At 52.5% G+C, this 134,371-nt stretch overlaps 11 protein-coding genes across 27 annotated transcripts in view; 5 read left to right on the top strand and 6 right to left on the bottom strand.

Annotated features, from left to right (window-relative positions):
* The window catches only part of MMP9 (matrix metallopeptidase 9), a 13,000-nt gene extending 6,886 nt beyond the window's left edge, over window positions 1-6,114 (bottom strand). The window contains exons 1-2 of one of the 2 annotated variants that reach the window (XM_047747073.1): window positions 5,979-6,114; window positions 342-574 (exon numbers count right to left, since the gene is read on the bottom strand). In XM_047747073.1, coding sequence (XP_047603029.1) covers window positions 342-574; window positions 5,979-5,981 — 236 coding nt within the window. In that variant the 5' untranslated portion in view covers window positions 5,982-6,114. Of the gene's footprint in view, window positions 1-341; window positions 575-1,045; window positions 1,232-5,978 lie in introns of those variants that run through there. The other variant, XM_047747072.1, reaches the window with a different exon arrangement.
* Window positions 6,115-28,359: 22,245 nt separating this feature from the next.
* Window positions 28,360-48,823, top strand: ZNF335 (zinc finger protein 335). 3 transcript variants are annotated; one of them, XM_047743958.1, is made up of 28 exons: window positions 28,360-28,599; window positions 29,277-29,527; window positions 30,826-31,066; window positions 31,830-31,907; window positions 32,134-32,433; window positions 32,525-32,659; window positions 33,443-33,586; window positions 35,772-36,024; window positions 36,105-36,282; window positions 37,258-37,370; window positions 38,437-38,455; window positions 38,588-38,704; window positions 38,785-38,861; window positions 38,958-39,118; window positions 39,793-40,025; window positions 40,909-41,002; window positions 41,126-41,220; window positions 44,403-44,662; window positions 45,597-45,708; window positions 45,794-46,168; window positions 46,976-47,118; window positions 47,200-47,354; window positions 47,446-47,549; window positions 47,626-47,703; window positions 47,914-47,997; window positions 48,077-48,142; window positions 48,229-48,310; window positions 48,397-48,823. In XM_047743958.1, the coding sequence occupies exons 2-28, from the start codon at window positions 29,327-29,329 to the stop codon at window positions 48,522-48,524; spliced, it is 4,026 nt and encodes a 1,341-aa protein (XP_047599914.1). In that variant the 5' UTR covers window positions 28,360-28,599; window positions 29,277-29,326; the 3' UTR covers window positions 48,525-48,823. The 3 variants fall into 3 exon arrangements, with proteins under 3 accessions (XP_047599914.1, XP_047599912.1, XP_047599913.1); XM_047743956.1 differs by having other exon boundaries at window positions 33,443-33,589; XM_047743957.1 differs by lacking the exon at window positions 28,360-28,599 and adding an exon at window positions 28,811-29,135 and having other exon boundaries at window positions 33,443-33,589.
* A 712-nt stretch (window positions 48,824-49,535) lies between these two features.
* PCIF1 (phosphorylated CTD interacting factor 1) lies at window positions 49,536-61,197 on the bottom strand. Of its 2 annotated transcripts, none has more exons than XM_047743959.1 (17): window positions 60,980-61,197; window positions 58,477-58,752; window positions 57,052-57,194; window positions 56,837-56,961; window positions 55,545-55,682; window positions 55,221-55,351; window positions 54,936-55,090; window positions 54,208-54,355; window positions 54,011-54,094; window positions 53,676-53,775; window positions 52,464-52,626; window positions 51,720-51,892; window positions 51,491-51,577; window positions 51,220-51,404; window positions 50,439-50,532; window positions 50,164-50,339; window positions 49,536-50,067 (listed from the first exon to the last, which is right to left on the bottom strand). In XM_047743959.1, exons 2-17 carry the CDS (start codon window positions 58,539-58,541, stop codon window positions 49,842-49,844), a joined length of 2,193 nt encoding a protein of 730 aa, XP_047599915.1. In that variant the 5' UTR covers window positions 58,542-58,752; window positions 60,980-61,197; the 3' UTR covers window positions 49,536-49,841. The 2 variants fall into 2 exon arrangements, with proteins under 2 accessions (XP_047599915.1, XP_047599916.1); XM_047743960.1 differs by having other exon boundaries at window positions 58,579-58,752; window positions 60,980-61,195.
* A 419-nt stretch (window positions 61,198-61,616) lies between these two features.
* PLTP (phospholipid transfer protein) lies at window positions 61,617-86,766 on the top strand. Of its 5 annotated transcripts, none has more exons than XM_047743966.1 (17): window positions 61,617-62,200; window positions 73,731-73,784; window positions 77,921-78,031; window positions 78,120-78,219; window positions 78,896-79,024; window positions 79,703-79,858; window positions 80,824-80,887; window positions 80,960-81,023; window positions 81,681-81,772; window positions 82,499-82,675; window positions 82,763-82,822; window positions 84,020-84,184; window positions 84,278-84,345; window positions 85,550-85,592; window positions 85,697-85,760; window positions 85,844-85,920; window positions 86,359-86,766. In XM_047743966.1, the coding sequence occupies exons 2-17, from the start codon at window positions 73,760-73,762 to the stop codon at window positions 86,488-86,490; spliced, it is 1,527 nt and encodes a 508-aa protein (XP_047599922.1). In that variant the 5' UTR covers window positions 61,617-62,200; window positions 73,731-73,759; the 3' UTR covers window positions 86,491-86,766. The 5 variants fall into 5 exon arrangements, with proteins under 5 accessions (XP_047599922.1, XP_047599923.1, XP_047599925.1 ...); XM_047743969.1 differs by lacking the exons at window positions 61,617-62,200; window positions 73,731-73,784 and adding exons at window positions 77,069-77,309; window positions 77,733-77,829; XM_047743967.1 differs by lacking the exon at window positions 73,731-73,784.
* CTSA (cathepsin A) lies at window positions 86,612-92,540 on the bottom strand. Its single transcript, XM_047743971.1, has 15 exons — window positions 92,396-92,540; window positions 92,034-92,215; window positions 91,780-91,891; window positions 91,498-91,548; window positions 91,321-91,407; window positions 90,932-91,087; window positions 90,532-90,623; window positions 90,126-90,210; window positions 89,449-89,540; window positions 89,294-89,372; window positions 89,073-89,215; window positions 88,347-88,422; window positions 87,616-87,705; window positions 87,349-87,453; window positions 86,612-87,117 (listed from the first exon to the last, which is right to left on the bottom strand). Exons 1-15 carry the CDS (start codon window positions 92,447-92,449, stop codon window positions 87,034-87,036), a joined length of 1,488 nt encoding a protein of 495 aa, XP_047599927.1. The 5' UTR covers window positions 92,450-92,540; the 3' UTR covers window positions 86,612-87,033.
* A 281-nt stretch (window positions 92,541-92,821) lies between these two features.
* NEURL2 (neuralized E3 ubiquitin protein ligase 2) lies at window positions 92,822-94,714 on the top strand. The gene is made up of 2 exons (XM_047743981.1): window positions 92,822-93,563; window positions 94,506-94,714. The coding sequence occupies exons 1-2, from the start codon at window positions 92,822-92,824 to the stop codon at window positions 94,619-94,621; spliced, it is 858 nt and encodes a 285-aa protein (XP_047599937.1). The 3' UTR covers window positions 94,622-94,714.
* Window positions 94,715-94,867: 153 nt separating this feature from the next.
* Window positions 94,868-97,609, top strand: SPATA25 (spermatogenesis associated 25). The gene is made up of 2 exons (XM_047743982.1): window positions 94,868-95,898; window positions 96,282-97,609. Exons 1-2 carry the CDS (start codon window positions 95,778-95,780, stop codon window positions 96,911-96,913), a joined length of 753 nt encoding a protein of 250 aa, XP_047599938.1. The 5' UTR covers window positions 94,868-95,777; the 3' UTR covers window positions 96,914-97,609.
* Window positions 97,610-97,832: 223 nt separating this feature from the next.
* Window positions 97,833-99,434, bottom strand: ZSWIM1 (zinc finger SWIM-type containing 1). Its single transcript, XM_047743973.1, has one exon. The coding sequence runs from the start codon at window positions 99,432-99,434 to the stop codon at window positions 98,064-98,066; it is 1,371 nt and encodes a 456-aa protein (XP_047599929.1). The 3' UTR covers window positions 97,833-98,063.
* A 2,489-nt stretch (window positions 99,435-101,923) lies between these two features.
* ZSWIM3 (zinc finger SWIM-type containing 3) lies at window positions 101,924-112,937 on the bottom strand. 4 transcript variants are annotated; one of them, XM_047743962.1, is made up of 2 exons: window positions 112,604-112,937; window positions 101,924-104,340 (listed from the first exon to the last, which is right to left on the bottom strand). In XM_047743962.1, exons 1-2 carry the CDS (start codon window positions 112,675-112,677, stop codon window positions 102,405-102,407), a joined length of 2,010 nt encoding a protein of 669 aa, XP_047599918.1. In that variant the 5' UTR covers window positions 112,678-112,937; the 3' UTR covers window positions 101,924-102,404. The 4 variants fall into 4 exon arrangements, with proteins under 4 accessions (XP_047599918.1, XP_047599917.1, XP_047599921.1 ...); XM_047743961.1 differs by having other exon boundaries at window positions 112,523-112,932; XM_047743965.1 differs by lacking the exon at window positions 112,604-112,937 and adding an exon at window positions 111,738-112,387.
* Window positions 112,938-113,086: 149 nt separating this feature from the next.
* On the top strand, window positions 113,087-125,078 carry ACOT8 (acyl-CoA thioesterase 8). The gene is made up of 6 exons (XM_047743980.1): window positions 113,087-113,296; window positions 114,547-114,683; window positions 120,433-120,658; window positions 122,534-122,691; window positions 123,212-123,406; window positions 124,844-125,078. Exons 1-6 carry the CDS (start codon window positions 113,178-113,180, stop codon window positions 124,960-124,962), a joined length of 954 nt encoding a protein of 317 aa, XP_047599936.1. The 5' UTR covers window positions 113,087-113,177; the 3' UTR covers window positions 124,963-125,078.
* SNX21 (sorting nexin family member 21) lies at window positions 125,075-131,037 on the bottom strand. Of its 6 annotated transcripts, none has more exons than XM_047743975.1 (4): window positions 131,005-131,037; window positions 129,749-130,016; window positions 129,161-129,318; window positions 125,075-126,123 (listed from the first exon to the last, which is right to left on the bottom strand). In XM_047743975.1, exons 1-4 carry the CDS (start codon window positions 131,020-131,022, stop codon window positions 125,449-125,451), a joined length of 1,119 nt encoding a protein of 372 aa, XP_047599931.1. In that variant the 5' UTR covers window positions 131,023-131,037; the 3' UTR covers window positions 125,075-125,448. The 6 variants fall into 6 exon arrangements, with proteins under 6 accessions (XP_047599931.1, XP_047599932.1, XP_047599930.1 ...); XM_047743976.1 differs by lacking the exon at window positions 131,005-131,037 and adding an exon at window positions 130,343-130,430; XM_047743977.1 differs by lacking the exon at window positions 131,005-131,037 and adding an exon at window positions 126,293-126,303 and having other exon boundaries at window positions 125,893-126,123; window positions 129,168-129,318; window positions 129,749-130,418.
* Between the last annotated feature and the right edge of the window lie 3,334 nt (window positions 131,038-134,371).

Below are 134,371 nucleotides of genomic sequence, written 5' to 3'. Positions count from 1 at the left end.
AGGACAGAGGTCAGAAGTGAGGCCGGAGCCGGTCCAGTAGCGACACCCGTGTCTCAGCGACCTCAATAAAGCACAAGGCTTCCTGCGTTCCAGGGTTTCATCTACAAAGCACTTTCACTCGCATTTTTCTCCTGGGACGCTCACAGTGGCCCGAGCAGGAGGACTCAGGACTGCGTGCGAGACCCATTTTTCTGAAGGAGAAACAAGGGCGCCGAGGTGGAGACACTTGCCCGGGGCTGCACATTTAAACCCAGTGTTCGGGCTAAGGACGAGATCGCCGCCGGCGCAGTGTCTGGCCCTCCCGTCCCCCTCCTCCGCCTCCGCGGGGCCCGGCGGCGCACCAGTAAGTGATGTCCTGGTGGTGCCACTTGAGGTCGCCCTCAAAGGTCTGGAACCTGCCCAGGTCCGGGACGCCGCAGCGTGGGGTCCGCATGGCCTCCACGGTGGTTTTGTCCAGCTCTCCAGTCTCGGGCAGAGACAGGCGCCTCTGGAGAAGCCGCAGCGCGGGACCCAGGGACTGCTCTTTGTCGTTCATCTCGGCCACGAGAGTGTAGCCATAGCGAAACAGATAGTCCTGGGTGGGGGGGGGAGATAGTCCAGAGCCCTGACTTTCTCTACCCTCCCCTGCCTGGATTCCATCTGTCCAGGCACTCAGGGACTAGCAACTACCCAGGACTTGGTACCCTGGATACCAGTGCTGGTGCCCACCCACTAACTCCCTTCCCTGTAGACATCCTTGGCTCCTTCCCGCCCGTGGAGACCCCTGGCCCGTGCCTACCTCAGGGCCCCCTAGCATTTGCCGCTGTGCACCCCCAGCACCTGCCCACTCCAGAACCCTCCATCATGTCCCATTGCCCACCTCGGGTTCCTGCCATCACTGTCCTGAGCCTCCACAGGACCTCCAGGACCTGATCCTGGACACCTCTATTCTCCAGATATGCCCATCGCCCCCAACTTGCCTCAACGTTATCTCCTCTGAGCCCCCATGCCCTCCCTGCGAATCCTGGCCAGCCTTCCCCAACTCCAGATTGGGGTGTTAGCCTACCTGTGCCAGCTGCTTGTCAGTGAGATTAGCTCTCCAATCTCCCGGGAAAACCACCAGGGTGGGCTGGTGTGGTCTGGGAGCCGCAGAGCAGCAGCCCAGCGCCAGGAGCACCAGGACCAGGGGCTGGCTGGGGCTCATGGTAAGCGCAGTGGTGTCTAGCTTCGAGCTGTACGGGTGGGGGCTTTAAGAAGTCGCTATTAACTGAATCAGTAACCCCGCCCCTCTCTGGCAGGCGGGGGCTGACTCAGGGGTTGGGGTGTGTTGGGGTGGAGGGGGCAGCCCCAGCATGAGAAGGCAAAGAAAGGGCTTACACCACCACCACCTCTGCCCCCCTGTCCACAGTTCCCAATGCCGAGTCAGGCAGGACCCCAGACCCACAGGAAACCACAGGCCCATAGGGGAAGGGTTGGGTTTTGCAAACTGCAGAGCTTGTGGGAACTGAATGAAAGCCAGGGAGGGAGCTGAGCCTCGAAGGACTCCCTGAGCTCACCACCTGAAGACCCGGAGTGGGCAGCCCAAGGGAAGGGAATGGAGGAGTCCCCAGGGTGCCTTCCTGAACCCAGTGATTCCCCCTTCCTGGTCAGACCCCATCCATGAGACCCTTCCCACACTGCTAGACTCTGTACTCTTTTCTCCTCACTGGAAGCGTTTCTTGGCAGCTTCCTCTCCCTGCCCCGCCTCGGGGCAGAAAGAGTGGGCTCCTCTAGGCAGGAATTGGGGAATTCCGCCACTGCAACCCTTGTCTTCCACAGGCTGAATCTTTCAGGATAGTAAAGGGGGAAGTTTATGGCATCTGGAAGCCAGCAGACAGCCTTCACTCTCCTCCTTCAAGGCCTCCGGCAAATGTCCTACCACTCTGAATCTGCTTCCTCAGCTGCGAAAAAGGGCCCTTTGTCCCTAAATTGATGTGAGGATAAAATGAGATCAAAGACAGAAAATGCTTACTAAAGGTTGTTACAAGTCATCAGTAATGGCCGTGGTTTGCTTTTAATTACCTCGGCCCAAGACTGTGATTCTAACTTGGAATCAGGAGACTGGGGTTTGGGGCTCTAATCCCCCTTGTGACCTACAACAAATGCCTTCTGATCTCTCTGGGTTTGGGGCTCTTCAACGGCAAAACGGGGGAGAGGGGGTGATGGGGGGGCTGTTCAGTCCTCCAGCCCCTTCCCCACCAAGCACAAGCTCTAGCCCCAGTTTTTAGCCATATGCCTCCCTCCCTGTCCTCTTCCCCCTGCCAGCCCCTGTGGCATCACTTGGGGAAGGCAACATAACAACCCAAGAAGCTAGATTTAAAGAGCTCACTATATACCAGTCATTTTCTTTTTTAAGATTTTATTTATTTGAGGGCACCTGGGTGGCTCAGTGGGTTAAAGCCTCTGCCTTCGGCTCACGTCATGATCCTGGGGTCCTGGGATCGAGCTCTGCATCGGGCTCTCTGTTCAGCGGGGAGCCTGCTTCCTCCTCTCTCTCTGCCTGCCTCTCTGCCTACTTGTGATCTCTCTCTGTCAAATAAATAAATAAAATCTTAAAAAAAAAAAAAGATTTTATTTACTTGAGAGAGAGAGACCATGAGCAAGGGGAGGGGCAGAAGGAGAGGGAGAGGGACAGACAGATGCCTCGCTGAGCCTGGAACTCGTTGATGACTGGGTCCCAGGACTTGAGGTCAAGTCAGACTCCAAACCGACTAAGCTGCCCAGACGCCCCCGCTGGGCACTTTCTAAGCTTATGTAATAAATGAATCTGTGAGACAAAGGCATTTCGTTTCCCGTACGGGAAAATTGAAGCTCTAGAGTTCACTAATTAATGAGCATCGGCTTTGGAGTCAGCGGCCCTGGTGTTCATTCAGTCCCTGCTCTGCCATGGCTCAACTGTGTCGCCTTGGGCAAGTCACTTCACCTTGGAGCCATAATAATCAGGCATTTCTTGAGATTCACCACGTGGAGTGCTGTGAGAACTTCCCTGTATGCGTCTCATTTCATCCCCCCCCACCATCTGGGTGGGATATTTAAGGAGTACCCCTCCTCTTTTTAGAGGAGGAGCCCGAGGCTCAGAGCAGTCAAGGAACTTGCCTATGACCACACAGCGAGTTAATTCACAGGACCAGGACTCAAGCCTAGGGCTGCCTGGCTCTTAAGTCTTTCATCTTTATCACCATTTACAGGGAGGTCAGATGACCAGAGGGGTGGGGGAGAAGGAGCTCAGGGAGAAGAGCCCTAAAACCCAGCACCTTCTTCCCTGATCCCCAGCAACCCCCCACCCCCAAGAACAGAAAGCAGTCTCAGACCTTTGGGGAATCAGAGGCTAGAATAGACTCCGGGGATATATTCCATATCTGAGAGTGTGAGGTCATTGAGCAGTAGCATTTTATTTTGTTCCTTTAGAAGATTTTATTTATTTATTTGAGAGAAAGAGATAGCACGAGCAAGGGTGTGGGGTGAAGGGGCAGAGGGAGAGAGAGGGAGAAGCAATCTCCCCACGGAGTAGGGAGCCCGCCGTGGGGGGAAAGGGGGTACCTAGATCCCAGGACCCTGGAATCATGACCTGAGCTGAAGGCAGATACTTAACCGACTGAGCTACCAGATGCCCCGAACAATGTCATTTTACAGATGGAAATAAAGAGACCCTCCAGTCCAGGGTGTCTTCCTCTGGTGGCAGACTCAAGCTTTAGGAGAATCCATGAACGACCCCAACTTGCCATCAGTGGTACAAAATATGTCATATCTGTGTATGGATGTCCTGTTTCTCAAATTTAACTCTATTGACATTTGGGGCCAGAATAGTTCTTTGTTTTGAGGGTCTGTCCTGTGCATCATTGCACGTGTATTAACCTCCCCAGCCTCTACCCACTAGGTGCCAGGAGCACCTCCCCCTGCCAGTTGTGACAACCAGAAATGTTGCCAAACATTGCCAAACGTCCTCTGGTTGGGTGGGTGGGAAGGGCAAAATCACCGCTGTTGAAAACCACTGATAGTTGTTGATTTTTTTTTTTATATAAAGGGTCCAAAACGTTTATCATAGACTCAAACCATTGATGATGACCCTCAAATACTCGAGTATGTGCTGAGTTTTTATGGGCCAGACATTGTGCTAAGGATTTGGGAATACAGTAATCACCAAGATAGCCTTTGTCACTGTGCTAATGGAACTGAGCCCAGTAGGGGAGAAATTGAGTGAATAAGTAATTACCAGAGAGACAGACATCACAAGGGGGCAGCGTACTAATCCACTCCAGGTGCCCCTATCATGCAGATGAGGAAACTGAGGCCCAGTGTAGAGAATTTACCTCTCTCTGGTCACAGAGCAAGACAGGGACAGCATGGGTGGGACATTAAGGAATAGAAGCTCTGAGCCTGTGCTGCAGAGCCAAGCGAATCGAGTTCCAATCTCAGTGCTGGCACTATCTCTTTGTGTGATCGGGGCAACTGATATAACCTGTCCGTGCCTCAGTTTCCCCATCTGTAAAATGGGGGTAATAATAGTGCTTGCTTACCTCCTGGCATTATAAGGGTCAAATTAACAGCTATAACGAGCCTGGTATAAGGTAGTAGGTGTTTGCTGCTACTGTAATGATCATCACCTCCCAGCCAGCTGGGTGTTTTTACCAACTGGGGGCGGGGGCAGGAAGAGAGCACCCAGCCAGGAACCTCTGGCTTGATTCCTGCAGTCAATCCAAACAAGAACCCTCCTTTCCTCACCCCCTCCCAACTTCCTCCTTTACCCCCTGGCTCCCCAACCCCCGCATCAAGAGGAACTTGGGAGAGCGCCCTTTCAACACAGCAATGGCAGGAAGTGGTTCTGGTTACCACATCCCCTTCCCCACTTCCCTCAGCCCCTCCTCCCAACACCGCAGGTTTAGCCAAGGCAATGGGAGAGGAGGCAGAGAACAGGATATTCCTCCAGGTGGGTACCCCTTGACCCTGACCCGGGAGTCCTAGCTCAGATTCTAAATCCCTTTCCCAGGTGGAGGTCCAATAAAATGGGGAGGGGGTTGGTCCTGGAGCCCTGAGTCACCAGCCGGATGACACAGCCCTGCAGGCTGCTGTTAGTAACACCAGGCCCCCAGACTGGGGTCAGCCTCACGAGGTGAGGAACCTCTCCCCCTATGAAGGATGGGGAATTCCAAGCCTGTTCCTCCTGAACCTGCCAGAGAGGGGAGGGGGGCCTAAGGGGAGGGGCCCCTAGGCCCGAGATGCCCCAGCAGGAAACGGGAAAGACACTTGTTGTCTGTGATGAAGCGGAAAGGTGTGTATAGGGCAAGACACAGCCCCAGGGAAGAGCATCACCTAAGTCCCCGCCCCCACCCACAAACGCACCTACCATCCCTAGCCCCGGGGTGGTGGCAATCACCTGTGGACTCTTACAGGCCTTAGTAATAATGTCTTGCCTCCCATTTATCTCTGTTGAGCTACTTCAAAAGGAAGCCAGATAGTAGAGGCTTTGGAATCCGAACTCCTGGGTTCAAATTCCAGCTCCTACTACATTTGACTGTGTGAGCTTAGGCAAGTCACTTTGCCTCTCTGTGCCTCCATGGCCTCATCTGTAGAATGGGGAGAACAGTCCTCACTCAAAGGCTCTGCTGAGCATTAAATGATATTATACATTCCAAGTTTTTAGCACACAGTAGGTATACATACCAAAAACATATATATATTGGCTGTCCTGTTGCCATTACTCTAATGCTCTCTCCTTTATGAATTAGGATTCATGATCCTCTTTCACTGATGAGGAATCTGTCAGGCCCAGGGAGTTGCCCAAGTCCACACAGCTAGCCAGGGGCGGGCCTGAGATTCTATCTAGACCTGACACCAGCGCCCTGTTCTTTCCACCACATTGGGTATGGGTGGCTAGCCACGCTGGTGCCCAACGGTCCCGACAGTCACTGCACAGTCACTGCACTGCACAGTCACTGCACCCTTTAAGTGACATATCTTATCATGTCTGAGCCGCACTGAATCCAGAACTTAACATTGTATTTGAATCTGAGCTTTCAGGGGTGGCAGAGACAGTAGCCCATTTTCAAGCCGACAGACCAGAGACGTGCTTCAGGTTGTTCATCGTTACACAGCAGGTGAGTGACCTTGTTCCTGCGCAAGCCTCTGACTCCAAATCCCGTGCTAAGATCGGGTCACTGGATCTGGCAAGAAGGAAGTCAGTGGGGGAAGCAGCCTGGGGGTGGGGTGGGCTGCCCAGAAATCTAGCTGGAGAGACCAACAGACGGAACAGGTGTAGAGTACCTGGCTGGGTTCTGTAGGGGGAGAAAACGGGGGTGATAAAAGGATGAAGGTAGCTGGACAGAGCAGAGAACAGTCTAGGGGAATTTAGAGAGCTTCGAGTCCACAAGAGGGGATGGAGCTATGGAGAGTTGTGCCCCTGGTAGGGGCGGGGTGGGGGGTTGAGCCTTGGCAGCGCACTACCCACCCACGCTAGACGTGGGTTCCGCAAAGCAGGCGCAGCCCGGAATACAAAAACCAGGTACGGCCCCAAATTTAAAAGCTTCTTTGTTTGCTTGGTTTTTTTTTTTTTTTTTTAGGTTAAGACTCTATTTTTCTAGAGCATTCTATTTGGATTCACAGACAAATTGGGAATAAAGCACGGAGACTTCCCCAGGACCTTCCGTCCATACACAGGCACAGCCTCCCCCATGATCAGCAACCCCACCTGAGCAGTCCATTTGTTATAATCTATGAGCCTGCCTGGATACATCTCTATCACCCAGAGTCCACAGTCTACATTAGAGGGGCTCCTGGTGGTGATGTACATTGCACAGGTTTGGACAGACGCAGAAGGACACGCATCCGTCATTACGCTATCATACTGAGTAGTTTCGCTGCCCTAAAACTCCTCTGTGCTCTGCTTATTCATCCCTCCCCACCACAGGCTAGTTTTGATACTTGCAAAAAATCCTTCCAGTAGCCACCATGGGAAAAGTGGGATCTTTGGTAGACTTCCTTATATAGTCATTTCAGGGTTTAGTGCTGTTTGACTTTGAATGCCATATGGGGCAGGGCATCCTATTCTCAGGGATAGCAGCCCCTAAAGGTCTAAATCTGGTCCTGTTCACAATGGGGAGGGGGCTGCGGAAAGCCCTAATCCTTGGAAATCCCAGGTTAAACATTTAGTGGTCAAACATTAATCCTAGGTTAAACATTCAGTCGGTGCTGGCCTGAATCGAGAGCCTGGGGGACCAGAGTGGGAGGGAGAAGTCCACACCGTACACAGGCTAAGCGGTGGCTTCTTTGCCCCTTTTCCAAACCTGGGCTGAGCCCCTACTCTTGGCCCCTACTCACGGCATCTCCTAGTTAGGCAGTTCTCCAAGGGTAGTCCTAGGACCAGCAGCATCAGCAACGGCCAGGAATTTGTTAGAAATGCAGATTCTCCACTGCTCCAATCCCAGAATTACTGAATCAGCACCTCTAGGTGGAACCCAGCGCTCTTTGTTTTGAAATGCAGGCTCAAAGGGGCGCCTGGGTGGTTCAGTGGGTTAAGCATCCAACTCTTTATTTCAGCTCAGGTCCTAAATGATCTCAGGGTTGTGAGATCAGCCCCTCCTGGGGCTCAGTGCCTAGCAGGGAGTTGCCCTGGGGAGTCTCTCCCTCTGCTCCTCCCCCTACTTGCAGTCTGTCTCTCTCTTTCTAAACTAAATAAATAAAATCTAAAATAGATAGATAGATAGATGGATAGATAGATAGATAGACAGACAGATGATAGGTAGGTAGATAGATAGATAAAATTAGGAAGGATTCTAGGTCTTTCTGACTGTAAAGCTGATGACCCTCACCGCAGAATCATAATGAGGGATGACTTCAAATATTTAACAATCAGGCCCCCAACCAATCAGACTGATTCCATCCAAGGAGCTTCAGAAGGCTCCTCAAGGGGTGGAGGGGAGAAGGGGGAGGTAACGATCATTAACCCTTCCATTCCTGGTTCCTTGGTCCCAGGAGTCTGGGGGAAGGGGCTAAGGCTCTGGGACATTTGGAAGGGTCAAAGTGGTACCTGTTACCAATGGGTAGACAAGGAAAAGATTTCAGCGTTTCAACAACTTACCAGCTGAACACCAGCCCTGAGTATGGTCTGCTTCCCACGGGAGGCTCTTGAAACTTGCACACCCGGTAGAGGTCCTGGAGCTGAACGCAGCCCAGAAGAGAGGACGGGTGTAACAAATGTCTCATGAGAGTACCTGTTCGACAGTGCTTCTCAACTCAGCCTGCCCATTGGAGTCTCCCGGGATTTTCTTTGGAATAGCGATGCTTGGGTTTCACACCCTAGAGACTGTGACTTCATTGGTCTGGGTTGCGGCCTGGGCATTGGGTTTTTTGTTTCGCTTTGTTTTGTTTAAAGAGAACAATCCTATACAGGTACCCCAAAGCCTGGGAGACATTCCAGATTCAGAACCGCTGGTGTGCATCAGTATTTCCCAAGGTCGCGGACTTGCAAAAAAAAATACAGATTCTCAAGAGATTCGGATTCAGTAATCAGTGGGGCCTGGAACTGGGTGTTAGCAAGCTCCCCTGATTTAAAAATCAGGGACAGGGACAGCCCCTGCAGGCAGTGGTGAATGAGAGAGGCTTGGAGACCCTACCCCCTCTCTCCCAGCCCACCCCCAGCCTAGCTGAAGCGACCAAGAACATTTTGCCAGGAAGTATCCAGAACCAATTTCCGCAGCTCTTCCTTCCCCTGTGCTGCAGAAACATTGCTTCAAAGAACACGCTCTGAAACAGAGCCTAAGACACCCTCCCCGGAGAGCCGTTTCCTGACTGCACCACGCAGCAGCAGAGCCCCAGGCCTGCTCTGATTGCCTTTCTTTCCCATTAATCCCGGGACATCCTCATTTCGGTGTGATCTGCATACATTTGCATACTGAGTTGCGGCGCCCCCTCCTCCTCCACCTCGCAACCCCTCGGCACGCTGTGGGGATTGGGGGGGCATAAGACTAATGTATGCACGAAGCCTGCTGAGATGGGTTTGAACCTCACGCAGCGTTGGGACTTTGATACACTTGAAGCTGGGTTGCCAGGCTTGAAGGGAAGACGGCTCCCAGGCTCAGCGTGGATGCAGCAGGAAGGCAGACACAGGAGGCCTCCTTGGTCTAGAACCAGCGGCTCCAGCCCAGCTCCTGAGAAGAGGCAATGCAGGGTTTCTCCAGTGGGAAAAGATGGGAGCAGCAATAGATGGTGTGGGGTGGGGGGTGGGGGCTGGGTAGATGAGATTCCTTCCCAGCTTCAGAAGGGGCCTGGCTTGGAGACCACTGATAACATTGTCCCAGCTCCGACCATGGGCTCTCCGAAGCAGGAGCCAGGCACCAGCTGGTGCAGTGGAAGGAACTGGGCGCTAGAGTCCCACCTGTCTGGATTTGAACTCTATGCCTTTGGGTAAATGACTTCCCCTCCTGAGCTACTCAGTTTCCTCATCTTTATAATGGGACTAATAAGCTCATTTTACTCAGTTCCTCAATAGTGGGATATCTTTCCCAGGCCCTTTGGGAGGCTGGGAAGGAAGCTGTTAATGGGTGCAAGCAGAAGGTGGTGCTGGGAGCCCAGCAGGTTCCAGCTATACTCACAGCTGACCCGCCTCCTTTGCCTTTTCACTTACCCCTCACTGCTGGGAGCCTCCGGAATCCTTTTGGCGACCTTTCTTTCTGCTTAAGTTAGCCCGGGCAGGTTTTGACTGCTCGCAGGCAAGGGCCAGGATTGACACATCCTCCCAAGGGCCTGGCTTTGATTGTAAGCACCACCAGCCAATTTCCTAAAGCCCCCTGGACAGCCCCTCCTGCAGCTCCCAGGGGTGCCTCCTCTGCCTCCTGGTCCTGGTGTACTTGTCTCCAGCCCTGCTCCTCCCTCCACACTCCCCCACTGCCTGCTTCTGTTCTATTGGCAGCACTCTCTCCTCCCTGGTCTTCCCAGTTTCCCCACCATCTGTATAGACTCCTACAGCACGCGCCTCCCCCCATGTCCTCCGACCAGTTGAGAACCTGTATAATCCTCTGAAATCCATCCCCTCTCTAGCCATCTACTCGGCTACCGTCAAAATGTACCACAGACTGGGGGGCTTGTCCAATCGACATTTATTTTCTCGCAATTCTGTCTGGAGGCTCGAAGTTCAAGATCAAGGTGTCCACAGGGTTGGGGACTCCCAAGGCCTCTCTCCTTGGCTCGTAGACGGCTCTCTTCGCCCTGTGGGCTCCTCTCTGTGCTGCTGTGTGTCCTAATTTCTTCTTCTTACACGACATCAGTCAACTTGGATTAGGATCCACTCTAATGACCTTGTTTTAATTTCATTACCTCTTTAAAGACCCCTTCTCCAAAGATAGCCACATTGAGGTTCTAGGAGTTAGGGCTTCAACATATGACTGGGGGGGGGTGAGGCACAGTGCAGCCCCAAATATCCTCCATCCTCTGCATTCTCACTGCTGCTGCTCGAGCTTCAGCCCCACCGTTTCTCGCCTGGTACTAGTTCAGCTCCTCTGGTCCCCCAGCACCCACACTCCGGACCCGTCTCCTTGGTCAGTTCTCCCTGAGCATGCTTCAGAAAGTTTCCATGCCCCCTACTGTCTACACAATAAAGACTGAACTCCTCAGCCTGGCACCCAAGGCCCTTCAGAACCTGGCTGTAACCTCCTTTGACAATCGTCACAGTGATCAGGGCCGGAAAAATGACCATGCTGTCTAGCACCTTGTTGTTGTAACTCATGATTTAAAAAAAAAAAACAAAAACGAAGCAATGATGTGTAATTCCTGGACATATAGCTTCAGCATCAACCTGGAGCTGGTCAGAAATGCAGACTTTTAGGCCGGGCCCCAGACCTGCTCAATCAGAAGGTACATCACCTGCACAGACCCCAGGAGATCTGTGAGCACACCGAGGCTGCAAACTTTCCGCTCACCGAGGCTGCAAACTTTCCGCACACCGATGGTATCCAGAGAGGACCCACACAAGTGAGACCCGGGGTCACCTTGTTGGATCAGAAAGTTGCCTTTGTCATCCAATTGGATCAGAAAGATGCCTTTGACAGAACCATCCAACTCACAGGAGCCTGGAATGCATAGCAGATAATGATTCTGAACAAACAAATGAACTTGACTTCCCAGGGCTATGAAGAATGCCTAACTCACAAGTCTGGACACATGAAAAGGTTGCTGGGAAGGGCCCCCTGATGGAAAAAACAAGGTTCTGGCCTCTTGTTCCCATTCAGCAAACATTTACCGAGACTCTGCTGAGGGCCAGGCTGAGTGCTGGGCATTGGGCAGGTGTATGGAATGAAAAGGAGACATGAGTTTTGTCCTGCAGAAGCTCACAAACCAGGAAGGGAGAAAGATCACAAAAACATGCATTCGTGGGGGGCATCCAGCCACCCTTGTCCTCCATTCCTCCTACTTCCATTTTCAGACGACATCATACTCTGGGCCCTGGAGTGCACTCCCCACCCCCACCCCAAGCCTCCAACCCTTCCCCATCTCCCCTCTCTGCCCTCCCCCTGTGCCTGGCTAAATCTTATTCATCTTTTAGATTTCAGCTGAGATATAATTTCTTCCAGGAAACTACCGCTGACCACCCCAACCTGGGAAGTGGGGCCCTTCTGTGCTCTCATGATTCCCCTCAACCCACCACTTCCCTTACTGTGGCATTTTTCATAATTCAGAGTGAATTTCCTGTTTATTCATCTATCTCTCCTCACAGACTGAGATGGTTATGAGGACAGGACCCTTATCTGCCGTGTTCATTATACTCACAAGGAAGTATTTCTTAAGCATAGAAAAATAATAGTAGTGCTATCTGCTTTTTTCTTAAATTCATACTACGTGCCAGGAACTATCCTAAGTATTTATATGTATTAACTCATTTAATCCTCACAACTACCCAGTGAGTGGGTGCTGTGATTTTTCCCATCTCACAGATGAAGAAATAGAGACACAGAGAAGTTAAGTAGCTCACCCAAGGAAACACAGCGATTAAGTGGCAGATTAGGAACTCAAACCCAGGCTATCTGGCTCCAGAGTCTGCATATTGGAAGAGGGAGTGATTAATTCTATAGAGGAGAAGTCAGAAGTCAGGGAAGCCTTCAGGCACAACACCCGAGCCCAGTTTTGAAGAATAGGAGTCTGCCAAGTAGAAAAGGAGCAGGGGCTTTTGCAGACTTGACAACCACCAGTTTGTCAATGCAACAGCCGTTTTCCTGAAGGACAAATGGAAGGCAAGGGGCAGCGCTCCAGATACTGGCCTATGAGGCTCAGACAGAGTGACTGTCGTAGCGTCCAGTTTCAGCCTGAGTCATGCATGAGTGGGCCGAGGCAAGTTACACATGCCCCAGGGCTCTGGTCCTTCAGTCTTTGTGTGGGTGAGACATACCCTCCCCTTCTCTCCTCTCTTGCCCCAAGACTCAAGGCTCCCTCCTGAACCGTGCCCCCATCCCTTGCAGGGATTGGCTCACCACCTCAGAAGGAAGGTCCCAGCAGGCACACCTTCAAGCAGGTGCAGACCCAGCCCAGACCTGGAGCCTGTGAGAAGAATCGAGGAGTTTCCCCAAAACCCCACTCAGGCTGTCCTCATCCTGACCTTACAAACCCTAGGAGTCTCCCAACCCTTTTTTTTTTTTTTTTTTAAGATTTTATTTGTCAGAGAGAGAGAGAGAACACAGGCAGACAGAGTGCCAGGCAGAGGCAGAGGGAGAACTAGGCTCCCTGCTGACCAAGGAACCTGATGCAGGACTCGATCCCAGGAAGCTAGGATCATGACCTGAGCTGAAGGCAGCCGCTTAACCAACTGAGCCACCCAGGCGTCCCATGGAGTCTCCCAACTTTTTAACCCCCAGAATACTGTTAGAAAACACTTTTAGGAAAACCCCAATATATGACAAATAAAGAGGTGTTCTTTGGCACCCCACTTCCATCAACCCTGTCCCTGGGAGGAGCCCTAAGGCCTGGTCTAGGCCACCTACTTCTTTTTACTCTTGGAAAAAAACTGGAGAAAGGAAGAGATTTGTTAAGAACACAGGACAAGTCGGGGCTAGCACCTGGACAGAAGTTGCGTTTCCTTGTTGCAAGTTCTTGTCTCACCAAGTTGAAGAATGAATCCCAGGGACACAAAAGGGTGAAATGAATTTTTATTAAGTGAAATGAGAACAGAAAGGAAAGGAAGAAAGAAAAAAAAAAGCTCTCTAGAGGGAGAAGGATCTGGTGGGTTGCTGCTGAAGGCGGTTATGGTCAGTCTTTTATAGAAAACTGACCAGGGAACTTGGTAAATATCTTGTCTATAACATTTAAGATAAACAAGGTAGATTTGTAAATATCATTAAAATATCCCATCTATATTTAGATCAAACAGGATGGACTTGTTATGTTCCCTGCTCTCTGGTTAATATCTCATCTATAACATTTCTCCACATCTCGGATTTCTGGGAGCCTGGTTAGTAGCCTAAGCCCAGGCCAGGAAGTCAGGGGCCTCCTTTCTCTCCCTGCCTATGCCTTAACCCTTTCTTTACTCATCCTGAGTCCAACGAGCACTCTTCTGGATAAGCACCACCATCTCCTGTCTCCTCTCTGTCCTAGCCTCTGGAATAAAATTGGAAGACTACCCTCTACCTTCATTCCTACCCTTCAGGCAGGCAGGCAGGCAGGCAGGCATGCAGTCAGTCGTCAGCAAACCTTTACCAGGCTTCTTCTAAGAGTCAGGCACTGAGCTGGGCCCCTGACCTCAGAGGGTGACAGAGTGATGTGTGTAAGACAAACACATTCACAGACATTGACGATCCCCTTTGACAAAAGCCACAGCGAAGACCATCCATCCCTTATTCTCAGGGCCTGGTACAAAGTAGGTGCTCAATAAATGTGTGGAGCACAGAGGAAAAAGTGATGTGGGAACAGTGGGCTGACAGGGGCGAGGGCCAGGATAGACTTCAGAACCCCTTCCTCTCCCTTGCTGACCTCCCACCACGCAGCACTTGGATGCTGTGGCGTGATGGTAATGATGACAGGCTAAGGACAAGAAAACTCAGACCCAGACTCTGCCTGAGCTCCCAGCTTGGTGCGCTGATCGGCCTAGACCCAGACTGTCTGACCCTATGGCCACCAGGCCCATGTGCCTGTTTGAATTTAAATTAATTAAAATTAAATAATACATAAGATTCAGTTCCCCAGTCTCACTAGCCACATTTCCAGTGCTCAAAAGCTACTTATGGCCACTGGCGACCACAGTGTACAAACAGTACAGGTTAAGGAATACTGACATCACCACAGTGAGTCCTTTTGGACTGTGCTGCTAGTCTAGAGCAGTGACTTGCAGGTTTTGAATTTCAGGGATGAGTCCATGTTCAAAGGTATTTGAGAAAGGACATAAGATCGCCAACTTTTTGGGGTGCCTGGCTCAGTTGGTAGAGCATGCAAGTCTTGATCTCGGGGTCGTGAGCTCCAGCTTTGAGTGTAGAAATTACTTTTAAAAAAGGGTTGGGGCACACCTGGGTGGCTCAGTCCATTAAGAGTCTGCCTTCAGCTCAGGTCATGATCCCAGGATCTTGGCACCAAGTCCTGCACTGGACTACTTGCTCAAGGAGGACCCTGCTTCTCTCTCTGCCTGCTGCTCCCCCTGCTTGTGTGCTCTCTCTCTCTGACAAATAAATAAATTAAATATTTAAAAAAAAAAAGATTTCTAACTCTTCATTTTACCAGAAAAACTTAAATGCAATAATAATGATTAAAAAAAAAAAACACGGAAAAAATAAAAAAATAAAAAAAAAATAAAATTAAAAAAAAAAACCACGGTTAGTAGAAGTAATATGAAATCTTGCACTGGATCCTGGGCTTAAAAAAAAAAAAGATATATTCATGGCATAATTGAAATTTTTGAATTTAGATTGTATATTGGAGGGGTGCCTGGGTGGCTCAGTTGGTTAAGCGGCTGACTCCTGATTTCGGCTGAGATCATGATCTTAGGGTCCTAGGATGGAGCCCCCCCAAGTCTGGCTCTGTGCTCAGCGGGGAGTCTGCTTGGGATTCTCTCTCTCTCTCCCTCTGCCCCTCCCGCCGCTCTCTCCCTCTCTCCCTAAAATAAATCTGAAAAAAATATTTTTTTTAAGATTTTTTTATTTATTTTATTTGACAGACGGAGATCACAAGTAGGCAGAGAGGCAGGCAGAGAGAGAGGAAGGGAAGCAGGCTCCCTCCTGAGCAGAGAGCCCGATGCGGGGCTCGATCCCAGGACCCCGGGATCATGACCTGAGCCAAAGGCAGAGGCTTAACCCACTGAGCCACCCAGGCGCCCCTGAAAAAAATATTTTAAAAGGATTGTATATTGGATAATTGTGCTGTGGTCAGGGAGACGGTGGCCACCCCTCACTCCTAAAGGGTGGCGACTTTAGGGGTGAGATGCGAGGATGTCTGCACTAACTCCCTTCCTTGTGGTTCAGGAAAAAAAAATACATATTTATAGAAGTATAAATATAAACATCAATGAACATAAATATAGAGAGAGAAGGAGAGAAGAAGCAAATGTGCCAATATAGTCACTGGTGAACCTAACGAAAACAAATAATAAATAGTAAAACGAAAGCAGAAACAGAGCTGGTGACTCTAGGTGAACATTACAGGTGAGCTCACTGTACCCTTCCTGCAACTTTGCTGGAAGTTCGAGATTTTTTGAAATATAAAGTTGGTGGGGGATTCAGAAGTCAACACAGTGGCTCCTCCCCCGCTGGGCAGGGGCCGAGGGGTCCTGCAGGGTGGGGTCATGCCCAAGTTCTTGATGGGGGATCTCGATCTCATGGTGAGCTGTTGGGTTACATTGTACCCCTGCCCCTCCCCACAGAAAGCGACGTCCACCCAGAACCTGTGAATGTGACTGCATGTGGGGAAAAAGGGTTTTGGCGATGTTGTTAAGGATTGTGAGATGAGGTTATTCTGGATTAGGGTGTTCCCGCAATCCAAGGACTAGTGTCCATCTAAGAAGAGAAAGGTAGAGCGAGATTTCCTCAGAGACAGAGAGAGAGAGAGAGAGGAGGCCACAGGAAGAGGCTTAGAGGGAGCCAAGGAATTCCTGGAAACACCAGAAGCTGGAAAGGAAGGATTCTCCCAGGGAGCCTTCCGAGGGAGCATGGCCCTGCGGACACCTAGATTTCAGACTTCTGGCCTCCAAAACCAAGAAATAAATTTCTGTCCTTTCAAGCCACCAGGTTTGTGGTCATTTGTCTTGGCAGCCCCAGGACGCTAATATGGGTGTGTTCGCTTAAGGAGAATTCATCAAACTGTACACTTAAGATTTGTGCACATGTCTCCATCTATGTTTGTTATACTCCTTCAAAAAGGTACTTGGGGGTGGGGGGCATCTGTGTGGCTCAGTGGGTTAAAGCCTCTGCCTTCGGCTCAGGTCATGATCCCAGGGTCCTGGGATTGAGCCCCGCATCGGGCTCTCTGCTCAGCAGGGAGCCTGCTTCCCCCCCACCCCCTCTGCCTGCCTCTCGGTCTACTTGTGATCTCTGTCTATTAAATAAATAAAATCTCTTTTAAAAAAAAGGATTTTATTTATTTATTTGACAGACAGAGATCACAAGTAGGCCAAGAGGCGGGCAGAGAGAGAGAGAGAGGAGGAAGCAGGCTTCCCGCTGAGCAGAGAGCCCTACGCAGGGCTCGATCCCAGGATCCTGGGATCATGACCTGAGCCGAAGGCAGCAGCTTAACCCACTGAGCCACCCAGGCGTCCCAATAAATAAAATCTTAAAAAGAAAAAAAGAAAATGTACTTAAGGAGCTCCTGGGTGGCTCAGTCGGTTAAACCCTCAGCTCAGGCCATGATCCTGGGGTCGTGGGATGGAGTCCTGCATTGGGCTCCCTGCTTAGCGGGGAGTCTGCTTCTCTCTCTGTCCCTCACCCCTCTCTCACTCTCTCTCAAATTAATAAATAAAATCTTTTTAAAAATGTACTTAAAGGGACGCCTGGGTGGCTCAGTTGGTTGGGCAGCTGCCTTCGGCTCGGGTCATGGTCCCGGCGTCCTGGGATCGAGTCCCGCATCGGGCTCCTTGCTCGGCGGGAGCCTGCTTCTCCCTCTGCCTCTGCCTGCCATTCTGTCTGCCTGTGCTCTCTCTCTCTCCCTCTCTCTCTGATAAATAAATAAAATCTTAAAAAAAAAGTACTTAAAAATAAATAAATAAGAAATGACTATTTACTTTCAGCTTTCATTTTTTAAAAAATCTTAAAAGAAGAAGTTTAGCAAGGACATCATCTCAAAATAAAAGAGGGGCCCTCAAAATGAAATTTAACATTGTGACACTATTTCCCTTCATTTTGCTAAGAATCCGCAAACATATCTCACCATAGATAAGCACCGACTACAGATGGGCTGCGTCAGAATCACCAGGGAAGCTTTAAAAAATACAGAATCCCAGACAGAGAGGTCACAGAGAAAGGATAAGGAGTCCAGAAATAGACTTGAATACATGTGGGAATTCAGTATATGCTAAAGGTGGCATTTCAAATTAGTGGGGGAAGACAGATTATTCAATATGGTGTTGGTTCAACTGGCTAGCCACTTGGAAAAAAATAAAGCTGTATCTCTACCTCATTCCAATTTACCAAAATAAATTCCAGATGGATGAAAATGTTAATTAAGGGAAAAAAAACACAACCCTAAAAGGACTACAAGAAAATGTGAGACGTTTTCCTTTTATAATCTAGAGGTAGGAATTGCCTTTAACCAGAATTTACTGAATACTTATTCTTTAACTTTGTGCTTGGTGCTAGAGATGGGAACAAAGGTGCTTGCCCTCCAGGAGCTCATACTACTGAGGGTGATCTAAGACACTGGTGTCCAGCTTGTAAGAGTTCACTAATCATTAATAATAATGTTTTAAATTCTTTGCTTTTTAATAATCTTAGAGTGAGGGAAGCATTTCTATGCACACCAAAATCACAAAGCTGTTATGAAAAGATTAATAAATTTTACTACATGAAAACAAATGGTTAAAAAAAGGCAGAAAAAAGAAAGGTCTTGATGGGCAGGGGAATGAAGATATATTGCTTAATGGGTATGAGGTTTTCTTTGGGGGTGATAAAAATATGTTGGAACTAGATAGAGGAGGTGGTTGCATAACATTATGAGTGTACTAAATAGTACTGACTTGGAAACTTTAAAGTGATTAATTTTATATTATGTGAATTTCTCTTCAATTAAAGAAAATAAATAGAAATGCAATTTTTAAAATCAACTTTAAAAATTCCGAATGGAAGAGGAGACTCCAAATGCCTCACTGGGAAAAAAATTGGTAACACCAAGGGGAGACAAAAAATTCATTTCCCTAATATACAAAGAGTTCTTAAAAATCAATAAGACAAAGATAAACAATCCAGTGTTGGTGAGTGCCTGGAACAACTGACAACCTCATATATCACCGGTAAGAATATAAATTGGCATGAACTTTTGGGAATGTAATTTTGAAATACTGCAATTTAAATGGACATAAAGGGGGTGCCTGGGTGGCTCAGTGGGTTAAGCCTCTGCCTTCGGCTCAGGTCATGATCTCAGGGTCCTGGGATCAAGCCCCGCATCGGGCTCTCTGCTCAGCAGGGAGTCTGCTTCCTCCTCTCTCTCTGCCTGCCTCTCTGCCTCCTTGTGATCTCTCTCTCTGTCAAATAGATAAATAAAGTCTTTTAAAAAAATAAAAATAAAAAAAATAAATGGACATAAAGTTTGACCCAGCAGTTTCATCGCCGAGATCGCCGAGATTTCTCTTCTTACAAATACACTTACACAAGAGTTCATGGCGTTATTCTTGCAACTCAAGAAGACATACAAGTTGAAAGGTGTTTTTGGGTACACTGTTTATAATAGCAAACAAATAAATGTAAGTGTCCTTCCATAGAGAACTGGTTAAATGGGATACATCCACCGGGCATTGTATCCTATCCAGTCCTTAAAAGAACAAGATGTATCTACATGTGCTTGTGGAAAATTATCCAAGACAAGGATGATGAAGTGTGTGTTGGGTGGGGAAGGAGCAATGTCCGCAGAAGTTAGTGTTATATATCCAGTGTGTGCAGATTCTTTTTTTTTTTAAGATTTATTTATTTGACAGAGTTGTGGGGAGGAGGAGCAGAGGGTGAGGGAGGCAAGCAGATTCTAGGCTGAGCTCAGAGTCTGACACAGGGCTCGATCCCAAGACACTGAGATCATGAACTGAGCTGAAATCAGGATTCAGACTGAGCCACCCAGATGCCCCCAGTGTGTGTAGATTTTTTTTAAAAAACATTATTTATTTATTTATTTATTTGACAGAGAGAGATTACAAGTAGGCAGAGAGACAGGCAGAGAGAGAGAGAAAGGAGGAAGCAGGCTCCCCACCAAGCAGAGAGCCTGATGCGGGACTTGATCCCAGGACCCTGAGATCATGACCTGAGCTGAAGGCAGAGGCTTAACCCACTGAGCCACCCAGGCGCCCTAGATTTTTTTTTCTTAAGATTTTTGTTTATTTGACAGAGAGTGAGATCACAAGTAGGCAGAGAGACAGGCGGTAGAGGGGAGCAGTCTCCTTGCGGAGCAGAGAGCCCGATGTGGGGCTCGATCCCAGGACCCTGAGATCATGACCTGAGCCGAAGGCAGAGGCTTAAACCACTGAGCCACCCAGGTGCCGGAGTGTGTGTAGATTTTAAAACATTTCTGGACAATACACAAGGACTTGGTAACAGTGGTCACCTCTAGGAAGTCCCCCTTAACACTGAGGGACAGGGAGAGAGATTTTTACCTTAACTTTCTTTCTTTTTGTACTTCTTGAACTTTTAAACTATGAACGTATATTGCTTTTTTATATATTACCTTTTATGGTTAATTTTAATTTTTTTAAAGGATTTTATTTATTTATTTGACCGAGAGAAAGAGAGAGAGCACAATCAGGGGGAGGGGCAGAGAGAGAGGGAGAAACAGGCTCCCCACTGAGCAGAGACTTTCGGACCCTGGGATCATGACCCGAGTTGAAGGCAGACTCTTAACCAACTGAACCACCCAGGAGCCCCCAGGTTAATTTTTTTTTTTTTAATGAGCATGTATGTCTTTTTTTTTTTAAAGATTTTATTTATTTGACAGACACATCACAAGTAGGCAGAGAGGCGGGCAGAGAGAGAGGAGGAAGCAGGCTCCCTGATGAGCAGAGAGCCCGATGCTGCGGGGCTAGATCCCAGGAACCTGAGATCATGACTTGAGCAGAAGGCAGAGGCTTTAACCCACTGAGCCACCCAGGCGCCCCCAGGTTAATTTTTAAATTATTAAATTGTTAAATTTAATTTTAACTTTCTTAAACATAGGAAAAGTATAGATAATAACGAAACAAACTCAGGTTCTCACCAACCAGATGAAGTAATTTAACATGACAGATGCATTTGAAGATCCCTGTGCATCATTCTATGGCTCCTCCCCTACCTCTCTCCCTAAAGGTAACACCATTCTGAATTTGGTGTTATGAGATAGGCATGGTTTTGTGGGGGTTTGTTTTGTTTTGTTTTGTTAGTTTTTTTATTTATTTATCTCACAGAGTGGGAGAAGGAGGCTCCCCACTGAGCAGGGACTTGCGGACCCTGGGATCGTGACCTGAGCGGAAGGCTGATGCCCAACTGACTGAGCCACCCAGGTGCCCTGATAGGCATGTTTTTATTCCTGTGCCTTAAAATTCTTATTAAAATTTCTGTATGTGGGGGGCACCTGGGTGGCTCAGTGGGTTAAAGCCTCTGCCTTCGGCTCAGGTCATGGTCTCAGGGTCCTGGGATGGAGCCCCGCATCGGGTTCTCTCTGCTCAGCAGGGAGCCTGCTTCCCCCTCTCTCTCTGCCTGCCTCTCTACTTGTGATCTCTGTCAAATAAATAAATAAAATCTTAAAAAAAAAAAAAATTTCTGTATGTGGAGCACCTGGTGGCTCAGTCGGTTAATTGCCTCCAGCTGAGGTCATGATCCCAGGGGCCTGAGACTGAGCCCAGCACTGGGCTCCCTGCTCAGCTAGGAGTCCACTTGTTCCTCTCCCTCTCCCCCTGCTCATGCTCTTTCTCTAATAAATAAATAAAATATTTTTAAAAATAAATAAAATATTTTTAAAAATAAATAAAATAAAATAAAATTTCCATATCTATCAATAAAAAACATTATTTTGCATGTTTTATCCTTATAGAAATAGTGTTAATTTTTACAGTATAGCCCTTAGAGGCAAGTCAGGCCTTGGATCCAGAGGTCTCCCTCTGGCCCTTCTCTGTCTGTGGCCCCTCTCCTGTGGAATGTGACTTGCAGTGACTGTGAGCCTCTTGGAGACCACATGAGGGTATTTGGGCCTCCAGGACTCCCAGTCCAGACAGCCTCCCGTGTTACGCAGCATCTAGGCAGGATTTTCTCCAGGGTCCATCCTTCTGAAGGTGGGCCATCTACCTGAATGTGCACCCCTGGATCAGAGGGGTGGCCAAGGGCCTACTGCTTGGGAAGGGGTGGGATGGGGAGTAAGTAGAGTTGAACCTGGGGGCGGGGCACACAAAGTGGGGTGGGGGGCTTCAGTGGGATGCAGATGGAGGGTGGGCCTCTGTATTCTCGCCTCCGGCTATCCTCCCCCGCCCCCCAAGCACACACATTAAATTCTGTGCATTTGACTACTCGCTTTTCCACTCAGCATAACGTTTTGGGGCACGATTGATTTTCACGCCTGTATAGTATTTCCTTAAAGTTTTAAAAGTTTCAGATCCCTGGCCGGTCACCCAGAGAATTCTGACACGGGGAAGGGGCCAGATGGCTTCTGCAACTTTTGGAAGCTCTGTGCGATGCAGCTGGGCAGCGCCATTTGGGAACCATGGGAGATAAGCCCCTCTTGGCATGTCCCTGGTTTTGTACCAGCTAACATTGTCACTTTCCGCTGCTCCTCCACGGGGTCCTCAAGGTCGACCTGGACGGGGCACTCGCAGCACCGGCCACCAGCCCAGCGGCCTGGTTCCGGGCTCAGGGACCAGACGGAGGCAGCGGGCGCCCCCTGCTGGAGACAAGCGCAAGCTGAGCAGATGGGTCCCTCCGCGCCTCCACTCTGCCGTGCTCACCCAGGCTTTCCCCATCTTTTAACGTGCATTTAGGGTACTCCACGTGGACACAAATTATTGCCATCTGCTCTGCCTTCGTAAGACGTTCACACGGAACACAGACATCCTGATATATCTTCCTTTTATGGAGCCTTTATTAGGAATGAAGGAGTGCCCTGGCGGAGGAGTTGTGGACTCAGGTCAGGGTCGGTCCTCTGATCCCTGTGTGACCTACAGCAAGTTATTGAACCCCGGGATAACTCGGTTCCTCGTGAACAAAATACGGGGCGGTAGTGCCACCGATCTCACAAGACTGCTTTGAGGATTAGAGTTTAAAGTAGTGCCTGGCGTATGGCAAGGACCAGTCACTATTAGATGCCAGACCCAGGGCTAATGATTAGTCACAGTGACAGAGAGCTTACTGGGGCCAGCTGCTGTTCTATGTTCTTTCTGCTGATTATATCATTTAATCACCACAACTCCCTGAAGTGAGTATGGTTCTATTCTTCTCCAGTTTACAGAGGACGAGAGTGAGGCCCAGAGAGTCGAGCTACTTGGCAAAGGCTCACAGCAGGTAAGAGGTGAAACATGATTTAAACCCAGGCAATTGTACTCCAGAGCCCATACTTTTCAGGTTTTTTCTTTTAAGATTGATTGATCGATTGATTTTAGAGAGAGAGAGAGAGAGCACGCGGAGCAGGATGAGGGGCAGAAGGAGAGAGAGAATCTTCAAGCAGATTCCATGCTGAGCACAGAGCCAGATGCAGGGCTCGATCCCAGGACGCCAAAAACAAGAATTGGGTGTTCAACGGACTGAGCCAACAGGTACCCTGAGAGCCCATAATTTTAATCACTACATCCTCTTGGCAATCTGGTGAGGCATATACTATGCCTATTATACAGCTGGGGACACTGAGGCTCAGAGAGGTGAAGTGACTTGCCTCAGATCACACAACTAATTAGTGCTGGAGCCCTGGCCTGGACTCGCCCCAGTTCTGTTTCTTTGCACTGTCTCAGAAGGCAAGGTGTTCTTTGCACAACCCAGAAGGCAAGGTGACCCTGTGTGAAAAGGGAGGACCCTGAATGGAGATGATGGAGGGACTTGCTAGAGGTCACCGAGCCAGTTAGTAGGGAGCTTTCTCTGTTGGGGGCGAGGCCCGAGAACATTCTCCCTGGGGTCCAGCACCTCCTTGGCGCCCTGCTGCCGCCGGCGGCCATCCCTTGCCTGTGTGATCACAACTCCAGTTCCCAGGCGCCAGAACTGAGCACACTTTCTTCCGGGCCAGCCTGGGCACAGCTGTCAAAATCGGGTCTCAATCTGTCTCAAGCTGTCACTCAGCCTGAGCCTGGCCTCCAGATTGGTTGCTGGAGCTGCCGGTATGGCTTGAGGCTCAGATTTCATTCCCCCGCCCTCTGGGAGGCAGCTGGTACCATGGAAGGGGTAGGCGTTCGAAACAAAACAGTCCATAGTTCAAATCTAGCTGTACCCCTTCATTTCTGCACAACCTTGGGTGAGTTTTCTCATCTCCCTGAACTGCTATTTCATCACCTGTAAAGGGAGGGTAAGGTTCATCACTTTGCAGGCTCCTGCGAGGATGAAATGCAATCAGGTATGTACAGCATTTGGACACAGTAGGTGCTCAATAAACGTTAGATCCCTTTGCTGGTCCTTTGCTCTAGACCTTTGTCTCCTGCCCTTTACAGCTCCTCCCAATAGGCCCAGCAGTCCCCACTTTCCCTTCCTGAATAAGATGTCTCCAGGCTTGGGTTGGGCTGGTATAGAACAGGCATCCTCTGCGGTGGTGGCAGGGGCCGGGGCAGAATAACATCCCCACATATAACTCAGTACTGTTGATTGGCCTCACAAAGACTGACTGAGCATCTACTATGTGCCAGCCACTGCGCACCTACTATGTGCCAGCCACTGTTCTTGGTTATGGGGCTGCAGTGGTAAACAAGAAAATCAAGATCCCTGTTTGCTATATATCACTGAGAACCTACCAATTCAGTGTTCAGCTGCTGGATGGGATCACCCATGCTGACACCAGGCCCATTCACTGCCGGTCGGCACTGTTTTCCATACGTTGGTTCGTTTAATGCTCCCAGATACCAGAGGAAGTATTCATATCCTCAACTTATAGGTGAGGGAGTAGAAGTAAGTAACTTGAAGAGGAGGCAGGGACTGACTGTAGACAGTCTGATTCCAGGACCTGAGCTCAACTGTGTTCCTGCATACTCTCCCATTTACTCTTCAAAGTTTGTATTGTTATTCCCATTTTACAGGTGAGGAAACTAAGACAAAGGGAATGAGGGCTGGCCAAGGTCATACAACATATAAATATACTGGACTATTTGGACCCTAGGTGTGGCCTGACTTCAGACCCCAGGTTGCCCCTGATTCATTAAACAACTATTTCCTTCCCAGCAGGGGGAAAAAAAAATTGGACCTGGGCCTGGACTTGGGAGGCCAAATCTGTTGAGGAGGCTGGGGGATAATCGGCAGCTGTGATGTAATCACACAGTGGTGTACGTCACGACAGAGGCATGCAGAACGTACTGGGGAAACATACACTAGGGAGATAGCAGCTCTGCTGGGAAGCAGTCCTGGAAGGCCCCCTGGAGGAGGTAATGCTTAAGGTGAATGTGGAAAGATAAAGAGATAAAGAGCCTTAGAAGGATCACATGGAGTTTGAGGCCAGGGAGAACTGCCTGACAGCATAACACATTATGTGGCTCCTTCCTAGGTGTGGGACTATTTGGGCCACTTAATTTTTCTGTTTATCTCGAATCCATTCATTGTCCTTCTGCTCCACTCCTTATGGCAGAGGCTGGTCCATGCGAACCATGCTTCCTGAGCTCCTTTGACAACTGGCTTCTGGTTGTTTCGGCAAATGGGAAGCCCTGGAGAGATCAGAGTAAGATGAAAGGAGAAGCTGGGGTATTTCTCCCCATCTCTCTCAGCCTTGGAGGTGGGGAGCGGTTGCAGCAATTTTAAGGTCTCCTCCATAGTTACGGGTCCTGCAAGAAAGGCCCACTGTGGTCCCTGCTCCTCTCTGGGTGGCTCTGGTTTCTGGTCTTGGGGATGCCATCTCCTCCCTGTAGAGCTCCAACCCTAAGCAAGAGAGGGTCTTGGCTTCCTGAGTTGCTGCTAACCTCGGGTTTGCCTCCGCTTCCCCTGGTTGATTTCTGCTCACCGCACAACTTTGTAATGAACTCTCCATATTAGATTCCCTCTTTAGAATCATCTGGTATGGGTCTCATTTTCCAGGGTAGACCCCTGACACTCTGTGTCTCTGTTTCCTAGCCTATAAAAGGAGGGTTCACTGATTCATTCAACAGATAGGGATCTAGTGGCTTCCTCATGACTGTGAAACTGTGCTAAGTGTTGGGAATATCGCAGGAAACGAGACCCATTAAAAGGCATAACAGCCACACACTGCCCATCCTTCATGTCTCTGCGATGATCAGAAGAGGTGCTTGCATAAATGTCCCCTGCTTCCTGGGTTTCAGGAACTGCCATCACCGGCGAATACTGCTCCCGGACCACAGCCTATTTTCTGAATCCAAGTGTCCTGGTTCTAAGGCCTTGCCCGACCCTTCCTCTCCCCAATACTCAAAGAGAAACATTTCGGACAAATAAAAGGAAGCCTTAATTTACACCATGGGAAGTCAACTTAAGGGATTCATTATCTCAAGTGGTGGTACAGTTTTAAGCTATAAATAGGTTTTTAAGAACAGGTTTAGCTAAACCCGTAGATGGCCGTGGGCACGGAGACAGAAGGTAGAGTTGAGCCCAGAGCACCCACCTGCTGACTGTCTACTCTTAGCTCTGCTGCCTTCCTGGGGCATCTGGTACAGTGGAGGGAGCAGTGGACTGGGAGGGAGGAAACCAGGGTTTGAATGCCAGCTCTGCTGACCAAGTACATGACCTTGGACAAGTCACTTCATTGCTCCTGAGCCCATTTCCTCATTGGTCACATGGGAATATGGAGAGTGTCTAGGATCTCTGGTTGTGATGATTCCAGGTTAAAAATGCAGGTAAAGCCCCTCCTGTGCATAGGGTACCTGGTGAGCACACAGTAAACACTCCCAGTGCAATTATTACTTGCTGCAGGAGCTCTGGCCTGGAGTCGCAACCCTCTCCATTAGACCAGGAAACTTGGCTGTGTGACCTTGAGCAAGTCACTTTCTTTCTCTGGGCGTCAGCTTCCTCATCTGTAAAATGGGAAACTAGCCCTGCCTGGCTCAGGAAACAACAGTTAAAGTGTCACCTGTTAATACAGTTACTGCATGAGCAAAGGCACAGCGATCTGAAAGTGTGGTGTCTGGAGCCACACTGCCTGGTTTTCAATCCCAGCTCTACCCCCTACTTAGATTCCTTTCATACTCTGTGCCTGTTTCCTTGTACATAAAGTGGAGTTAATGACAGCAAGTACCTCACAGCGGGGTTGTGACGTAGGTAAAGTGCTTAGAACAATGACTGGCACAGAGCATTGCAAGTGTTGTGATTACTAAGCATACAGCACAGGGCGCCTTAACTGCTTGGGGCTTTTGAATCCCACAGACCTGCGTCCGTCCATATCCCACCCTCCTGGTGGTGTGACCTTGGACAAGTCACTTCCCCTCCCTGAACCTCAGCTTCCTCTTCTCTACAATGGAAGATGATAGCAACCTGCTTCCTTAAGGCACCAGGATGCAGCAAAGTGTGTGCGCAGTGTCTGACATGTGAGTGGTGCTCATTTGCAAGTGTTTCCCTCCTCTTCACCTCTTGGCTCCTCTCCTCAGCATTCTCCTCCATGGTTCACTTTGTCCTTCTGACCCAGAGCTTCTTTGGTGCTTCTAAGAAGTCTCCCCCTCAGAGGGGAGGCAATAATGACAAGCAGCATGTTTGGGTGGGAAGAACCCTGGATATGCAGTCAGAAAACCAGGGTAGGCTTGCTTGTCTTTGTAATGGAAGGATTCTGATATGCTGTTTCCAAGGAGCCATGACCTTGGGTCCAGAGCATTCCCTCTCTGGATCTTGGGCTCCTCTTCTGTTCCATGATGAAGTTGTTACCTTTTGCATTGTGATATCCTGCAATCTTGTGATCCAGTGGCAAAGGCCAAGGTTAGGACTGAGCCTTAGTTGGGCTGGGGATGGGAATGCGTGCTGTGGGCTACAACATCCTTGGGAGAGGTGACATGGTCAGAGGCGGGATATATCCTACTGGCAAGTGGTGAGGGTTGGGGGTGGCTCTGGAGAGGTAAGAAATCAGGTCCTCATTGGAAACCTGTGCAGGGAGTGCAGAATCAACCTACCATCGTGCCACTGTTGACCCAGCTTTCCAGGCCTGCTCTGGGGGCCTGGTCCTGCTCTGGGAAGAGGGGACCCAGCCCATCCAGAGGCCTGATGCTCTATCCCCCCTATGAAAACCTGCTTCTAGTAAAGGACCAGGGAAACCCCCTCATACTCAAGTACACACAAATTGTAACAGCTCGAAGCACACTTTGCCTTTTTAAATAGGGTTTTTTTTTTAACAGTTTTTTGAAGTCTTCCTCCCCTCGACCCATTTATATTTTTCAATTGAAGAAAATAACTCGTGTAACACAGATTTAAGGACAAAACAAGGTACCAGGCTCCCTCACAAAATGATATATAGGCTTAAACAGAAAGTAGTGCCAAAAAAAAAGAAAGTAGTGCCAAAAAAAAGAAAGTAGTGCCAAAAAAAAGAAAGTAGTGCCAAAGATGGCATTTGCGGCATCAGAAGAGCGGCAAACCTGAAGGGCTGCAAAGCAGGGCTGTGAAGGATGTCTCGACCTCCAGCTCTACTAATGCCAACAAATACGTATGACTAAGGTTCACTAAGGGCCGGGTATTGACTCCTCTGCATTTCCCCAAACTAGCCACTGGCACTTGCCTCCGGAGTGCCCTTACGTGACTTTGGACCAGCCACTTCCCATCTCCGGGCCTCAGTTTCCCATCTGTACAAGGATTGTATGTTCCCCTCCTCCCAGGACACATCAAACCTAATTAGGAAGGATTCGATTAGACTCGATAAGAGCGTTAAGTCATCAGTCCTGAGCCAAACGAAATGACTAATGTTTATTCCTCTCCCGCCAAGTCAAAACCTCCCCTGCACCTCACACCCTTAGTAGCTGTTCCGGGAGGGGCGTGGTCAGGCCGCTGAGGGCCACGCCCCCAGGCCGTAGGGCAGCCTTCGCCGCGCCCAACCCTGCGGCCTAGGGAAGGGACCCAGCAGTGACGTCACATAACCACTCCCAGTGTAGCCCTCCGCCAAGACAGAAAGTAGTCCCCAATCCATCGCGGACTCTGTCACCCATACTTCACAACATATAAAATACTAGACTCTCTCCGGACTGGGCCATGGTTCTGAGGCCTCAGGACAAACTTCTGACACACCGGAAAGCTGTCTTTCTCTGGGTCGGCGTAGGAAGTAGTTCCGGCCTACGGTGGACCGACGGGTCCCTCCGCAGCGGGGGAAAGAGGATGGCGACCTCGTCGATGCCGGAGTCGGAGAGGAGTGCGGCTACGAAAGCGTCAGGTGAGCATCGGGTAGAATCAGGTCGCCCCACTGCACCCTGCCGCGAAGTGGGGGCAGACTGCGGGGGTAGCCGGCGGCGAGCTCCCGGGCCGGCGGGGCTGTCCGAACAGGGCCCCGGGGTCCAGGCCCTTTAGTCGCTCTCGCACTTGCCTGAGCGGAAACCCGGCGCCGCCACAAGATGGCGTCGGGCCTGGAGCGCAGGCAGCGCCGGGGACAGCCCCGAGTCGCCAGGCCCCGGGACCGTCGCTGTCAGCCCCCTCCGCATGGGAACCAGGGGAGGGGGGAGCGAGCCACTGACCCAGGGGGCCTGCGGGCTGTACCACCGACCCCGCACCCGGGGGAACTCGGGGGGCCGAAGGGCTAAACCACTGAGCTCGGAGCGGGCTCTTAGAGCGAACCACGCTGCGGGAGTCATGGAGGAGAGACGAGGAGGGTCAAGATTACCGGCCATTGACCACCCTATCGGGGACGGGGAAGGGCTCCAGACTGGGAGGCCAGGCTTCTCGGTCCTGTTTTCCCGAGGCTCCTGTCTCTCGGTACACGAGAAAGCCCCTCCCCGTCGGAGACTCAGTCTTTGCACCTGCAAAATGGGCACACGGGCGCAGCTGGGTGGGCCGTGGTTGCCCGGGCCGGGGAGGAGGCCCACCTGTTCCAGTCCGCGTCACCTCCTCTCGCAGAGTGAAGGATCCAGATCCTGCGCCTCGCTGTCAGGCGGCTCCCCGAGCCAATGGAGGAGAACGAGGTGGAGAGCAGTAGCGACGCGGCCCCGGGTCCTGGCCGGCCCGAGGAGCCCTCTGAGAGCGGCCTGGGCGTGGGCACCTCTGAAGCGGTGTCGGCCGACAGCAGCGACGCCGCTGCCGCTCGGGGGCCGGCGGAGGCCGACGACTCTGGCGTGGGGCAAAGCTCCGACCGCGGCAGCAGCTCTCTGGTATGGACCTTGCTGGCCGGCGTGGGTGGAGGCAGGGACCGCGGGCAGCATGCCTGGCAGCCAAAAAGGCTGGCTTGTAACTAACACTTGTTTTTGGTTTATCGTGTGTCAGGCACCTCGCCAAGCCCCTAACATGGATTTTCTCATTTAAGCCTCATACCTCGTAAGGGGTATATATAACTCTTGCACATCTTAGAGGGAAGGAAACCGAGGCACAGAGAGCCGACAGAGCCAGGATTCAAATCTAAGCTGTAGTCTTATCCACTCCACTACCTACTGTCCTCACTCTTTGAGATGCAGTTGTCCTGCTTCAAGTCTTGGCTCCGCCTCTGATTCACCGGGAGCCTCATTCTTCTGTCTATAAAATGGAGCAGGAAGACCGGCCTCAGAGGGAGTACTCTTGGACATGTTCTGTGAAACCTTTATCATTTCCTCCTGGCTCTCTGATCTTGGACAAGCTACCCTACTTCTAGCTCAGTTTTCTCATTTGTAAAGAGGGAAGGGATAAATATATCTGCCTCAGTAGGGTTTTTGTGAGGATTAAATGAATTAATACATGCAAACAATTAAAACAGTGCTCAGCACATAGTACACATTCAGGAAGTATTACCCATTACTGTTCTTATTACCTGCAAGATAATGAATGACTTCCAAGGCATCACAGTATAGAGCTGAACAAAAATGGACTCCCTTTTGGGGTCCAAGGGTTTTGTTAATTCAGCAGAGATGGGCCTATCATGTGCCCAGCTTGTGCTGAACTCTGGGGATACAGCAGGGAACAAGACAGATGTGGGCCTGGCCCTTATGGAAAGTACAGTCTGACCTAGGAGACATTACACTACAGAGGGAACCATGATGAGGGGACACAGGTGACTGTAGCACCCAGGACAGAGAGGTCCTCGTTTGGCCTGGGGGTCAGGGTTAACTTCCTAGAAGAGGTACCAGCTAAATGGTGGTGAGAAGGCTGGGTAGGAATCAGCCATGGTGCAACGCTGAGAAGCATTTCAGGCAGAGGGAAGAGCTAATTCAAAAGTTCCGTGAAAATAGCTCTGCCAGGGTGTTGTGTAGGTGTGGGGATTATGGGGCCTCTTACCTGAGCAGAGTTGGAGACCCTGGAACTTGTTCTTTGGTGGCTCTGTGACTGAGAGGCATCTGCCAGTCATCAGTGGGCCTGACGATATGGATGGCTCCACTCACCATGTTTTTGGGCCACGGAGGTCGATCTAGTGGGTGGCAGGCGACTGCCTTGCCCTGTCACGGCTCCTGAAATTCCTCTCTTCTTGTTTCCTGTCACCCAGGAGGAAGTATCTGAGAGCAGCTCGAGCACAGACCCCTTGCCCCATGGCTACCTGCCTGATTCATCTTCTGTGTCCCATGGGCCAGTGGCAGGGGTGACAGGTGGCCCCCCAGCCCTGGTGCACTCCAGCGCACTCCCAGACCCCAACATGCTGGTGTCCGACTGCACGGCTTCTTCCTCAGACCTGGGCTCAGCCATCGACAAGATCATCGAGTCCACCATTGGGCCGGACCTAATCCCAAGTGAGTCCCACAGAGGCAGCGAGAGTCAGCCCATGGGGCTTTCCTTTGGGGTCTAGTCAAGCCAGCTGTGCAAACTTAGGCAGATAACCCTATCGCTCTAGGTGCTTGGCATTGATAAACACTGAATGAACATGGAAACTATAATACCTGGCTATGTACTGGGGTTTTCTGTAAGCACTTTACATACAGTACCTCATTAATTCTCCTGGTAACCCCAAAAGATAGGTGCTATCATCCTCACAGCCTAGAAGAGAAGTCTCAGGTACAGAGGACCCACTGAGACCAGCAGGTCGGGGACCACAGGCTCGGAGGGGAGCTTGTGAGAGTCTGTACTCGTGATTTACCACACTGTGCCTTCTGTTATCAGTGGTGTATATAAAGTCCACAGACTTCAAAAAGCCTTGGGGTCATGTGGGAAGCCAACCCTGAGAAAGTGGTAAAGGGGCTAGGCCTTGACCTTGGGGGAGTTTGGAGACAGGGAGGGGGACTCTCCAGGTTTTAGTTAAAGGTCAGAGGTGGGGCAGCTGGGGTAACCGTGGCATCTGTGGGATGGTGAGCCAGCTGCTCAGCCAGCCTGTCACACCAGACCTCCGTACAGCCCTGCTCTGGGCAGGGGTGCACGGGCAAGGACAGGGTGCAAGTGAGGCTCAGGCGGGGCAGGGCAGCGCAGCAGGATTGTAGTTGGTGCAGGTGAGCCAGAATGAGTGTGGGCAGTAAGAGTTGTCATTGTCAGCTGGGACTCCTCTCCCCCATCTCTGCCCAGGCTGTATCACCGTAACCAGTGCTGAGGATGGCGGGGCTGAGATGGCACGGTACCTGATCCTGCAGGGCCCAGACGATGGTAAGACCCTGGGCAGCAGCCCCGGGGAGCCCTGCAGTGAGTGAGGGAGCTGGAGAGGGAGGCTCCTCCACAAACACACTGTGTGATCTTGGCAGGTTGTCCGCTGCTCCCTCTCGGGGGAGTTGGGTCCTAGGATCCCTGGTCCTGCCTGGAAGGGACAGCTGTCACTCATGGCCCACCTGTCCCTCTGTTTCCCCTCTCCTCTGATTCCCTCACCCACCCGCAGGTGCCCCCATGGCTTCGCCGATGTCCAGTTCCACCTTAGCCCACAGCCTGGCAGCCATCGAGGCCCTGGCTGACGGCCCCACATCCACGTGCCTGGAGCCACCGGAGGAGGCACAGGGTAGACCTGGCTCCCCCACGCAGCCACCCCCAGGCTCTGGCACCGAGGAGCCAGACCTGCAGAGCCTGGAGGCCATGATGGAGGTGGTGGTGGTCCAGCAGTTCAAGTGCAAGATGTGCCAGTACCGGAGCAGCACCAAAGCCACGCTGTTGCGCCACATGCGGGAGCGGCACTTCCGACCAGGTGCACTGATAGCTGCCTCGCTGGCTGGGCTGCATGGGTTGGGGTGGAGGGCCGAGACCCAGACATGGCAAAGCTTCTCCGATCTTTGCAGCAGCGGTAGCTGCAGCTGGGAAGAAGGGGCGTCTGCGGAAGTGGGGCACCTCAGCCAAGACCCGGGAGGAAGAGGGGCCAGAGGAGGAAGATGATGATGACATCGTTGATGCTGGTGCCATCGATGACTTAGAGGGTAGGCCACTGTGGCTCCCAGGTGTGCCACTACCATACCCATCTCCAAATACTTAGCTGCATCTGGCCCACGTGGAGGGCTGGGAAAGAGGAACCAGCACAGGTTCAGCCATGCAGATGCCTCCGGTATAAGACAGAAGTTGGGGCATTGGGGTCAGGATCTCTGTGTGCAGTTGTGCAGGCTGTGCACTAAAAAAAGCACACATCTAAGAGGGCCACATTCACAATTGTGCAACAGAAATAGAAGACCAGCCACGTGTACTTTTTTTGTAGCTATATTTAAAAAGGTTAGAAGATAAAATGAAGCTTAATCATAATTATCAGTGGGATATTTTACTTCCTCTTTTTATACTAGTTTTTGGAAATCCAGTGTCTCAGTGTAGACCAAGCATGAGTGCTCAATAATTACATATGGCTAGTGGCTCCTGCACTGGGGAGCATCATCATCAGAGTTTGTAGATTTGAATGTTTATTCCAACTATTTTCTAACAATGGCTGTAAAGTGTCTTAAGGAGGGGCATGTTTTTCTAGTTCATGCAGTGGCACTGAGTTAGTGGCAGGAGTCTGGGAAAGTGCAGAGAAAGGATTGCAGGGGCTTAGAGCCACTCAGAGCCAGTGGGAGGTCAGGAGGGCTTTCTGAAGGAGGCATCAACTGGTTGGTGGGCTTGGAGGAGAAGCAGGCAGGGATGGGAAGAGAGCCTCTTCCCAGGGAAACCGGGCCAGGGGTCAGGCCTGAAAGGACGGGCCCAGGACTGATCCCCACCTTCTCTTGCGGTCCCCACAGAGGACAGTGACTACAATCCGGCTGAGGATGAGCCCCGGGGCCGGCAGCTACGGCCCCAGCGCCCTACTCCCAGTACGCCAAGACCCCGAAGGAGACCTGGCCGGCCTCGGAAGCTGCCTCGGCTAGAGACCTCGGACCTCCCAGGTGGTGAGAGTTGGTCGTAGGTGGGGCCACCTGTCCACCTTCTGTAGAGCCTTGGGGACCAAGTGTGCCATGCAGGGGAGCACATAGCAAACCTAGGAGACCTGCAGGCCTCCTCGTAAAGGGCCAGCCCTTTCAGACGCTGAGCTGGAGAAACCCTGAGTTAAGAAGTGATAGGCTCCTCATTGGTAAAGTGGTAAGGTGTCACAGCACAGGAGAAGTTGGAACTTTTATAACTGAACTAAGAAGATAGAAGATAAATTTTATTTTTTATTTTATTTTATTTTATTTTTTTATTTTATTTTTTTTTTTAAAGATTTTATTTATTTATTTGACAGAGAGAGAGATCACAAGTAGACAAAGAGGCAGGCAGAGAGAGAGAGAGAGAGAGGGAAGCAGGCTCCCCGCCGAGCAGAGAGCCCGATGCGGGACTCGATCCCAGGACCCTGAGATCATGACCTGAGCCGAAGGCAGCGGCTTAACCCACTGAGCCACCCAGGCGCCCTATTTTATTTTTTTTAAAGATTTTATTTATTTATTTGACAGACAGAGACCACAAGTAGGCAGAGAGGCAGGCAGAGAGAGAGGGGTAAGCAGGCTCCCCACCGAGCAGAGAGCCCGATGTGGGGCTCGATCCCAGGACCCTGGGATCATGACCTGAGCCGAAGGCAGAGGCTTTAACCCACTGAGCCACCCAGGCGCCCCAGAAGATAAATTTTAAGTATCATTACTGAAATGAGAACCAGTCTGAGACCTAAAACTGTGTCTAGGGAGCCCTGACTTGGAGCATTACAAGCTGTGGACTGGAAAGCCCCATGGGCATGATTGGCTCTGCCATCTACTGGCTATGTGACTCACAGTATGTGACTTTGCCTTTTGAATCCCCTGTTGCCTTTTGATGAATGGAGGTGATAGCACCTGCCTTTCAGGATTGCTCTAAGATATAAAGACACAAAAATACGCGGCAGCTGTATCTATATATGCAGTCTAGGGCAGATTCTTACATTATTTTTTAGCATCCTTTTAAAAATGAGATTTTAAAAACCTTATTAATATCTGTATGGGAAAGCTCACATATCCTAAGTGCCCAGCTTAGGGAATTTTGACAAGGGGAATACCGCTGTATAGCCAGCACCCCTGTCAAGAAACAGAATGTCACCAGGATTGTCTAGATCACTTTTCATTTTCTTTTTAAAAGATTTTATTTATTTATTTGAGAAAGAGAGAGTGAGCGAGAGAGGGAGCACAAGCCAGGGGAGCAGTGGGGCAGAGGAAGAGGGACAAGCAGGTTCCTCGCTGAGCAGGGAGCCCAGTGGGAGGCTCCATCCCAGGACCCTGGGATTATGACCTGAGCCAAAGCCAGACACTGAACCGACTGAGCCACCCAAGTGTCCCTAGATCTCTTTTCATTCTTAAATTGTTACATTGAGGGATGCCCTGTGTGGCTCAGTTGGTTAAGTGGCTGCCTTTGGCTCCGGTCATGATCCCAGAGTCCTGGGATCGAGTCCCACATTGTGGGGCAGGGGGGGTCCCGGCTCAGCAGGGAGCCTGCTTCTCCCTCTGCCTGCTGCTCTGCCTGGTTGTGCTCGCGCTCTCTCTCTCTCTCTCTGACAAATAAATAAAAATTTAAAAATAGATAAATTTTAAAATGTTATATTGGAATGCTGCTGATGTTTTTGAATAGGTAACATTCAGATTGCTCAGACTTCTAGAGGTTCTGATTATGTACAGTGATATGATATCTCCTCTCTTCTTCCTGTCTGCCCTCCAGCCTGCCAGCCTCCCTAGGGAAAACCAATGTTAAAGTACCTGCTGTCACTCCCAGACTCTATAGAATGTGAGGTCACTAGCGCAGCAGTCATCATCTCCACTTGCCAGATGAGAAAATGAGACTTGGGGCAGCGGCTTTGCCTGAGGACGCACGGAATTCCCGTGTACAGGCTCAAGCAGTACACGGGTCTCTCAACAGGGAGGTCCCAGCTCTTTTGCTGCTGCTGCAGACTGCTGGGCGGGGGTTGTGCTGTGCTAGTTGGTAACTGCGGGCCGCCTGCACCTGTCCGGTGACCTGACATCCCCATCAGCCGGTCTGTGACCATGTTTTAGGAAGATATTTTGGCTGGCCTCTGGCACACCTGTCAGCATCTGGCCTGGTGTGTCCGTAGCTGATTTGCGACCATGTCCATGGCAGGTGTGGAAGGAGAGCCTCTAGTGAGTTCCCAGAGTGGACAGAGCCCTCCAGAGCCCCCAGACCCCGAGGCTCCCAGTTCATCAGGCCCAGGATGCCTGGTTGCCCTGGACAAGGCCGACAGGGCCCCCGTGGACCCTGGTGTGAGCCAGTCAGATGCGGAGAACTCGGTCCCTTCCTGCCAGGATGAGCCTGCTGCCCCGCCCCGCCGCCGTGGCCGGCCCTCCAGGCGCTTCCTAGGCAAGAAATACCGCAAGTATGTAGAGCAGGGATGGGGGTAGGGGAGACAGCCAGGGGCGCAGCCCAGCCAGACTCTCCCCTGTGCCCTCCTGGCAGGTATTACTACAAGTCCCCCAAACCGCTCTTGAGGCCCTTCCTGTGCCGCATTTGCGGCTCCCGCTTCCTGTCCCATGAGGACCTGCGCTTCCACGTCAACTCCCACGAGGCCGGGGACCCCCAGCTCTTCAGGTGCCTGCAGTGTAGCTATCGCTCCCGCCGCTGGTCCTCACTCAAGGTACGCAGCATGGGGGTGGGGGCACTGGGATGGAGGCAAGGGCTGGTGGGCAGTGCCAAGATGGAGTGTCGCTCACAGGCCATTGGCGGGGCCCTCCTGCTCCTCTGCAGGGCACATTCAGTGGTGTGCCGCTGTGCGCTGAAGTTCAGATGTGGGCAGCATGGGCAGTTGTGCAGGCTGCACACTGTGTAGTGGTGTCACATCCTCAGAGGTGCTGTGCCCAGTGCAGATAGCAGAGATTTACTTGATCACCACCACACATATGGGTGGATGACAATAAAGCCGGGTTCTGTCTCGTTTAGTATGTTAGAAAATTTCCCAGTAGATGGCAGTAATGTGTCTCAAGAAACGAGTTCCTTTTTATATCATTTACCTAAGGTGCCAGTGGGCTGGTTGCAGCCCTAAGCCGTTTTACCAGGGCATGGTAGACATGCTCAAGTTCCGTGCCCATGCAGCCCGGAGAGGTTGCAGGTATCAACTTTCCCATTCGACTGACCCAGGAATCTGTGGCTTAGCCTGGCCAAAGTAAGGCAGAGAGTTGGCCTTCGAGCGCAGTAGGGGGTACCTGAAGCACAGGCCAGAGCCCCTCTGCTTTCTGCACACAGTTCTTCCTCAAGACAGGGCCCTGTGGCCTGGAAGTTGTTCCCAAAACCCTGCTGGAGGACGGTTGTCCCTGGGGCGGTGGGGAGGGCATAGGCTCTGGAGCCGTGCTGCTTGGGCTTGGCTCCAAGCTCTGGCAGTCACCAAGTCACTTGGGGCCAAGGTTACTTCCCTCTGAGCCTCCATCTCACATGGTGAGCCAGCATAGGGCCTAGCGCAGAGTAGGTGCCCTTATTGGGGAGAGTCCCCAGCCCTAATAGGCTCCAGCTCCCTCGTTCTGTGAGCCTGTGCCCACGGCAGCCCTAAGGCTGTGGGCACAGGTTGAAGGTACAGGGGAGGCCAAACCCAGCCCACTGTCGTTCCCCTCTATCCTAGGAACACATGTTCAATCACGTGGGCAGTAAGCCCTACAAATGTGACGAATGCAGCTATACCAGTGTCTACCGGAAGGACGTGGTCCGTCACGCAGCTGTGCACAGTCGAGACCGGTCAGTTTGTGCAGGCCAGGGGAATGGGCCAGGGCGGGAAGCAGAGGCCCAGCATCACCGTGTTTCCTCCTTACTTGAGCACCTGCCCTGGGCCACCCCATTAGCAGCACTTACAGACAGCAGAAAGATAAGGCCGTTCATCCCAGCTCACTTGGCTCAGAGCAGTATGGGGGCCTGGAGTGCTCTTGTCCCATCTCTTCCCTGCCGCGTGCTTTGTAAGATCGGGACAGTCATTGTTGAGGGGCTACCTAAAGGAGTTCAGGAAATCATCTAAAGGTCTTGTAGACTCCCAGCTCTCAGAGCACAGACAGAGCAGACACAGGACAGCTGGGCGGAGGAACGAATCCTTAGGGGCCGTGAGACTGCTCACCGAGGTGTCATTAGATCTGCAGCTTCAGGAAAGAGCTCACTCCACTTGGTGTGCTGTGTGAGCTGAGGTTGGATACAGTAGTTCACGAGGACAGGGACTTTTTTTTTAGATTTTTTTTTTTTAATTTATTTATTTGACAGAGAGAGACACAGTGAGGGAACACAAGTAGGGGGGAGAGGGAGAGAAGCAGGCTCCCTGCCGAGCAAGGAGCCCGATGTATGGCTGGATCCCAGGACTCTGGGACCATGACTTGAGCTAAAGGCAGATGCTCAATGACTGAGAGTAACCCAGGTGCCCCAGGAAAATGACTTTGAAAATGTGCTTGTGGGAAAGCCTGCTCTCTATGATGCTTATGGTTTTCTTTAAAAAAGGCAGGGCAGGCAGGGGAGAGGTAAAATTATGGACATCAGTTCAAACACCTGTTTCACTAACTCTTTCTGCAGGACTTCTCAGGGCTTTAAAATGCACATTTTATTTTGTGACAAAGAAAGGAAGAAGGCACCATTCTAGAATTTATTTACGGCATGCCTCTTAGCATTTCCTAGCAAACTCCACTTGGGGAAACCCTGCTCTGAGAGAAGGGCTTGGCTGGGCATTAGAAACACTCAGAGCTGAGGGTGGGTCCGGTCAATGTGAGAAGGTTTGAGGTGGGCTTGGGGAAGCAGTGGTCTGACTCCTATGCCTTTCTGCCCCCAGGAAGAAGAGGCCAGATCCGGTGAGTCCGGGACCCTGGCCCAGGAAGGGAGCCTGCTTGAGGGCTGCTTGTGAGGGTGGGGGCAGGACGTGAGGTCTCCTCCTCTCTCCTCCTCCTCCTTTCTTCATCTGGTCCCTTCTTGTCCCTTCCCAGGCCCCAAAGCTGAGCTCCTTCCCTTGTCCTGTGTGTGGCCGTATCTATCCGATGCAGAAGAGACTCACACAGCACATGAAGACACACAGCACCGAGAAACCCCACATGTGTGACAAGGTGGCTGGGGCCAAGAGCTGGGGGCAGGGTGAAGGGGTCTCCCGGGACAGTCCCCTATCTAACTCACTTACCCCTCACAGTGTGGAAAGTCCTTTAAGAAGCGCTACACCTTCAAGATGCACCTGCTCACACACATCCAAGCTGTTGCCAACCGCAGGTATATCCCCGAGGAGGGAGGGGGCCCCAGGGCTGGAGCACCCCGCCCCAGCGCCCCACGTGATTGCTGAGCTTCCCTCCCTCTCACCACCGCCAGGTTCAAGTGCGAGTTCTGTGAGTTTGTTTGTGAGGACAAGAAGGCTCTACTGAACCACCAGCTGTCCCATGTCAGTGACAAGCCATTCAAGTGCAGTTTTTGCCCCTACCGCACCTTCCGGGAGGACTTCCTGCTCTCCCACGTGGCTGTTAAGCACACAGGTCAGGCCAGGCCCGCCCCCACCATGGTGAGCCCTCCACTCACCCTGCCCATAGTCGCAGCCTCAGTGCTGTCCTCTTCCTCCACCTCAGCAGCCCCTGTCCCACCAGCAGCCCCTTTCCTGCCGTGAGGGTGGCCTCGGCTGCTCGGTTGTAAGGGAATCTCCCCCCTACAACTCAGCTCAGCCGGCTCTTCTCTGCATGGTCATGGCCCACCTTGCCCGGTCTGTGAGCAGCCCCTTCCTTGGCTGTGAGCTCTGCTCCCTGAGCCCTATCTGTGCTGGGTACCGGATGGGAGATGTGTTGACGGGGGCCCCGTCCTCACGCATGCAGAAGGTGCATGAAACAGTTGGTTCTTAATCCTCCTTGGGGCCTGTGCCTCTGATGGGCACGCTGGGGGAAATTAGACACGCCTGGGGGCCAGATTCCTGTCTGCCTGGAGGCAATGATTCATAAGAGAAGTGTGAGGTCCTGTGATGTGAAACTAGGACTCTCCGAGGAAGGCTGTGAGTGTGGAGGGTGGGCCCGGTTCCTGTCTGGCCCTGGCCACCAGAACAAGCTGGGGTGCGCAACACTGGTGGGGAGACAGCTGGAGAGGCCCGGGGGCCCATGGAAGGCTTCCTGCCCTGGGGGTGCGGGGTGGGAAAGCCCAAGTGTCTGTCTGCCTGTGCCTACAGGGGCCAAGCCCTTTGCCTGTGAATACTGCCACTTCAGCACACGGCACAAGAAGAACCTGCGCCTGCACGTGCGTTGCCGACACGCCAGCAGCTTTGAGGAGTGGGGACGGCGCCACCCTGAGGAGCCCCCTTCCCGCCGTCGCCCCTTCTTCTCTCTGCAGCAGATTGAGGAGCTAAAGCAGCAGCACAGCTCGGCCCCCGGACCACCCCCAAGCTCCCCTGGCCCTCCTGAGGTAAGCTCAGCCAAGCAGGCAGCCGACAGAGGGTACTGGGAGTGGGGCATGGGCCAGGACGACACTGTCCCGTCACCTCTCCCATCCCCAGCATCCTCACTGGCATGTTGGGGACAACAAAATGGGCCCCGCCTCTCCGATTGTGGTAAAGAGCCAATGAGGTCACAGACCTATCAGCCCTAATAAGCTCACAGTGGGCGTGGCTTTCCACGGCTAGAAATAGAGAATGAGACTTCAGTAGCTTAACTGTAGTAGCTTATCATTCTCTCAGAAATGAACCCAAAGGTCAGCAGCCCAGAGCTAGTGTGGCAGCTCCATGGTCAGTCATCAGGGACCAAGCTCTGTCAATATTTTTTCCCAGCCATCCTAGGCATACGACTTCCATCTTTGTGGTTGCCTCATGGTCCAGTATAGCTGCAGGAGCTCCAGCCTTCTAGCCACATCCCAGGCAAGAAGCAGGAGGAAGGGATGGGAGAAAGGCAGAAAGGAAGCCTGCCATCTCCCCATCTGTCTTCCCGGTGAACTTAACCAGAAGCCCCTGCTTAGCCAAGGCAGGCCAGAAAGTAGTATCATAGCTGAGAACATTGCTTCCCCCTCCCCTGCCCCAAAAGATGGACCACCACTATGTGCAGGTAGAACACAAGCTCAGGTGTCAGCCTTGTGTTCAGATCCTAGTTCTGCTACTTACTACTGGTGGCATCGTAGCCCGTTGTTTCTCTGAGCCTGGGTCTTCTCTGAGCCTGGGAGATCCCTTGAGACGTAGTTGTGCAGAGATGAAACAAGCCGACGCGTGTAAAGCGCCCGGCCGGTAGGAGGCGCTTGGCAACCCGGGCTTGCCTCCGAGCTGCCCCCTCTCAGGCTTGGCCACATCCCCACCCCGCAGATTCCCCCAGAAGCAGCACCTTTCCAGGCACCCGAGACCCCCCCACTGCTCTGTTCTGACACGCTTGGTGGCGCCACCATCATCTACCAGCAAGGTGAGCTCTGGGGTAAGGTGGGGGCCTGGGGTTCTGGGCGGGCGCCGGGCTTGCGCTGAGGCCCCCCCGCGGAGGGAGAGGGGGCGGTGGCCAGCCCTCAGGCTCCCATCTCCCCCAACCCAGGCGCTGAGGAGTCCACGGCAATGGCCACACAGACGGCCTTGGACCTGCTGCTGAACATGAGCACCCAGCGGGAGCTGGGGGGCACAGCCCTGCAGGTGAGCCGCCCCTGGGCCGCCTTCGAGGCCAGCCCTCAGGGCACCCCCACTTAGCCTGGAAGACGGTCCACCAAAACCGGGGAGCAAACGTGGAGGAGGGGGCTCCCCTGGGCCAGGGAGGTCAGAGGAGCTCTCGCTCAGCTCGCGTCCCTGTGACCTCTGCCGGCAGCGCCGCCCCTGTGGCTCCGGAGGCCCTGGCCGCGCCGGTGTCCCAGCTCCGCAGCCTCCCTGTGTGGTGGGTCCAGGCCAGCTTCCCATCTAGCCTGGCGCCCTCACCCGGTGACACCTGGCACAGCCGGGAGGCTCCCGGGCTGTCTCTGCTCTAGCCTCTCTCCGCTGCACCTCCAGCCCGGCAGATCCTCCCCCAGCTCATCGGAACTCCTCCCTCCGCCCAGCCGCCTGGGGTCGCTCTTACCCCGCCCGCCCCCCTCTTCTGAGGCAGGGAAGCTCTCTTAGCCGCTGCTACCTCCCTGCCCGAGCCTTGTGAAAACACGCAGAATCTGTGTTTGATGTTAAATTCCAAGAACTTGGAGCTATAACGTGCCACTGGGGGGCTAGAAGACAAGACAAAACTCTGTGCAAGAGGGAGCCTGGTGTCAGACCGGGAGCGCTTCCTAGGATTTCAGTGGTGCCTTTGGGGGTACATAGAAGTTGCACATTTTTAGATAGTTCAATCTGTCTTTTATAGTTTTTGCCTTTGATATCCTTCCTAGAAAGGCCTCCTTCACCCCAAGATTATACGAACGTTCATTTGTATTTTCTTCTTAGGGTTTCATTTTTTACACTTAAGTCTTTACTCCACCTGGAATTTATTTTTGGTGTATGCAGAAAGGTAGGGGACTAACTTTACTTTTTTTCCCAAAAGTTATCCAGTGCAGTATATGAAATAATCTTCCCCAGTGGTTGCAGATGTCACCTTTATAATGATGTCGATTGCCATGCGTTCTGTTCTCTTGCCCTGTCTGCTGCTCCCGCGCGCCAGTACATAACATTTCCCCTCCCCGCCCCCGATTACAAAAATAGGTGTGTTTGAAAAAAAAAAAAACAAAATGGACATTAGGAAATGTTCTATACAGAAAGTGAAAGTCCTTAACTTCTCTCCCCATCCTCTGTAAATGGGCTAGTAAGCATTTCTCCAGTTTCGTCCATGTACTACACACTAACACAGAGACATTGTGTTCCTTAAAAAAATGATATCATCAAGGGCCATCTGGGTGGCCCAGTCGGTTAAGCACCAGCATCCTAGCTCATGGTTTCAGCTCAGGTCATGATCTCAGGATCAGGAGATTGAGCCCCGCATTGGGCTCCGTGCTCAACGCGGAGTAGGCTTGAGATTCTCTCTCCTGCCTCTGCCCCTCCCGCTTATACATGCACGCGTGCTCTCTCCCTCAAATAAATAAATCTTTAAAAAAAATGGGATCACACAACTCATGCTCATCCACAGCCCACTTTTCTTCACTCCGTACATGTGAGGCATGGTCTGGCTTGTGGCCTGCACACCTCCTCTCTCCACCACTGCCACGATACATCTCCACGTCATCCCATCGTCCCCATGTTGTTACGTTCATGCTGTCATTTACTGGTTGGTTGTTTCCAGTTTCTCATTAATCAAAGGCAGTGCTTTAGTGCGTGTATATTTCACGTGCTCCTAGACATTTTTTAGTTTAAAAAAAAGTCTCCTAGAAGTAGAATTGATGGGTCTGAAGGTAAGAAGCCTCATAGAGATATGCCAGTTCCTGTAACTGCTACTACTAGAGTGTGTGTCCCTGCACCTTTGCCAGCACTGGGTGCTGGGTGTCTCCAGTCTTTTTTTTTTTTAAGATTTTATTTATTTATTTGACAGAGATCACAAGTAGGCAGAGAGGCAGGCAGAGAGAGAGAGAGGAGGAAGCAGTCTCCCTGCGGAGCAGAGAGCCCAACGTGGGGCTTGATCCCAGGACCCTGGGATCACAGTCTTTATAAATATCTTCTACACAGTAGAAGTATATTTCATGGTCTTTTTTTTTTTTTTTTTTTTTTTTTAATTTAAGTAGTCTCTATACCCGATCATCGTAGGGCTTAAACTCCTGACCCTGAGATCAAGGGTCACATGTTTCCTTGACTAAGCCAGCCAGATGCCCCTCATGGCCTTAATTTATAATTTTGAGGCCATAAATGAGATTGAACTACTTTCTATATGTTCATGGACCATTTATTTCTTCTCTGACTGACATGTTTGTGTCCTGTATCAGTTTTCCTATTAGTCTTTTTTTTTTTTTTTAAGATTTATTTATTTGAGAGCACAAGAACGTGCATGAGGCATGGGGTTGCAGAGGGAAAGGAAAACCTTAACAGACTCCCTACTGAGCCCAGAGCCCGACATGAGGTCCAGTCCCACATGAAGTCCAGTCCCATGACTCCAAGATCACAGTCCAAGCCGAAACCAAGAGCCAGACGGTTCACCAGCTGCGCCGCCCAGCTGCCCCTGTTGGTCTTTTTATTATCACTTTGCAGAGGCTCTTTACGTATGAAGGAGACTTTTCTCTCTTGTATGCATTGTTAGATACCACATTTCTCTGTTTTGGTGATTTCAGTTTATGGTTTGTTTTGCTGATTAGAAAAAATCTTCCCACCCCAGGTCATAAAAATACTTATCCACATTTTCTCTTCATATTTTTAGAGGTTTTTTCCTCTTATTACGTTTCAATTTTTGATCCATTTGAAGCAGACTTTGGAGTAAGATGTGAGGTCAAGCTCTTTTTTTTCTAAAATGGTTTGCCACTTGTCCCTTTACCCTAGGATTTCTCAATCTTGGCTTTTTGTGCCAGATAGTTCTTTGTTACGGGAGCCGCTGTGCTGTTGTTCATTGTGGGCTGGTTAGCCGCATCCCTGACAGATAACCCCAGGGTGCCAGTACCGGCCCCATTCCAAGTGCGAGACCCGCGAATGTCTGCAGACTTGCCCAGCTGCCCCTGGAGGACGGTGTCGTACTATCCTGGTCTTGCTAAGTTTATTCCCAGTTGCTGGGTGGGGCTTGGAGAGCCAGAGGGTGCTTTAGGAAGAACACTCGGCTGGGACCGTACACATGAGTGGTGGCAGCACTGAGTGTGGGCAAGCTTTGAGGCCACGAGGTAGAGAAGGGCCCTGAGCACCAGCCCCTCTGCCACAGCCCCTGCTCCTGACGCTCAGCGGGTCTGTTACAGGTGGCTGTGGTGAAGTCCGAGGACGTGGAAGCAGAGTTGGCATCCCCTGGTGGGCAGCCCTCCCCAGCAGGGGCCACTCCGCAGGTGGTAACCCTCCATGTGGCAGAGCCGGGAGGCAGCGTGGCAGCGGAGAGCCAGCTAGGCACCCCTGACCTACAACAGATCACCCTGGCACCTGGCCCGTTCGGTGGGACTGGCTACAGCGTCATCACAGCACCCCCTATGGAGGAGGGGACATCGGCTCCTGGCACACCTTACAGGTGAGACCTGCTGCCTGCGAGGCCCCTTTAGTTTGGTAGGTGCGCCGGGAGGCCTCAGGGGAGGGCTCTGCCCACCCGAGCCTCGTTGGCAGGAGGCAAAAATCCTAACGCACGTAACACAGTGAGCCACAGGAGCCCTGTCTTTCTCAGGAGATTGGAAGCTACTGTTCTTTGGCCACTTAGGTGTTCCAGGCACTGAATGTTTGGGGCCTCCCTTAAACCATTCTCGTGAGGTCCACGTTTCTCTGACTTGCTTAAGGTCAGACGGGCAGTGAGTGAGCCGTCGACCCCTGGTTCTAGAGTCATGTGCTCTCTGTTCTGGGTGATCCCTGAGGGGCTGTCCAGTCCTGAGCTTCGAAGCAAACTCCGGCTCCTCGCTGGCACTGGAGGCCTGGCAGCTGCACACGGCTTCCTCTACACGGAGCAAGTTCGGGGCAGGAATATTTGTATGCTCACTGGACTCCTGGGCCGTCTGAGAAAGCGTTAAATCCAAGCACTGTAGCGCCGCAGTGTGCGGTTGGGATGGGAATCCAGATCCCCGGGCAGCCGGCGGGCAGCCTGGTCTCAGCGTCTGCCATCTGCTCTTGGTCTCTGGGGACTTTTTGGCCCTGCCTCCCCGCTCCACCCACCGGCCCTCCTGTAGCCGCACTTGGCCAGCCTGGCCTGGACCCCTGGGCTCTCGGCCTCACTGCCGCCCCGCCCTTAAGGGGAGCCCGATGACTACTGCTGGCACAGGACAGTACGTTGGACCTATAGTCACCGTTTATGGAAGAGACTGTTGAGGTTCAGCTGGAAAAGGGGAGAGCCGGAATTCAAACCAGGGAGTCCACCTGTGGTGGCAGTCACCCCTCCTTTGAGGACTTTCCTGGGGAAGGGAACTCCTGTGGCCTTCCATCCCATTAGAATTCATTCCTCCGCTCTTCGGTGCCCACAGCGAGGAGCCCCCCGGGGAGGCGGCCCAGGCTGTGGTTGTGAGCGACACCCTGAAAGAAGCCGGCACCCACTACATCATGGCCGCTGATGGAACCCAGCTACACCACATCGAGGTGAGGCTTGGGGTACCGACCCCGCCCCATGTCCCAGCCTTCCCCCATCTTCCTCAGTACCTCATGCTCCCCCGTCTCGCTACAGCTGACTGCGGATGGTTCCATCTCCTTCCCAAGTCCGGATTCCCTGGCCTCCGGAGCCAAGTGGCCCCTGCTACAGTGTGCGGGGCTGCCCAGAGACGGCCCTGAGCCCCCGTCCCCAGCCAGGACTCACAGGGTGGGAGACCCCCAGGGCTCTGCCTCCCCACCTTCTGCGGCCAGCAAAGCCCTGAGCCTGGGAGTACCACCATCACCACCGGCTGCAGCCGCGGCCTCATCGAAGAAGTTTTCCTGCAAGATCTGTGCTGAGGCCTTCCCTGGCCGAGCAGAGATGGAGAGTCACAAACGGGCCCATGCTGGGCCTAGTGCCTTCAAGTGCCCCGACTGCTCCTTCAGTGCCCGCCAGTGGCCTGAGGTCCGGGTAGGTGCCGCCCCCCATGCCTCCCCTGGCACTCATTTGGCCACTTGTGTGACAGAGCTTAACTGAACCCCCCCCCCGCCCCCGCCCAAGCCAGGCCCTCTTTCTCTTCTAGGGTCAGAGAGGACTCCACAAGGTCTCATCATTTGGGGGGCTCAGTCTGGTGGGGAACCCATCCAGACAGGGTGACTAATGCCAACAGTGTGTGTGCCGTGAACAGACTACAGGCGGCAGAGCAGACAGGGACCGGGTCATGTGGACTTGGGGTGCTGGCGCTGGCCAACCCGGGCCAGGGAGGGGGCAGAGGCACAGGGTGGGCGGCAGGAGGCATGCTTAGGGAAATGCCAGTTGTCTGGAATAGAGAGCGTTCAAGGTACAAGGGAGGCGGTGGAGACAGTGTGGAAAAGGCGAGGAGGGCAGGTTCTGCGCGGGAGTCCTCCCCGTAAGGATTATCGTTTCCAGATCCAACTGTGCACTGAATCCTTACAGCAGCTCAGTGAGGGGAGCAGGGCCCAGAACCCTAGAACGTCAGGGCTGGAAGAGCCCTTCAGAGGTCCCCTCATCTGAACATCTATCTCGTGTTTACACGGGGGTAAACGGAGTCTGGGAGCAGGGACAGGATTTTCTGAGTGACCTAACGACGGGCCCTGGGACTTGTTGCTCTCTCTGTACACAGCAGCGCCAGATCTTGGTCTGGTTTGTACTTGTTACACAGCTCGTCCCCACCTGCAGACAGGTCCCCCAACAGCTCTGTCCGTGTGGTGCCAAGTGGTCCCCCAGCCAGCGCCCCTGCCTCTGCCCCTTCTCCAGGCCCACATGGCGCAGCACTCAAGCCTGCGGCCCCACCAGTGCGGCCAGTGCAGCTTTGCCTCCAAGAACAAGAAGGACCTGCGGCGGCACATGCTGACCCACACCAATGAGAAACCCTTCGCGTGCCACCTCTGCGGGCAGCGGTGAGGCCAGGGACAGGCAGGCGGGGGCTGCTAGGCATGCATGATGGGGCTGCCCCTGAGCCTGCTCTCCGCCCCCCTCAGCTTCAACCGTAACGGGCATCTCAAGTTCCACATCCAGCGGCTGCACAGTCCTGATGGGAGAAAGACGGGGACACCGACTGCCCGGACCCCAGCCCGGACCCCCACCCAAACCATCATCCTGAACAGTGACGACGAGACGCTGGCCACACTGCACAGTGAGCTGCCCCTGGGGGACCAGCGTGGGGGGGCCGGGGTACGTCAGGTTTCACCCGAGTCCTGTGTGAGCACCCTCCCCTCTCTGCTCAGCTGCACTCCAGTCCAGCCATGGGGTCCTGGGCCCAGAGCGGCTGCAGCAGGCACTAGGCCAGGAACACATCATTGTGGCCCAAGAGCAGACCGTGACCAATCAGGTGAGCGCCTGGGCTGGGAAGTCATGGGCCAGGGTGGGGGCACACATCGAAGCTAGAGCTGGCTTGGTCCTGGCAGGAAGAAGCCACCTACATCCAGGAGATCACCACCGCAGACGGCCAGACAGTGCAGCACCTGGTGACCTCCGACAACCAGGTGAGCACCTCCGCCAGCACTGCCCTCCCTCCGCCTGCCCCCAGGCCCCACTTCAGGGAGGAACCGTGCTTTGCAAACCACCGCTCCTGGGTTCACACTTGCGGCCGCCATTGTTGATGGCGGGTGACTCTGGCCCCCTGCTCAGTCTTCCTTGCTAAGCTCCCAATTCAGCAAGGCCTCCGCACCTGCCTCCTCTCCACCCTTCTCCAGGTACAGTACATCATCTCCCAGGATGGAGTCCAGCACCTGCTCCCCCAGGAATATGTGGTGGTTCCAGAGGGCCATCACATCCAGGTAGGCCGGGCCTGGGCAGGGGAGGGTAGGGGAAGGGTGTACAGCCTCCTCAATCACCACATTGCCTTCCCTTCTGCAGGTACAGGAAGGCCAGATCACACACATCCAGTATGAACAAGGGGCCCCTTTCCTTCAGGAGTCCCAGGTAGGGCCTCTGGGGGGGGATCAGATGGAGCTGGGGCACAGGCAGAGCTTCTCCAAGGCCGTATCTCACTGGTTTCTCCACTCTAGATCCAGTATGTGCCTGTGTCCCCAGGCCAGCAGCTGGTCACACAGGCCCAGCTGGAGGCCGCTGCACACTCAGCTGTCACAGGTACGGGGCGGGAGCCTGACGCCCATGGGGACCCAGGACGAGCTTCTAGGGCCTCAGGCTCACCGTCTTCTCCCCTCCCCTGGCAGCAGTGGCTGATGCTGCCATGGCCCAAGCCCAGGGCCTGTTTGGTGCAGAAGAGGCAGCGCCTGAACACATCCAACAGCTGCAGCACCAGGGCATCGAGTACGACGTCATCACCCTGACCGACGACTGAGCCCCAAGGGCCCAACACACACTGTGGATATTGGGGCCAGCCATACTGGGGGTGTGGGGGGAGTGGGACCCGCTGGGACTCCCTTCCCTGTTTCACCTAGGGTCTCTGGACACTGAGCAGCCAGTATCCTGTCACTCTGAGAGAGCCAGACCTGTGCTGCTGGGTTTAGGGGACAGCCATGGGCCCCGGCCAGGACATGCTGGGTGCCCTAGCCTGCAGGCAGGCTTTGGGGAGAGAAATTTATTTTTGTTTGGATGGACCCACTGGCCCCTCAGTCTCAATAAAGGGACCAGAGTCCAGTCCTGACCATCTTATTTTTGTCTGAAAGGACTTGGGAAATGGAAGGAAGAGCCTATTATAGCTCAGGAGAGCTGCCTGGCCCCACAGTGAGTCCCGCCCTGCCCCTTTAAGTGTGGTGCCCAGCAGCAGGGCAGGCCCATGGGGCAGAGGCCTGATACTGGGAGAGATGGCTGAGCTGGTAAGAACCCCCTGAGCACCTTCAGACCTTCTTCCCCTCTCCTGGACTGCAGGAGAACATCTGCTCCAGGCCTAGAGGTCCTCAGAGGGCAGCACAGCCAGCTACCTGTCTGCAGGGAGACCATTCCCTGAAACCCATGGCGGATTCGGGCTGTTCTTCTCACTGAGCCCGGACTATGAATCCTGGCTACCCCCTTGCTGTGGCGGCTCTGGGTTGAGCAGGAGTCCAGCTCTATTCCTGGGCATAGCCCCCATCCTCTGCTCCCTGGAGGTAGGACAGCAGGCCTGGCTATGGGAGTCCGGGGCCTGCCAACAGATGACGCAGGGCTCTGGACCCCAGACTCGCTAGACACAGGCGGGGCTAGCAGGGACCCAGCTGTGGGGCCAGCAGGGCGAGAACTTAGACACTGGAGCCCTGGGTTGGGGTGTAAGACCCAGGGGATCCTAAGAAGGTGAGCCTCAATGTAGAGGGTGTGGTTCCAGGACTAACTCCAGATTCTCCACCTTCTCTGCCCTCAAGACCCTCACGCATTCTTACAGGGGTTTCTGTATTTCCTTTTACAAATGAAACAAGATGGCGATAAGATGGTTGGGATTGGGGGGAGGAAGGGAAAGGATGGGACCTATTTACACAGGAGTCGGAGTGAGTTTGAGGTGAGGAGTTGGGGGTTCGGGCAGGGAGGGGGAGCCCTGGCAGAGCCATAATCTTCCTATGACACTGGCAGCCTGAGTCCCGCTGCCACCTCAGGGGGAGGGTCCTGGGGTCTGCTCAGCCCCAAGAGGCCCGAGTCCCAGCAGTCCATACCAGCACCCTGGGGCTCCTCCTCCCCGCAGGATGTGTTAAGTGGGGTGAGGCTCGCGGCTAGGGCCCTGTTCGCGACCCGAGTCCCGGTCCTTGTTCTCCGAGGAAGAAGAGGAGCCAGAGCCATGGCTGCGGCCTGACTGCCGGTAGGCGGAGCTCAGCTCCTGTAGCCGCTCCGGCGTCGGCCCCCACTTGGCAAAGCCGGGGTCATTCTGTAGGAAGAGCACGGCCGTGTTGTGGACAGCCTTGTAGTGCATTTCTTCCCTGTGGACAAAGGAACAGCTCAGGGTGGGGCTCGGCCTGGCATGATCAGCCTGGCCCTCCTCCCCCACCCCACCCCCGCCCTCCCCGGGCACCCACTTCTTGCAGACGTGCTGGGAGCCACTGCGGTACTCGTGCTCGAAGGCAGGCAGGACCAGCTGGTGGCGTTTGAAGCGGCTCTGCTCCATGCGGGTGAGCGCCGGCGTGGGGGGTTCTCGCCACTCGGGGATGAACACGATGAAGGACAGGGGCTCTGGTGAGCTCTCGAGCAGTTTCTACGGGAGGGGGCACGGGGTGGACATCAAAGGCTGCCCTCCAGGTGGCTGGCAACCCTGCGTGCCACCCCTGCCCCCCACCTACAGCAGCACACCAACCTCGAAGTGAGAGACCATGGCATCCATGAGCTCCTCGCAGAACGGAGGGTTGGCCTCAAAGGAACCACTCAGCGGGGAGAAGTCCAGGCAGGGCCTGGGGACAGAGGTGAGCATTCTAAGTCCTACCAGGACCCAGGCCCTCCACCAGAAATGGGTGCTGCCCCCACGTTGTTGGAGGGATGGGCCCTGGTCAGGCCCTAGGCCAACATTAACCCAGAATTCATCCTGGGACAAGGTGTGGCCAACTCCATTGAAGGGCTGAGGATGGAGAGGCTCAGGCTTGGAGGCCAAGTCCACCAAGCCACTTAGTAGAAGGGCAGGAACTCAAACCCAGTTCAGACACCGAAGCACAAGCCCCAGCTGGGAGTTCCCAGCTGCTGAGCCTTCCCCCTTATTGGCTCAGGCCTGTCTTCCAACTGGAGGCTGGGTCTCCTTTCACCCAGGCTCACTCCCCTCCACCCTCCCAGTGAGTCTGAAAGGTCTCCGACGTCTGAAGTACCATTTCCCGAGCCTCTCTGTGCCTGGACCACGTGCTCCTACCCCAGCCTGGGCTAATTCACCGAGAAACCTGCAGGCTGGATTAGGGGCGATCAGGCTCCCGGAAATAGAGACCAGTCTGAGGTCACACAGCAAGAGTTCTGAAGGCAGAGACTACACCCAACACCACCCAATTCCCAAACCCGAAAGCATTAGGAAGTTGCTGGCCTAGATGGGATCTCTGCTCTAGAGGAGTCCTTCCTGGGCCTGGGCAGAAGGGTCCCAGCAGCCCCCCGGCTCTCACCCGCGGGAGCCAAAGTAGCCATCTGTGTCCGGGAAGGCAGAGCAGTACTGGCGGAAGTAGCAGTTGAGGGGCGAGGCGAAGCACTCAAAGGTGACGCCGAAGAGTCGGTGGAGGGCCTCAAAGACGTGCACGGGCAGCGATCCCTGCAGGCCTGTCCCCTCGTAGAGGCCGACGCCAAACATCATCTGCACAGTGGCCACCGTGAGCCCCCTGGCCTTAGCCTTCTCCCCGCCCTCCAGCGGAGCCCGCCCCTGCTGCCCCAGGCCCTTACCTGGTACCGTCGGAGGAGACACCAGACTCGGGGCAGGAACCTCTCAAAGGCAGAGTCGTCAATGCAGCTGTAGCGGTAAAGCAGCCACTGTGGGACAGAGAGCAAAGGCCTTCAACAGCGCCTCCTCCCTCCTCGCTGGCCTCCTGCCGAGGATGCTGGCTCCAGAAGGAGCCAGCCTTACCCTCTCCCACCTGGGGGGGACCTGCCTCCCCTTGACCCCAGCTCTTACCAGCTTGCTAAAGTAGTTGCGGCTGACCTTGACCATCTCTCCCTTATACCGGATGCAGACCACATTATTCTCCATATGCATCTCCACACTGGGCATGGGGGGTGCAGACACGGCCAACCGTACTGGGTAACAGTACACCAGGCGGGGCTCCACTTCTGGGGCCTCCACCTCCTCTGTGGGCAGGGAGAGCAGTGAGAGGCCACTCTGCCCCGGCTCTGCTAATTCTCACCCCGAAACCCCGGACAGCCTCCATGCCTGCTGTGCACTGGGTTCCAGTAGCCAGGGGAGGTAAGTCTTGTCCCATAGAGGAGCAGAATGCAGCTCAGACGGTTGGTGACAACGTTAACAGCCAGGCAGCTGGCAGCGCAAGAGCTGCATCGCTTGCTTAGGCCTAGAGCTTTCTGGGCCAGGCACTCAGAGTTACCCAAGTTCACGTCTGAGCCTGTGGCCAGGCATGAGACTGCAGTGTGGGGAGAGGTCCACCTAACTGCTTACCCCCAGCCTGTCTTCACCACATTCGCCACCTTCTGCCTTCCCCTTCCCCCAGCCCTTCTCCAGTTCCTAGAGGAGGGCTGAAGCCCCTGAGCCCCAAGACAGCAGGTGCTGCCCCAGACACTACTGGGGGAAACAGGCTCCCCGAAATCAGCCTGTGGGCTGGAGGGCTAGCCTCGCTTGTCCCCTCAGTCAGGGCCCAGGAAGCAGTGTTGGGGCCTCACAGTTGGCTCCCTGCCATTGGCTCCCTACCTGGGATGTTGTTTTCCTTGAGGATGGCAAGGTGCTTCTCACGGATCCGTTTGACATACTCCAGGGAGATGTGGTAGATCTTACTACAGATTCCCTCCACGGAGTCCTTTGCTGCAGCTGACACGTGGGGGCCACATTGCCTCCGCAGGTGCTCCAGGCGGTCCTGGAGGAGACACTCCTGATCAGGGCTCCAGGGGGCTGCTGGGGGAGGGCTGGTAGGTTCCAGCAGTCCTCGTTTTTGATACCAGCTCTGCTACTAGCACAGTAGCTGTGTCACTTGGACAAGTCCCTTGTCATCTCTGAATTTAGTCCTCCACTGTTAAGGGAACACAAAGTACTTACCGGGTAAGGCAGTTTGAGTATTAAATGTGATCATTCCCATTAAGGGCTTAACTGAGCCCCTGCCATACAACAAGTGTTCAGTCAATGCCAGCACCTATAATGGGAGTTACACTGTGCCAGGTGCCATGAGAACCGCTGGGGAGACAGACAAACCAGATAAAGTCCCCGCTCATAAAGCACTTGCCATCTACCACGGTGGAGACCATGACAAAACAGGGTCCTTGGTCATTGCAGATTTGAAATCTCAGCTTTTAGCAACTTGGCAAGGATTTAACTAGGCATTTGTTATTTTCCTGAATCACACGTGTGAAAGTGATGAGTGAAAATGAGTCACTCTGGCTAGTGAGTACACCTACCTCTGTCACTCTACGTGTCAAGTACAGTTACTATCGTGAAGTGCGAAACCTTGCCTCTTGTGAAAAATGGTCCTGAAAAGAAAGCCCATTGCTAGTGCTGGTAGAGACTTAAAGAAGTGACAGGTCTGGGCCAGAAAATGGAATCACTGTGGACGCCGTAAAGCAGGGCATTCAGTCTGGTGCCAGCTCTTTGCTGTGGTGAGTGCACATACCCAAGATAAAGCAGTTCGTCCATCTGTGTCCAAAAATCTATTCAGGGGAGCTGTTCAACATTCATTAAGTAGAAAAGGCAGCTCCTTATGGTGTGTGGCTGAGCACAGGATTCCATTAAGAACCTTAATGGAGACCGTCTTTAGGACAGAGCCAGGAGCCTGGACAAACCTCTCTACATGCAGAAGTTTGGGGACCGGCAAGCATCAAAGGTCTGCTGGGGGCCCCTGCCCAGCCTAGGCAGGCAGCTGAAGGAAGGAGCCACAGAGCCTTTCCACCGGCCTCCTTACCCGGGGCCACTCACCATGTAGTCCTCTTTGGAGGCAGAGTGGTCCTTCCGCAGCCAGCTGAAGGTGTCCTCCACGTTCCATTTGACCACCTTCCTGCTGTCAGGGGACGCACTCCTGCCAGTTGAGGGCGCGGGATGGAGCCAGCAGTCGGGCAGCTGCTCCACACTTATTCCCCCTGACCCCCCACTGACATTCGGGCATCAAGGCAGCCCTCACAGCCCCTGTGCTGCCTCTGGGAGCTGCCTCCTTCTGCCACAAAGATGCCGAGCTCCATGAGATGGGCCAGAGAGCCCAGGACCTCCCCACTCTGATCACACACCCAGCCTGCTGGGGACAGGAGAGAACAAACCTGGATTCAATGAGCCGCCTTGCAGCTTCTGCGTATTTAAAGAGCAGGCGCTTGGCTTCCTCCCGGAACTTGATTCGGGATAACCTGGGACCAAGAGCAGGCAGAGTAAGAGCCCTTTGAAACAGGAATGGCCACACACACACCAACACCGCCCCCCACCCAGCCCCACCAAGTTGGCCCCAGCTCTGGACCTGTACCTGATGGGAATGTCATTCATGATTTCACGAAACATGGAGGGTGACACAACCGGTTCACAGTTGCTCGGCAACAGGGGGTCAGAGCCTTTATCCACGACCTTGCGCTCCAGCATCCAGCGGTTGAAAGATTCTCGTGGGGGCTCAATGCCTGCGGGACAGACAGGCCGGTGAAGGTCTGGCTCAGTCAGCAGCCTGCACACGGGCCCAGTCCACGGGGGCATGCGGGCACCGGAGGGGAAGCAGTAAATGGCCCGGCCTGTTCCGTCAGGAGCCCCGCCTCTAGGCAACTCCTCCACAGGTACTGAGAATCACGAATTTTCTAGAGTTAGTAAATGTTACTTAGGGTAAAAGGAAAAAGGAGAAACACCATTTCAGCGAGTTAAGCAGGCTTCTTTACTAACGAATAAAAGCCGCAGCTTACTGAGGACTTCCCATTCCACTTCCTCCTTGTAGCAATGCTGCAAGGTCCAGGTACTCTGGTTTTCATGCCCTCTTACAGACACATGAGAAGGCTTCACACATACCTGACAGACGGCAGGCATTCTGGAAGTGCTAATGATGGCTTTTGCAGTTACGGATGCCAGACCCCCTTTCCGTAAGCAGTTAGCAAACCTGGGGCTCCAGCAAGCCTACGTGCTCAACTGCTAGGTTCTGCTGCGTCATTCCCAAGCCCAGTTCTTGGCTAAGGGTGGGTGGAAACAAGGGTCCAGAGGCCCACAGGCAGTTACCCTCTCGCTGCTGGCACAGCTCCCGGTAGTGCTGCCGAAGCTTGAGGATGAGCTGGGAGCGAAGCAGCTCCACCTCAGGGTGCGGGGGCAGCACCTCTGAAGGCCCCCGGTGCTTGATGACAGCGTTGGTCTGGATGTCCAGATCCCAGTACACCCTTGGGGCACAGAAAGGAGTGAAGAAGAAAGTAGAGGCAAGGAAGGAGGGGTGCCCCGCCTGCCGCCATACCCCACGGTCCCAGACCACATCGACACTGGATGCCCCCAAGTCGATCGGCAGGGACTCACTCAGTGGGTCGGAGGAGAGCTGCCTGCTGTTTATCTTCAGGGGATGTCCCCCACATTTTCAGCGTTGGGGTTCCTGGGATACTGGGGGAGCTAGGCACCGACGGGCCTGTGGGTGTCACAGGGATTTCAATCTAGAGCAAAAAAGTAAAAGGCACCAGGGTCAGGAGAGCCAGCCTACGGCTACTGCACTGGCAAAGTGGTGAGTTGTGCCCCAGGCCCCCTCCTGACCGACTTGCCACTGCCCAGCCCTCACAGGGAACCTGTTGGCTGCCCGCCTGGGGCAGCCGCTTACCAGCCACGCCCTCACAGCCCGCAGATGCTCACCTTGGGCTTCTTTACACCATTGCCGCTTGGCTGCTCTTCCGAGAGCTGCCGCTTTCGGGGCCTGTTCTCAGCCGGGGGGGTTTCCACCAAGCTTGAGTCTTGGGGCAGTGGGGTCGCATTCAGCCCCAAAGGGTCCGACTGGTGGAGGGAGACCAGCACAGTTGCAACCAGGGCTAGTGGCTTAGGAGTCCCACGAATACGGAATCCTGATGCCCTCCTGCCCCTGCTCCTACTGTTCCAAGAGCAAAGGGGGCGAGGATACAGAAAGAGCACTGGGTTCCACTCCTGCCTGCCTCTTATAGTTGTGGGACCTTGGGAGAGTTACAGCCCTTCCTAATTCCCTCACCGTCACAATGGCCCAACCTCCTGTTGGGAAAATGATTCAGTGAGTCCGTGAATATGACCACAGTTTAATAGGACATCTGGCATGAGAGGAACCCTCTGTACATGTTAACTTCTCCTCCTTAAACACGAGAATAAGAGGAATAAAGGGAAAAACTCAAGAAATTCTTTTTTTTTTTTTTTTTTTTTTAAAGAGCAAGGCCCTATGGATGAAATTCCTTTGGTGACGCTGAGAATGAGTGATAGCAGGCAGGGTGGCCCTAAAGTCACATCAAGTTTGAGTCCAGTTCTGCCTCCTACTGGCTCAAATCTTGGGCCAGTCATTCCCCATCTCTGAACTTCAGTGTCTTCATCTGCAAAATGGGGGTGCCAACCTGCTTGATTATGCCCAGTAAGGAAAGTCTGCCCTACCTGATAGGGATCCAGAAGCCCATGTTCCTGCCAGATAGCCCCCTCATGTGGACACTTCTGCTCCTAGAACGTGCTTCTCCCCTCTGACAACTTTCAGTTCACTAACTTTGTCACCTTAAATGCTAATTCAAGGAGAAGCATGCCCTGTCCCCTCCCCTCCCCATGAGCAGACCAGGGCCCCTGGTGCAATCCAATGCTAGTCTTCACGCATGTGCCACACTGTGATCCTACTGGCTCCTCAGCAGATTGTGGGCCCCCTGAGCGTACAAGGGCAGGACCAGTTGCTCACAACTGCACCACAGGCACAGTGCCCAACATGGAGTTCAAGTTCAGGATCACACACGATTACAATCAATTCTTTACGTGTCAATCTCCCCTATTTGAGTGTAGGTTCCATGAGGGCGGGGGCTGTGTCTGTGTGTCATTGTATCCCCAGGTCCCAAGATGGGGCTAGGCACATAACAGATGCTCAAGATAGACTTGAGGAAGGCCCAGACGCTAGAAGCTGCTTGGGAGCCCTTCCCTGGGCTGGCACTCACGATCACGTCATGCTGGCCCAGCACAGGCATCTCCCACAAGGACTGGTTGGTGAATCGGTTGAAGTAGTAGGGACGGTTCTCCCTCCGGCTCCAGCACTTCTCCCAGCCCGCATGCACCAGCTCCTCTGCAAACAAGCACGGAACCCAGCTGGGGTCAGCGCTGCTCCTGAGACATCCTTCCTACCCCGCCACCCTACCCTGCCCCTCGCCAGTACCTGGGAGGTCCTGCACCAGGCGGATGGGCTTTGGAGAACAGGGCTGGCTCTGATTGGAGGTGCCTGGGGAGTGACTCAGCAGGGACGCTTCCTCCCGGGGGCTGCCGTGATTCTCATTGGCCATCTCAGCACCCACACCGGACCTGCCACACAGAGGACCGAAGGGTATCAGGCCAGCAGGACACGGACGTCAGCTCCACCCAGACACCCACCCATTACAATCCACTGAGAGCCCCAGTGACCACTTGCAGATGTGAAGATATCAATCCAGTCCTGTCCCTGGAGGGCTGGTGTGGTACCAGAGGAGCCCTGGGATCTAAGTCGCAGTTCCCTCAACTAGAAAATGGGTGCACTCCTGTTGCTCCTTCTTCCTGACATACTCTCCCCAATTCCCCACCTGGCTTGTCATGATGTTCCATGTTCCAGGAAGCATTCCTGGACTCTCCAATGTCACCCCCCATCCCAAGCAGGGTGGTCAGAGGCCCTCTGCAGGGCCATGAATACCTCCACTGTGGCACTCAATCCTGTCAGCGGGGTTTGTCTACCCATCAGATGATCAGAACTCCCAGGGCTAGGAACTGGGTCCAGTTCACGACTGTCGAGTGCTCAGCAGGGTCCCTGGACCCAATAGGAACTCTATTCATTCTGCAAATATTTCCAAAGCACAGAGTGGCACAGAAGACAGAACAGGGTCTGCCCTTGAGAAGCTATTCCCACCAAAAAAGAACAGTAAATCCTCCTCTTTCCTGTTCCTATCCAATAAAATCTAACTGGAACAGAGTGCAGCCTGGAGGGGACATGGCATCTAAGTGGCTGCCTCATTCTGTGCTTCAGGGCAGGAAACAATCTGTTGCTGAAGAAACCAGTGGGACTGAGAAGAAATATCTAATTCAGTCCTTCCTAATTCCCAGGTGAAAATCTACTTTAAATACCAGGAAGCAGGTCAGCTCCTTCGGATTTGTATTCTCCATGACACCCAACCAGTACATCCAGCACAAGCCTCGGTGGCCAGTGATTTCCTAATCTGGCTGTTAGACTCCTAGGTGCCCAACCAAGATTGGATTGTGATCCCAAAGTTGTTCTCAATATGTCACAACACCCCAAGAAATCATTTACCCACAAAAAGGCACAAAAGCATGTTGAAACATCAGTTATCTTTGCTTGCTGAAATTTTATCAACTCCTTGTGGTCACACTGATTATCTCATGATGATCAGAAGCTCTGATTGGCTGTTGACAACATCATAGGAATCACTGGGACATTAATTTTATTTGTACACTCAGTCATAGATGTCTTCGTTAATTTGGAAAGGGAAAAGCAAACGGTTACTTGTCGGTACAGTTTGGCAGTAAAAATGCACGAAGCAAGAGGACATACATACAACCAGAAGGGGCCGTGATAACAAAAAGGTTCAGAACCACTAACCGAGGGGATAAAAAGCTTGATTCTCTGGGGAGGAAGGATTCCTGGTGCTTTGGGGCTGAGCCCATATGTCTCAAGCCTGAAAAAGGTCCCTCTTTTTCTCACCCTCTGGGGTCTGCAACGCTAGCATGAGAGGGTTTTCTTCTCCGATCAGATGGACCCCCACGTCACAGGGTCCCACAGAGGCAGGGGGGAGGCCTGCAGGAGGGCTCAGCGCAGGTGGGTGGGCTGGTCAGCAGTGGAGTGGACGGGGGCCCAGGAAATTCCTTGCATCAGCAACTGCAGAGCAAACAGAAGAGAGAGTCACAAACCTGTGAAATGCTGCAGCACAGGGACAGCCGCAAGAGAGGCAATGACGAGGAGCAAGTTGGGAGCCCCCAGGGCAAGGAACACTGTGGGAGATCTGGGGATTTAAGGGATGAAAATGATACTTCTCAAATTCTGCAAACCGAAAGCTTCACCTTCAGACTTGCAGCCTGCAGGCACACAAGCCCTGTGTTGTGGAGGGCCCTACGCCTGGTTTCAGGCTCTACAGTTGCTGTCTTGAAGTTTCTAATAAGTTTTTAACAAGGGGGGGCACCTGGGTGGCTCAGTCGTTAAACGTCTGCTTCGGCTCAGGTCATGATCCCAGGGTCCTGGGATCAAGCCCCGCATCGGGCTTCCTGCTCGGCAGAAAGCCTGCTTCTCCCTCTCCCACTCCCTCTGCTTATGTTCCCCTCTTGCTGTGTCTCTGTCAAATAAATAAATAAAATCTTAAAAAAAAAAAAAAAGTTTTTAACAAGAGAGCCCATGTTTTCATTTTGCACACCGGACCCCAAAAACTGTGTAACTGCTTCTATCAAACAAATTATCCCTAAGACAAGAGAAAAGCGGACATACCATTTGGCCCTTGTACGACCCAGGTCTGAACAGAGTGGGTCCACTTACATGCAGTTTTCTCATCGCAGTGTGCTGCTATAAATGTATTTACACTTCCTTATGATTTTCTCAGTAACATCTGATTTTCCCTAGCTGACTTTATTGTAAGAATACACTGTATAATACACATAATGTACAAAACCCATGTTCATCCACTACCTATGTTACCAGTAAGTCTTCCGGTCCACAGTAGGCTCTTAGTAAAGCTGTGGGAAGTCCAAAGTTCTACTGGGATTTCCAGCTGAGCCACGATCAGTGCCCCAACCCTTGTGTTGATCAAGGGGCAACTGTACATATCAGATGGGGGGGGGCACTACCAAGCCACCCACAGTGAGGGGAAAAAAGTCAATCCTTTAAAACCACAATAATAATCATACATGCTAATGGATTATGTAACACGATATGTCCACTTTCATTGACAGTTTCCCCAACAAATTATCTTGTGACACTGATGCACTCCTTAGCTGAACTACGCAGAGGCAGCGAGAACAGCACAGCTTAGAGGCCAAATGAGGACACTGGAGTTTTTTCAAAGCGACTGGGCATCACGAGGGCTTGTAAAACAATTCAGATTCCTGTCCCTCACTTCACGTCCTAGGAGTCAGGAATGGGGAGGGGAGATACACAAGAATTCGTGTTTCTTAAACACACCCCAAAAGGCGGGACCAGGAAACGCGATGACAAATTTTACACCGCTTCAAACCTTGACCAATTTTTTACGATTAAATAATTTTTCCTAATTTCCCAGGTGATTTGGGAGTAGCAGGTCGATGACCGAAGAACCTGCTCTGGGTTTGGGCAGACCCGGGGTCCAGGTCCGTCTAACGCCTTCCGACTTATAAACAGGACTCATTCGACCTCTATGGTCTCTGTACGTAGAGTCTAGCGTATTGTACACTTTAAGTAAGAAATAACTCTATTATCAAGATAAAGTTTTTATTTTCCAAAGGCTTCCCGGCCCCCGCGCATACCGCAGTTTCACAGGGCCGACCACCTTAATAAACAACTGTATCTGCGCAACCGGAGGAACGCACGAGAAGGAAAAGAACCCGGTTATTGGAGAAAGATGGGGCGGGACCATCTCAGTAATGCACCAATCAGAACCCCTCTGAATCAGGAGGGCGGAGTCAAAGGACTTGCAAAGTGCGCAGGCGCGAGGGACGCTCAATGAGGAGGCTCCCCCCCCACCCGAGCGCGCGCACATTTTCCCCTCCCCCCCACCCCAGCGGGGGCGGGCTGTTTGGCGCGCGCGCGCCAGCCCATCTCCCGGGCTCCGCCCCCCGCCCCACCGCGCGCTCCCGCCCCCGGGCTGAGGCGACTCAGAGTCGGAGCCCGACACAAAGGCGGTGGCGGCGGCAGCAGCGGAGGGGCCCTAGAGGCCGCTCCGCCCGCGCTCTCCGGGCCCACCTCCCTCACCGAAGCCACCGGTCTGGCCGCCCACCCGCGGGCCTAAGATGGCGGCGGCGGCAGAGATAGGGCAAGCGGTGGCCCCGAGCGGAAAGCGCCACAGAGGCCACCGCTGCCCGGCTTCGGATCCCCGGACCCCGGAGCGGCTCGCCGCGGGACCATGGCTTCCTGGGGCTCTTACCTGCCCGGAGCGGACTCGCGGGGACGCGGCTACACGTTCTGCTCGACCTCCCGTTTTGCCGCCTCCGCCTCGCCCTCCCCAGCGCCGCTGCCGCCATCTTGTGTCCCGGGCCGGGACTCCGCGCTGCGCATGCGCTGGTACCGCCTCTGAGGGACCTTGCCGCTGTCGCGCCGCCATCTTGAGTGTGGCAGGACCGGCCGACTCCACAGACCCTGCTTGCTTTCGGCCCCCTCCCCTTCCTCCCGCTCTTCCCTGCTGTTCCATGCGGGTCTCGGGAGGGCACGGCAGCTTTGCAGTTTGTGGGGTGTGGGCTGAGGAAAGAACGTGCTCAGAAGCACGCTCCCAGCCTCAGTTTCCCCCCGCGAGCACACCCGCGGGGGATGGAGGACCCGGGTGGGAGGTGCACCGCCGGGACCGGACTGAGAATGCGCACCGGGGGGCGCGGGGCGGGCTGGGAACCTGCGGGCGCTCTGCAAAGACGCCCACCCGGGGGCGGAGTTGTGGTGACGCTGCTCTGGGCGTTAGCAGGGACCCGGGTCCTAGCTCCGGCTGGGCTCTGCCCCTTCAACGTCCAGTCGCTTGACCTCTCTTGTGCCAAGAATGCTTTCCAGCTGTTTTCCATATCCAGGATGCATGCAAATCGAACCTTCGCCCATAGTGAGGCTACATAAGTTCTAAGTGCGCTTGAGTAGGAGAAACTCAAAACAGCCGCAGGTGACATAGTAAACGGCTTTGGCAAATTTAGGAAATTATTAACTAAAAGCATCAGAGGGGCTCTCCCAACACTGACATGCCTGTGGCTACTAGTTGAGGTGCTAAGCCTCGCTGAGAGCTCAGACCGGCCACCAAAGTTAGCCCAGCAGGAGATGCAGTTGCTAGGTACCCCACGCCCGACTCCCTGCGGGATTCTTGGGTAGGGGCAAAGCGACCCGTTAGCTCCACCGCCCCCGGGCCGCTTTACTAAACTGACCTCTCAGCAGGAGCTTGAAAGGAACACAAGGTTGCCACCTGCTGTTGGTCTGGCGCTTCCCAGACCAGGCACTGTGCCTAGCCCGGTGCAGCCGGGTGGGGTTGGGGGAGTGCCACCAAAACGGGAAGCAGCAGTAGGAAGTAGGGAATTCATCAGTCGGGCTAAGTTTAGAGCCGTGCTCCATCATCCTAGATGTGTGGCCTTGAGGGAGCTGTTCGACCTCTTTGAGCTTTGGTTTCCTCTAATGGAAGGTAAGTCCACCTGCCTTGTAAAGGTTTGGAGAGAATTAACTAGGCCTGTGAAGTACCCAGCACATGTGGTACCTGGCCTTTAAAAACGTTAGGTGTTATCGCCTCACGGGGTTATGAGGATTGCTCCGAGAAGATCTGAGCCCTCCAAAAACAAACCGGCCCCGTATAGGCCCAGTAGGTGAAGCCAAGCCTCCCTTAACAGGGCACCAGTTCACTCGGGAAGCTCAGCCGGTTAACCGTCCGCCTTCGGCACAGGTCAGGATCCCAGGGTCCTTCCATGGAGCCGGATCAGGTTCCCTGCTCAGCCTGCTTCGCCCTCTCTCTCTCTGCCTGCGGCTCCCCCTGCCTCTACTCTTTATCTTTGTGTCAAATAAATATTAAAAAAGAAAAGAGAGAATAGCACACATACAGAAAAGTGCACAAAATGGAAATGTAAACCTTGATGCACTGTCACAGAGCAAAGACCCATATGAACATCACTCAGTCAAGGTATCATCAAGAACAGCATAATCACCACTAGTTATTTTTTTTTTATTTGTTGTATTTTCCTTTATTTTTTATTTTTTTTAATTTTTAAAAATTAACATACAATGTATTATTAGCCCCAGGGGTACAGGTCTGTGACTCACCAGGTTTACACACTTCACAGCACTCACCATAGCACATACCTTCCCCAATGTCCATAACCAACCCCCCCGACCCCCCCAACCCTCAGTTTGTTTTGTGAGATTAAGAGTCTCTTATGGTTTGTCTCCCTCCCAATCCCATCTTGTTTCATTGATTCTTTTCCTACCCCCCAAACCCCCCACATTGCCTCTCAACTTCCTCATATCAGGGAGATCATATAATTCTTTCTCTGATTGACTTACTTTGCTAAGCATAATACACTCTAGTTCCATCCACGTCGTCGCAAATGGCAAGATTTCATTTCTTTAAAAAAAAAAAAAAGATTTCATTTCTTTTGATGGCTGCATAGTATTCCATTGTAGATCTATACCATGTCTTTTTTTTTTTTAAGATTTTATTTATTTGACAGAGAGATCACAAGTAGGCAGAGAGGCAGACAGAAAGAGGGGGAAGCAGGCTCCCTGCTGAGCAGAGAGCCCGATGTGGGGCTCTATCCCAGGACCCTGGGATCATGACCCGAGCTGAAGGCAGAGGTTTAACCCACTGAGCCACCCAGGCGCCCCTATACCACATCTTCTTTATCCATTCATCTGTTGATGGACATCTAGGTTCTTTCCATTGTTTGGCTATTGTGGACATTGCTGCTATAAACATTCGGATGCACGAATCACCACTAATTTTGTGGTAATCACTTCTTTGCTTGTGTAGTTTTACCACGGAAGCGTGTATCCCTAAACACTACAGTTTCATTTTGCCTGTTCCTTGAACTGTATACAGATGGAATTCTACAGTCCCCTGTTGTGTTGGCCTTCTTTTGCTCGACATTGGACTTGGAAAACCCATTTATGTTGTTGCATGTAGCTATAGTTCATTTTCATTGCTGTATTCTGTCTTCCAATGGATATTTATCTACTCTACTGTTGGGAGATATTTGAAGCCCCCCACCCCATACCTTCTTTCTGAATGAATTATAGATAATAATAACAACAAAATTATTATATTTAAATAAATGAGCTAAGCCATTAAGTATGTAAATATTTGAATGGATGAGTGAATACTAAAACCATTCTCCAAACTGCTCTTCCTGTCCTCCACCCTTGCTTCTCTCATAATCCGTAATGCCCCCTCCAGTCACAGAGATCTCTTTAAATCTGGTCATATGGAAAATCTGTTCACGTCACCCTGGGCTTAAAACCCTTGAATATCTCCCCACTGACTGCAGGATGAATTCCCAAACCCTTAACTTGGTTTACAAGGTCGTAATTATAAGGGGAGCTACCATGGCAGAGCGTTGAGTATGGACTGTGTCTAACACTTTACATACATTCATGTTATTCATGATCCAGACCTTCAAAAGACCTCTCCTTCATCAGACCCCAGCCTTCACAAACTACGTGCAATTTCCCCAAAGGTGCCAGGTTCTCTTTGAGCTTGGGCCTTTGCATATGTTGTTTGCTCTCACTCTCTCCCCAATTGGACTCATTCAGCCTTCAAGTCTTACTTTAAAATTTTACTTATTTTTGGGCGCCTGGGTGACTCAGTGGGTTAGGCCACTGCCTTCGGCTCAGGTCGTGATCCCAGGGTCCTGGGATCAAGTCCCACATCGGGCTCTCTGCTCGGCAGGGAGCCTGCTTCCCCCCCATCCCCAGCCTGCCTCTCTGCCTACTTGTGATCTCTGTCTGTCAAATTAATAAAATCTTTTAAAAAAAAAAAAGGTTATTTATTTTTTATATGAGAGAAGGGAGGTAGGGGCAGAAGGTAAAGGAGCATCTCAAGCAGGCTCCTTGCTAAGCATGGAGCCCAATGAGGGGCTCGGTCTCACAACCCTGAGATCATGACCTGAGCCAAAACCAAGAGTCAGATGCCTAACCAACTGAACCACCCTGGTGCCCTCTTCAAGTCTTACTTTAGGTGTCACCTCCTCCAGGAAGCCTTCACTGAACCAGGCTAGGTCAGTCCCCCTCTTCTGTATTCCTACAGCAGCCTGTGCTCAGTGGACTGCTTAAGGGTGGGGCTGGGGCTTGTTCACATCTGTAGCACCCATACCCAGTGCTGTGCCTAACCCTCTGTAAATATTTGTTGACCATGGACAGACCACACTGGGTTGAAGCCTGGGTGATTTTTTCCAGGTATCCCTGTTTCTATTCCAGGCTCTGGTTTCTGTGGTGGGGACACCAAGGCAGTGCCCTCTGAGATGCCAAGAAAAGCAGAAGTTGCTTGCCGTGGCAGAGTCCTTGCCAGCAGCCTGGAGTCCGCTACTCCCAAGATAGGGATGAGCAGGTCAAGCAAAGATCCTGGGGCTTTCAAGCACTCCATCAACTTTCCTGAAGAAGCCTAGTGAGTTGGGAGAGGTGGTTGAGATAATCAGGGCTCCTCCAGCTTTAGCCAGTCCTGGCTGGGAACCTGCTGGCAGAGCCTCTGAGGACCTCAGCCTAGGCTGCATATTAAAGCAGAAACATAAACATCCAGGCTCAGGCTTCCACATACTTTCACCCCCTTGTTCTCTGCCACTACAGTAGGAAGCTGCTGAGAGGGAACCACACATCCCAACCCCTGAGGTCCTGGCGGTCGGGGCAGGGAGGCTCCAGCGTGATCCTGATTCAGGCTGCCCCCACCCAGGTCCAGCCAGAGCTGCCCATAGACTCTTCTCTGCCATTTAAATAACACTGAAGCCGTTTCCAAGGTCAGTGGGCCTGGCCCTAGGAAAGCTGCAGAAGAAAGTCTTCATCCCAAACTGTGGTTTCCACTGGGAGTGGCTCTCTGGCCATTCTGGGGCCAAATGAGAGAAGCCATTTAGGCCAAGAATAGACGAGGGGAGTGGGGCGTTTCCTCTAGCCTTTCTGGTCCTTTAAGTGTCTGATGTGGTGTCTGGTTCCCCACCATTTCTTCTTCCAGCTGGGCCCGGTATGAGGTGGGACCCACCCCAGAACCTTCAGAACCAAAGATAAATAAGACAGACTCTGTCCTCAGGCTGCTCACAGAGGAGGCGGGGAGGCAGACACAGAACAGGAAGAAACCCTCTGCTACAGGGAGATAAGGGCTCAGCTGGGCTGACCAGGGGGGTGGCCCCTGCAAAAGAGAAGGCTTCAGAAAAGAGGGCAATGAGCTGACTCTTGCTGGAAGGATAGGACTTTCCAGGTGGGCAAGGATAGAGCCCGTCCCAAGGACTAGAGGGGTGGAAAGGCGTGGCGTGTTGGGGGAACTCAGCAGCCGGAGCGCACTGCCAGGCAACGGGGAAGGTGCAGGTCAAGTCAGGGTCCTGAGCCCCAAATTCAGTCCCTGTTCTGGGTGAGCACCTGGCATGTCCAGGTGGTGTCTGGATCATCTCAGGATGGGGGCGGGGGCCACCTTCACCCTCCTCACCCATTCCTTTCTGATGCCGGTTCTTACTACTTTGGGCAGAGCAGCCATGAACCAGGATGTTTACCCTCCTATGAGCTGAGTCTGCAGAATGAAATCCCAGACTTCTCCAAAAAAGAAGCCAGGGTGACAGCTGGCAGCTTCATGAACATCTGAAATCATAGGAAACTTTGACCAGAGAGGGGGAAGAGGGAGGACACCAACTGGGTTCCTAGGACGCTTGGCTTCTAACCCAGAGGTCTCAACCCTGGTGGGAAAAACCTTAATAATAAAAAAAAACTTTAATAATTTTATTTTATTTTAATTTTTTATTTTTTTCAGCATAACAGTATTCATTATTTTTGCACCACACCCAGTGCTCCATGCAATCCGTGCCCTCTACAATACCCACCACCTGGTGCCCCCAACCTCCCACCCCCCACTCCTTCAAAATTCTCAGATCGTTTTTCAGAGTCCATAGTCTCTCATGGTTCACCTCCCCTTCCAATTTCCCTCAACTCCCTTCTCCTCTCCATCTCCCCTTGTCCTCCATGCTATTTGTTATGCTCCACAAATAAGTGAAACCATATGATAATTGACTCTCTCTGCTTGACTTATTTCACTCAGCATAATCTCTTCCAGTCCCGTCCATGTTGCTACAAAACTTGGGTATTCATCCTTTCTTTTCTTTTTTTTTTTTTTTACAGCTTTATAAACATATATTTTTATCCCCAGGGGTACAGGTCTGCGAATCGCCAGGTTTACACACTTCACAGCATACTACTACTACTACTACTACTACACTACTCACCATAGTACATACCCTCCCCAATATCCATAACCCCACCCCCCTCTCCCAACCCCCTCCCCCCATCAACCCTCAGTTTGTTTTGTGAGATTAAGAGTCACTTATGGTTTGTCTCCCTCCCAATCCCATCTTATTTCATTTACTCTTCTCCTACCCCCTCAACCTCCCATGTTGCATCTCCTCTCCCTCATATCAGGGAGATCATATGATAGTTGTCTTTCTCTGATTGACTTATTTCGCTAAGCATGATACCCTCTAGTTCCATCCACGTCGTCGCAAATGGCAAGATTTCATTTCTTTTGATGGCTGCATAGTATTCCATTGTGTATATATACCACATCTTCTTTATCCATTCGTCTGTAGATGGACATCTAGGTTCTTTCCATAGTTTGGCTATTGTAGACATTGCTGCTATAAACATTCGGGTGCACGTGCCCCTTCGGATCACTACGTTTGTATCTTTAGGGTAAATACCCAGCAGTGCAATTGCAGGGTCATAGGGTAGTTCTATTTTCAACATTTTGAGGAACCTCCATGCTGTTTTCCAGAGTGGTTGCACTAGCTTGCATTCCCACCAACAGTGTAGGAGGGTTCCCCTTTCTCCGCATCCTCGCCAGCATCTGTCATTTCCTGACTTGTTAATTTTAGCCATTCTGACTGGTGTGAGGTGATATTTCATGGTGGTTTTGATTTGTATTTCCCTGATGCCGAGTGATATGGAGCACTTTTTCATGTGTCTGTTGGCCTTCTGGATGTCTTCTTTGCAGAAATGTCTGTTCATGTCCTCTGCCCATTTCTTTTTTTTATTTTTTTTTATTTATTTTATTTATTTTTTTTTTTGACAGACAGAGATCACAAGTAGGCAGAGAGGCAGGCAGAGAGAGAGGGGGAAGCAGGCTCCCTGCGGAGCAGAGAGCCCGATGCGGGGCTCGATCCCAGGACCCTGGGATCATGACCTGAACTGAAGGCAGAGGCTTTAACCCACTGAGCCACCCAGGCGCCCCACTCTCTGCCCATTTCTTGATTGGATTATTTGTTCTTTGGGTGTAGAGTTTGCTAAGTTCTTTATAGATTTTGGACACTAGCCCTTTATCTGATATGTCATTTGCAAATAAAAAAAAACTTTAATAATTTATGTATGTCGTGAGAGTCACCTGTTTCAAATGTACCATTCAATGATTTTGAGTAAATGTACAGCACTGTGCAGCCATCCCAACTCAGAACATTCCCATCACCCCAGAAGAGACCTCTCGTGACTGTTTGCCATCACCCCATCTTCCCATGCCCCAGACCCGGATAACCACTACTCTGCTTTCTATCTGTATAGAGTTGCTTTTCCTGGACCTTTCGCATAACGGAACCATACAGAACGCAGTGTTTGCCTCGGTCCCTTTACTTCACGTCCTGTATTTGAGACTAGCCATGTCTCTGCACAGATCGGTAGTTCATTGTTTTTTCCTGCTGAATGGTCCCCCGCCGCACCTATACTGCACGTTCTATTTAATCTGTTTATGGGGTGCTGGACCTTTGGGTTGTTCTCCACTTTTTGGCTGTTAGGAATGGTGCTGCCATGAACATCCGTGTGCAAGTCTTGGTGTGAGCGTTTGTTTTCCTGTTTGTGGAGTAGATGCCCAGAAGCGGAATTGCTGTGTATGTAGTTAAGTGTGTGCTTAACTTTATGAGAAACTGGCAAAGCCCTTCACTACGCTATGTCCTTAGCAGCAGCATGTGAAGGTCCTCATTTCTCCATGTCCTTGCCGATGCTTGTTACTATCAGTCTTTTTTATTATATCCTGTCGAGGAGCTTTTTTAAAAAAACAACCACTGATGCCTGGGCTTCAGCCCAAACCAATTAAATCAGAGTTCTACGGGGGCGCCTGGCAGGTTCAGACCATGGAGCGTGTGACTCTGGATCTCAGGGTCCTGACTTGGGCCCCACGTTGGGCGTGGAGCCTACTTAAAAAAAAAAAAAAAAAAATCAGAGGGGCACCTGGCTGGCTCAGTCGGTTAAGTGTCCAACACTTGATCTCAGCTCAGGTCTTGATCTCAGGGTCGTGAGTTCAAGCCCGGCATTGGGCTCCATTCTGGGTGTGGAGCCTACTTTAAAAAAAAAAAAAGAAGGAATGAAAAACTCAGAGTCTTAGGGTTTGGGGCCATAGGCATTCAAAACAAAACAAAGCATAACCCTCCCTATTTTAAAAGCTGCTAATGTGGGGGCACCTGGGTGGCTCAGTGACTGAAAGCCTCTGCCTTCAGCTCAGGTCATGATCCCAGGGTCCTAGGATGGAGCCCAGCATGGGGCTCTCTGCTCGACGGGGAGCCTGCTTCCCCTGCTCTCTCTGCCTGCCTCTCTGCCTCCGTGTGATCTCTGTCAAATAAATAAATAAAATCTTAAAAAAATAAATTAAATAAAAGCTGCTAATGTGTGGGAGGGTTGAGAACCAGTGATCTAACTTCAGGCAAGAAGTTCTGGCCTGTGGGGCACTGAGAGGGACCTCAGGCTGGCCATCAGCCTCTCCCACACCAGGAAACATAGGAGGTTGAGGGTGGGAGGCAAGGTACCTCCCATGAAGGCACATGAAGTCCCAGGGCAGCCCAGCCCATTGCAAGGTGAGGAAAAGGGGCCTGGGAGTGGCTTTGGTCGGGGAGTCCTGATTTCTGTACAGCCAGCTGAGAAACCGAGGGAGCAATGCCCACGCCCAGCTGTGACTTTAGGGATTGTTCAGGCCTCTGAAGAGATTAGCAGAGTCTGGCATTCCTGGCTGCAGGCCAGCTCCAGAAAACCCCAGAAAGATGTAAGGAGAGGGGTGCTAGCAGGAAACACAGGGAGCTTAGAGGCTCAGGGGGCAGTCAGGGCAGTACTGCTCAGTCCATGATAAGATCTCCTCCCGTTGAAGGAGACCCACTCTCTGTGTACCAGACCCTGTGCTGGGGCCTGAGGAAACAGCCATGGGACTTACAGTCTGCTGGAAGAAACAGCGAATAAAGAATGAAGCAGAACAAAAGGAAGTGATAGGGAAGGGTCCTCCCAGGGCAGGTGACACTTGAGGAGAGACGCGAGTGAATGAAGGAAGCTAACCATGCAAAATCTGTCTGCAAAAGTGCAGCAGGTGAAGGGAAGGATAAAGGGCAAGCTTGAGGCTGAGTGAGCTGGTGTCCAGGCGTTGGTGGAAGATGGTTGGAGAGGAAGGTAGGAAGGAGCTGGCAGCCTGGAGTCCTTCTGGGCTCGTAGCCAGAGTCCAGGTCTTATTTTGTGTGTGATGGGGAGTGAATGAGGGCTTTGCTTTGTTTTTGTTTCTTATAAAATATTTTATTTCTTTGACAGAGAGAGAGATCACAAGCAGGCAGAGAGGCAGGCAGAGAGGAGGAAGCAGGCTCCCTGCTGAGCAGAGAGCCCGATGTGGGGCTCAATCCAGGACCCCGAGACCATAACTTGAGCCGAAGGCGGAGGCCCAACCCACTGAGCCACCCAGGTGCCCCTGAACGAGGGTTTTGAACAGGGTAGGAAAATAACTACCGTTTCTGCTTTTTCAACATCACTGTGGTTGGTGCAGGAAGGCTAGATCTTTAGGGGCAACAGTGATGCAGGGAGATGATACTGCTTGTCAAGGTAAAAGAAGAAAATGGCCCAGACTAATGTTGGTGCAAATGGAGAGGTGTGCGTAGGGGTGGGGACAGGGAGCACCTTTTGGAGTTCGGGACACAGGATCTGCTGACATGAGGTTTCAGGAAGTAAGAGACTCAAGGATAACTCCCCGGCTTCTGGGTGAGCTTCGAGCATCTGGGCGAGGAGGGGCCTGTGATCTGAGATGAGAAGCCTGGGAGAGCTGCAGAATTTGGTACCACAGTGGGGACAGTGCTGAAATACAGCACTAGCTGGGTGGCAATAGGGAGGGAGGCCGGAGGGCTGTGATGTCCTCCTGACTCCCGGCTCCGTGTATGTTGGGCCCTCAGAGACTGTGGCAGCAGAGGATCCCAGAAAAAGTCAGGGTGCTGGAATGTGTTGGGTACTTCTTGTACCCTTTGGAAAGGCCCGCGAAGACAAAAGCACAGGCTGACCATGGTGACCCATCATCTTCTTCAGAAGGAAAAGTCACTACCGCTCGCAGCGCCCTCCCTTCAGTTACTTGGAAATTTCTATTTCTGGCTTATGAACTCCAGACATATAGGCAGCGCTGACCTTCCACACCTTCCTCGAAGCAGTGAGCGGCTGAGAAGCCCATGCTGAGTGCTAACAGAAGCAGGGACAGGAAGTTTAGAGAACCATCAAGAAAGAGGCCCACATGAGGCAGAGTCAGCGAGAGGCTACAAGAAGCATGGAAGCAGGCAGGGAGGTTGAACGTGAAGAAGAGAGAAGTCAGAGGATGAGTGAGCTGCTCAAGGCCAAGTAGCTGGAGAGGTACAAGGGACAGGGACGCACAGCACCCTGGAGCCGGGGAGCAACGCTCCATGAGAAGTGTTGGAGTCCTTGACTTTGAAACCTGGAAGATCCTTTGGGGGCCAGGTGGCCGGCTCCATCCGCAGAAAAAGGAGCTGGTCTTCAAGGAGAAAAATGGGAAAGAAAAGGAGAAACCTAAAGGCCAAGTGTCCAAGTTTTAGAAGCCACAGAAAGGCAGTAAGCAGCTCTGCGCTGGATGCACTCAGACAGCTCCAGTCCTGTGTTTCTTATATCTCCATTTGGTAAATGTCTGGCCCCGCCATGTGTCATTCAGCCTGTTTGGGGAGATGTAATCAGAGTCTCCTGGACTGACATGGGCCCCCCCCAGAGAGCTCTTCCCTCATTCCAACTCCGCCCCCTGTCACTGGTTCCCAGGCACACCCAGGGAGACCAACCCAGGCCCCTCCATGTCCATGAGCTATAGAGAGTGGAAGGGGGTTCACTTCCTGAGGGGTAGCTTGGATGTGCCTCGGGGGCGGGAGAATGGTCAGGAGGGGAGACAGTCTGACGCAGCTTCTCCAAGCCATGCAAGGATCCAAAGAAAACACAGCTGGAGGTGGGGAGGGGGAAGGGGAAGCCAGGCTAGGCATGTTGACATCTTGGGGAGGAATCCAACTGGTGTCCTGTGGTCTACTTACTTGGACCATTTAGTTCCTCCCACTGTACCTCAGTCTGCCAGTCTATAAAACAGGGGCGATGATAGCCATTTCAAGGAATTGCTGTGAGGATTAAATGGGGTCATTTAAGAAAAGACACAAGTGAGTGGAGTGGTTAAGAGCAGGGGCTCTGGAGCCAGACTGACTGGAGCAAGTTCCTTAACCTCTCTGGGTCTCTACTTCCTCATCTGTAAAATGGGTTAATGATAACCTGTCTTATAGGACATTATGAGTTTTCAGTGAGTTAATATCTGGAAAGCACTTTTTGTTTGTTAATACTAGCACTTTTGTTTAGTTAATACTGAAGACCAGAGACATTTACTGAGCCCTTTAGTGTGCCAAGTACTTGGCCCAGCATTTTACATACTTTTATTTGGTAAGTTTGTTTGTATGTTTGTTTGTTTGTTTTGAGAGAGACAGCACACGTGCATGAACCACAGTGGGGCAGAGGGATAAGCAAACCTCCTGGACCAGTGGGGAGCCTGTCGTGGAACTCTATCCCAGGACCCTGAGATTGTGACCTGAGCCAAAGTCAGATGTTTAACCGACTGAGCCACCCGGGAGCCCCATATACTTTAAAAAAAAAAAAAAAAAAAGATTTGCTGGGGCGCCTGGGTGGCTGAGTGACTTAAAGCCCCTGCCTTCGGCTCAGGTCATGATCCCAGGGTCCTGGGATCGAGCCCCACATCAGGCTCTCTGCTCCACGGGGAGCCTGCTTCCCCCTCTCTCTGCCTGCCTCTCTGCCTAACGTGATCTCTGTCTGTCAAATAAATAATAAATAAAATCTAAAAAAAAAAAAGATTTACTTAATTTATTTTAGAGAGAGTGAGTTGGGGGGGAATGGGCAGAGGGAGAGGAAGAGAATCCTAAAGTAGACTCCCCACTGAGCGCAGAGCCAGATGTGGGGCTCCATCCCAGGATCCCGAGATCATGACCTGAGCCAAAATCAAAAGGTGGCAGCTTAACAGACAGAGGCACCTAGGCGCCCCAGAATGTTACATACTTTATTTAAAATCTCACCACCAGGGTGCCTGGGTGGCTCAGTGGGTTAAAGCCTCTGCTTTTGACTCAGGTCATGATCCCAGGGTCATTGGATCGAGTCCCACATCGGGCTCTTTGCTAAGCAGGGAGCCTGCTTCCTCCTCTCTCTCTGCCTGCCTGCCTCTCTGCCTATGTGTGACCTCTGTCACATAAATTTTTTAAAAATTTAAAAAAAAATCTCACCACCACCCAGAGAGGTAGGCACAGATATGAAAATTGAGGCTCTTAAAGAGATTTACTTTTTTTTCCCCCAAAGTTTTTATTTATTTACTTGACAGAGAGAGAGAGATCACAAGCAGGCCCGGGAGGGGGGGTGGGGGGATGCAGGCTCCCCGCTGAGCAGAGAGCCCGATATGGGGCTCAATCCCAGGACCCTGAGATCATGACCTGAACCGAAGGCAGAGGCTTAACCCACTGAGCCACCCAGGCACCCTGAGATTTACTTTTTAATTTACTCTAGAACAGGGGTTGGCAACCTACAGCTCATGGGTGCGAATCCAGCAAGCAGTCTGTTCGTGTAAGTCTTGTTTATAGCTGCCGTGGAGGAGTTTGAACAGCTGACCGGAGACCACAGAGCCAGCACAGCCTAAAATATGTACTATCTTATCTGACTTTTAACAGGAACCGCTCTCTGACCTCTGCTCTAGAAAATGACAGGAGCCGGATTTGAACCAGGTCTGTGTGATTCCAAAGCTAATTAAATAATACTTTGCTCTCCTCGTGGTTTAACAATATCGCTGTGATGGGTGCACAACAGGGGCTAGAAAAGGATTTCTGTCCTGTCCCTTTGAGGGCTGGAAAGTCCCTCCTTCCCTCTTCAAAGCTGGGAGTGAAAGTGGAAGGGATTTGGGGCTTCTGATTTCTTCATCTCTCAGATCGTGTTGAGCACTCAGGGAGGTTGCCAAAGACCCCCCTGGGCTGCCCAACTGCCAGTGTCACTGAAGTGTGAGGGCTGGGGGCACACGCTTCAGGAGGAAGGGGAAACCCAAGGGATGGAGAGTCAGGCTGCCAGGGCAAGTCCCTGGATTCAAGGCCAGTGAGTCCATCTTGTCCCCGAGCCCAGAGCTGTGTTTAGGGTCAGTCGGGCTGAGACAAACATGGGACAGGAGTCCCTTAAGAATCTGGGGTGCTATAGATGTCACCTGTCCCCCAGACACACCTGAGGGCTCCAAACCAGTTTAGTCACTCAGCAAATAGGCGGGACCTCCTCCGTGCAGGCACGGTTCTAGGCACTGGGGAATAAGTGGGGAACCAGATCCTAGCTCTCATGGACACAGACCATGTCTCCATTCACCAATACTTTGGTGGACTGATATTAACTGGTCACAAGATGTATAAAGCAAATAAGCCAGGCTGATGGGACTGAGAGTAATGGTGAGGTAGGCAGGAAGTCCTCTCTGAGGAAATGCCGCTGAAGCTGAGACCAGCATGACAAGGAGCGAGCTGTGGGAAGATCAGGTGGAAAGGCATTCCAAGCAGAGGGAACAGCAAGTGCAAAGGCAGTGTGGCCAGAGCAAAATAAAGGGGGATGACAGAGGGTGGGTGACGAGACAGGGGCACGCGTGTAGCATGCCTGGAAGTCAGGGCACAGAGGCCGCAGTTTATTCTGAGTGTCATGGAAAGCCCTAGATACTAACAAAGGACGCCGATGATTGGGGCTGACATTTTCTGAGCCCTTACTAAATGCCAGGTGCTCATCAAGTCCTTTAAGTCCATTAACTCTTAAAAAAAATGCATTAACTCTTAACCCCTACAAGCAGTCCAGATGTGGAAACAGGCCCAGAGAGGTTAAACCACTGGCCCAAGATCACACAGCTCCATTTAAAGCTCATTGGGGTTGCTGCGGAGACAGTGACCTGCAGGAAACAAGAATCTCCTGCAGGACATCCCAGTGATACAAAGATGGAGCTTGCATTTCAGTTAAGAAATTGAGAAGAGGGCTGGGGCGCCTGGGTGGCTCAGTGGGTTAAAGCCTCTGCCTTCGGCTCGGGTCGTGATCCCAGGGTCCTGGGATCGAGCCCAGCATTGGTATCTCTGCCCAGCAGGGAGCCTGCTTCCTCCTCTCCCTCTCTGCTTGCTTCTCTGCCTGCTTGTGATCTCTGTCTGTCAAATAAATAAATAAAATCTTAAAAACAAACAAACAGGGGCGCCTGGGTGGCTCAGTGGGTTAAAGCCTCTGCCTTCAGCTCAGGTCATGATCCCAGAGTCCTGGGATCGAGCCCCACATCGGGCTCTCTACTCGGCAGGGAGCCCGCTTCCTCCTCTCTCTCTCTGCCTGCCTCGCTGCTTACCTGTGATCTCTGTCAAATAAAAAAAAAAAAAAATCTAAAAAAAAAAAAACACCAAAAAAAAAACCAAACAAAAACTGGCATTCTAAAAAAAAAAAAAAAAGAAATTGAGAAGAGGGGCGCCTGCATGGCTCAGTCGGTTGAGCATCTGCCTTTGGCTCAGATCATGATCCCAGGGTCCTGGAATGGAACCCCATGAGCCCCACATTGGGCTCCCTACTCAGCAGGGAGCCTGCTTCTCCCTCTCCCTCTGCCTGCTGCTCCCCCTGCTTGTGCTCTCTCTCTGTCAAATAAATAAATAAAATCTAAAAAAAAAAAAAAAAAAAAGGAAAATGAGAAGAAAGAAAACTAACATCTGCCAGGTTTTCTGCTTGAGCCAGTCTCCAGGAAGAGTGAGGGCTACTAGAGTTCAAAGGCATTAAGGCACTTCCTCCTCTGGATATCCTTAGCTCTTTCTTCCTTCCTCTCCTCAACCCTTTCTGTCTCATGTGCTTGTGGGGTGTGCCTCTCATCCGAATAGCCAGTATTTATTTGGCACTAGTGGTGTGCCATGTACTGTGCTCAGTACAGCCAGGAGGCACATTTATTCTTGCAACGACCTTGTTGTTTCTGTTTTCGGAAGAGGAAGCTGAGTCTCAGCGCTGCTTCAGTAGGGGTCCAAGAATTGGACGAATTCCAAGAATTTGAATCCTGGTCTGTCGGACTCAAGATTCTAAGCACTAGCTACTGGGCTAGGAATACCACCTCCCACCCTTTCACAGTTCGTGGGTTTTCTGGTAGTAGCTGTCCAGTGGTCTTTACATCTGGTTTCCTGCTAGGGTGGGTCCATACTAGTGCCAACCTCATAGGTTAAGATTAAATAAGTTCCTCTAGATCTAGGATGACTAACCATCCTTGTTGGCCTGGGACTGAGGGGGTTCCCCGGAAGGGAGACTTTCAGTTTCAAAGCTAGGAAGGTCCTGGGCAAATCAGGACATGTTGGCATTCCTACCTGGATGAGTGTGCTTAGTGCTACATATATATGTGTTCAGTGGACACTCACCTTTATTGCTTTTCCTTTCCGCTTTCATCCATTTGACAACAAACAAAGGTTAGGGTTAGCCGGCACCTACTCTGTGCCAGTCCCAGGAGCTGGGAACACACCGCAGGCAGTAGATGGAGATACTGTGGGGAGAACCTAGCTTCAAAGGTTCACACACACAAAATCCACAGTCCCTGGGAAACACCAACCCTGCCTGCCTCTGGGGTGACTCCAGCAGTCTGCGCCCGACCTCCTGGGCAGGCAACACTTGCTTGGACTCTGGTGGGAGAAGGGCCTGTTAGGTCCCTACATAGTGACATAGAGACATTTGGTAGTAGTGGTGGGGGGGGGGGGTCCCCGGGTGAAGCCTGCCAAGAAGAGGTCTTGATGATTGTAGGCGGAAAGGAAGAAAATGTGCCTTGGGCATTGATTTTGTGGGTGGTCCCAAGTATCCCGCACATTTTGCTGAATGAGGAAACTGAGGCACAGTGACCCAAGTGAAGTGACTTGCTCAGGATCATACAAGAGGACATGGGCATTTGGAATTTAAACCAAGGTCCCAGAGAAGCAAGGACTGTTGGGATTGGGCGGGTCAATTCCTGCACTTCCCTCCCTCCTTCCCGGCTTGGGTCCCCCACTTGTCTTGACAGCGGCCCGGCTTGTCACGGGGCTCTGTACAGCCCTCTCCACCCTCGCGGCTGCCAGCGTTCCGCCCCGTCCCCTCCCAGCCCCTGAGGGAGGAGGGGAGAGCAGGAGCGAGGAGGGGGGGTCGGAGAGGCCCGGCATTATAAAGGCGGCTGGACCAGCACTGCCCGCCAGACCCCGCCGCCCGGATCCCCTGCGCAGCCCGCCGCCCCACGTGACCGCACCGACGCCCCCAGCTCCGCCGCAGTGAGTTGGGGCACGTCCCCATCCACCCCCAGCCCCTCGCTGAGCTGCGTGGTCTACTGAACCCGGGTGGGGTAGAGATCCCATGAAGGCGGGCGCTGATATGGGGGTGGGGGTGGGTACCAGGCCGAATCGCGATGGCAGGGATTTAGGACCCGGCGGAGCCGGGAGACCGGTGAGCCCGAGGTCGGGCCGGCAGCCCCCTCTACTCCCCCCGGCGCGGGGCCTGGGAGACTGCGAGACACCCCCCAGGAATGCGCGTGCAGCCGTTTCCATAGTAACAGGCAAGCCGCGCCCGCCCTCTGCTAAAGGAAAGGGGGGGGGCGCTGGTACCCGGGAGGTCCAAACTCATCACGCGGCGGGTGCACGGGGGGACCGAAGATGTCCCCTCCCTTTCCCCCGTGTCCCAAATCCTCTGGGAACCAGAGCGCGAGTCGCATCGCCTCTCTGAGCCTCAGTTTCCGCATCTGCCAAATGGAGGCAATATAATTGGTTCCAAGTTCCCTGAAGAGCTGTTTCGAGGGTAAGGATCCGGCCAGTCCCTTTTCTGGTTGGACAACCGGGGAGTGGGTTTTGGCGGCCCTGATGACTCCAGCGACCCCACCCCACCCCAGGCCCGCTCGCCATGGCCCTCCTCGGGGCCCTCCTCCTAGCGTTTCTGGTAGGCGCTCATGCGGAGCTCCCCGGCTGTAAGATCCGCATCACCTCCAAGGCGCTGGAGCTGGGTAAGGCTCTGGGTCGGCTGAGGGCCGATGAGGGAGGGGTCGCCCAGGCCGTGGGCGCAGGACCTAAGGTTTCTCGCTGCTACTTCAGTGAAGCAGGAGGGCCTGCGCTTTCTGGAACAAGAGCTGGAGACCATCACCATTCCGGACCTGCGGGGCCGGGAAGGCCAATTCTACTACAACATCTCGGAGTAAGCAGGAGACCTGGGGGGCGGGGTCTCGGGCTTCGGGGCGGGGCCTAGGGCCGGGGGGGGGGAGGGACAACGTGGGTGGGGGTATGGGCGTGGCCACATCTTGGGGGCGGGACTCAAGAAACAGGATGGGGGCGGAGAATATAAAGGCCCAGCCCTCCAACATAGGCGGGACCAAGAACCGCAAAGCAGAATCCTTGCTGGCTGAGGCGTGGCTAAAGAGCCCCGGAAAGGGGGAGTCAGGAAATTTGCCAGTGGATGAGAGTGGGGTCTAGGCTCCGAGATGGAGCTAAAGGGAAAGGTACCAGGAAACAAGAGACAAGAACTTGCGACGGTGGGGATAGGAGAAATGGGATATGCAGCTCAGCAGACAGAGACAAAATCAAAGCATTCGGTTAAAAGAGCAGGTCAATCACTACAGGGTGTGAGAGGGAAGGGAGTGTAAGCAATCAGGCCTCTAAAGAAGGGGTGAAGCTCACTTTTAACACCTGGGTCGGGAGAAGCTCATCTCCAAGCTGTCCAAGTCCAGGCCCCGCACTTGAGGGGAAGTGGGAGAATTCCTTCCACCCACCTCAGCTTTCCCAGGCCTGGACCGGGAGAGGAGGGAATTAGTTTCCTGTGGTTGGGTGAGACCCCCTCTTCGTGGTCCTGAAACTAATCCCGAGGCTTCCTGAAGGGTGAAGGTCACAGAGCTGCAGCTGACATCCTCTGAGCTCCATTTCCAGCCAGAGCAAGAGCTGGTGCTACAGATCAGCAACGCGTCCTTGGGGCTGCGTTTCCGGAGGCAGCTTCTCTACTGGTTCTTGTGAGGACCTGGCACTGCCGGGGAGTGGAGGGTGGATCAGGAGGGCCGAGAGGCCGCGGGGCTGTGGACAATCGTTTAGCCTTCCTGCATCTCAATTTCTTCATCTGTGCAATAGGGACAAGCAGACCCACTTCATAAGGGTTTGGTAGAATGTCTAGTAAACTGGGGAAGTGAAGACTTATTAAGAAACATCATGACAGGAGGCTCCTGGGTTGCTCAGTGGGTTAAAGCCTCTGCTTTCGGCTCAGGTCAAAATCCCAGGGTCATTGGATCGAGTCCCACATTGGGCTCTTTGCTAAGCAGGGAGCCTGCTTCCTCCTCTCTCTCTGCCTGCCTCTCTGCCTACTTGCGATCTCTGTCAAATACATAAATAAAATCTTAAAAGAAAAAAAAAGAAGTATCATGACGCGGCTCCGGGATGGCTCAGTGGGCTAAGATTCTGCCTTGGGGTCAGGTCATGATCTCAGGGTCCTAGGATGGAGCCCCAAATTGGGCTCTCTGCTCAGTAGGGAGCATGCTTCCCCCTCTTTCTCTGTCTGCCTCTCTGCCTACTTGTGATCTCTTTGTCAAATAAATATATAAAATCTTTTAAAGAAAAGTATCATGAGGTATGGGGTGGGTGGGGGCTGGCGAAGACCCTGTTAGGCTGGACATTGACTGCCCCACCCCCCCTTGCAGGTATGATGGGGGCTACATCAATGCCTCTGCCGAGGGTGTGTCCATCCGCACTGCTCTGCAGCTCTCCCGGGATGCCACCGGCCGCATCAAAGTGTCTAACGTCTCCTGCCAGGCCTCGGTCTCCAGAATGCACGCAGCCTTCGGGGGAACCTTCAAGTAAGCCCGATCTCCAACCCAGGGCACCCCCCTTTGAGCCTTACTACCTAGTACGATGCAAAGTGCACAGACTTGGGAGCCAGGTCAACAGGGTCCAACTCTCAGCATCCTCATTTCCCTGCTGTGTGACCTTGGTCGAGTCACTGAAGCTCTGTGCCTCAATTTCCTCATTGGTAAGATGAGGATGATAATAGGAACTATTTTATAATTTTATGTTCTGAAGACTGTTTGTTAATATATGTACACATATTTAGAACAGTGCCTGGCATGTTAGTGGCTAGCTTCCTAGATAAGAGTAATTGTGAGCATCAGTATGTGCAGCTGGACATGAACTCAGTAATTGGTAGCCCTCACTACTACTGATAAAAACAATAGCATAATTTCAGGTTTGGGGCTGAGAAGGGGACTTAATGATTGTTCTCAAAGAGAGTGGGAAAGAAAAGATGGTGGATTTATCATCTGGTGTTGGTAGACTGCCAAGTTTTTATTTATCAAAAAAATAACGTATATGCAAGTCCTTGAGGATTCATAAAGGAACTCAGAGCCTAGCTGAAGGTACAAAATATTTGTTATTGGGGCTTTGAGGGAGGAACGGAGTCCTCCCTGGGTTCAGAAGAGGGTAATCTGGGAAGACTGCCTGGAAGAGGAAGCATCTGAGCCTATACAGAGGGACATACAGGACAGGAACGCTGAGGGTGGAAGGGAGGGTATGAGTAAGCATCTGGAAGTGGGGATGCTTACAGCAGGTTTGAAGAACTGGGGGTAAATTCATGGGGCTGGTGGGGGGCAGGGGTTAGGTCTTGAGAATAAGGCTATAGGGGGGATTTGGAAATCCTCCATTAAAGAGGTGGTAATACAGTAAAGCTGAGCCACCTCCTCCCCATCTCTCAGGCTAGTGATTTCTCCTGGGCCTGGATTGGGGTAGGGCAGAGTCTGGGCTCACGTGGTCTCTCCCCTCCTTGCAGGAAGGTATACGAGTTCCTCTCCACATTCATCATCTCGGGGATGCGCTTTCTCCTGAACCAGCAGGTACAGCAGTAGTGTGTGTGTGGGGTGCCCTCCCCTCTTTGGAAGGCCCTGACTCTAGACTCCACCTCGCAGATCTGCCCTGTGCTTTACCACGCAGGGACGGTGCTCCTCAATTCACTCCTGGACACTGTGCCTGGTGAGTTGGTGCTGGCCGGGAGGGAAGCTCCAGGCCATGCCTGGGACTGGACTGGGGGTGAGGAGGGGGCTAGGTGTGTAGCTGCCAGGCAGGGCCTCAGAGTAGCCCCCTGCCATGCCCTGGCCTCAAATAGGGCCTCTGCTGCTGACTGGCCATGTGGCCCTAGGTAAGTACTCACCTTTCTCTGGGCCCTGGTGTCTTCGCTTGGCTGCCGATGCCTCCTTGTGGGGGTTGTTGGAATGAGTAATTGAGCGGTGATTGTCTATGTCCTCCATATGGACTTGCTGATCACTGGGAACTTGTCTGTATTCATCCCTTGCACTTAACAGGTGTTCAGCTAATGCGAATTCCCTTTTCCTGCTGTGACCTCTGCCTGCTGTGGGGTAGAGATCATCATGCCCCACACACAGGGCAGGGGGACAATGAGGGAAAAGAATCCCTTGCCATCTTGTTTAGTGATCTCATGGAGCCCTTGTCATAGGGGTGGCTATGGCAGGAGTGGTCATTAATATTGCTGAGCACGGAGTGCTTCCCACGTAAAACCAATTTGATCCCCACAACAACCCTACGAGGGAGGATTTCTAATCACCGCATTGTGGATGAGAAACAGGCCCAGAAGGGTGAACGCAGCTTGAGTGACTGCGCTCCTTCCCACAGTTCGCAGCTCTGTGGATGAGCTGGTTGGCATCGACTACTCCCTCCTGAAGGACCCAGTCGCTTCCGACAGCAACCTGGACATGGACTTCCGGGTGAGCTGCCTGGCTGCTGTGGTGTCTCTGGCCTAACCAGACCTCCTCCTTGTTCCCAGTGTTGCTCATTTTGTCCTCTGAAGGCACAGCTCTGGGCCACTCCACTGCTGAGTGGATCCCCATGGCCTGCAGAATTCGGTTCAACCCCTGGGTCTGGCTTCTGAGCCTGGTTAACCTTGTCTGTCCCCACCTTTCTGACTTTACCCTGTTTCTCTGCACTCATTCTTTCCCAAATATGCCCCTGGCTTCCTGCCTCAGGGCCTTTGCTCATGCCCACCTCCCCTGAAGCAGTTGGACATAACAGCTCTATGCACATAATCTATGTAAATGTAAACAGCAGCTTTTCTCACTCCTGCTCTGTATCTTTCAAGACCCACTCACAAGCCACCTCCTCCCCAAGTCCCTTTCCTGGGTGTCCCTTCTCTGGCCTAATGGGAGTGCTCCCTTGCAGAACTCCAGCTGCCCTCCTTTGAATGACTTTTTAGGAGTTGTGCTAACAACGAGGGCACCTGGTGGGGTGTTGGTAGAGCATGCGACTCTGAATCTTGGGGTCGTGAGTTCAAGCCCCATGTTGGGAGGAGAGATTACTTAAATAAATACAACTTAAAAAGTTGTGCTAATAAGACCCCTAAAGATAGCAACTGGGTCCAACCCTCACGGGGCCTGACACCGGGCGTGGGAAGATCTGGGTGCTGGGCCAGGCTGACCCTGATCCCCCAACTGTAGGGGGCCTTCTTTCCTCTGGCTGAGGAGAACTGGAGCCTGCCCAACCGGGCGGTAGAGCCCCAGCTGCAGGAGGAGGAGCGGATGGTGTACGTGGCCTTCTCGGAGTTCTTCTTTGACTCTGCCATGGAGAGTTACTTCCGGGCGGAAGCCCTTAAGCTGTCCCTGGTGGGGGACAAGGTATGCTGGGGTCTGTCTGCTGGATGGCCAAGAGGGGACCTGTCCGAAACTCCCAATAACCCTGCCTCATCCTCTTCCCCTCTCCAGGTGCCCCACGATCTGGACATGCTGCTGAGAGCCACCTACTTTGGGAGCATTGTCCTACTGGTGAGTGTTGGTAGGGACGTGGCCAGGGTGGGCGGCCATACCACCTGCACACCAGTGAGGGGACGCGTGAGCTGTACAAGCAGAGGCCCCTGCAGCCACTGCGCAGTAGACAGAAGGCCCGACCTCTCGCCTGTGGCTAAGTTCTCTTATTTGTCAAGGTCGATTCCAGGTCTGGGAAGGGCCCTTGCTGCTGCTTCATGAAGCTAGGAGGAACACAGGCTGAGAACCCAAGCTCTCTAAGTGTAGGGACTCTAACAATGACCGATGTATTCTTTTTTTAAGTTAATTTTTTTAATAATCTCTATGCCCATCGTGGGGCTCAAGCTCATTACCCTCACGATTAAGCGTCCCATGCTCTACTGACTGAGCCAGCCAGACGCCCTGATGTATTCTTCTTTTGCCTTATGATTTCCCCTTGTTTTATGGGAAGAGGGTTGGGAGGTCAAAATCTAAAAAGTATCTCAGTGATCGTTAGAGGGCTTGCCCTTAATCTCTTCTACACTATACAGCCTCCCAGGGCTGTCGCTGAGGATTAACTGAATTAATTCATGTAAAGAAATTAGAGCAGCCCCTGGCGCAGGTTAACTGCTTAGGAAACACGAGCTGCTGTTCCTGCTGCTGTCATCCCCATCGTCACCATCTACCTGATGGCCAAGTGGTGGGGGAGGTTCATGGACTCTCTGGCCAGACTGCCCAGGTCTGCATCCCAGGGTCTGCACCTGGATGACTCCAGAACCGTGGACAAGTTACTTAACTTCTCTGTGCCTTGGTTTCCCCATCTCCAAGATGAGCATGATAGCACCTGCCTCACATGGTTATGATGAGGTCTGAATGAGCTCACACAGGCAAAATATTGGTCAGTGCCTACACGGGAAAGAGCACAGCAGTGCAGAGAAAAGGACGATATGGCAGAGGGCGGGGATATCTGATGCAAACACTGTCCCAGAGGAGTCTGGCTAGAGATAGATCCCCACTAGCAAGAACTCAGGAAAGCAGTAGGAGACATTCCATCCCTCACGTGAGCAAAGGCACAGAGGCTGGGCACAGTTCTGAAGGGTCTGGGAAGCCACACCAGTCCTTGTTTTTTGCGGGTCTGGGCTCCCAGCAGGCAGAGCCTGAGCCACCCCATGTTCCCTCCTGGGGCTCATCAGGGAGCAGATCTGGGACTACCCCCGCCCTCCCCCACTCTGTCCCCAGAGCCCAGCGGTGATCGACTCCCCGCTGAAGCTGGAGCTGCGCGTCCTGGCCCCACCTCGCTGCACCATCAAGCCCTCGGGTAGCACTGTCTCCGTCACTGCCAGTGTCACCATAGCCCTGGTCCCACCTGACCAGCCCGAGGTCCAACTGTCCAGCATGACCATGGTGCGGACACTAGAGCCGGGGTACTGAGGGTCGGGATGAGCATGCTGCGGACCCCGTGGGTCAGTAACCCTGCCCCAACCCCCCTGCCTGTAGGATGCCCGTCTCAGCGCCAAGATGGCACTCCAGGGGAAGGCGCTGCGCACCCAGCTGGACCTGCGCCGGTAAGCAGCCAGTCAAGGTGTCGGGCAAGTGCTTCACCTTGCTGAGCCTGAGTGCCTTCAGGATAGTCGCACCTGTTCAACAACAGATCTATAGCTACTGGGGAGCTAGGGTCTTTGTTCATGTGTAACAAATGCATTTTAATCAGGTGGAATTTCTCTAGATTATCTTTTGACCCAGAGGCAGGCAGAGCAGGTCTTCTGAGAGGAATGAACCAGCCCAGCAAGGTTAAGTGACGTGCCCACGGTCCCACAGTCGCACAGCAAAGAGCCTAACCGCAGGGGTTCAGGCAGAAACAGCCCAGCTTTTCCGATCTTAAGAGTCACTACACCTTCATTTTCTTCATGGACTAAATGGAGGGAAAAAATAGCACCTACTGTGTGAGCCACAGGCAGCCAGGGGTTACTACACAGCGGGGGCAAATGTGCCACAGTCTGTGGAAAGTTCTACTGGACAGCACTGTCCCAGAGGTTAAATGAGATATTGCAGGGTCGTGGTTAAGAGTTTAGATTCTAGGGGCGCCTGGGTGGCTCAGTGGGTTAAAGCCTCTGCCTTCAGCTCAGGTCATGATCCCAGGGTCCTGGGATCGAGCCCCGCATCGGGCTCTCTGCTCAGCGGGGAGCCTGCTTCCCCCCCTCTCTCTGCCTGCCTCTCTGCCTGTGATCTCTGTCAAATGAATAAATAAAATCTTAAAAAAAAAAAAAGAATTTAGATCCTAGAGGCAGCTTCTGCCCTCTACCATCTGTGAGACCGCAGGCGAATGCCTTCGGCTCTCTAGGCTCTATCTGCCTCATCTAAAAAGTACAGATCATTTCATAGCGCCTACTTCTTAGAGCTGTCGGGAGGATGAAGTCACGTTGGCATTTTAAAATATCTTACTATTTAACTTCTGTAACATGCTTAGTACCTAGGAGGAAGTAAGCTCTGTAAGTTTCATTAAACACAAACCATACACGCCAGGTGGTCAGGCCAAGTCTGGTATACAGGAAGTGGTCAATGAATTACAAGTAGCAAACCTGAAGAAAAGGAACCGAAAGCGGGAGAAAGGACTCCCCCACCCCGGGATACACATCTGGCGAGTGGCAGAAGCCGCAGACAGGTGTGAGGATGGGAACATCTGAGGCTGAGACTGAGGGGCATCGGGTGGCCTGAGGAAGGGGAACTTCTGGGCCTTGAGCTTACTGGACACTTCTTTCTCTCCCGTAGGTTCCGAATCTATTCGAACCAGTCCGCTTTGGAGTCCCTGGCAGTGAGTTGGGGGTGGAGGGAGTGCTGAGGCCGGGTCAGGGCTGGGCAGCGGAGGCCTGTCGGCTTCCTATGGCTCGCCCTGACGTCCTGCCCTCTCCCTCCCAGCTGATCCCGCTGCAAGCCCCTTTGAAGACCATGCTGCAGATTGGGGTGATGCCCATGCTCAATGGTAGGGCTGGGGGTCGGAGGGCAGGAGAGGGAAGAGAGGGGAGCTGGGTGGATCCCGGCTGAGCCAACTGCTCCCACCCACAGAGCGGATGTGGCGGGGGGTGCAGATCCCACTACCCGAGGGCATCAACTTTGTGCGTGAGGTGGTGACGAACCATGCGGTGAGTGGGGGGTTGACGCAGGAGGGCAGAGCCTCCCCGCCCCTGATTCACCACCAACCTAACTGGGCTACCTGACCCCAGCTCCTCCCTCATTGACGGCCCCTCCCATTTTAATCTTCCATCATCAGACTTCTCCAGCCCTCTGCACAGCTGTGCCCTCACCTTCTAAGCCTTTTCCCGGATTCCACCCCTAATATCTACTTATCTTGACCGTCTGAGCTAAGAGGTCACCTCCTCCAGGAAGCCCTCCTTGACCTCCACAGACTGTGTTCCTGCAGCCTCTCTTTTACACCCTTCACAGGGAGCTAGAAGACCTTCTTTGCTGCTCCTCCTGTCCCACTAAACAGAACCCCTCAAGGCTAAGAACTCTGACTCTATCTCAAAATTTTGGCCTCTGTGATTGAATGAACAGACTCCCCTCTCTGTCCCACTGCACAGGGCTTCCTCACCATTGGGGCCGACCTCCACTTTGCCAAAGGGCTGCGAGAGGTGATTGAGAAGAACCGGCCTGCCGACACCCGGGACCCCTGGACATCCAGTGCCTCTCCGCCCTCCACAGCGGCTGCCTGAGTCCTCAAGCCCACCCTGGGAGGGGCTTTTGGGACTCCAGACGCCTGTCATCCCCTCCCCCAGGACCTTCCACCCCCAGCCTATAGTGTCCTAACCCCCAGTGCCACAGAGAAGACAGGGCTTTAAGCTGTATCCAATTTAATCCCATAATCAGTCAATCCATTGATTACAGTCCGTCCACCCTCCCCTGGGCTGTGCTGAGCTCTGCTGTGTTCCAGTGCATGAAGGGAGGGGCCAGGCCCCACCCCAGTCAGGAATAAAGTGCTAACTCCCCCAGGCTGTCTACTGAAGCACTGGGGCCTGGTCTGGGAGGCAGAGGGCTGTGGAGGGGTCAGTGGTGGGGGTGGTAGGTTGGTTCTGGAGGCCGGGATCTGCCCCACAGGGGCATTTTGCATAAAAGAGGGCCTCCCTCCTAGCAGGAGAGGCAGGAAAGGGGCTGGATCAGAAGGGGGACTTGTCTCTGTCAGTATGGCTGCATCAGGCAGAACGGGGACTGGTCTCTGTCAGTACGGCTGCATCGGGCAGAAGGGGGACTGGTCTCCATCAGTACGGCTGCTTATTCAGGAAGCGGGAGAACATGGTGAGGGCAGCCTGGGGCTTGTCGGTGGGGACCATGTGCCCAGCGCCCTAGAAGCAAAGCTCTGTAAGATCACCTTCCTGTGTCACCCCTGCCCCTGGGTGCCCCCTCCATCCTACTGGATCCCTCAGCCAGTGACCCTCCTCTTCTCCCACTCCCTCCAGAAAACTTGCTCTTATGGGCCCAGACGGTAACCCAGTGTAACAGAAAGCTGGGAGGAGAGGATGGGTCCTGCCCCATCCCCTCCAGCCAAGCCAACCCTCGTCAGGCCCAGGCTCTACCTTGATGGTGAGAAAGGCGATGTGGGAGAACTCCTTCACGAAGCCAGCAATCTGCTCTCCACTGTCCCCGTAGTCCACTAACCAGGGCCGGCGCTGGACCTCCATCTGCCCCACCAGGAAAGACTTAGCAGCCTGCTGTTGCCCACAGCTGCCAGCAAGACCTCAGGGGCCCGGAACTCCCCCAGGTTTGCCGTCTGTCTGCCCAGAGCCCAGTTGCCAGGCACAGCTGCCCCATCCCTCCCCAGAGCTGGGATCCTTGCGCCTTACCTTCTGGTTGAGGGAATCCACGAACCACTCATCCCCCATGAAATTGCAAGCCATATCCACATCTCCGTTGTACAGCAGGATCCGGTATTTCTGAAGCCGGGCAAGAGAGGGAATGGGGGCTCTGGCGTGAGCGCAGGACCCAGCCCTTCCCTAGTTCAAGCCCTACCCCTTCAGGGAATTCAGGGGACCCAGCTAAATAGCATGAAGCAGGAAACACTCAGGTTTTCTGTTTTCTACATGTCCAGTGCTCTACTAAATGCTTCACCTGTAAAGGTGGATACTGTTATTAACCCCATTTTACAGGTGGGGAAACCAAATCTCAAGATATGAGAAACGTGCCCAGGGTCATACGGCTAGTAAAGGAACCTGCACACAGTCCATTTGACACTAGAGCTCCTGCTCTAATCACTGTGGATACAGAATCTGGTCCTGACTGGCTGTCAGGGTCTCCTAGATGACCTTAGACAAGGCTCTTTCCCACCCTGGACCTCCATTTGCCTGTCTGTAACATGTTCTCCCAGCTCTTCTCCACCTAAAGTCTCCTTAGCCGATGCAGAACCCCCAGCCTCCTACCACAGAGCAGCATGGGGTGGGGGACAAAGTCATGTTCAAATCGTGACCCTGTATCAATGGGCTTTGTTTCTTAGAGTTTCAGCTTCTGGTGTCCAGAGTGGCACTCTCAAGGGGGCCCTGAGGTTGCTGGTGGCCCCCACCGCGCAGCCCCCACTCACCTGCGTGGTGAGTAGCTTCAAGTACTGGTCCTGCACACTTTGGTAGAGGCGGCGGTATTGTATATTCACCAGGAAGCTGCGGGAGCACGTGGGCAGGCCCCATGAAGACCAGGTAAAGGGGAACAGAGTCACATGGCAGACCTCCCCCTCCTGTCCCCTCCCAGCTCAAAGCTCCAGCCCAGGGGGCAGAGCTGGGATTCAGTCCCCTCCTTGTGTCACGTCTCTAGGACTTAGTTGGACGAGAGGCTGGAACACCGAAGTCCTCCACTCACCCGCGTTGGGAAGCGTAGATGGAAACATTTAGTGACGGGCCCACGATTGGGATTTAGCACCAAGGGGCCCACGGGTGTGAGAACCACAGAGCGTTAACGGCAGGAGGGCAGGGGTACTGGTCAATCAGAATGGACTTGAGTGGCCCCTGCCATGCCGGGCGTCACCATGTTACTCAACACGGGTCACAGGAGATCTGTGCAACTGAGGACTGGAGCGGGGGTTGGGGACAGGGTCTGTTGACTCACTACTGGGGAAGCAAACTAACATTTTACCAATGAACTGGTGAAACCTCCATCAGCTGAAGGGTTAGACTTCCTGTACAACTAACTCACCACCACACCCTGAAGGTCACCCCTGAGAGACCCTGGCCAAGGGGTTCCTGGGAACCCGTCTGATACCCACAGGCCCCGAGAGCCTGCCACCCCCAGACCATGGCTGGCCGCAGCGCCTCACTTGCACATGTCCCAGCGGGGCAGCTGCTCAGGGACGTGGAGGGCCTTGCGCACATAAGGGTTGTTGAGGTAGGTGGAGGCGGCCGTGGTGTTGGTGCAGGGCGGGTCCATGCGCACCCTGTCCCCAGAGCGCAGCAGCAGCACCTGGGAGAGCAGACCAAAGGTCAGGGTCTTTGCCGCCCTGGCCCACCCCCACCAGAAGCAGCTCAGATATTTGCACACCTGATGCCGTGTCTGCTTGATCGGCAGGCGAGTGAAGATGTTGCCGAAGTCGTGGAGCACGACCGTGTCCTCCTCGAACCTGCCAGGGAAGTAGGGGATGGTTGCCTCCGTCTCCAGGCGGGGCTAGGGCGCCCAGGGCACACCGCAGGGCCTACCTTAAATGCCCAGGCACACCCCCAGCGCAGGGGGCGTAGAGGTTGTAAATGTTGAGGCCCGAGTTGCCCACGATGCGGGACACTTCCTGTAGCTGCAATGACATGCCGAGCCACCCCCGTGTCACAAAGCCCTGGTCTCCCCAGGATCTCACCAACATGTCCCAAGATTCATCACTCTCCTGCTTCGCCTCTTGTTGTTACCCTCCCCCCACTTTTTTTTACAGGTAGGGGAACTGAGGCTCAGTGGAAGGCCTCTGCCAGCCCGGGGTCTAAACGCTCGTGGCACTACTTCCTAGCACTGTGACTTCAGGCGAGTAACTTTAACATTCTTGACATCACTTTCCTCTTTTGGAAAATGTGGACAATACGATGTCCCTTAAAGGGGAAACTTAAATATTAAATAATCCGTGTGGACCTATGTCAGCCCAGTGCCTGGAACACTGTAGATGTTGAGAGATCCTTTCCCTCCCAGGGATTCTAGGATTTGCCCAGAAAGTCACAGGAAGTAGTGACAGGAACACATCCCTAGATGTGTCCCAGAAAACACCAAATTGCTGTAGGAGGCAGGACAGGAAAGCCAAAGGGGACAGGGTCAGGGAGTCCCCAAGGAAGGGATGTGGTCCTCTTCTCTGGGCTGGGGGTGTCAGGGGTGACAGAGGTTGGGGGAAGAACCTCACATTAGTCACACATTCTGGGTCGGTGTTGTCGTAGAAATTACACTTGTTCTGAGAGCAGCAGTGGGTCTGGAGGGAAGACCAGAGCCTGTAGGAGAGGCACAAAAGCATTCAGGCCCAAGGGGGGCCTCCCACTTTCTCCCTCCAACCTACCACCACCACCTGCCTCCCAGGGGATAAGGAAACGGATCACAGGGGATGATATGGAGGTTCTCCATCTAGCTGCTCTGGGGCCATCCTACCAGCCCTCCTCAGTCCCTTCCCGCACCGAACACTTCTAGCAACCCCAGCCCCCACCTCCTGGTCATAAACTGGGGTAGGGCCCGGGGGTATCATGTGCCTGGAGAGCAGACCTGAGATCTCATGACCTGCCCCACCCAGGAGATTGCCCAACCGCCCCCTCCCATACCTGTTCCCCAGAAGGCCATGGTAGTAGGCGAAATAGACCAGGGAGTTGTCATTCTGCTCATAGGAGGAGAGTCCATTGCCCACAGCCAACCCCTGTGAAACAGCCAGGGCATCCAGGTCATCTGGAGGGAGAGGAGGAGCCTCCCTGGGCTACACCCAGACCTCCAGCAATGTGGACACTGAAATCCAAGCTGGTTTGTGGGGAGGCCACTCAAAGAACAGATCTGGCTGGCTGACAAGTGAGTTTCTGTCCTGGGAGGCACGTGAGCAGGAGTAGGCCAGCCAGTGGCAAGCACATTACAAAGGAGACCAAGTTGGACAGGGAAGATGGCCTGCTTGACCTTGTTCACCGAAAGGCCATGACCATAAGCTGCCTCACTCCCCTCCCGCAGCGGCCCTACCTGCAGGTTCATGCTGGGATCCTGCATGACCAACACGGCCAGGGTGGGGATGTAAATGCCGGCATAGCTCTCTCCTGTCAGGAAAAGCTCATTGTCCTTGTACTCCGGGAAGAGGCGGAAGAAATCCTTCAGGGCCTCAAAATTGCTCTGGGCGACCTAGGGAAAGCAGGATGGAGGGAACCGAAAGCTGCTGGTATTGGAGCTAGAAAGAAATTCAGAGATCATGACACCCACCACCCACTCTGAGCAAGAGGAAGTGGCTTCACCAAGACCACACACAGCCTGCGAAAGAGCCAAAAACAGACTCCAGCGCCATGTTCTTCTCTTCCAGCTCATGCTACCCTTAGAGAACTGGGGAGGCTGGGGCACAGGGCAGGCACTGGACTCACCTCGGTGTCGTTGGTGGCATAAGTCTTGTCATCAGAGTAGGAGAAGCCCACCCCAGCTGGGGACTCAAGGTACAACACATTGGCAATCTACATGGCAGGAGGAAACCAACTGAAGAAGGCTCCCCAACCCATCGGAGTGCCCGGACACCCCCACGGGACCCCCGGCTCCAGCTATACCAGGTTCCAAGAATAGGGGTTGTACTCCAGCGTGGCACCATCTGGCTGCACCTGAAGAGGAGAGAGAGGGCTGAGTGCCAAGGGCCACTGTGCTGGGCACTCCACACTCAGGCAAACCCCCTGCGAGGTATAGCAAGTCAATGGTACAGACGAGGGAACCCAGGCTCAGGAGAACTGCACACTGGGAACACCTCCAAGTCCTGCTGTCCCTCCTCCCCAGCCCCCCCTTTAGGGACTGTCCCCTTCCTGGTTGTAAGGGGGAGACCGTGGCTTTCCACTCACCAGGAAGGGGCCGTGCTCTGTGAGGAAGCCATCTAGGGAGCTGCAGCCAGGCCCTCCGTTGAGCCAAAGCACCAGAGGGCTGCTCTTGGGATCCTTCTGCGATTCCACAAACCTGGGAGGGGAGGCAGAGCAGGGTGAGTGCCGGGGGAGGGACCCCTCCCAGCGCGCCCGCTCCCAGGCTCCCCAGGAGGTCTTCAGACCCTCCTCCAGCTCGCGCCCCGTCCCCTCCCCGCCCCGGAGGGAGGGCCGCAGACCAGTAGTGGAGGTGCTTGGAGCCGGAGCCACGGAGGTAGCCGGAGTACTGGCGGAAAGCCGGCTGCTTGGCCAACCCAGGCAGGCACTGGATCTCATCGACGTCCGGTGCTGCCTGGCCTGGGGGCGCCCAGGGCAGGAGTAGCAGCAGCAGCCAAGGAGGCGACAGCGCGGCTCCGATCATCTGCAGCAGGAAGCGGGGCCGCCTGTTTCCGCGCTCCCTCGCTCCTCGGCGCTTCCGCGGGCCGGCCCCGCGGAGGAGCTGGCGGCGCGCGGCCAGAGAAGTCCCCGGCCAGGCTCCAGCGCCCACCCACCGCACCGCCCCGGGCCGCGGGTCACCTCCGGCCTCCCGGGACGCCCTCACCTCTGCTCCCCCGCGTCCTCGTTCTCCAGGAGGGGCCCGGTCGCGGGAGGTCATGTGGAGTCGGAGTCACGTGGGTGCCGGCGTCACGTGACAGTCATCCTGCCGGGGCCTCGCTGGTCCCCCGGGACCGGCGGCTCGCAGGCGGCGGCCTGCTTGCGGTCAGAGTCCGTGGTCCTCCCAGGTCGTGTCGCGCGCGCCAGCCATCAAATGATCCAGATGTGGGCGGCCAGGATCCCTCGGCCTCCCGGTGGGCCCCTGTCCAAGCGGGATGGCTGAGCCAGCGGCGCTAGGACCCCAGGGCAGAGCCTCGGGAAGGGCAGTCGGGGGGATGGGAGGGTTACCTTACTTGGTGCCCCCGCGGTCACCCTCTGAGCACGCCTCCCAAAATAGCCCCCGGCGCCCGCTGGCCTGTCTCGTGGCCGGGAGATGGCTGCTGTCTCCGACCCCGTGGACTTGGGAGCGGCCTGGAGATCCGCGCGTCCCGAGCCCCGTCCCACCCGCTTCCACCAGGTGCACGGTGCCAACATCCGCGTGGACCTCTCGGGGACGCGGGCCACACGCGTGGAGAGTTTCGCTCACGGCGTATGCTTCAGTCGCGAGCCGCTGGCCCCGGGCCAGGTATTCCTGGTCGAGATCGAGGAGAAAGAGCTGGGCTGGTGCGGGCACCTGCGCCTCGGCCTGACCGCGCTAGACCCCGCCACTCTGGCCTCCGTGCCCGAGTTTTCGCTGCCCGACCTAGTCAGCCTCGGCCACACCTGGGTCTTCGCCATTACGCGCCATCACAACCGCGTGCCCCGGGAGGACCGCCTGGAGGCAGAGGCACTGGCCCCCAGCCGCCCCCCAGCCCTCCTGGTGGAACCGTATCTGTGCATCGAGCAGTTTCGCATTCCCCGCGACCGCCTGGTGGGTCGCAGCCGGCCCGGGCTCTACAGCCACCTCTTGGATCAGCTGTATGAGCTGAACGTGCTGCCACCGACCGCGCGCCGCAGCCGCCTGGGCGTTCTTTTCTGCCCACGCCCGGACGGCACTGCCGACATGCACATCATCATCAACGGCGAGGACATGGGCCCTAGCGCCCGGGGGCTGCCAGCCGCCCAGCCCCTCTACGCAGTGGTGGACGTGTTTGCCTCCACCAAGAGCGTGCGCCTGGTCCAGCTCGAGTATGGCTGTAGGTATCCCACCCCCTGAGCAGCGACCCCTCCTGGCCCAGTGTGGGAACAGGAACTTGCTAGGATTCTCAAACCAGCTAGCAAGACTTCCGTTTGTCCAGCCTTAGTTTAGAAGTTAGGGAATCAGACTTGAAATTCTGCCTTTGCTTGGGATCTTGAACAAGTCACTGCCTGGCTCTGGGCCTCCGTTTCTCCATCTCAGCTGTGAGCTATTAGGTTGCTTGCTTTGCCAGTGTTTTCTGTATTAACCTAGGGCAGGGATTCTAAACTGTCACACCTGGGCTGCCTTGGAAGTTGTGTGCTTATTAGACAAATGCTCCTGGATTTGGGCATACCGGTTGAAAGGCATCATAGGCTCCAGATTGTTCGTGCGATCTGGTCCTTTATAGCCTTCTTAAGCCCCCCCCCCCTTTTTAAGATTTATTTATTTATTTATTTGACAGACAGATCACAAGTAGGGGGGGGCAGGTTTCCTGCTGAGCAGGGAGCCCGATGCGGGCCTTGATCCCAGGACCCTGGGATCATGACCTGAGCCGAAGGCAGAGGCTTTAACTCACTGAGCCACCCAGGCGCCCCTAGCCTTCTTAAGCCCTTTATTATACCCCTGATCATTTTATGAATTCAGTGAACTAGAACCCACTCTTATGTAAGACCTGTGCTGGAGGCCAGGTGTGCACAGGTGAGTCAGGCACACTGCCTGTGCCCCCAGCAACTGCTAAGGGGGGGGGGGTTCCAATAGAAACAGGGCTGCAGCATTGTGGAGGTTTTGAAAGAGGTGCTATGTCAACCACATAAACGGCCTGTGATGCAGGCTGGACCTAGAAAGCAGAAGGGACTTGCCCAAGTTAATGACAAAAGGAGAACCAGGACCTAGGTCTTCTGGGTCTCAGCCTCAGATGCCCCTCCAGTTAAGTTTGCCTCTGACAGCCTTCTTTCCACAGTGCCGTCCCTGCAGACTCTCTGCCGCCTAGTCATCCAAAGGAGCGTGGTGCACCGGTTGGCCATTGATGGGCTCCACCTGCCGAAAGGACTTAAGGATTTCTGCAAGTATGAGTAAAGGCCTGCAGCGGCCCTAGAACCGGGCCATGAGCGTGTCCTGGCCCTGGAGCTGGCCAGGCCTGGAAATAAACTCAGCTGATGCTGACACCGATCACTGGACGGTCTCCTTGCCCTGGAAGCCCATTAGCAGCACTTGTAGAAACATTGAGAGTCAGCAGGTCAGAGCAAGACAGGGCATTTTATTTAGTTATTTTTAAGATTTTATTTGAGAGAGAGCACATGATCAGGGGCAGAAGGAGAGGGAGAAGCAGCCTCCCCTGCCGAGCAGGGAGCCAACGTGGGGCTCCAATCCCAGGACCCTGGGATCATGACCTGAGCCGAAGGCAGACGTTTCACTGACTGAGCCACCCGGGCGCCCCTAGACAGCATTATAGACATCACCTAGACCAGCGTTCCTAGTCGGGCTGCTCATTAGGGTTATCTGAGATACACTGAAGAGCTGATGCCCCATACCCCATCTCCAGAGATTCCCATTCTGATTGTTGGAGGATTAGGCCTACACGTTGTTCTTTTGTAAAAGCTCCCCAGAGATTCTAATGTACAGCCAGGATTGAGGAGCATTCCCCTAGGATAGAGGTCTTGACTTTGGCATATAGTATAACCACTTGAGGGACTAATACTAACTGGGTCTGACCCAGGGGTTCGGATTTAACTGGTCTGGGAGGAGGCTGGGCATCAGGATTTCTGAGCGCTCCCCAAAGAATTTAATGTCCATCCCAGTTTGACACCCTGGCCCAACGATTTCATTCTGCAGATGGGAAACCGAAGCCTAAAGACGGGAATGTATTCTGAAGTCACACAGCAAATGAACGAGGGCAGAGCACTCCTTCTCATACTGCAGAGCACAAAGCACTCACTTCTTTATTGGTATCTCTGATCATTTGCTTCCATGACAGATAATCTCATTTAATGCTCACGACTTCTGGTGAGGAAGTGAGTATCATTACTTCCATTTTACAGAGGAGAATATCAAGGAACAAAATTATCCAAGTGACTTGCCCAAGGTAGAGGTAAGAACCTAGAATGTCCAGTTCCTGGTCCAGCACTCTTTTAACCCCATGCTATTGTCATATACAGGTTCTAGAATGAACAGGTCAGTGCTGTGAGGTGGGTTCCAGGTGTAAAAGGGAGGGAATATAAGGTGACATTCTAGAATGGTGGAAGGGGTAGGACAGGAGGCAGAGGACTGTTCCCTCACAAACGGGGGCTTTGGGGCCGCCATGTCCTATTTCATGTCTCCACAAACTCATCAAGGTCTTCCGCCTTCCAGCCAAGGTGAGAGAGGGGCTCCTGGAACTGGAGGGGGCACCACAACTTTCCCTGAGAACTTGTTTTCCTGGCTCTGGGGAGGTGGAGGTTCTGGTGGACATTTCTGGGCTGGCCCTGGAATCAGTTCTCTGAAGAAAGCCATTCCAAAAGGTCTTGCCAGTAGCTACCTGCTCACTCATTCATTCAACAAACACTTCTCCATTACCTACTCTGTGTCGGGGACGGGTGCGGAAATGAGTAAAACAAACACCTAGTTCCCAACCACTAGACAGCCCTGTTGGGCTGGTCTTAATCACTCCTGTTTCCAGTACTCTGCTTATATGCCCTGCCCCTCAGGGCCTCCTGAAAGACACCGAGAGTAACATTCCATCTCGTTCCTGTCTCTACAGGTGGGGCTGCTTCTCCAGGCTCATCCCTTGGCCTCTATAGTCCTATAGAGCCAGTGGTGGTGGCCTCTGGTGGACTAGGCCCAGTGAGCCAGAAAGCTGAGCAGGTGGCTCCTGTTGCCCAGGCCTGGGGCCCGGCCCTGGCAGTGCCGGAAGCCAGGGGCTGCCCTGGGGGGGCTGGCTGGGAGCCACTGCAGCGGAAGGATTATGGCCGATACAACCACAGATTCCCCCTCGCAAGGCAGCCGGAGAGCTTGGGCTGGGAGGATGGCTGCTCCAGAAGCAGAGCTCCCCACCTGGGTGGCCCCAGCAGGCCTGGGCCCCTGCTGCTGTGTGGGCTGTCACCAGGGGTTCTACCGATGCCCTCTGAGGCAGGGGGGAAGGAGGCCGGCTCCCAGCCTGACATCTGCATCCTTACCCTGGCCATGATGATCGCAGGCATCCCCACCGTGCCTGTCCCAGGGCTTCGGGAAGAGGACCTGATCCGGGCGGCTCAAGCTTTCATGATGGCCCATCCGGAGCCAGAGGGGGCCGTGGAGGGGGTGCGGTGGGAGCAGGCCCGTGCCCACACAGCCTCTGGGCAAATGCCCCTCATGAGATCCAGGAGAGGCCAGCCTCCTGGCTCCTGCTTGTAGCTGGATGAAATAGCACCAGACACACAGGGCAGCTTCTTGGTATGGTTTTTGGGCGGACAGAATTGGGAGTGCCTGTGACACGGATGGGGATAGCGTGGTGGTATGAACCACTCTTGTCAATACAAGTCTTTCATCAGGGCCCAGACCCAGGAACTTTCTCCAGATGCCAGTAAGTCAGGAGACGGGACTTCTCAGAGTAGTTACAATGAAAATCACCTGAGGTAGGGGGCCCGGCTTGGAGTGGAGGCCTCTTTTGTCTTGTTTCAGGATTTGATCAAGATTGTGGTGCAAAGTCCTAGGCAACGTGAATTTTCCTCTTGCCTGACATTTCCCAGCCAGCTGAGGGCAAGTAATGGGACCGGTGTCAAGGAAGGAAGATGAACACTTGAGCGCCCACTGGTCATGGGCCCATTACAGGCAGGCTCTCCTTTAATCTCATCAGTGCTGGGAGGATATCCATTTTTACAGATGAACAGATCAAGCCTTTTGAGGGGTGACTTGCCTGATGTCCCAGAGCTAGTAAAAGGTACAACCAGGCCTCAAATATCAGGCATTGAAAGAATTGGGATTTGCACGTAGTGGCACACTCCAAAGTCTATTCTTTGCATGATATTTGCTCTGCTGTCTTCTAGAAGATACAAAATGAGACGAGGGCTGGAATAGGCAAATGTGACTTTAATGACCTCCCTGTGGGGGCCAGGGAACAAAGGCTGGGATCCACCTCCTCTCTTCTGTGGGTCCCGTGAGTCATCTAATGACTGGGGAAGCTGTTACCAAGCCCCTGCCCTTGATCTCCACCCAGTACCTTATCCTAGAGCAGGGCCCCCTGTTTCTAAGGCCCTTGAGCTAAGAATGGTTTTTAATCATTTGAAAAGGATGCCAAACCAAACCAAACCAAGAATATACAACAGAGACTGTGGCCAGCAAAGTCTAAAATATTTACTGCCAGGCCCTTTACAGAAAAGGTTTGCTGACTCCTGTCTTAGGAACTAGACACATTTTAGGTAACAGGCCGCGGTAGAATAGAAGACCCTTGTCCTTTCCTGGAAGGAAGGCCCACGGAAGTCTAATAGTGTGCGTGTGTGTTGTGCACGTAGGGGTGGATGTGAGCGGGTCTGTGTGCATGAGCATCTCTGGGCATGGAAGGTAATCAGAGTTGGACCTGCTCGTAAGGGCCGATCCAGCTGTCGGCCAGCTCCCGCAGGGTGCTGTACCTCCGTTCAAACTCCTCCCGGCTGCAGTGCTGCAAGAGCTGACCCACCTCCTCGGTGAGGAGAGCCACGGCCAAGTGCTTATCCAGCGCCTCACTCCACTTGCTGCCCAGAATGTTGTCTAGACTGGCAGCACAGCCTGCTGTCCACTGGGCGGGCAGCATGTCGGGCTGAAGCACCTGGTGGCGGGCACTGAGCATGGCCAGGATGTGGCGGCAGGGCAGGTGGAAGGCCTGGTGAAAGTAGCAGCTGCAGCTGGCAGGGGGCTGGGGCCGCACCCGATGGGTGTCCTCCAGGATCTGGATGTTCACCTTCTCCGAGCCGGAGCCAACGAGGTGCACAGATTTCTGGACCACAGCAAGCTCCCCCAGACAGAGCTGGGCGGCCGGCCCCGTGCAGATGGCATTGAGGGAGTGCTGGATGCGGGCTTCTACCAGCCGCTCCACTTTGGGGCTTTCCGGGCTGACGTCTAAGGGGGCGTGACGGTTCTGGGGACTCAGGCCCAGGCTGAAGCTTGCCTCGTCTCCCGCATTCTGCTGCATGTACCGGAGCAGAGAGGCCATGCCTTGTTCCACACAGGGGGTGGTGCCGAAGAGCTGGCTGAGGACGCGGGTGGTGACCTCCAGGCCCTGGAAGTAGCGGCTGCTCTCAGCTCGGCTTCGCCAGCGGTGCGCCAACCAGATCCGGTCATTGAGCAGCCAGTGGGAGTGGAGCTCGGGCAGCCGGGCCGGAGGAATGCAGCTGCTCAGGAGTGTATACAGCTTCCTCAGGTTGCCAGCGGTGGCCGAGCACATTGTGCTCTGCAGGGCACTGAGGAGCACCCTCTCCACAGGCTGTTCGAGGGACAGCTGATAGAACTTGCCCTGGAGGAACTTACAGATGTGAAAGGCTGAGAGCAGGACCTCAGCTGCGGGGAATTCCATAGCGAGGGTGGGCAGCGGGAGGAAGTGGGGATCCACCAGGATGGTACAGACTCTCTCCCATGCTGGGTTAAACTTCTTGAACACCTGGAACATCTGGGCCAGGCCTTCAGCATCCTCCTTGGCTGGAATGGCAAAGTAGACTGCCCGGGCCAGATGACCCTCCAGCTGCACCCGAGGTCCATCTACCAGGAAGGTATATAGCACCTTGCCCGTTGGGTTATAGGTCCGGTGGATAAATAAGATCTCAGGGAAATGGGCAAAGACCCCTTGCATTAAGCGGCTCTGGTAGTTGAGGGTATCTAACTGAGCAGTCTTGCTAACCTGATACAGCAGCATAGGTGGGTTTGGGTCCTCAATCAGGAACTCATTCAGCATTGTCAGGGCCATGGGGAAGATGGGAGACGTCTAGATGCCAAGGTCAAAATACTTTCTCCGCAAGACTGCTGTCCAGGAGACTCTCAAGGTCTCAAGCTCCAAGCAAGCTGAAGCGTGAGGCTGGGATGTAGTTCCCCGATCTTGTTCCAAAGATGCGCCTATGGAGAGGAACAGAATCTTAAGGAGACAGTAGGGGCTTGGCTCCTCAATTATTCATCCAGATAATATTGCTTACTGTGGATCAGCACTGTTCTGGGGGAGATGCATGATAAACATGTAAACAGATAAAGATTTAACAGGCAATGAAGGTTGCAGAGAGCACAAAACTGGGTAACAGGTAGACAGTAAGATGGGAGAGGGAGAGAAATTTAGCTAAGGCGGGAAGGGAAGGTGTCTCTTGGTGGGGAGAGAGGATGACATTGGAGCTGAAACCTAACTGATAAGCTGGCCATGGAAAGATTCAGTTCTCAGTGATTTAAGTGGGTGTGAGGGATGGAGGTGCATATGGCCTCCCCACCCCCCTAGATAGCTTTTTAAATATTTGTTTAGCTCTTTATATTTACAGATTACCGCTTGGCATCCATTCTTCCATTTGATCCTAGTATATATAAGAGAACCTAATTGCGCCCCAAATTGTACGATTCCAGGCAAGTCAGTGACTCTTTCTGAGCCTCAAGCCCTTGAACCACGAACAGGGGCTATCACGTGCTTGGCTTCTCCTGCCTCTCCATAAATCCCTCTATTAACTGCAGTACTGTGTTTAAAAGCTTCGTCTATTTGGCCCCAAACCGGGTTACTATCCCCATTTTACAGATGAGAAACTGAGGTTCAAAGAGGTTAAGTGACTTTCCCACCATTACTCCATAAGTAGCTAGAAGCTGAGTCTTTGGCTCGGGATCCTGACTGCTTTCCAGAGTACCTGAGGTCCAAACACCAGAGTGGGGACGCGGCCTCTGACCTCTCACCTCTAACCCGGGTGGAAGGATGTAGATATCAGACGTTCCCATTCGGAGTCCGGCCGGAGCCAGAAGAGAAGTCAACCTCCCACCCCTTTGGGAGCTGTGTCACGGCTGACCGCGATCACCAATCGCCTCACACCTCCACCCTTCAGAATCACTCACCCACTGCCTGGCTCCGTCGCCATTTCTCCCTATTTGACCCTGCCTCTGACTCTGACTGATCTCTAGGCTCACCAACCGCGGCACCAGCTTCGCCGTGACTTGGGCCAATGGCCTGAAGAGTTCGCGTTCGGTTTGGGGGGATTAGACCAATCGTAGCCCGGCGATTTGTGGGCGGGTGCTGTTCCTAGGGTTACGAGGGGCTCGGCTGGCGGTGACCAATGAAAGCCCGAGGACACTAGCATCCACGCGAGCCTGAGCCCTGAGGCTGGAACTCCGAAGCCCCGCGTCTGTTGGGGGGGCGGGGGGGGGGGGAGGGAGAAGACTCTGGAAGGCCGTGTTACTATGGAAACTCCTCCGAGGCCGAAAATAAAAAAGGAAAATAAATAGCAGTGCTTTATGGATTTTTCTTTCTTTTCTGGTCAAATTCCAACCTCCTCCCGAGGGGCTGGGGGGTGGGAAAGGCCGGCTATGGGATTGTACTGTCTTCCGCCTGATGGGGAAACTGGGGCCCAGGTCTCAGATTCTGACTTCTCCACCAGGGGTCAGGGGCCCAGCCATAACCGTTGAGGAAATCCAGATCTCCTTATGAGAGCTGAACCTTGTGTTGCCTAGCCCCACCCCCTCCAGTGTTTTACAGAAGAAACAGATCCAGAATGGCCCTGTGACTTGAGGTCATGGCAGACCAGTGCAGGAGCCAAGACTGCCACCTTTGACCTCGGTTCCCTTGAAGATGACATCCGGGAAAGCTGGGTAGCTCCCAGGTTTTAAGTGATTAAAACTATAAACTAGCAACAACAGAAGCCCATACTGGGGCTTAGAACTGGAAGGAAAATGCTCTGTTTATATAAATCTAGAGGGTAAATTGGGATTAGAACAGACCAACACTTATCTTTACAGATGAGAAGCCCGAGGTTAAAGAAATTAGAAACTTGCCCACAGTCCCCCTGCAAATATAGGCAGTGGAATCTGGGTTTAGGTTTCCCCCTGCCCGACATCTATTTGGCTTCCTCCTACTAGAATTCTAGGCAGCCTGAAATCCGTGTTGAAGCCTTGATTGGTAGGAAGAGGATGAAGTTGGTGGTGGACTGCCAAGACTTTGAATTTAAGGCATCACGTACTTCGCACTTCACAACCTCCATTACATTCCTTCCCTGTTCAGGCAGCACGCATTTCACCTGCTTCTTTGATTTTATTAAAAAAAACAACACAGGGGTGCCTGGGTTAAGCCTCTGCCTTCCGCTCAGGTCATGATCTCAGTCCTGGGATCGAGCCCCGCATCGGACTCTCTGCTCAGCGGGGAGCCTGCTTCCCCCCCCCCCCCACTCTGTCTGCCTCTCTGCCTACTTGTGATCTCTGTCTGTCAAATTAAAAAAAAAACAAAAAAACAAAAAAACCCACAACTTTTATTTAATATGAATAAAAATAAGTACAAATAACAGAATCTTTGTAAAGAGCAGCAACAGTCAAGGATCACCCTCTGTCCCTTTGTCCCTGAAAATAGGTCCTTTTACCAGGTATATTTTGTCTCACCCAATCCTGGGCAGGAGTTCATCTCTCTAATGGTAGTAATATCTGATCTCAGGAGTCAGGGCAGAAAGAGGGGTGACCTTTCAGCATGGAGATAACTTTGGCCTTGACACTGAAGGAGGCTCTGGAGGAATGACAAAGGTAGGGCAGAAAAGAGGTGGAGTCAAAGGACTGCCACACAGTAGGGTTCCTCTTCCCCCTCTTGTAACAATCTTCTTAGCCCTACCTAGGCAGACACTGGTGAAAATGCTGACCCCTGGCATGTCCTGCCTGCCTTGAGTTCCCAGACTTCCAAGGAGAGGGGTCTGTGGTCCAATGTGCCAGTGCAAGTGCTTCAGTTGTGAATCATGGCTCCAGCGAGAGGGAGTCCCTCCCCTTCCTCTGGCTTTCCCCAGAGGAAAGGGAGGTGGCCCACATCCTTGAAGTCCTCTGGCTGCTGACTGGGCTCAGGTGGCTGGCAGGGGTCCGCCCAGATGTCCACGATCTTGCGCAGGGTGGAACAGCGCTCCTCCAGCTCTGGCCCCTCGGTCTGCATGAGCAGGTTTGCTAGCTCCCTACTTAGGTCCTGAATCATGTCACTCCGTCCTTCTTTCCCAGGCTGGCCTGTGCTTAGGACCATGACGGGGTCCCGGAGCTCCCCACTGGGCCCAAGGAGGTGCTGGTACCTCTTCTGCCACCGGCGGCACACCATGGCTTCTCCCACAGGCTTCTGGCTGGTGTGCAGCAGGGCCAAAATGTGCCGGCATGGCAGGTGGTACCAGCGTTGAAAGGAACAGCTGCAGCTACAGCCGTCTTTGCTCACCTGGTGAGAATCCTCTAGTAGCTGAATGTCCACCGAGGAGCCAGCCAGGTCCACCAGGTGAGTGGAGTTCTGTACCACCTCCCACTCATTCTGGCACAGCTTATAGGCCAGTTGAGAGCCACTGCCGTGCAAGGCGTCTAGCATGCCGCCCTGGGAGGGCCGCACCTGTGGCTGCTGCTCCAGCTCCACCCGCTGTGCACCTGGCTTGGGCTCTTCCACAGCGAGCCTGGTGAGGCTCCCCCAACAGGCTCCGAATGCCTTCTTGGGCTTTGGTGGTACGCTGGCTGGCCGGGCTCTCTTTAACTTGGGAGGAGCTGTGGGCAAGTTCTTCAAGCCTTTGGTATTAAAGAAGTCTATATAATCCACAAAGCGGAGGATGCAGTCTGGCAGAGACTGCTGTTCCCGGAAGAGGCTGGACACCTTGCTGGTGACCACGTCTAGGCTGTCCATATACGTGTTACACGCGTGCAGGCCTTTCCTCACGTGCATGTACCAGAGCAGTTCACAGGAGAACCAGTGGGCCTGCAGGAAGCCGAAGAGCTGCTCATCTAGTAGCGCTTGGGACATCTGACGGAGATTTTGGAGGCTGGCGTCAGAAGTGACAAACACGGCCTCCCGCAGGGCTTCCTTCATGAGCCTTTTAAAGGATGGATTTGCTGAACTCCGATGCAACTTCTTCTCCAGGAGCCGGGTGGTGTGGTAGATGGAGAGGAGGATACGCACAGCAGGGAAGATCTCCTGCAGGATGGCTCGGTGAGGGAAGGACGGGTCCACAAACACCACCTTGACCTTGGGCCAATCGGAGTTGAACTCTGTGAAGATACTCAGCATCTTGGCCACAGAGGTAGCTGTCTCAGCCTGAAGCACAGCAAAGTGTACCACGCGACCCTCTCGTTCCTTGTTCTCCACTAAGAAAGCATAAAGGATGTGGCCCTGGGCATTCTCCACCCGGTGTAGCAAGAGATTCTCTGGGAAGCGGATGAACAGATCGCTCATCTTGCTGCTCTGGAAGCTGAGCCGGTCCAGGTCTTGGCTGTTGCCCACGCTGAGAGAGGCCATGGAACCCTCATCCACCTTAAGAAAGTTCTTCATCACTTTTGCTATCTTGGCCAGGTCAGAAGGAGTGATGCCCTCCTGCTCTGGCTTTGAGGGTGCTTGGGCCTTCTCTAAGCAAAATGATGGTTCAATGGGGGACTTCTCGGCCAGGTCAAGGTCTTTCTTGATCGCAGACTTCTCAGGCTGGGGTTTCTGCAGGCACACGGTCTTTTGAGATTTGTCAGCGGTGTCTCCTCTAGGACCTGCAGGTTTGGAGTCAACATGGATATGCTGGGTGTTGAGTTCACTGATGAACAGGCTATCCAGCTTCTCATTATATCGCAGAAGCAAGTACGCTGGGCACATGTCCGCCTCTGAGGTTCTCTTCCTGTTTGACTGAGTCCGAATACAGACAAATTTCACCTGCATGTATCTAGAGAAGGTAGAGGTGACAGTGAGAAAGGTGCTGCCGGCCCCTTTCTCTTAGAAGACAAGACCCTGGGGATGCCTGGGTGGCTCAGGTAGTTAAGGGTCTGCCTTCCGCTCAGGTCATAATCCTGGGGTCCTGGGATCGAGTCCCACATTGGGCTCCTTGTTCAGCAGGGAGCCTGCTTCTCCCTCTTCTTGTGTGCTCTCTTTCTCAAATAATAAAATCTTAAAAAAAAAAAAAAAAAAAAAAAGACAAGACCCCATAGGAATACAGTGGCTGGTATGTGTCCCAGAGATCACGAGGCAGTGTAGGATGCAGGGAAGGGAGACTGACATTCACACTCCAATCCCAAAGTGTTCGACTCTTTTATTAAGACCCTGTCCAACTAACACGGCATTCATTTTCATCATCCGAAGTTCTAAGCCCCACTCCTTTCATTCACCCTCTATGGCCCATCTGTAGTTCCCAATGATTCAGTGTGAGGCAAGACACAAGGGAAAACAGACAACAGGCAGTAGCAAAGGGCCAGCTGGCTCCTCACTGTTTAAAATGTCCCCTTTAGGGGCGCCTGGGTGGCTCAGTGGGTTAAAGCCTCTCTGCCTTCGGCTCAGGTCATGATCTCAGGATCCTGGGATCGAGCCCCGGGGCTCAGCGGGGAGCCTGCTTCCTCCTCCTCTCTCTGCCTGCCTCTCTGCCTACTTGTGATCTCTGTCTGTCAAATAAATAAATAAATCTTTAAATAAAATAAAATGTCCCCTTTGGAGGCACCTGGGTGGCTCAGTGGTTAAGCGTCTGCCTTTGGCTCAGGTCATGATCCCAGGGTCCTGGGATTGAGCCCGGCATCTGGCTTCCTACTCTGCAGGGAGCCTGCTTCTTCCTCTCCCATTCCCCCTGCTTGTACTCCCTTTCTAGCTGTGTCTCTCTCTGTCAAATAAATAAATAAAACCTTAAAAAAAAATGTCCCCTTCACTCCTGCCTTTGCCTTCCCTTCCTCCAGACAGTAAAGATACAAGTGGCCCTCTCTCACAGGAAACATCTCTATTAATCTCTCTTTTACTTAAACAAAAGTGTCCAAATCCTAAGAGAGTCTGAGAACCCCTGGATCAGATGATCTTCAGGTCCCTGTCAGCTTTACCATTCTAGGCTGATAGTGAAGATTCAAAGGAGAGGGGTGATTAAATTGAAAATTTGCTCTTTTCCTATCCCCATTCGACCCATGCTTCAAGGCCAAATCAGGTCCCACCTTCTCCAGGAAGGCTTTGTGGATGTCTTCAACCCACAGTTAACTGCTCCCTTTTCTGAATTCATAGCATTTATTTAACATAAAAGGCTTAAAAGGGGCGCCTGGGTGGCTCAGTGGGTTAAGGCCTCTGCCTTCAGCTCGGGTCGTGATCTCGGCGTCCTGGGATCGAGCCCTGCATCGGGCTCTCCGCTCGTCGGGGAGCCTGCTTCCTCCTCTCTCTCTGCCTACCTGTGATCTCTGTCTGTCGAATAAATGAATAAAATCTTAAAAAAAAAAAAAGGCTTAAAAACTTCTCTGGGTGGCAGTAAACAGTGGAGAAGCTGGAGGCTAACTGCCTGGGTATTAATCAGGGCTCCACCACTCAGAAGCTCTATGACCTTGGGCAAGTCACTTTACCCTCTGTGTGCAGTTTCCCAGTCATAAAATGAGACTATCTTATTAAGATTGTTATGAACATTAGGAATGCCTGGCTGGCTCAGCTGGTAGAGCGTGAAACTCTTTTCTTGGTCTTGTAAGTTCAAACCCCATGTTGGGTGTAGAGATTAGTTAAAAATAAAATCTTAAAAAAAAAAAAAAAAGATTGTTATGAGGGTTAAGTAAGACTCAGATATAATATTTAGCCCAGAGCCTGGTTCAGCCTTTTATTTATGCTAAAGAAAAGCCTGCTGCTGTTATTACAACTCCTATGCCTTGTGACGTTCTCTTGGGTGTTTATAAAGTACCTTTATAATTGGATGGGGCTGTCATCAAGTGGCAGGACTGAGTTATTTCTCAGTGTATTTCAAGCACCTAACACAATGCTATTCTTTTAACAGATGCTTATCAAAGATGTTCTGATAAATGACGCATAGACCGTGGGTGGGATGGGTCACACCCCTGCTCCTCAGGGAGTGTCCTAGCCACCAGGAAAGGGGGAAAAAATCTCAGCCCCTGGCATGACATGACACAGCCTGGGCACTTCACTAACCCTTTTCCAAACACACTAATCTAGCTGGTCCTGTCTGCCCACCCCGTGGGGAAGCTTAGAAAAACAGGATATGTCAGACCTGCAATAACAGGGTGGAGGGGTCCAAGGCTGAAAATGCCTGCACATTTGAAAATGCCCTGTTGTGTGCACAGGGCGGAAACACTATCCCCAGCTCAGGCCAGGAAGGGACCGGAGCAGCCCAGTAGCATGGCAAGGCCAGTCAGTGGTGACTGAGGCATGGATTCTGCCCATCTCGGCAGCCCGTCCTTTCCCACCCCCTCACCATCTTATTTTTTGTGCCCTAGAAAGACAAACTGTCTACAGCTTCCTGGATTCACTGCGCTGGGTCTCACCTCTCTGCCTTTGCTTGTGTGTCTCTCTCTGGGATGCCCTTCCCACCTGCCTTCATCTCAAAGTTAACTCATCCTTGACTACATGCAACCATCATCGTTTCTGGGAAGATTCCCCCGAGCCCATACACGGGGCCCTACCCTTTTGCTGGCTCAACATCTTAGCAGAGCCCTAGCTCATCAAATTAGATGGACTTCATGCGCTCTTAGTGCATGTTTATTAGGCTAGTCCAAAAAAAGACACTGGTGAATCCCAACCAGAAAGGTCTTTCACATCTTTCCTGGTTCCATTAATGACTGACTGTACCTCCCAGGGTAGAAACCCTGGCATTCTTTTTAACTCCTCCTTTTCCACATCGATACCCAATACGTTAACAATCCGTTTACACGCTTTCCTATCAGTACTACATGTATTAAGGTATTATATGACAGGCTATATTAAGCCCCTAACATGCACCATTTTAGACTAGGAAAGAGGTTCTATTATCCTCATTTTATAGATGGGGAAACAGGCTTAAAAATGTTCTTAAGGATACCAATCTGGGATTTGAACTAAGCCTGACTGATGACAGTCTGTGTAGTTAACCCTTATACTGCCTGTCCACTTTCAAAATCTCTCTCCTTTCCCAGAATTCTCATTCTTACCCTCGTCAACTTGACCCTCAACAACTAGTTGGGTTCAATTAACTTCCTTAAAGATCTCTAAACATAAAATTCATGTTGTCATCATGCATTTCAAACCTCATGGGTAGTGGGTTGAAGCTTGTTTTCTCCCTGCTTCATTTCATCTTTTTAATTGAGACATAACCTACATACAGTGAAATATACAAATCTTTTGTTAAGAACTTGGAGCACTGCAAGTTGTTTTAATCTGTACTTAGTTGTCTCGCGGCTTAAAGCATCACTCCCTTGAAGACAGGCACAAGGTTTCACACCTTTCTGAATCTCCCTTACTGTTTTTTTTTTTTTTTAAAGATTTTTATTTATTTATTTATTTATTTGACAGAGAGAGAGATCACAAGTAGACGGAGAGGCAGGCAGAGAGAGAGAGAGAGGGAAGCAGGCTTCTTGCTGAGCAGAGAGCCCGATGCGGGACTCGATCCCAGGACCCTGAGATCATGACCTGAGCCGAAGGCACGGCTTAACCCACTGAGCCACCCAGGCGCCCCGTCCCTTACTGTTTTTATCTTAGACTGCTCAACCAGGATCTGGAGGAAGGGAGTCAGCCAACCTTGCTTCCCATCCGCTTTGCCGGTGTTTGCCTTCTCTCCTGGATAGCGCCGCCAGTGTGCTCCCAGTGTCCGCTCCCACAGCTAGCACACACCAGGTGCACGAAGCTCGAGTACCAAATGAATGTTAAATGATTGACTGCAGAGCACAGGAAGTTATCCTCCTAGAACATGAGAAGTATACTAGGAAGACCACTGGGAGCATTCCATCAGAACACTCAGCTTCTAGTCCTAGCACTATTCCTTTTCCTAACTATGACTATGAACAAGTCCTTTGTTGAATTTCAAACAATTACCAAGTCCTGTTATGTACTGAACACTAGTGGCTCACAGGGCAACACAACATAATTAGATAGTCTCCACTCTCGAAGTCTAGTGAGCAGAGAGAGGCTCACATAGGTAGCCAGTGAAATCAACATTAAGTGACTGGTTAAAGAGAAGTATAAGCAACATACTTATACCTGAACAAAGAGTGATTCACTCTCTGGGGACTGGTACAGATTAACTAAGGCTTTTGATTAATTTTACATAAGATTTGTGTCATTGTGTGTAAATCACACCTTCAGCAATGAACAGGATTTTTATGGGTGGAGTAAAGCCATTTTAGACAATATAACTTGAGTTAGCAACAAGATTCTGAGTCAGAAGATCTTTTAAGTTCCAGTTCTACCACAAGTACTAGCTGTGTGAACCTGGACAAGTCGTTTCACTTCATCTGAGCCTCCAAATCCTTTTCTGTAAATACAGAAATCACAAGAGTACTGGTCTATGAAAAGTCAGTACCTCATCCAAAACCATCCAGAACCACTAAAAGTGAATTCATGTAAAAGGCTGTGAGTGGATCTGTGGGTTGTTAACTCAAGAGCCCTTAGCCCCTTCTTCATTCTAACAGAAGGCTAACTTAATTTGGGTTGCTATTCCTCCCCCACATAGCTAAGTACTTCAGGGGTCGTCTAAGCCAATTAAGGTAATCTCATTAGGGATGGGCAGGGTTACTGGCCCAATTCTGGAGAAAGAAAATGATAGGAAATCCGTAGGAAACCAAGGAAGGCTTTTCCCTTTGGACATGACTCCTGCATTTGTGCCATGTGGGAGCCTTCCTGCAGGCAAAGCTGAGACCTGAGGACAGCAGCGGCAGCGTGGAGAGACATAAAAAGCCTGGGCCTTGGAAACAGTCACCTTCAAAGGCCCCCCTCTAGGCTTCTAAGAAATAAGCCATTTGAGTCAGAGTTTTCAGTTAATTGCAGCCAAAAACATCCCCCAGAAATAACATATCATAGTAAGAGTGGAAAAAAAGATTTCGGTGGAACTGAATTGTGAAGTTTGAATTATATTTAGGGGCATGTGGCTGGCTCAGTTGGAAGAGCATGTGACTCTTGATCTCAGGGTAGGGAGTTCAAGCCCCATGTTGGATATAGAGATCACTTAAACAAATAGTTGAGAAATATAGGGACACTTGGGTGGCTCAGTCTGTTAAGTGTCTGCCTTTGGCTAGGGTCATGATCCCAGGGTTCTGGGATCAAGTCCCGCATTGGGCTCCTTGCTCAGTGGGGAGCCTGCTTCTCCCTGTCTGCTGCTCCCCCTGCTTGTGCTCTCTCTTGACAAATAAATAAAATCTTTTTTTTTAAATTTTTATTATTTATTTATTTGACAGACAGATCACAAGTAGGCAGAGAGGCAGGCAGAGAGAGAGGAGGAAGCAGGCTCCCTGCTGAGCAGAGAGCCCGATGTGGGACTCGATCCCAGGACCCTGAGATCATGACCTGAGCCGAAGGCAGCGGCTTAACCCACTGAGCCACCCAGGCGCCCAAAATCTTTAAAAAATATATTTAACAAAATGTAGGTTATAATGGCAGCATATACCAATTCTTAAAATAATCAAAATCAAAATCCTACGGATTTCCTATCATTTTCTTTCTCCAGAATTGGGCCAGTAACCCTGCCCATTCCTAATGAGATTACCTTAATTGGCTTAGAGGAGCCCTGAAGTACTTAGCTACTTCAGGGTAAGTAAGTTGACTTACAGTGTCAACTGTTGGGTTTTGTTTTTTTTTTCCTGATGCATTCTCCCCAAACACTATGGTACTTAATTTACTGTCTCAATTTTACAATACGGAAAGGTCAGTTTTAGGGAAACATTCCTGGGCTTTATCAGGCTTCCCAAGGGCCTAATTTAATTCTTTACTATGCATATCCTTTGTCAAATTCCTATCACATCATCAGCCTTGTTGATTTCCCTTCTTCCCTTGTTCACAGGTGTCAGGCTGAGAGTGATGAAAGGAATTCTCACTCATTACTTTCAGAGACTTCACTAGTCCTAAGCTCTTGGGAGATGTGTAATCTCAGTTTGCACTTAGTTTTATCTCCATTGTGTTATCCTGATGTTTACGACATCTATTGATTGGCCAGAAACTGAGTGCCAAAGATGCTAATGGGACCGGTAGGAATAAGCAGGACATTATTCAGTAGTGACTAATTTTATTAGTGCCTGGTTTATTAGCAAGAGTTTTGCATGACATCTGCTTTCCTACCGGGCCTTGTGACTATGCACACATGGAAAATGAACACCCAGATAATAAGGGCCTTGTTCAAAGGGTGTGATGAGGATTAAATAAAAACAATGCAAGTAAAGTACTTAGCAGAGTGTGTGGAATGCGGTCCAAACAAAAAGGTAGCTATTACGCTGAACAGCAATGGAAAGAGACAGGAGACTACTTCACGGACTGTTTGAGTACTATCAATCCCCAAGAAGACATAACAAAAAGAAAAACACAACAGCCATATACAAAAATGAGAGGGGAAACTGGGCATAAAAATCAGAGAATCTCCCAGTGGAATGGGACTTTTGGTCACTTAGTGACAACTCCCACACCACATTTGCCTCTTGAAGTACTGTGTCCAAGTACCACTTTCTAACATGTACTAAGTTACAGCTCCGGTGAGTACTTACAGAGCACCAAGTTTCTGCTCCTACATGCATTTTCTTACTTCTTCACCACACCCACCTCATTTTACAGAGGACGAAATGGTCAGAGAAATTAAGTCTTGCCCAAACTCTAGGGTAAAACCTGTCTTTTGGACTCCTGAGCTCTTCCTTTTAACCACCGATGGGGTTCAAGGCAGGCTGCCCCAGGATTTGCCACTTTGGCATGTGGATTATTTTGAGCTGAATACTACCGAAGTCCAACAGACTCAAGAAGAGCTCTTCACCTCTCCCTTAACTGGTTAACGTAATGGAGACAGGGAGCCCATAAAGTACTTTGAGTTGGCCCCCTTGGAGTGTGTTCAAATTTGAACTGACTTGGGGCGCCTGGGCGGCTCGGTGGGTTAAAGCCTCTGCCTTCGGCTCAGGTCATGATCCCAGGGTCCTGGGATCGAGCCCCGCATCGGGCTCTCTGCTCAGCGGGGAGCCTGCTTCCTCCTCTCTCTCTCTCTGCCTGCCTCTCCGCCTACTGTGATCTCTGTCTGTCAAATAAATAAATAAAAAATCTTAAAAAAAAAAAAAAAATTTGAACTGACTTGCAATTTTTAAAAAGTGGAGATACTGACCCAAAGCCTGGATTTCTGACTTCTGCCCCCCAGTTCTGACAACACCGGCTCTTCATTTTCACCTGGCGGCCATTAGGTGGAGTTCATTAGATAGGGCCTGCTCTCCATTTCGCCCCAGTCACACCTCCGTGGTCCCCGCTAAGAAGACCTGATGTCTGTTGTCATTTCACCGTTCTTTCTCTAATGGTGAGATTAAACGTTAAACTTTCTTCCACTGGGCTCTTTCACCTGACCCCTGAAGATAATGGAGTTGTCAACCCTTATCTTAGCCTCTCGGCCAGTTTTCTCAGCTGCCAAAAGGGAAAAATCGCATCTATCTATAATTTTCCATACAGCCCTGCGGAGGAAGTCATGCACACCAACGACAGGGAAGGACGCCTGGGGCATGGGAAGTGTTTTTAAAAGGGCTGTTAATCTCAGAAGCTCAAGAGCCGTGTACAAAACGAACCAACGAATGCCTGAGCAAACTAACCAACAACGACCGCGTTAATTGCTTTGTCCAGAGAACACTGATGAAGTAAGTCATCGCGAAGGCGTTTTTATCTATTTGTGAAGACAGTACTTTGTATGAGGGATACTGCAGGTGCTCAAAGAATGGGGCAAATTGCAGCTATTCTGGGAATTCCGGGAAAACTGTAATGGAGTGAATGAGTGAAGGGGAAGTGGGTGGTCAGAAAGCAGTGCCTGGGAAGGTTTTGCTCTTTTCACCAGGAACAGGGCAGCTGCTTACTCGCCGGCTGGAGACCTGGGCCCAGCGGCACTCCCTCCTCCTCCAGGCCTCCCTCCGGGGGACAGTCGGGCTCCCTCCCCACCCTCCTGCCCCGCCCCCGCCCCGCCCCGCCCTTACAGGATGTCCTCGCGGATGGAAGTCCCATGGTTGAGGTTGTGGAAGCGGACGGAAACGCAGTCCCTGAGAATGAAGGAGCACCTGTTCTCCTTTTTGTAGGCGCTGAAGCACTCCTTGAAATCCTCGTAGGTCTTGAAGCAGCTGCCCAGCTCCATGGCCGCCCCCTCAGCCCACACGAGGGGCTGGCCCCAAAATCAATAGCAGGGTTCAGAGGTCACACTATGAGGGCCTACAGGCTGACGTGTTCAGTATGCCTGAAGGGTCGGTCCCGACTGAGTGGCCTGTTACGGAGCTTAGGAGGAGCCCTAGAACTGAGAGGGATATGAGGGTCTGGGGGCGTCTTTGCTATTTGACGGAGGAGAAATGACATTCAGCGCTTATTATTCAGTCCCGGGTTCCGCCCCCTCACAGTCATATCCAATCATACGCGGGATGCCCAGACTGGCAATCATTTTCTCCAATCGCCAGAGAAAGATAGCCGGCTCTCGCGAAGACTGACAGGAGCACCGGCCAATCACAACTTGGATCCCGTTTCCTCAGGGTCGGCAGGGGATTTCCGGTTACTGGAGGAAGCTGCCGGAAAAAGCTCCGCGTTCAGTGCGGGTCTGTTCGTGTTCGCTCAGCGCAGTGCCCTGCCCCACAGCAAGTGAACCCCATGTCGTCCCGGCAGGCTCCAGAGGACGAGCAGGGAGGCGGCGATCCCCCAGGGGACCTCCGCAGCGTCCTGGTTACCAGCGTGCTCAACCTCGAGCCGCTAGACGAGGATCTGTTCAGGTAGCCGGCCGCATCTGGCTCGCATCCCTCCTGTTGGGACAGAGGCTTCTGATCTCGACTGCCGCCTCCGCGTTGCCCCCTGCTGATAGCCTCCTGGACGAGGATGGGTTCTGCGCGGGATGCAGGCTCTGCCGCTTGTGGGAGAGCAGACCTGCCCTCGCTGCCCTAGCTTCGTCCCTCTGCGCGCCAGGTCTGCGCAGCCCCGCCACTAGCAGGTCCTAGCAATCTGGGCTTATAAAGTGGTGGCCTAAGACAGCCGCCTCAGCAGCCACCCTTGAGGAGTCAGTGTCCCTGGGGGAGCCAGCCCAGAAAGGGTGGTGACTTGTCCAAGTGCACGCAGCTGATCAGGTTTAAAACTTACAAGCAGCTCCTTGCATATTCATTGTCCTTTTCCTCTTACATACCTCGTTCCCTCCGCCACTTGAAGGGATCTTGTAGCTCATTGCTCTTTCCGAGGCCTGAGCCAGTTTCCTTCCAGATGCCACCTAAGTGCTTTCTGTAGCTAGAGATTTAATAGTTTCGTCCTTCAAGGTTCCTACTGGCTTTTCAAAAACAATCTTAGGTGTTAACTTCCCTTCCCCCTACTTAATGAATTACAAATAACTTCCTGGAAGGCTACTTGGAATCCATTGTATTAAAAAATGTTAACTTAGGGCTGGGCTGGGTTCCTCTGTAGGAAGCTGGAGTTTCACCTTTGGGGTCTTAGTTTCTGCATCTGTTCACTGAAGGGTCAGACTGGGAGCCTGAGGGCTCTTAGAGTTCTAGTTCTTGGAAGAACTGGACCGTCCAGGTGGCAGGCTTTAATGCAGTCCACCCCCAGTTCTTCGGGTTCGTCTTGGTCCCCTAACAGCCTTGACAGGCTTCTGCCTTATCCTTGAATACAGCATTGGAGGAAACACTGGACCTGGGGACAAAAGATGCAGAGACTGCTAGGATTGGCAGTATTTAAGTTGTGTCACCTTGTTCAAGTCACTTTCCCTCTCTCAGATTCCTGTTCTCTTTGTGTAAATAAGGGGATTGGTTCTTTATCTTCAACTGAAGCCCACAGAAGGGTTGGGCAGTCTTGAAGGCCTTGAAGTTCTCTGTATGCTGTATGCAGAGTAAGGGTATTTGCCTGGGAGAAGGGTTCATGGCTTTCACCAGATTTCAGGAGGATCCCAGAGAGATCCTGCCCTATGGGCTTAATGATGGTTGCAGGATTTGGCCCCTCGTTCTACCCAAGTATTTCCTGTTTTCCCCTCACCCCACAGAGGAAGACATTATTGGGTACCCACAACCCAGCGGCTGTTTGGAGGTCAGATTGTGGGCCAGGCCCTGGTGGCTGCAGCCAGGTCTGTGAGTGAAGACGTCCATGTGCACTCCCTGCACTGCTACTTTGTCCGGGCAGGTAAACTATCTCCCCCCTTGTCCCCAACCCAACCCTGATGGCCCAACAGCCACTTCTTACTGTACCTGGAGGGCTGACTGGGGAGAGGGAGGAAGGACAGTGGTTGGGGGAGAGAAACTATTAGTTGATTCCCTTTAGGGGAGCCTAGAGGGACAAAGCCTGGGGCCAAGAAGAGTGTTGGACCTCACATCTCTTGAGATCACTGAGTGCTTGTTGATGGTGAAAGTGTTGCGGTTTAGAGCAAATGGTCCAGAAAGAATTCTTGAGATGTCTTTGGTGCAAAGAGGTGGTTTTGTTTGTTTGTTTTTAAAGTTGTATTTTTGGGTTGGGGGGTTGCCTGGGTGGCTCAGTCAGTTAAACTGCTGCCTTCAGCTCGGGTCATGATCCCAGGATCCTAGGATCAAGCCCCCCCGCAACTGGGCTCCCTGCTCAGCAGGGAGTCTGCTTCTCCCTCTCCCTCTGCCCCCTACCCTCCTTGTGCTCTCCCTCTCTCAAATGAAGAAATAGAACCTAAGAAAGAATAGAGTGTGGGGCAGGGGTGGGGCAGAGGGAGAGGGAGAATCTCAAGCAGACTGGGGTGTCCTTGAGATCCTGATCTGAGTAGAAATCAGGAGTTGGAGGCTTAACCAACTGAGCCACCCAGGTGCCTCCAGAAAGGTGGTTTTACCAGAGCATGGGGCAAGGCCCATGAGCAGAAAGAGCTGTACTGGGGTTGTGATGAGTGACTGGGAGGGGGTTAGGGACAGCACAGGCCTCCAAGGTATTTTGGAAACAAGGTTTCCAGGAACCTGAGGGGGGCTAGCTGTTGTTAGGAAAAGGTCATTTATTACTGGCTAATAAAACTTTAGTCATGAGACTCTTCAGATGTTTATCAGTGGGCCAAATGCTTGGAGGATGATTGCCAACATGCATCTTGGGGGGTAGAGATAAAGGAAGTTCCCAGAGGAATAGGAATTTCTATGTTTAAAGAAGACTTACAGGGGTGGGGGTCTGGATAATGTTTAAGCTAAGATTGCCTTTTCTTCTTAGCAAAGTATTAACATTGAGGCAGCTGAGTTCCTAGAGGAATGTCACTCTGCCTGTTTCAAGGACTTGTCAGTGCATTGTTTGTAGTAAAGAAATTTAATTTCTTCTTTTGCCTTTGTTTCCCACATTACTTGTTATCTGGCACAGATGACAGAAGACTTTGTTGCTTAACTGCTCCCTGCAGGTTTTTGTTCATTCTCTCCACACCTTCTGGTGCCAAGCCCTGTACTGGATCCTTGGAGAGGTGCTGTCACCTCTGCTAGGAGTTCCACAGTAGGCAGCTTGGCTTGGAGAAGAGAGCACCAGCCTGCAAAATCAAGAGACCTTGGGTCTGGTTTCAGCTTTGCCACTAACTCGTTAAGCAGTCTTTTTTTTTTTTTTTTTTTTTTTAAAGATTTTATTCATGTATTTAATAGAGATCACAAGTAGGCAGAGAGGCAGGCAGAGAGAGAGAGGTGGGGGAAGCGGGCTCCTCGCTGAGCAGAGAGCCCGATGCGGGGTTCGATCCGAGGACCCTGAGATCATGACCTGAGCCGAAGGCAGAGGCTTTAACCCACTGGGCCACCCGGGTGCCCCTCCCCAAGCAGTCTTGAATGAGGTTACCGTCCACATCCCCACCAGGCTTGGTTCATCCCACCTGAAAAATGGAGAAGGGGAGGGTTCTGGAATGTTGCTCGTTTCCCATGAATGAGAACTGATATTCTTTTTGAATGAGGAATTTATGGGAATAAGTAAAATTTGCATGATACGGAGCATAGCTATGTATGTTATCTTGTTACCTTGGTCCTGACAAGTCAACAGGAGGGGTGGGGATTCCTGCCACCATTCCAGAAGGAAATGGGGACCAGAAGAGGTTATGGAACCACCTCCGTCAGTGCTCAGGGAGGCAGCACTGGGATTTTTAAACCTGATTGTGAGTCTCCAGGCTTCATACTCTACCCTCCTCCTTTGCTTTTCTTTTACTCTTGGGACGTAAGTCCAAACCATGAGAGAGCTACCAGATTTGGGGGGAAGGATCCTTTTCCTTGGAAGGTCTCTATCCAGGGCAGCGTAAAATGAGGCATGCTCACGCTACTACTTCAAAATAATCGTCAATCATTTGTGTCCCTACCTGCTTCTTAAAGGCTGCAGCTTTTCAGTATATATTGACTAATTGGCCATTCTTACAGGACTATTAAAATAGAAGTCAGCGGACAGGAGACTAGTAGTAACAGGATTTGGGAGAAATGATTGGGTTAAAAAAAAAAAACTAGGCTAAGGCACATTGTTACAGTTTTAATAAAGTTTGTTCTGAGCTTCTTGGCAGCAAGGCAAAAAGGGAAGCTCTCTTGCAAGTGTGAGATGTGACCTCCCAGGGGGTCCAACAATGATATTTCCATATTTTTAAATAAAAGAGGCTGGGGTGAGTGTGGTTGTCCTTGGCTATTTATATATCAATTCTTTTTTTAAAAATCTGGGATAGAATGATAGTTTTTTTTTTGTTTGTTTGTTTGTTTTTTCCAGGTATTGCTCTGCAGATAAAGAAGAATGTAGTACAGGGGTCATCTGACTTGAGATAGGTGTAGAGCTTGGCAAATCAAGAGTATAGAGTCATTGGGCGCCTGGGTGGCTCAGTGGGTTAAGCCGCTGCCTTCGGTTCAGGTCATGATCTCAGGGTCCTGGGATCGAGTCCTGCTTCGGGTTCTCTGCTCGGCAGAGATCCTGCTTCCCTCTCTCTCTCTCTCTGCCTGCCTCTCCATCTACTTGTGATCTCTCTCTGTCAAATAAATAAAATCTTTAAAAAAAAAAAAAAAGAGTATAGAGTCATCAAACGTTATTTTGCAAAGGGCCAGATAAAAAGTAGTTTGTGATTTGGAGCACTTGGCTGGCTCAGTCACTGGAGCAGGTGACTCTTGATCTCAGGGTCATGAGTTCAAGCCCCATTTGGGCCGGGAGCCTCCTTGAAAAAAAACTATTTTAGGTTTTGAGGGCAAAAGCAACAGACAATATGTAAAAAAAGGGGGGGAGGGGCTTGTGTGTAGTTAAAAAATGTTATTAATGGCATCAATTTCCTCATCTATTCAATGGGGAAAAAAACCTTTGCATAACTATTGTGAGACCCACTTGAGAAAACCTGACTTAGTGTCTTTTTTTTTTTTCCTTCAAGATTTTGATTAATTATTTGGCAGAGAGACACGGTGAGAGAGGGAACACAAACTGGGGAAGTGGGAGAGGGAGAAGCCGGCTTCCCGCAGAGCAGGAAGCCCGATGCAGATGGAGGGCTTGATCCCAGGACCCTGGGATCATGACCTGAGCCACCCAGGTGCCCCCCACCCCCACTTTTTTTTTTCTTAAGATTTATTTATTTTAGACCGCCTGCTGGGTGGGAGGAGGGGCAAAGGGAGAGAATTCTCAAGAAGGCTCCCTACTGAGGGTCGAGTGTGATTTTTGGGGTTGGGGGGGTGGGGGCTTGATCTCAGGACCTTGAGATCATGATCTGAGCTGAAACCCATTCAGAGCCTTAACCAACTGAGCCATCCGGGTACCCTGACCTGCCTTTTTTTCTAATGCCACCTGGCACCCAGCAGTCACTCCACAACTGTTTGACCCTTCCTTCAATATATTCCAGGGCCTACCTGCTCTGTTCCAATAAAAATGTCCAAGAACAGGCCTGGAACTCATTGACACTGAAAGGTATATCACTAGTAACTAGAAATAATATGTTTTAGCTACAGCCAAATATAGATTAGAGCCTTTTTCTTTTCTTTTCTTTCTTTTTTTTTAAAAGATTTTATTTGAGAGAGTGAGCACAAGCAGGGGGAGAAGCAGAGGGAGAGGGAGAAGCTCTCCCTGCTGAGCAGCAAACCCAACATGGGTCTCAATCCCAGGACTCTGGGATCATGACCTGAGCCGAAGGCAGATGTTTAAGTGACAGAGCCTCCCCGGCGCCCCATTTTTATTTCCTTTTTAAAGTTTGTTGGTAGGGAAAGGAGGGTTCCTTGCCAGCCCCTGAAATCAGATTGCACATGTAACTGTATCCAGGATGTGGACTCTTGGGAATCCCTTCCTAAAGGCCTGAAGACCTTGAGGGGCCCCCATTCTGATAAAAATGGCCCTTTGGCAATGCTGGCCAGCAGGTTGCTGAGCAAACCAGCCAGCTTTGGATGGTGATACTCTGCTGTTGAATGAGCCTCCGGTGCCCGGTTGGCTCCCCATTTGGATGATGATGGAGGAAGCACACTGGTTGAGACCTGCTTCCTTCATCTGAATATTGAATATTGTCCCTAAGGTGTCTCGCTGCCGAGGTATCAGAGTTCTCCAGCATCAGCCTGAATCAGACACTGAAGTACTTCAGGGACACCAAGGAAACTCATCCTAGAAACCTTCCTGACTGGTTTTTTTGAGGGCTAGCTAATAGGCCTCAGCCCAGGGCCAGTGACTTCCATCCTACCCTGGCGATGCAGACACCCAAAAGAGAAGGGCCAAGTGACTGTTGTTTGCATCTAGAACAAAGTGACTGACTGGCAGGTTTTCCTAAGAAAATGAATAGTCAAACAGATAATGGCCAGACCATATATAAAAATAGAACTCTGGGCTGCCCAGGTGGCTCAGTCAGTGGTGTGTCTGACTCGGTTTTTGGCTCAGGTCATGATCTCCTGGCTTGTGAGATCAAGCCCCAAGTTGGGCTCTGCACTCAGCAGGGAGTCTGCTTGAAGACACTCTCCCTCTGCCCCTGCCCCTGCACCCCCCCCAAATAAATACATCTTAAAAAAAAGGAAGAACTCTGGAAGCCAATCTACTGTCTACACATCAGACTTACAAGAAATCAGGCCTCTATCTCTGGCAACCAGATCAGGCAGCCAAACCATAACCCTTGATAACAGTTAGCCCCAAACACCAAAGACTGGACTAACAGCTGATAGCCTCCCTAAGTTTTGTCCCCACTTCCAACTTAGGACCAACCAGAGAAAGCCAGATACGCACACCTACCCAATTACAGAGACTACCTGCTTCTAGTTCGCTTCCCTGCAGACTCCCCATGCCCGCAGCCTCCTGGCGTGCCACAGAGTCAATCTTTTTTCACAGTAATGCTTTTCTGCTCCTCTGCCTGCCTTTGAGTTTCTGCCAAACAAGTGACGGTGACTGACTCCCTTGCTATACTAAACTCCGAATAAATAGCTTTTGCTTGTTCTGAAGCGAACAGACAAAAAGGCGCAGGCCAGAGTTGCTGACCTCTGATCTAGAAGATCGTCCTAGATTATGACAAGATTCCAGTCAATAGGTGAAACCAGACAAAAGCTGGGATTATTTTCTTTCACAAACATGGAGCACTTGACTGTGGCTGGACGTTACTCTGAACACTTTACAACTCTAATTGAATTCTCCTTAAGATCCTGAGAGGTATGCTCCCTATTTTACAGATGGACAAACTGCTCAGAGATTTTCCCAAGGCCACACGGCTAGTGGCTAGTGAGTGGCTTGGCCAGGATGTGAATGGAGGGAATGTCCCCCGATTCTGGGCTGTGGAAGGAGAGGCGCTCCGCTTGTCCTGGAGCACCTGAGGACAGGCTCTGCTATCCTCACTGCATCCCTAGTCCCCAGGCCATAGCAGGCCTCAGTCAGGGGCTACTGGGCAGAAAAGGAATAGAGAAGGAGTAGCGGAGGTGCCTTTCCAGCCGTGGTGACGACTACCGCCCATACGGGGCTCTCTCGGACTCACCATGTCACTTGTGCCCGCTGCTAGGGGACCCCAAGGTGCCGGTGCTGTACCAGGTGGAGCGGACGCGGACGGGGACGAGCTTCTCGGTGCGCTCTGTGAAGGCCGTGCAGCACGGCAGGCCCATTTTCATCTGTCAGGCCTCCTTCCAGCAGGCCCAGCCCAGCCCCGTGCGGCACCAGTTCTCCATGCCCAGCGTGCCCCCGCCCGAAGAGCTGCTGGACCACGAGGCCCTCATCGACCAGTATTTAAGGTGAGAGAGCTGGAGGCTCCGGGACACCTGCAGTTGTCACCTGGGAGTGGGTCATGGAATCCTTTAGTGGGTCTTACTGGCATTTTAAAAAATACAGGTATTGGAGTGTATCGTGCATAGTCAGGGTCAGCCCCCTTTCCTGAAACCTGAGCTTCAGTTGTGTGCATCTGTGGTGTGCGTGTGTCTGTGTGCACGGGTGAGCATGTTGGGTCGTGATGTAAGCGCAGAGCTTCTGATTCAGCCGGGTCAGGTACTGTTACAGCTTTCCTGGTTGTTAAAATTCAGACACACTTCTGTGATCACTTGGTACATAACCTCTCCAAACCCTGAGTGGTCCCTCTGCTCCTCTGGGGGTCACTTATGATCCGGCAGCCTAGCAGGTAATGCCTGGCGTGTGATGGTCCCTGCTGCCTTTGCCTTAGTGTGTTGAATATTTGAATATCACCTGGTGAAATACCTTTCTCTCTTGGATCACAGCCAATAAAGTTGGGAACATTGTGGGGCAGGGGAGAGAGCTCTGGGTCCTGACACAGGACGGACACATGAACTCTGGCCGGGTCTGTGCCTCTGTTAGTGTTCCCCTGCTGTGTGACTTTGCCTGGCTCTCCAGCCTGCCTCTCAGAGTCCTGCTTTACCTAAAAATCGGGAATGGTCATGTCTGTTCTGCCTACTTCACAGCTGCATCCCAAGGAGACCTCCCCTGGCCCGTGCTGCCTGCTGGGAAGGCAGCAGAGCACCGATGGGATAGAATGGGTGTGATCTTTTGGTAAAGGCCCAGATTCAAATGCAGACCCTTGTTTCTGCTAGCTGTGTGAGTTTGGGCAAGTTGCTTTCCCACTCTGAGCCTCTGCTCACAGGTACCAAGGTGCTAATCATGATTCCTACCTCACAAAGCTGCTATGAGGATTAAGTGAGGTAAGAGATGATAAGTAACTCCATGAAAGCTCAGTGGATTGCAGTTTTAGCGCTGCCCACGGAGGAGTGTGCACAGGGCCTGGTCTGCTGTCAGCGCTCCCAGATGTTCACTGAAATGAAAGGAGGACATTGTTCTTAGAGGTCCCTGATTCTAGAGCTATGATGTCCAGCTAGGAAGTCACTACCACATGGGGCTGTATTAACGTAACATTAAATAGAATGAACAATTCTGTTGTCGCACTAGCCACACCCCAAGCACTCAGTAGCCTCATGTGGCTACCAACTTCCTAGTGGGAAGTATAGGTATGGAATGTCCCACCATCACATAAGGTCTGTGGGACCGTGCCCTAGAAGGGGGGGCTGAAAATGGAAACCCTGGTGAAGAGCGCTCAGGGCGGAGGGACTTCCCTGGAGATGGGCGCCCACCCTCCCCCACACACTGGGAACACGGTCTTCCGAATTGCTTAGGGTTCGGTTGGTCGGTCTGAGTTGCTCAGCCTGCTTCCTGAAAGTGGAGAATAGCCAAGTGGGTCAAAGCCTGAAACATGGAGCCAGACTGCCTGGGTCCACATGCTGCCTTCTCCATTGCCTGAGCAAGCTCCTGGAACTCCCAGTGCTTATTTCAGGTCAGTTCTCCCATGGGGGTGATGATAGCACTGTGTCACAGGGTTGTCGTGACGAGGTCATGTGTGCTTACCACATGCCTGTGGTAGGGTCCGCCTTGCCACTCTCAAGTGTTAGAGGAGGTAGGTGGCCGTCACCGGCTCCATTTTGCAGATGGGAAGAGAAGCTGGGACAGGCCACAGGGTGCCTAAGTGGCAGAGAAAGGAGTCAGACACTGTGCTCTCCTGCCTGTCAGACGGGAGGGGAGCTGTGGGGAAAAATCAGGAGTCCCTGTGGAGGAAAGAGGGGTTCACAGAGGCAGCTCAGAGAGGCTCTCCGTTTCCCCTTTACTTTCAGGGATTCCAGGCTCCAAGAGAAGTACCGAGTGGGACTGAACCGAATTGCTGCTAAGGAGGTCCCCATTGAGATCAGGCCGGTAAAGCCACCTGCCCTGAATCAGCTGCAGAGCATGGAGCCCAAACAGATGTTCTGGGTGCGAGCCCGGGGCCATATTGGTAAGAGGACCCCGAGGACTGGGGCTAGGCGTGCTCTTTGTGGCACGGGGCGTGTTACTTCCCCTCTCTGGGCCTGTTTCCTTGTCGGTGTGATGGGGAAGTAGCTTCTCACCAGGACCCTCTCTGCTGCCTGCATGGGGATAAAGGGGATGGGGACTATAATAATCCTCACGGAGACCCTTTCTAGGGAAGACCAGGACCCCTCTAGGAACCCTGCTAACCATATGGCCTCTGTGCAGGCTGGAAGAAGACACTCCCTTGGAGGGCTCATTGTGGGAGACTTAAGGAGCGAAGACTGGATTTCAGTTCTCACTTAGTGCTGCCCTCTGCCCATCCCTACCTCCTTTGTCAGATGGCACGTGCGCGCGCGCGCACACCCCCCCCCCCCCTCAGGCCAGGCACCCTCATGCAGCAAACACCCTACACATCTGTGCACGGCAGCCCCTCTCTGCCTGCCTCCCCACAGGTCCTGAGCTGTAAAGCCCAGGAGCTGGGGCTGACGGGCCTGCACGCATTGCAGGGGAGGGCGACATGAAGATGCACTGCTGTGTGGCCGCCTACATCTCGGACTATGCCTTCCTGGGCACGGCCATGCTGCCCCACCAGTGGCGGCACAAGGTGCGCTTCATGGTCTCCTTGGACCACTCCATGTGGTTCCACACCCCCTTCCGAGCGGACCACTGGATGCTCTATGAGTGTGAGAGCCCCTGGGCTGGTGAGTACGGGGCCATGGGGGACAAGGGGGCTGACTGGAGGGAGGCGCAGGGAGGGCGGGGTGGGGCAGGAAGCCTGCTTTCTCAGGTGATCCTGTGGGGCACCACCCCTCGCTTCCTCTCCTGGCCCCCTAGTCTCTGGCATTTTTGTCTTCAAAATGACAGCATGCGGCTCGAGAGAGGACACCTGCTAAGCTTAATTTCTGTAGCCTGCAGGGAGTATCAGAGACCCAGTTCTAGGCCCAGAAGCACTGCAGATTCTCTGTGTGATCCTGGACCAGTCCCAGCTCCTCTCTGAGCCTCAGTTTCCCCATCTAAACAAATAGGGTCACATAGAGCAGTGGTATCTGAACGTGGTGGCATGTCAGCCAGCCAGTTGGGGGAGCCTTTCCAAAACAGATACTCAGGTTCCATTCCCAAGATTCTGACTCAGCAGGTCTTGGATGAAATCCAGGAAACTAATTTTTAAGCAGCTCCCTTGAGCAATAGTGTGGATTAACCAACCTGACTGGGGGTCAGGGCCCTCCATAGTCTCTAAGGGCTCCGCTACTTAGGATACTCATGGTGTGCAGAGAAGCCCAGACTTCATCAGTGTCTAGTCTCAGAGCCCTGGGTTCCTTTCCAGGCAAGTATACTTCAGATGAAGAAAAGCCTTGCTCTATAAAACAGGGACAGAACTGAAGGGAATCTCTCTTCAGGGAAGGGGGAGTCTCCAGCACCAAGAGTGTTGCAACACAAGATTAGCAACCTTGTGGTTAGAACATCTGGCTTCAGGTTTGGCCTGTTTCTTATGGCCGAGGGCCAGAGGCTCCCTGGACTTCGGTGTCTTCATTTGGAAAATGGGCCTGCTTCACTTGGCCATTATGAGAACTAAGTGAGCTCTACTCTGTGTAAGGGAGGCCAGCAGCTCCCTCTGGAACCTTCCACTCAGGCCCACTGCTAGCAAAGGAGTGTTCAGGCTGGGAGGGTGGCCAGATGTGATGGCCCCAGGTCCTCCCCACACGCCCTTTTTCCTGATAGGGGTGAGGATGGGTTTTTATTTGTTTTGTGAATTACCACCCTGGAGCACCCAGTTTGATTCATTAGAAAGGGAACTGCTGGGTTTCCTACCCTAAGTAGCCAGAGTGGGGACAGATCTACTTAGCCAAGCTGCTGACCTGAGACTGTCCTCAGAATTCTTCCCCCTGTGAGCTTTTTGAGGAAGCCACTGGATATGTGAAAGTGCTTTCAAACTGTCAAGGGGGGTTCCCTTAGGAGTTACCCCCGGGGACCATTCCCAAGAGGCTCATAAAGGGGCACTTAGAGACTGGGAGAGGCCACAACACTCGACGTGCCCTTGGACGGGGCAGCCAGAGCAGCTGCACACTCTCCGAGAAGCATTGTCTGGCCAGGCTCTGAAGGAGAGAGAAGGCCATTCTTACCCCTCCCCTCACCCACAGGTGGCTCCCGGGGGCTGGTCCAAGGGCGGCTATGGCGTCGGGACGGTGTCCTTGCTGTGTCCTGTGCCCAGGAGGGCGTGATCCGAGTGAAGCCCTGGGACTCAGAGAGCAAGCTGTAGCCAGAGGGACCAGCTTGGCCTGGGGCTTCAAGGGTCACCCTTCTCCTCCCAACACCTTACAGTCAAGGGCTGGACCTTCTATCCCCAAACCCAATAAAGAGACTAATACCACTGGAGCTGCTGGCCTTTAATTCCCCTGGGCCAGATGGCAGCCCTACTCCAGGACTCCCGAGGAAGAGTCCCTAGCCCTTGGGCCAAGGAAGTGGTAACACTGACCTACCCTGGGGCATAGTCCCCAGACATTCATGAGCTGGAGAGGCTGCATCAGACTTCCTCCCTATGCCACCCCAGGGCAACCCCGGCCGAAGCTTGTCCTAAACCCAGCTCAACAGAAGGAATGTCCTTGGTTTGCTACAAATTCCTTGTAGGACTTCTAGGGGTTCCCAGCACCCCCTACAGCTTCCCAACTGCTATTCATGCCCTCCTTGCCCACCCCCCATCCTGGGGTGGTGCCTCTCCCCACAGTGGCCTTAAGTCTAGGCAAAGTCAGTCCAGTTCCTCCTTGATAAGCAATTCTTTGAGACTGGGGGGTGGCGTGGGGGTCAGGCCTGCCTCCTGCAGGGCCTGGAGTCGGGCCTCTGTTTGGCGTTTGTCCAGGCCCAGGCGCCAGGAGAGCCGGACGTGGGCTTCCAGAAAGGGTGCCAGCAGAGGGTGGGGGTTCTTGTCCCCCAGCAGTTGCAAGGCCCTCTCACAACACGCCCGGGCCTCCCCAGGGTTCTCCAGCTCCTGGTGGCACACAGCCAGCCCAGCCAGGGTCAGCAGTGGTCGGTCTGGGCCCAAGGGGGTGCCTAGCTGGGTCTGTAGCTGCCAGGCATTGGCCCAGAGCGCCAGAGCCTCATGATAGAGGCCAGTGCAGGTGAGGCTCTGCGCCCGCCGCAGCTCGGGCAGCACAAAGAAGTCCTGCAGGTCCGGGGCACGGCGCAGCTCAGGCACTGCCTGCAGGTGGCTCAGAAACTGCTCGAAGGCCCGGCTCCGGCGGGCGATGGTCTCTGCGGTAAAATTCCGGCGCAGGCGCTTCCGGGGGAATGAGATGGCAGCCATGGGGCCCCGGAACTGTCGCTGCAGGTTTCGATGCAGCCGCTCAAAGTCCGAGTAGCGGCGAGAGATCTGGGCTGGCTGGCGATCGGGTGGCCCTGGACCCATCACGGCGAGGGTGTAGAGCTGCAGGGAGGGTGGGGTCAGCGCAGGTGTGAGTTGTCCGCGCGCCCCTTCCCTCCCCATACCCATACCTCAAGCTGCATTCCCCCACTTCTTCCCTTGGCCCCTGAGACTGGGCCCAGGAGGGTGGGAGCTGCTGGGGCGGCAGCCAGGGAGCCCAGTCCCATCTTACCTGAGGCTCGTCTGAAATGACCCAGGCCCAAGGCAGCACGGGGAGAGAAAGACAGAGATGAGCTTCAGTGCCTAGACCTGCCACCCCTTTTGCCCTTTCAGGGAGCACTCCCTTCCCATAGGGCAGTTAGCTCTTCAGACAGTCCCTCTGGTAAACCAGCTGGGAGCTGAAGCCCAGGCCGATCTCTTGGGCCACTGAAGCAGCTTTCAAGACCAGCTTGGACTTTGTTCCGCTCTGTAAACAGAGCCCCCACATCCTTAGCCAGGTTATTCCAAAGCAGACCTGGAGGACAGGTCTTCAGATAGACCAAGGAGCTATCATTGTGAAGAGGGCATCGGGGTACACCCCCCAGTCAGCTACTCCCTTGCAGTGTGTCGTCAAGCAAGGCAGTTCCCCCTTGGGTCTTGCTTTCCTCTCTAGTGAGCGAAGCGGTGACCTAGGTCAGTGTCCCCTCACGTGTGGGATGCGTATAAGTAAATGTTGGGCCTGAGATTCTAGGTGGTTGGTACTGGAGTAAATAACACTAAAGTGGAGACAGGAGGTGGCCTCCCCTCCCCTTGCCGAGTCCTCCTTGAATCCTGTCTACAGGTTGAGAAGCTCTCAGCTTGGTTTTTTGAAACGCACTTCTCCAACACTTCTCATCTCCCCTTTCAGAAAAGACCCAGAAAGCAAAGGTCTGGGCCTTCAGGCAACAGGACTCGTGCAGGGTTTTAATGACACGGTTTCATTTTCACTGCTTTTATTGTATTTAATTCATTAATTTTTATGGTTATCTTTATGGCAAACCAGGCTTTCCACATATAGTAGTGCCTTGAAGTCTTTTGAACTTATTTACGAAAAAAAAAAATAGGTTTACTTAAAAATGTTAAGCAAGGAATGGTACAGTAGCATTTAGCTAGGACGAGAATCATGAAGGTGGTCCTGGAATGAGTGATGTTTGAGAAACGCTGATCAAGATGACCATGAAGCTGTCCTGGGGCCTGAGGATCCGCATACAGATTAATCTGTAATAATGCTGACCCACCAGGTTTGAAAAGTGGGATTTGTTAAGCATGAGATGTTGTAGGCACACTAACACCAAACCTGGACTTTTCTCTCGAATTTGTTCTGTGAAATTGCCAATATTCTAGCCACCTCTGGTCCATCTTATACTTCTCTTCAAGATTCAGTGGACATTAATACTAAGGATTAAAAGATTTTACCTTAAAGAAGTTTATTTTACTCCCGCTCAGTTCTGCATTCCCAAAAAACACTGGCTGCAAAAATTTTTTTTTTTTTTTTTTAAAGGAACAGTTATCAACATTCCAAGAAACCAGTTTCCTTCAAAATACACTTCAGGAAGCATTGTCTAAAATGACCCCTTATATTCATGTAGCTTTTACTTTAAATTTTTGGCAAAAAGGAAACATTTTATATCCATTATTTCATCTGACCTTTGTAATGTCCTGCCAAGAGGGGTAAGAATGACAGTAGCTCCATTAACTGAGCACCGGCCCGTGCCACGATGTGCTGTGCTGGGCACTTTACTATGGAGCACAGCAACGAGGGAGCCCCTGACTCTGACAGCTGAGGAAGCAGGCTACAAGACAGACAAAGGGCTCCAAGACTTCCCCTAAGTCACATAGCTGGTAAATAGTCCTGCTGGGATTCAAACCCAGGCCCGCCTCATTCCAGAGCCCCGGCTTTCAACCCCACCCCAGGAACAGAGGAGGGGACTTGTCTCTCCAGACATGGGCCAGAGCATATCCGGCTATACTGCTCTATCTTGTCATTCTCTTCCTAGAATCACCCAGTACTTCCCTGCTGCCTGGCTGTTCCTGAGGGTCCCTTTCCCAGTGCATGAGGCCTAGCTGGGACTTTCGCCACTTAAGACTAGATCATCAGAGTCGATCCCTGCTCAAATTGGAGCAGTCACCCCATAGGCGTGGCCTTTGTTTACTCACAGCGCAGAAAGGAATGAAGAGCCCCAGATGTGGGACAGTGCTCCAGGCCCTTTGCCTGCTGAGTCAGAAACGGAGGAGGGTGGTGAAGATGAGGGAAGTCTGAGTCTGCCAGGACTGGCCAGGTCAGGCTGGGTTTCAGGACCTGGCAGACCTCATTCTCGCATGTCAGTTTCTCCTTTCCACAGGCAAAACCAGACTCCAAGGCCTTCCCCTTGCTCTTCATCTCAACACCATTTACTCCTAAATCTAACCCTCAGAACAAGATTATTTTGTACAGTGTGGGTGCCCAGGGATTGATTGACCTGGGGTATAATGCCCTAGACGCCAGGCATTTTCAAGCCAAAGTTAAGTCATAATAATAGTTACCATTTTATCAAGTTCTTCATAATGCCAGGCACAGTGCTAAGGGCTCTCTGTGCACTCATTTAATTTCTTCAACAATCCTCTGCATTATTCCCACTCCTCAGATGAGGAAATAGGGTCATCAAAGTTACACAACTCACCCAACTTCAAACAGCTGATAATTGGGGTCTGAATCTAAGTCTGGATTCAAAACCCATTTTTTTTTTTTTAACTACTAACCAATGCAACTTGGGTCTCAGGTCTGACCCAGATAATAATATTCTTTCTTGTGTATCTTGTATTTTGCTACAGTTTGCAAAACCTGGGGGAAGGGGAGCCCACACGGCAGTTCTTAGTCTCAAAACCAGGATGGGGAGGCAGATCCATAATCCCTCAGAAAGCTAAGTCATCTGCCCAAGGACTTGATCATATTACATCCCCTTTCTGACCTCAGTTTCCCCATTCCTAAAATAGATTGACCATTTATCAAGTTGGGAAGTTGGGAGTCTTCCCTACTTTCTCTTAGCCCTGGGCTAAGAGACTTTCAGACTCACAGCCCAGGGCTTCCTGGACCTTCACTCACCACGTACTTGGAGGGTGGGTCCTTGACCACATTGGCGCTGGTCACCTCGAAGAGCAGCCGCTGGGGCACCAGGGTGTTCCGGGACTTCTTCCAGAAATCCTGCAACTGCCTTGCCAGTGGCTGACTGCCCCGCTGCCCATCAGGTGGAGAGCTCCCATCTGCAAGGGCACACGGCCAGTCACATCAGTGGGCCTGGGGCTGAGGGCCACATAAACCACGTGTGGTGACCTTACTCATACTCCCAACAGGTGAGACAGGCTTTATTTCCATCTGACATAATGGAAACTGAGGGCCAGAGAGGGACCTGGTGCCAAACACCATGCCTGGCGGACAGTGGGCTCTAAATATTTCCACCCCAAAACATCGCTAGTACATTATTACGATTTGTATCCCAGACGCTGTACATTTAATGCCCCCAGCAACCCCGAGATGGGAATGATTTCCCTCATTTGACACAAGGGAAAACTTGGCTCAGAGAGGTGTTGTGACTCTCTCAAGGTCACACAGCCAAGAAACGGCTGGGAAACAGGGCTGGGGTGGAGGCCTAACCGAGCCCCAGGGTTCCCGCCTCGGTCTTCGGCAACTCGCCTGCATCTTCTCCCGACGCCCCGTCCCCGGAGGGCAGCGGGTCGGGGCCAACCTCCCCGTCGTCCTCGTCGTCCTCCTCCTCTTCGTCCTCGGCGCTGGTGAAGCTGAGGGTGCCGCTGAGGCGGGAGGACAGGCCCTCGGCGTCGTCATCCTCCAGCTCCGAGCTCTCCGGGAACTGCTCGGCCTCCGGACCGGTCGCCGCCTCCCCCGGGTTGTCGCCGGCCAGGGCGTGCCGCAGCCGGTGCAGGAGCCGCGAAGCCATGGCACCCTGGGGGAAGCCCGACACGGGGGCCTGGGCGTGGGCGGGAGGGAGACCCTGGGCCCCGCGCTGGGAGGAGGGGCGGGGCCCAGCTGGCGGGGGGAGGGGCGCCGCGGAGGCCCCGCCCCAGCCCGTTGGGGGTCCTACGAGGCCCCGGCGTTGCCTGGCGTCGCACCCTCCCTCCGCCATAGCCTAGGGCCGCGCTCTTCCCGGGATAGGCCGGGACACCCCTCTCGTCTCTTTTGCCTGCTGGCGCGTCTCTCCCTCCCGCGCCCCGCGGTGTGCTCAGGGGCGCGCGATCCCCCGGGGTCCGGGGTGCAGCTCCGGCAGCTTACCGAGGCCGGCCCGGCTTCGCCGGGCCCAGGCCGCTCACAGCGCCGCTCCGGCCGCTTCCTGCCACCGCCCCGCCCCCGGCCCCGCCCGCTCCCCGGAGCCTCCCGGGAATCCCGGGCCCTCCGCTCCGGGAGGGACTTGGGAATCCTGGGTAGGCCTGGGCGAGCCCCAGCCTCCTGCGGGATCGTACCCAATCTGCAGGGGATCGCACCCTCCGCGAATCCTCCCACCCGTCCCGAAGACCCAGTTTGTCCCGGCTGCCCCCACTCTATCCCACAGTCTCCATCCACACTCTAACTTTCAGAAGTCACGCCACAGTGGAAAGCCCATCTCGCTGGTGAAAAAATTGAGGCCAAGGAAGACCTATTATCTGAGTTGGAATATGACGTCAAGCCTGGAGCCTAGGTTCAAGTAATACTAGTACTAATTTTGCAGTCCTTGTAAGGACCTTGATCCAGTGCCTGGCGCCGAGCAGAGGCTGACAAATTGATCAGTTACATAGTTATCGTTGCTCCTCCAGTGCTCACAGGTTCTTTGCAATCTCACTGGAGCCTCGCACATAGGAAGTTAGCAGACGAGGAAGTGAGATCCAGAAAGGCAGGCTTACTTGCCCAAAGTCACACAGCTTGCCAGTGGTTTCTGAGTGTGGGACCTTGCAGCCTACCTCTCCTGAGTTCCTCATTCTGTTCTTTTCCCACACAGAAGGCCTGGCAATCTCAGCAGCTCCTCTGAAAAGGTTGGCTGTGTTTTATCTTTTACCCGGAGGGCAGCAGTGGGTCAGGAAGAATTTATTGCCACTTCCCGGCAAAAGGCCTTGCTGTCCTCCAATTGAGCAAATAAGATCTCTCTGACAATCCTTCCTACCCTTTTTGAACGGCCCAGGAGAGGTGGGGGAAGTAGCTCTGAATGGGAAACACACTCCCTGCTCTGCTATGCACAAAGGTTCCACCATGACCTACATCCTGTTATAGGCGTTTTCTGTGGGGCCACACACAGCTCACACTCACATCTTGGGGAAGGGGGCTGTTACCAGATAATAATGGCCCATTTTCAGGATGAGGAGGCAAACTGACTTTCCCAAAATCCAGTGCTAGGAAATAGAGGAGCTGGGACCTATGCCCAAAGTCCACGCTACTCTTCATTCAGCTTAGCAGTAGGGTGTGGGGGCAAAAAAGGACACACTTCATTCCTTAATTCATTCAACACTCACTCATTCACTGAACACCAAACAATATTAACTTGTGTTTGGGTCTATGTCTCTCAAGTCTGGGTACAAAGCAGGTGCTCATAAAACCATGGGCTGTTAGAAATCTGGTCTGGGGGGCACCTGGGTGGCTTGGTGGGTTAAGCCTCTGCCTTTGGCCCAGGTCATGATCCCGGGGTCCTGGGATCGAGCCCCACGTCTGGCTCTCTGTTTAGCGGGGAGCCTGCTTCCCTTCCTCTCTCTCTGCCCACCTCTCTGCCTACTTGTGATTTCTGTCTGTCAAATAAATGAATAAAATTAAAAAAAAAAAGAAAAAAGAAATCTGGTCTGGTACCTGTATTTTACAGAAGGGGAAGGTACCTACCTTGGTCTTACAAATAGGATGAGAACTAGGTTTCCTGAAGTCTTGTATTCTCCACTCTCCTTGGATTCTTTTTTTTTTTTTTTAAGATTTTATTTATTTATTTGACAGACAGAGATCACAGTGAAGCAGGCAGAGAGAGGAGGAAGCAGGTTCCCTGCTGAGCAGAGAGCCTTATGTGGGGCTCGATCCCAGCACCCTGGGATCATGACCTGAGCCAAAGGCAGAGGCTTTAACCCACTGAGCCACCCAGGTACCCCTCCTTGGATTCTGTATAGTATCTCCCGACAGACAGCTGCCCTGAGAGATGGTCATTAAATTCCTGGTTGCATACATTCAGTAACAGGAAGCTCATTCTCTCCGGAGGCTTCTCGTTCCCATGATTATTCCGATGGTTAGGAATTTCCTCCTCTTAACCAGATGCCCCTCCATCCAGTTATTCGTATAAAGAACATGATACTTATTGAGTGTGTGCTAAGTGCTGAGTGCTGGGGAACGCAGTGATGAACAGTAACAGTCTTCGTTCCATGGAACTTAGAGCAGGCATGTCATGTGGCATGCTCAGGGCCGTGATTGAAGAAACTACTGGAGACTGCCTTGGACTACCTTGGCCTTAGTAGGGGAGGAGGGATCCCAAAGGAAGTGATGTTATTTTTTATTTGTATTTTTTTTTTTCAAGTAATCTCTACACCCAATGTGGGGCTCAAACTTAGGACCTGGAGATCAAGAGTCATATGGGCCACTGACTGAGCCAGCCAGGTGCCCCTTTAAATATATATTTATATATATAAATTATATATTTTATATATACATTATATGTTATATATTTATGTATAAATTATAGATATTTTATTTTATATATTTAACTATATTGAAATATATACATATATGTGTATATATACACATATATATATACACATATATATACACATATATGTGAATTAAATATTTATATAAATATAGATATATATTTAAATACACATTCATATAAATATAAATAAGTTAAAAAATATATACATATATACCCATGACACCAAGATCAAGTGTTGCGTGCTGAGGCACCCAGGAGGCTCAGTGACTAAGCGTCTGGCTTCGGCTCAGACCATGATCCCAGGGTCCTGGGATCGAGCCCTGCATTGGGCTCCCTGCTCAGTGGGAAGCCTGCTTCTCCCTCTCCCACTCCCCTTGCTGTGTTCCCTTTCTTGCTCTGTCTCTGTCTGTCAAATAAATAAAATCTTAAAAAAAAAAAAGTTGCATACTCTACTGTCTGAATGACCCATGTGTCACAAGGAAGTGATGTTAAAGCTGAGAAAGTTGACAGGGAAGTGGGTAGGTGAAGAGAAAGACGATGGGAGTTCTGGCAGAAACAAGCAGCATGTGCAAAGACCCGGAGGCTACACAGGGCGTTGTTTGGAGCTGCGTTTTAGTCTGACCAGAGCACAGCAGCATACAGGATGGGGAGGGAAGGGGATGGAGATTGGAGGAGTTAGAGTGAATAGGTAAATTTGCACCTTATCTATTTTCCTGAATAAATGAAAGAACAAATTAATGAACAAATGATTGCTGAGGGTTCCAAACTCCCTGCTTCAAAGGAATCATTAGTGGCTCCAGGGCTCACATCCAAATTGGACTCCCCTGGTGTCACTGCCCCCTTGGTTTTCTGCCCAGCCGGGGGAGGCCTTATGTAGTCTGGCCTAGCTCCACTGAGCTTTTCTTGGGAATGCCTATAAATAGAGGAAGATGGCGGCCCAGCTGCCTCCGTCTGTCTGACTTCCTTGGAATTCAGCCTCCTCTCACTGGCCCCAGGCTGTGTACTCAGCTGTCTTTGTGCTCTTTCTGTTGGCTTAGCCACTGTCCACAGCATCGCCTACCTCTCCAGCACCCAGTCTGGACCCTGTGGGTTTGGAGGATGGCTCCCTTCAGCCTGGACTTGCCCTGCCCATCCCTTCACTCTCCAGATGGACAGCTGAGGGGCTCGGGACTTCTTCACCGAGCTCTAAGAAGGGGCCGGCTGCCCCTTTACTCACCTGGAGAGCTTGCCCCTACCTAGTCTCCCTTGCCCTCAAAAAAAAAAAAAAAAAAAAAAAAAGGAATCTCAAACACCTTTTCCCTGGAGAAGGTAAACTTGAGAGAAAGATCTGCTTTCAACATTTATTTCTCCTCCGACTGCATACCCATCTCCTGGACCCCTCCCTAGATTTCTTGTTTGGACAGTTCCCCTCAAAGGCTGTCCCAACTTCCCTTCAGGACTTTTTTCTTTTTTTTTAGATTTTATTTCTTTATTTGACAGAGAGAGAGAGAGCACAAGTAGGCAGAGCAGGAGGCAGAGATAGAGGGAGAAGCAGGCTCTTGGCTGAGCAGGGAGCCTGACGTGGGACTCGATCCCAGGACCGTGGGATCATGACCTGAGCCGAAGGCAGACGCTCAACCAACTGAACCACCCAGGTGCCCCTCCCTTCAGGATTA

Source organism: Lutra lutra, chromosome 9, assembly GCF_902655055.1.
Source record: "Lutra lutra chromosome 9, mLutLut1.2, whole genome shotgun sequence".
In the NCBI taxonomy this organism is placed as follows: Eukaryota; Metazoa; Chordata; class Mammalia; order Carnivora; family Mustelidae; genus Lutra; species Lutra lutra.
Note: the sequence above shows the minus strand (reverse complement) of the source record. Positions and strands in the feature narration are given on the sequence as shown.

What these genes read in the sequence shown, in the direction of transcription:
- ACOT8 (XM_047743980.1), top strand. Translation starts at nt 113,178, where the DNA reads ATGTCGTCCCGGCAGGCTCCAGAGGACGAGCAGGGAGGCGGCGATCCC. An exon ending in CTAGACGAGGATCTGTTCAG is followed by an intron (nt 113,297 to 114,546) that starts GTAGCCGGCCGC and finishes CTCACCCCACAG; the next exon opens with AGGAAGACATTATTGGGTAC. An exon ending in CTCATCGACCAGTATTTAAG is followed by an intron (nt 120,659 to 122,533) that starts GTGAGAGAGCTG and finishes CTTTACTTTCAG; the next exon opens with GGATTCCAGGCTCCAAGAGA.
- PLTP (XM_047743966.1), top strand. Translation starts at nt 73,760, where the DNA reads ATGACAGGAGCCGGATTTGAACCAG. An exon ending in TTCTACTACAACATCTCGGA is followed by an intron (nt 78,220 to 78,895) that starts GTAAGCAGGAGA and finishes GGCTTCCTGAAG; the next exon opens with GGTGAAGGTCACAGAGCTGC. An exon ending in GGTGATGCCCATGCTCAATG is followed by an intron (nt 85,761 to 85,843) that starts GTAGGGCTGGGG and finishes TCCCACCCACAG; the next exon opens with AGCGGATGTGGCGGGGGGTG.
- ZNF335 (XM_047743956.1), top strand. Translation starts at nt 29,327, where the DNA reads ATGGAGGAGAACGAGGTGGAGAGCAGTAGCGACGCGGCCCCGGGTCCT. An exon ending in CCTGCAGGGCCCAGACGATG is followed by an intron (nt 31,908 to 32,133) that starts GTAAGACCCTGG and finishes ACCCACCCGCAG; the next exon opens with GTGCCCCCATGGCTTCGCCG. An exon ending in CAGAGGGCCATCACATCCAG is followed by an intron (nt 47,998 to 48,076) that starts GTAGGCCGGGCC and finishes TCCCTTCTGCAG; the next exon opens with GTACAGGAAGGCCAGATCAC.
- ZSWIM1 (XM_047743973.1), bottom strand. Translation starts at nt 99,434, where the DNA reads ATGGCCCTGACAATGCTGAATGAGTTCCTGATTGAGGACCCAAACCCA.
- SNX21 (XM_047743974.1), bottom strand. Translation starts at nt 130,196, where the DNA reads ATGGCGGAGGGAGGGTGCGACGCCAGGCAACGCCGGGGCCTCGTAGGA. An exon ending in GGCGTCGGGAGAAGATGCAG is followed by an intron (nt 129,319 to 129,748) that starts GCGAGTTGCCGA and finishes GTGCCCTTGCAG; the next exon opens with ATGGGAGCTCTCCACCTGAT. An exon ending in ACCCACCCTCCAAGTACGTG is followed by an intron (nt 126,124 to 129,160) that starts GTGAGTGAAGGT and finishes CCCTCCCTGCAG; the next exon opens with CTCTACACCCTCGCCGTGAT.
- CTSA (XM_047743971.1), bottom strand. Translation starts at nt 92,449, where the DNA reads ATGACCTCCCGCGACCGGGCCCCTCCTGGAGAACGAGGACGCGGGGGA. An exon ending in ATGCCACCAACGACACCGAG is followed by an intron (nt 91,088 to 91,320) that starts GTGAGTCCAGTG and finishes TGCTTTCCCTAG; the next exon opens with GTCGCCCAGAGCAATTTTGA. An exon ending in ATCCCAGCATGAACCTGCAG is followed by an intron (nt 90,624 to 90,931) that starts GTAGGGCCGCTG and finishes GCTGTTTCACAG; the next exon opens with GGGTTGGCTGTGGGCAATGG.
- SPATA25 (XM_047743982.1), top strand. Translation starts at nt 95,778, where the DNA reads ATGGTGGAAGGGGTAGGACAGGAGGCAGAGGACTGTTCCCTCACAAAC. An exon ending in TCTTCCGCCTTCCAGCCAAG is followed by an intron (nt 95,899 to 96,281) that starts GTGAGAGAGGGG and finishes CTGTCTCTACAG; the next exon opens with GTGGGGCTGCTTCTCCAGGC.
- PCIF1 (XM_047743959.1), bottom strand. Translation starts at nt 58,541, where the DNA reads ATGGGCTCAGCCCCAAAGCACCAGGAATCCTTCCTCCCCAGAGAATCA. An exon ending in ATGAATGACATTCCCATCAG is followed by an intron (nt 54,095 to 54,207) that starts GTACAGGTCCAG and finishes TCTTGGTCCCAG; the next exon opens with GTTATCCCGAATCAAGTTCC. An exon ending in GTCTCCTCCGACGGTACCAG is followed by an intron (nt 51,405 to 51,490) that starts GTAAGGGCCTGG and finishes GCCACTGTGCAG; the next exon opens with ATGATGTTTGGCGTCGGCCT.
- NEURL2 (XM_047743981.1), top strand. Translation starts at nt 92,822, where the DNA reads ATGGCTGCTGTCTCCGACCCCGTGGACTTGGGAGCGGCCTGGAGATCC. An exon ending in GGTCCAGCTCGAGTATGGCT is followed by an intron (nt 93,564 to 94,505) that starts GTAGGTATCCCA and finishes TTCTTTCCACAG; the next exon opens with TGCCGTCCCTGCAGACTCTC.
- ZSWIM3 (XM_047743961.1), bottom strand. Translation starts at nt 112,677, where the DNA reads ATGGAGCTGGGCAGCTGCTTCAAGACCTACGAGGATTTCAAGGAGTGC. An exon ending in TCCATCCGCGAGGACATCCT is followed by an intron (nt 104,341 to 112,522) that starts GTAAGGGCGGGG and finishes TACCTTCTCTAG; the next exon opens with ATACATGCAGGTGAAATTTG.